Source organism: Pinus tabuliformis, chromosome X (genome assembly GCF_031772625.1).
Source record: "Pinus tabuliformis cultivar Carrire ecotype Pingquan chromosome X, CPIR1, whole genome shotgun sequence".
Lineage (NCBI taxonomy): Eukaryota > Viridiplantae > Streptophyta > Pinopsida > Pinales > Pinaceae > Pinus > Pinus tabuliformis.
This window is the reverse complement of record NC_142308.1, coordinates 912,819,955-912,964,133: the sequence shown is the minus strand read 5'-3', so window position 1 is coordinate 912,964,133 and position 144,179 is coordinate 912,819,955. Positions and strand designations below refer to the sequence as shown.

Here is a 144,179-nt window from a genome sequence, read left to right as displayed (position 1 = left end):
TCTTGTAACACCTCACCTGTCACATTTGCTTCATGATTGTTTTCTTGCTGTGCATCTCCTTCTTTTCCCTTCCGAGATCTACAGTCTTTCTTCAGGTGTCCTTTCTTTCCACATTTCCAGCACACTATCCCCGACCTGGACTTGGATCTGCCTTTCCTTGATTTACTGCGATATCCTGAGCTCTTTCCTCTTTCCATTTTTCTTCCTCTAGACTCTGCACTCAAAGCATTTCCCAATGTCTCACCGGAGCTTTTCTGTCGCATTTCCTCGCTAAGGATAGCACCGACAACATCATCAAACTTTAAAGTACTAGATCCAGAAACGGAGTTACTAATGGCCATTACCAAACCATTCCAACTTTCTGGTAATGAGCACAAGAATAACAGAGCTCTAACTTTATCATCAAAGTTTACCCCTACAGAACTTAACTGACTTGTAACTGTATTAAAATCATTTAAATGGTTTGCAACAAATCCACCTTCCGACATATTCATATTAAATAACCGTTTCATAAGAAATACCTTGTTTGAGGCCGAGGGTTTTTCATATAGTTTCGACAACGTCTGCATCAAACCCTCTGTCGTGGTTTCCTTCGAAATGTTGAAGGCGACTGACGCAGCAAGGCACAACCGTATTGTTCCGAGTGCCTTTCTATCGAGAAGGTTCCATTCTTCGTCTTTCATACCCGTCGGCATCTTTGTTTTTCCGCCCAATGGTAGGTATAGATCTTTCTGATACAGATAATCTTCCATCTGCATCTTCCACAGCGAGAAGTTTTGGCCGTTAAATTTCTCGACCCTAAACTTACCATCTTCCGCCATTGCTCCCACTCGAACCAGGAACCCTTCTTTCCTGCGAGTTTATCAGCCAAATAGACCTTCGACTCTGATACCAGTTGTTAGAAAATTATATATTACGGAGCAATGGAACACATAAAATATTGCAGAAATATAAACACAAAAAACGCACAAAACAAGAGAGACACAGATATACGTGGTTCACCCAGTTTGGGCTACGTCCACCCTGAACAGCCAGTCCTTCCTATCTATTATCCAGCAAAATGAAGAGACACAACCTACAGCAAATCCGCTGTAATATCCTCTGTTTTCTCTCACAGTCTCACCTCTCTGTTTCTCGCTCACGGAATACACATCTATTTCACAGCCTCAAATACAATACCCTCATACAAAGAGAGGGGTTGCCTTCTAGGGCAAAAAACCCTAAACTAAACATAAGTTCTACCGTCAGATCATCCGCCTAATGAACGGCCCAGATTGACTAGAAATTACTATACTTTTACAAGGCAATTTTACATTTGTTTTAGCTTCGGGGGCGCTGCCCCCAAGCCCCCGCCGGGGGACTGCTGGCCCCCGGACCCCCCAGCCAGGGGGGATCGGCCCCCCCGGACCCCCGCGGGGGGGACAAGTCCCCCCCGCGTGGAGGGGTGTACAAGACTTCCTGGGGTATACATCCGGCTGAAACAAAGACCTTTGAACAATCATGCTCCACAGACAACACAAATGACCCTCCATGCTCTTTAAATAGAGATCATGGACCAATCAGGTGTTAAGCCATGGATCAAGTGTCAGTAATATCGAGGAGAGAATGAACCGTCAGATCACTACATATCATGACCGTCAGATTGTAAGTTACAAAAATACATAGTAAAGAAACACACTTTACCTAACTCTACACTAGACCAAGCTATACTTAACTATTTCCTATGTGTCAGAATATCCTAACAAATGAATAAGGTGTTGTAATGAAATTTACATGCCATGATCTATTTCTCTGTGATCTTGTGCCCAAAATAAGATCACCAGACAACAAGAGAAAAAATGGCCAATATATAGACAGTCAAGCCCCAACCCAATGCTCAAACATGCAGCAAGAAAATAGTTCTAGATGTTATAAAGGAAAGAGTGTGCACTGGCCTCCTCACAAGTCGGTGAATGGTTTTTGAATTCGTAGCAAAATCCTTGCACTCCACTCAAGTGATCTACTTCATCTGTACTCGATCTTAACAACTACACATAGCCACAAACACTCAAGGACGACAATTGATCTTCCTCGGAAGATCATCAGCTCAAAACATCATAGAATCAATATATGTAACTTCTACAAACATGTAAATATAGGGAAGGAATGTGTATCTATTAATCCAAAATGAAAGTACAACAAATGTATACCTTCCAGCAAAGGAGATCCTCTCCTCAAGCTTGTAGTATGGTCTCCTCTCCCAATACAGCAGAGCTCTCATGCTATAGTTTGGATACTTGATCTAACCCCCTTTCCTCTTGGTTAGATTATATAGGCTCATTCTATCCTTTGGTAGAATGTATCTAGACACCTAGGGGCTTGAGAAGTTAGGAAACTTCTACAATAATTGACCCCTAGCCAAATCATACAAAAGTGGGTCAAGTTGATCTCCTTGGGAATGGAAAACTCTAGAAACCTTTTTCAAAATTATGAGCTTTTTCTCAAATTTCTCAATTATGAAATAATTATTATCTCATAATTATAATATTTTGGAAAATTAATTATGATAACTAACTCAATCGTGTAATTTCGCCCTTTTAACATGGGATAAATATCACGTACGTAAAACAAAAGGTCAAAGGGGATGAAATTTAGCTAAACAACTAAGGTAAGTTGATATTGGGTTTCTCTCACTATAATGGAGTGGAAAATAGTGTTATGACATATTTCCCCTAATGCATGAGGTAAGAAGAGAAACTGATGGCCGAAATGCATTATAATAATACTTAAAGCTCAAATTGGGAGGAAGGAGCGAAGACTATGAAGCTGGATCGAAGGAACTCAAGTGCTGAAGTCTCAACTCTGTTGATAAAATTCCCGAGGAAAGGCATATCCATGCTCGGTCATAAAGATATAATGAACATGGTCGCCAAACATACATTGCAAATCCATGAGATGAAATGCTAGGACATGGCCACGAACAATACATAGTGGATCCATGTGACTCAACAAAGAGAGCATAACTACCAGCAAATATAATGTGGATCTATGTCATAGTATACATCAATAGGACTATGTACACATGATAGACACAGAAGTGTCTCAGATAACCCTCAAAGTACATGGATAATACATAACTCCAACGCAGCCTGGGAAGGATGTCATATAAGAGTGAGATGTCCCTACTCAGGGTCTTTGACATAACCTTGATGGTACGAATCTACATCACGCGAATAAATGAGATGATGTCGAGCATGGTAGAAACTACCTAATTGCCAGCTAATGAGGTAAACCAATAATGGATGTGAGGAAATCCATCAATGAGGAAAATGGACCCCAAGGTACGTAGTACATCCCACTGAGTGTGAATAGATGAGTTGACTTCGAACACCAATGAACTCGACCAATCATAAGCCAATGATGTAAACCCACTTTTGATTACAAGGAATCCTACCACTAAGGTCTGCAAGGCTCCAAGGTACTACCAGTTCCTAGATCAAGCTCTTGGATAATGAGTTAAAGTTGATAGGAGAAGATTCGTCAAAGGAGGGCCTTGATGTATCTCACATCAATCAACATGGCATAGACCAGGATGATGTGATGTATGGATCAAGTCATGAAGTGATGAAGTACAATTGACACAACGATGGCCAAATTAAAAAGGTCAACATGCTACTGTAGATGGTCTACACTAGCTTTGACTTCCCTTGAACACATAGCGGCATGACACATGAGTGAATTGACAATGTGACCAATGAGCACCATGTAATATCATGAAACAATGTAGGAGACATCGAATAATTCTCCATATGACTGGAAGAGTAACCAGCCAGAGGAGTAAATAGACTCATATGGATCGTACGGCTCCTAGGAAAGCTAAAATCCAAATATGATACAATGAAACAGACAAGTGTCATGTTAAAGGGTAATGCAAAGGATGTTTTCGTTTGATGACTAATGGAAATAAATGTTCCCTCCCTTCTCTTTCTATAATTTCCTTTTTCGTAAAGTTGTCCCCCAAGCCTGAAAAAGAGATAAAAGTATACAAGGGAGAGCCTCCAAGATAGACTAGACTAGGATATTCCTTTTCCGTAACCAATCTATCCCAGTCCAGAAAAGGTTTAAACTTATGTTGGGTAGATGACCCTTCAAGTACTTTAACGAGCGTGAAGTAGACAATTTCGCTCCGCAATATTTTCTAAATTAAGGAGTCAAAAAAGAGATTAAAGAAAACGAGGAACGAGTGGTATAAGGGATATCAACTGGTTTTGGTGATGATGGAACTACTTATGACATAAAGAGAACAAGAGGCTGGCTAATAGGATCACTCATCGGAGCAGTTCATCCAAGAAAGGGAAAAACACCAAGTGAAAGTGAATGGTAGGTGAAGCAAATAATTACAATGGGATGAAGAAACCAAGGCTCGTCATGAAAAAATAGGTTGATAAAATGTTGCAATCACAAGGATAAATATAGTGGAATCCTCTTGGGGTATGGACAGAAATATGATGAAGAAGAGGACATGAGGCTCAAATTCTACGTCATGCCAGGTCAGAAGGAAGCATTCTGAAAAGGAGTAAAAATTACTGCATGGACACCAATATGGAAATAAGGTGCTAAAATAGGGCATCCATTTATAGGTAAGCTATACTGCCAAGCTATGGCGTGCATAGAGGAGAGTGTCTAAAGTCGCAACTTGACAGGGTCAAACCTAAGGCACAGTGATGGCATTGGAAGTCAAGAATGCATTAGTGATGATGATATATGACCTACCCCTCCATGCCAATAAGAGGAATCATACCTCGGGCCCATTGGATGTCACAGTAAAAAATTCCACCCTATCCTGTAAAAACCATCTAGAAAGGCTAGACCCATGGTTAAATCACATAATAAAGAAATAAACATGGATTCGGTAAAAATAAGACCATATTTTTTGATTTCTTGAATTTTATAATTTTTTTGGATTTTGGCATAAATAAGGCATGACAAATACTTGCATCACACATTAAACAAGAAAGAGATAAAACATCACACTCCTATGTAAAATATGTACAAGCGCAACACACTCTAGTAGGTCACGCTAAAGGGTGCCCACAGCTAGGCACAGACCAAGGGTTTCTATATGCGAAATCATGGAGAGTAAGGGACCATATGGCTCACCAGTGTGGGCCGGCCATGCCAAATGAAGTCAAATTTTCCTTTTCGGAAAGGTTAACCTGCCAGGGAAATTCTAACATAGTAATACTCTAAAAATTAACCTGAGGACATAAGGGAAGATCAAGATATAAAGGAGGTACAAGACGCTTGTCAATGGGTGGTAAGGAGTTGGACAATTCGTTGGCAAGTTTGGTAGTAGAAGCCCAAGACTTGACTCAATCCATGGGTGGCACTTCCAAGGAGGTCCAAGGAGATGCCCCCTGGGTCAATTCAATATTTATATTTCCAATCCCTACTTGTTCCACGTCGAAGAGACTAAAGGCGGGAAGAGGCATAATCTCCCTATGATTATCAATACATAGATCCATGACCTCCAAGTTGACTAGCCGGGGTGGTTTTTCATCAAGGGAGTCATGTGGAATAGGTTGAGGGGTAGCCCATGTGGGTAAGGAACTTGGTCATATACCACATTGGGATGGAGTTTCTAACTAGCGTCAGGAGGTACTGACGGGACTACCAAGGAGGAAATCTCTTCCACTAAAGGTGGTGGAGGATGCTCACTAGCTTAATCAACTTCCATAAGATCAGGTCACACCACCCAAGGAGCACGAGGTCTATGGGGTCCACAGGTGTTGGAAGAGATCATATTCATAGGATCTTTGGAAGAGGAAGAAGGAATGTCGCCTAGAGGTAATTAAGGAAAAACACCCATAAGGGATGAACTTTTGAATAGCCCTGCACCAATACTCTCATACTGACCAGGGTGATTTCCAACAAGTGGGACTGAGTTCCCCGTAGTGGAAAGTTGGATCTATGGCACGCAATATTCAAGCTTATCAATGGTAACAATCTTGCCTTCATGAGGAAAGAAAAGCACATGGAACACGAACAAGACACCTACGGTCATGCAATAAAACAAACTACAACCAAGGAGCAGGTTATAGTCCAAAGGGGCATTGATGATTTCAACATCGACATAAATAGTTTTTCCCCCTAACTCAATGGAAAACTTGGAAAGGACCCCCTTAGGCATAAAATTGTGTCCATCAAAGGCTTGAAGGGCAGTGTGGGATGTAGCGAGTGCTGGAGAGCCAAGAGGCTTACAACATTATTCTAACATGACACAAGTGGAAGAACCTTCATCCACCAAAGTGCAATGAATATTCTTATGGAAGACACGCATGATATTTTGAAAAGTGATCTAGTAGAAAATTCAAATAGAAGCCTTGTCATCATTAAACTCAATGAGGCTTGAGTCAGATAGATCTACTCCACCAATCGCAGAAAACAAGGCCTTGTAACAACTTTGCAAAACCTCCAGGGAAGTCATGGCACAAGGAGCTTGGGAAATATCTTCAACAATACTATAGTGCTAAGCAGCCCAAGAAAAAGGCTTGTATGATATCTTATGAATGACACCCTTAGGTGGGTGATAGACAAGGTCCACAATCTTATCCAATGTGAGAGGTCCAATGGAAGTAGGTGGAACGGGTGATTCGTTAGAAGAAGAACTCAACTTAGTAACATCATATGACTTAGCTCATGTGGTCTCATTAATGTCTTCTTTGCACATAAATATGGATGAACTATTGGTATGATTGAAAAAGGGCCCCTCATTTCCCCCTTGTGGAGGTGGAGGAGGCTAGGAAACCATTCGTTGTTGCAGTTGTGCAATAAATGGATGAGTTAAAATAGCAAGCTATTACGTAGATTTTGGTGGTGCAAGGAGCCTATGAACTTCATCCATTCGAGGGAATTCGTGAGTAAGACATTCACCTTGACAAATTTTACAAGGGAATTTAATCTTTCAACGATGCTCACTAGTTCCCCCTCCCTGATTCTGAGGGTTTGGTTGAGTTTCCTAAGAAGTTGATTTTTTCTGTTTATTCTTCTTTTTCTTTTTCCCACTAGTTTGTTGATTGCTCTTAGGTTGTGTGGACGTCACCGTAAGAAAATTGGTGGATTTCTCAAAAGAAGGTGATTTAGTAGAGCCAGACACACTTTTCAGGGCTTGCAATGTAACGATCAAGTGCCCAAGTTGAACAACAAGTTAGTTCACGAATCAGAAATGGACCCAATCACACCATAAATGTGTGGGCCGAGAGTAGGCTTTGGTGGCTCAATGGAAGGCATAGGGGCATTAGGAAGTACTCAATAAAGTGTGCCTAACTGTGAAAATCAAATTCAGTTTTCAAGCAGCTAAAATATCTTGTTCTTTAGTGACAACCCTAAACATGGACACATATTTGGAAATCTGAGGTCCTAAAGGTTGAATGAACCATTTGCATTAAATCTCATAGGAAATCTTGGTTCTCACCAACCTCTTGCAACGACGCCATTCGTGAATATGATCAAAAATAAATGTGGCATCATCTTATTTAAAGTTTGACAAGAGATCAAAATCGTTATTGTACAAATTGAACGTGTGTCAAAAAGGTTTGGGCTAATGATGAAAAGTCACTGTAGGATGTTGTGTCCAATTCGATGTACCATTTGGCAGCATCCTTAGTCAAAGTTCGTTGGAACAAGCAAAGTTTAACCGAATCATCCACTAAAGGGTTGGATGAAAACCATAGGTGATACGTGGTGATGTAAGTAGACAAATTCTCCTCATGATCCTTCAAATTTGGGTATGTCGGAAGGCAATTTTGCAGACATAGGTGGCCACCAGGGATCATTTCTAATGGGGTCATTGGTCAACTTAGCCAAATCTGGTAAATTAAGAGAATATAGAAATGGATTATGAAGTTGACTGAATGAGTCATAAGCAGGAGAACTACCTGACCAACCTTGAGGTCCCCCCATATAAGGGTTTTGATGTAGCGGTTGTTGACCTTGGTAAGGATTCATCCAAACATATAAATCATGTGGGCCAGCATAACTGCTAAAAGGAGTTTTCCCTCTAGGGAAAGTGACCCCAGAGAGCAATGGACCCCAGAGAGCATGGCTACTAACAGGGTTGTACCTAGGAGGATAAGATGAACTAGCCTATGCAGTAGCACCGACATAAGGAGAATAACTCATAGAGGTGACGGTATTAACACCAAGGTTGCCCCCTGGTAAACTAGCCACTCTAGGAAAAGTGTTGGAAGGTGGCGCCCCTCCAAATAATGAACTGTACCAATCTTGTGACATACTAGAAGTAGGGTTTCCCCCAGACTAACTAGGAATAAATTATGATCCTCCCTGCACATTTCCAGAAGTAACCACACATAACAAAGGAACAAGAATCATTGGTTGAGAAAAGCTAGGTGAAAAGGCTCCTGACCCTACTGTCTAACTAGGATGAATAACCATGGTTGGCATAGATGACGGAGTAGGCATGGAAACATTCAGGAAATTTATGGGAGATATAGATGAAACTTGTGGGATGCCCCAAGAAGATGTAAGAGGTGTAGACGAAGGAGTAGGTATGACCCCACTAAGAGGTGAAAATGATGACATGGCAATTAAGACTAACAATGGAGAACGTAAAAAGGTCTTAGACTCCTCCATAGGTTAGACAATGGAAAAGGGAATGTGAGTATAGGTAGGTGTAGAACTATCAAGGTTCAACAACAACAACTTAGGTCTTAGTGGATCGATCAAGGGTGGATGGGCAGGAGCAGCAAAATCGTCTGCCAAAGTTTCGATAGAAATCAGATCACTACCAAAAGGACTAGGTATAGATTCCAAAACTATGTGTTGGTTAGGGTCTTGAGCACCGACATGGACTATCCATGTAGGAGTGACAAGTCCACCTACTTCAGGAGGTAAATTGTGAAGACGACGTGACTGACGACGATTATATTCAACCAAGATGAAAAATTATAAATTAACACAATTAAGATAGTGCAAACACCCTAAGTCCAAGACTACTGACTCAGACCAAAAAACACACACTATAAACATACTAAAAGATAGTCAAATGCAAACCAAAATACAAATAAGTTGGCATTGGGACAATTATACTAGCACCTGCTTCCCCTCCCTTTTAGCTGCGAACTCGGTCCAAGTGCCCTTATTAGTCGTGCCGCACCCCACGATAGGACTGAGAGAGTATGACTAATATTCATCCCAAGTACAGAGAAGACGACCCTGACCCTTCACTTGTGTATGAAGCCTAAAATATAGGCCACTATGATTACCACCAACAATAACACCTCTTATGGGGATAGTCGCAGGCCAAATTCACATGCAAGGGCAGGATACTTAACCCAGAGATCTAAGACCGAAACCCCCTTGAGAGTTGCCTCCCAAATGGCCCCCAAGTGCTACAGAAAAATGCTAATAACATTGTTTGTTGCGCCAAGAGGTGCATTCTACAACCCAGTATGACCCCAATGTGTAAGTATGTCATGTGCTCAACAAATAATAAATGAACTTTTGGCTAATGTCAGCCAAAACATTAGCTTGAATCTTAAACTATATATAACTTTAATCTTTATATTATATATAGCTTTTTACTAAGATTAATTATTAAAATATAACTATGTATTGTTATATACAATTTTAATGGATAATAAATTATCTCATGCTTATCATATACGTGAATTTGAATGGATCATAAATTTTCCTTTAACAAAAAATGTTACTACATTAAAATTCCAAATTAGGTAAAATTTTAAACAATTTCACTCTTTACTAAAGCCAATACCAGTTCTTAAATCAAAAGAAAAAGTTAATTCAACACAAAGAATCAAAAATCTTGGTCCAAAATATTTTAATATTTTTTTTAATTAAATATTTGTAAAATAAATATTTAAAAGGAAAAAGCATATCCTATGGATATATTAAAATATTTAAAGACGAATATTTTCACATCAAAGTTGCAATATTTGAAAATATTAATTTGAAGTAGTTTTATTATAAATTTTGTTACCATTCCATGTAAAAAAACATTAAATCTAATATTAATATTAATATATTATAATATTATTAAATTTAATAAATTTCAATTAATACAATATTAAATTTAATGTAATATCCAATTTTTCATATTACAAGATATATTAATATATCATGATATATATTAACTTTAGATATATATGGAGGGAAGAACAAAAACATAGAGTGATAGAGGTGGAGAGAGAGGGAGTGACAAGGGAGAGATGGAGACAAAATGAAGGAGAGGAGGGAGGAGGATTGAAGAGAGAGAGAAAGAGAGTAGTGAGAGAGGGAGAGAATGTAAGTGAGAGAGAGAGGGATAAACAAATATGGAGGGGGGAGAGATGGGGATAGAGAGGAGGAGAGAGGCAGGGCGATAGTGACAAGGTTGGATGGTAGAGAGAGAGAGAGAGAGAGAGAGATGGGGGGAGAGAGGGAGGTATGAGAGAAAGGAAGAGAGGGGAAGGACCAGAGAGAGGACTTGAGACAGAGGAGAAGAGAAGGAGGGGCGAAGAGATGGAGTTTGAGGGGGAGATAGGGAGTGAAGAAGAAAGACATAGAGAGAGAGGGAGTGACAAACGAGAGATGGATAGAGTGTGTGTAAGTTTTGGGGTGAGATAGAGAGATAAATAAAGAGGGATGGAAGGAAGGGGGAGATAAGGAGAGAGGAGAGAAGGAGGGATATATTGACAGAGTTGGAGGGCGAAGAGAGAGGGGGGTGAGATAGAGGGAGGTGGGAAAGAAAGGGAGAGAGAAGGAAGAGAGAGAGGACGTGAGAGAGAGAAGGAGAGATGGAGGGAGATAGATATGGAGTTGGAGGGGTAGAGAGAGGGAGGTAAAATGAAAGACATAGAGAGAGAAAAGTGGAGAGAGAGAGAGAGGGAGTGATAAGGGAGATAGAGAGAGGGAGAGGGGAGGGTAGGAGGGAAGATAGATATAAGGGGGAGAAATGGAGAGAAGGAGAAGAGAGAGGGAGAGGGAGGGGGGGGAGGGAGAGATAGCTAGATATGGATAAAGAGTGTGTATGTTTTGGGGGTGATATAGAGAGACAAAGGAGAGGTAGAAGGAGATAAAGATATAGATGGGAGGTGGAGAGAGGGAAGAAGAGAGAGATAGAGAGAGGGAAGGAGGGAGGCAGAGATATATAGATATGGAAGAGAGAGAGAGAGTTTGGAGGGAGGAGATAGAGAGATAAAGAAGGAGAGATGGAGGGAGATAAAGATATAGATGGAGGGGGAGAGAGGGAATAAGATTTCTTGCACTAGATGCATTGATTTCAGTGTAGATAATGATTTCTATTCCTATTTTATTTTTTGCATTAGATGAATTGATTTCAGTGTATATGTTGATTTTTAATTATATTTGATTGCCTGCACTAGATGCATTGGTTTCAGTGTAGATGTTGATTTCTAATCCTATTTGATTACTTTATCTAGATGCATTGATTTCAGCGTAGATGTTGATTTCTAATCTTATTTGATTGCTTACACTAGATGCATTGATTTAAGTGTAGATGTTGATTTCTAATCTTATTTGATTGCTTGCATTAGATGCATTGATTTTGTGTAGATGTTGTTTTTTAATCCTATTTGATTGCTTGCATTAGATGGATTAGATATTATTAATCTTGAAGCTCTTTATATGGAGGGGGGGGAGAGGAAGAAGATTTCTTTCACTAGATGCATCGATTTCAGTGTAGATGATGATTTCTAATCCTATTTGATTGCTTGCACTAGATGCATTAATTTCAATGTAGATGTTGATTTCTAATTATATCTTACTGTTTGCACTAAATTCATTGATTTCAGTGTAGATGATGATTTATAATCCTATTTTATCGCTTGCACTAGATGCATTAATTTCAGTGTAGATGTTGATTTCTAATTATATCTTATTGTTTGCACTAAATGCATTGATTTCAATGTATATTTGGATTTCTAATCTTGTTTGATTGTTTTCACTATATGCATTAATTTCAGTGTAGATGTTGACTTCTAATTATATCTTATTGTTTGCACTAAATGCATTGATTTCAGTGTGGATGTAAATTCCTAATCCTATTTGATTTCTTACACTAGATGCATTGATTTCAGTGTAGATGTTGACCTCTAATCTCATTTGATTGCTTGCACTAGATGCATTGATTTCAGTGTATATGTTGTTTTCTAATCCTATTTGATTGCTTGCATTAGATGTTGTTAATCTTGAGGATGTAGATTATTAAAAAATAATTTTCAAGATATATTTAGTATTACTGAGAGGAACACTATTAAAAATTAATTAGTTGTCAAAATTTGTGACACCTAGACTTAAAATTAAATAGATATGCAAAATCAATCCTCCTACAAAGTGCAAATTAATCCTTCACAAGATCGTCTCCCTTCTTCATCACCAAATAATTACTAATAAACAAGTATATATATTCAAAACAAAACTACATATATTCAAAATTACTAATAGATAATTGCATATTACTGATGTATTCAAAAGTTTTATAAGAGGAAAAGATATATTTATAAACATTCAAAATAAATCAAAATATTATTGAAGGAGATAACAATGTAAACTTTGAAACGGGAACTGATACTGTTACCTGTTTCGTAGAGATAGCAAAAAAGTGACCCATATTTGAAAAGGGGTGATGCAGAACACATGTTTTTTTTAGAGCATAGTTTTGGCACTTTAATTTTCTTTATGTACATTGTGTTTTAGAATGGTAGTGATTTTCATGCTGATTTTAAAAAGTGGTAATTCTGCATCAGGCCTTTTTTTAAAAGACCATTTTTTTGACTTTAAATTTTCTAATGTATGAAATGTAAATAATTATTTTCTAAATTTAATAATTTTTGAAGTGGTATTCTTCTTCATATTTTCTTGTTTTTATTTTAATTTTTTTTTGTAGTGAGGATTTTAATTTAAAGAAGAAGGTCGATATTTTGAATTTTCGATATTCTACATATTTATACATCATTAATTAATTTTTAAATCCACATGAAATAATTGTCTCTAAAAAACAATAATTTTTAACAATTGACATAAAAATAATCATTTTTAACATAAATATAACTAAAAAACTACACGTTTTGATAATTTTTTGCTAGAAATGACATGTCAAAATCACAATTTTTTACAGGAAAAATTTAACTAAAAATGGTTAAATAATAGTTTTATATGAATTTCATGTAAAAAAAAATAATAATCACTGTTTTTTTCAAAAAATAATGATTAACATAAAAATTAATGTGAAAATCACATAATACAAATATTGAACGCATAACAACCTTAATTGAGTGCTTATTCTTCTCATAAAATGTCAAAGTCAAAACATTACAAGTATAACTAATTAATAGTTCAAAAAAATGAGCTTGATTTCCAAGCATAACTTAAATTTAATCAACAATCTCACGTAATCCAAACTCTTCGTCCTCTAAAGTTTTATCATTGTCTTCTTCCACAATATTTTTTGCTTCATTTTGCTCATTTTCCTCTTCTAATGGATCTTTGATGTCTACGAATCTCCCAATGTATGCCTTTCAAATCATTTCCTGTAATGGTGGTTAGGGTTCCTTTGCCTTTTTTGCCATATGTGATTCACTAAAGTCCCCTTTCTGCAACTCAATTTCTTGCATTACATTTGGAAGAAATTGAAGACCATTAATTCTTTGCTGAATAAAATTGCACTGTATTGGATCTTTTTCAATGGCAATGCAATTTTTTCCTTTTTGAAGACAACATGCTAGTGTTGTACCTAGTTATCAAGCACAAAAGAAATAATGAAGTAAATTAGTACAATGACATATAAATTAAGAAATAACATATTGAAATTCAATTCCATATAATAAAACTTACCTGAGGCAGAAAATAAATCCAAAACCCAATCTCCTTCATTTAAACATATGTCTATAAGATAGTTAATCAATAACTGTAGTTCTTGATAAATGTTAACTATCTCTCCTTTTGCTTATTTGTCTTCATATGTTAGTTTTTTCACAACAACATCATAAGTCAGTATTTGACTATGACTCTTTCCATCTACCCAATTAAAAACCATAGACATATAGCTATCATCTTTTGCCCAACTATTAATATGGATGAACTCACAATCATTTATAAATAGTTGATCTTCACGGTTAAGAAGATTTGACTTTTGCCTGTAACATGAAATAGTTAAAGTTCAATTAACTTGTACATAAATGAATTTTTTAACATTAATCAAATATACATTTTAAACGTCTTACCATGTAAGCTACATCCTTGAATTTGATTTCCCCTTGAAACTTGACAATAGCAATAACCTCGACCGCCCAACGGCCCATGGGGGTGGAATCGCCCTGCCACCCCCACAGGTCGTTGGGCCGCCGGGGTGGGGAGGAGGGTAGGGTGATTCCCGGAATCACCCCGCCACCTCCGCGGGCCATTGAGCCGTCGGGGTGGGGCGGAGGGCAAGGTGATTCCCAAAATCACCTCACCACCCCCACCAGCCATTGGGCCACCGAGGTGGGGCAGAGGGCGGGGTGATTCCCGCAATCACCCCACCACCCCTGTAAGCCATTGGGTCGCCGAGGTGGGGTAGAGGGCAGGGTGATTCCCAAAAATCACCCTGCCACCCCGGCAATTCGTTGGGTCGTCGGTATGGGGAAAAGGGCAGGGTGATTCCCGGAATCACCCCGCCATCCCCGTGGGCCATTGGGCCGTCGAGGTGGGGCAGATGGCAAGCTGATTCCTAAAATCAACCCGTCATCCCTGCGGGCCGTTGGGCTACTGGGGTGGGGCAAAGGACAAGGTGATTCCTGAAATCACCCTGCCACCCTCGCGAGCCGTTGGGCCGCCGGGGTGGGGCGAAGGGCGGGGTGATTCCCAGAATCACCCCGCCAACCCCGAGAGTTGTTGGACCATCGGGTTGGGGTGGAGGGTGGGGTGATTCCCAGAATCACCCGGCCACCCCCGCGATTTGTTGGGTCACCAGGGTGGGGCAGAGGGCAGGGTGATTCCCAGAATCACCCCGCTATCCCCGCGGGACATTGGGCCACCGAGGTGGGGCAGAGGTCGGGGTGATTTCGGCGGGTTGATTCCCAGAATCACCCCGCCACCCCCGCGAGCTATTGGGCCGCCGCGGTGGGGCAGAGGGCGAGGTGATTCCCGGAATCATTCTACCACGCCCGCGGGCCATTAGGCCGCCGGGGTGGGGCGGACAGCGGGGTGATTCTCAAAATCACCTCGCGACGCGCCACGGGCCGTTGGGCCGCCGAGGTGGGGCGGAGGGCAGGGTGATTCCTGGAATCACACCGCCACCCACACGGGCCATTGGGCCGATGAGGTGGGGCGGAGGGTGGGGTGATTCCCATAATGAACCCACCACCCCCACGCATCGTTAGGCCCCCAAGGTGGGGAAGAGGACAGGGTGATAGCCTTTAGTCTCTACTCCCTCTACATCTTCTTAGATGACATAGAAGATGGGGCTCATTGTTAGTCGCTCATGGCAATGAGTCCTTAAAACATGTTGAGCAGGTATGACAGATGGTGCAGGGATGGTTTGGCATCAGCATCATGACATGTTGCAGATAGGATGGATTTTCCATGGACCTAAGCATGGGAGAGATTCTTGGTGAGTCCAGGATGTGGCAGAGTCTGAGAAATATTGGTGTAGACATAAGGATGGACATTCTTATGATTTGAGTGTGGCAGTTGGATTGATCACCCGACTAGTTCAAGTCATGAGGGCTAGTAGTGTACCAGAGAGATGTTGGCATTATGTTGGAGTATCTAACAACAGTTCACAAGATGGGACGACACATGGTGGAAGCAGTTGTTTTACATATGTTGCAGAGATGTTTGCAGTGTATGGACTAGTTGATATCATGGACTGAGGATGAGATGATTATCTTGATGAGATGATGATCTTGGTGGCAGAGGGTTACCGGGATGGTATATTGTCGAGGACGACAATAACTTCAGGTGGAGGAGGATGTAAGGGCCTGCAGCCCGTGCGATGGGCAGGACGCACATCCCGTGCAAAGTTGGTGAGCTGTGGCTAAGGCAAACGAGCGTGTGGTGTGAAAATGCACGTGGGAGAAGTCTTGGTCGTGAGTTTATACGGTGGGGACGAGCTGGGTGAGTCACCCACGAGCCGACCGAATGTTGGTGAAGTGTTGGGGGAGATGAGGGGGTGGTCTTGTGTGATGGGCGGGCCAACCCACCTCATGGGCAAGCTAAACGCAAAGATGGAGGTCGGTTGCACGATGGAAGGAAGGTCGGTCGGTTAGCATGACCACGCCTCACAACTATATAACTAGGCAGATGAGAGGTGGACGAAAGGCATCGAACAATCGAACAAGTCATTCGATCAAGGGACGAGCTTGAGCATCTTTGGAGGGTGCAAGGTGCAGGTTATAGCGTGGAGGAGAAGGCGTAGAGGCACAGGTCAAATCGTAAGTTGATGCGCCCGCCTGCCGGGCAGACTCGCACGAGCTGCATGAGTTGTGGTAAACGGGTTTGGTAGGCAGGCCGCACAAAGGCGCACCCGCCGGGTGAACACGGTTGGTATCACGGGTGGAGGAGCACACGAAGGCGCGCCTGCCCGCGGTTGGTGATACGAGTGGAGGGTTGCACGAGGTGCTCGCCCGTCGGTTGAAGGCACGGGTAGAGGGTTGCACGAGGCGCCCGCTCGTCGATTGAATGTGTGGGTGGAGGGCTGCACGAAGGCGCCCGCCGTCGGTTGGTGAACTCGGGTGGAGGGTGCACGAAGGCGCCTGCCTGTCGATGAACTCGGGTGGAGGGTTGTATGAAGGCGCCTGCCCAACGATGAAACGAACTCGAGTGAGGGGTGAAACGAAGGCGCCCACTGGCGGTGAATGGTTTGTGTGAGGCTGCACAGAGGTGCTGCCCGACGGTTGAACAAGTGGAAATTTGGCTAAGTGTGGATTGTGAGAGTGACCACCGTGCAAGGCATGCACAAGGTGGGCAGCTCATGGGCAAGACACGAAGTCTGAAATTTTTCTCAGTATAAAACTTTGGTTTGCCAAGGTATACTTGTATTTTTATGAAAGATTGAAATATATATTGAAATTGGGCAGACTCTTACCCAGGGAGTTGCCCCTCCCTTTATACTGTTGAAATTGTGTTATTTATGTGTAATTGATGTGGATAATGAATGTGTATTAGTATAAAGGCTAATAATAATACTTGGTGAAGAAAAATAAACTAAGTATCGAATGTTAAGGCGTAGTCCATGAACATAAGTATTGGTGAAAAGAAAGTGTTCAGTGGTGCCGCACCTCGCTATAAGCGGTTGAAAGACTACCGCAGGTGTAGGGGCATGACAACTAAGGTGGGGCGGAGGTTGTCCGTAATCCTCCATCCCACGCCAGCAGCCCAACTGCCCGCGGGGGTGGCGGGGTGATTCCGAACAACCCTCCGCTCCACCCCGGTGGCCCAACGACCCGCGGGGGTGGCAAGGTGATTTCGGGGTAATAGAATTTTAATGTATTTTAGATCCCATTATTTTACTTTTATGGTCATTACTAAAATATGTTGAATTTATACTTAGGAAAGAAAAATGTTATTCTACCAAAAATATTAGTGTGATTTTTTCCTCATAAAAACAACTGTTTTTTTGCACATAAAAATTCGGTTTTACTAACATTTTTTTAAAATGTTGAAAATTGGCCCTAAAAAAAACCATCATTCCAGTATCAACACTTTTCGTTTTCAAGGTGTTTTTTGCACGAAAATTTCATTTTCATTTCCATTTTTAAAACATGTTCAAAATTGACCCTAAAAAAAATCATCATTCCAGTATACACACTTTTCGTTTTTAGCACTGTTTTTTATGTTTTTTCGGGGTTTTTTGGCCAGAGTTTCCGTTTTGAGTTTATGGTTCCTGTTTCAAATTTTACATTGTTAGATGTGATAATTGTTTGGAGAAACAAATAATGTAAATATTTTATAAATTTAACCACTCATTAAAAAAAATAAAAAAATACATTATATCTTGACTTTACAAAATATAACATAGACAAAAAACAAATCATCAAAATATTCTTGAAGAAAATAAATTATTTCAAACATTAGCAAAGAAACAAATTATTTCAAGAGAAACCTTGACGCGTTAAATTATTAAAACTACTCTTCAAGATATATTTAACAATACCTGGAGGGACACTATTAAGAATTAATTAGTTGTCAAAAGTTGTGATACCTAAAATTAAATGAAATAGATGTGCAATATCAATCCTCCTGCAAACTATTGAGAAGATTGTCTCCCTCCTTCATCACCAAATTACTAATAGATAATTACATACATATAAAAATATAACACAATTGTAACATTCACAAACATTACCATCCAAATCCAAACACATAAATACACAAACCACTCAAAGCATCCAAATGCATGCGTATAAACCATTCAAAGTAAGCAACACAGACTAAATTAATGAAGAGCATGATATGGTCATGCCAAGGAAAGAAAAAATAATGTGAATTTTGAAGTTTATCTCAAACATATACATAATAATGATATTTTAAAAATGTGTCATTGTTGCCCTCAACTAAACCCAACTTAGATCCATCTAACACAGGATCTATCATTCACTGAGAGGGATCAAATCCCTCGAGGTGCAAACATTGCCTCAAGTTATATATTCCAAAAAGAATGTTTGCATCTCGAGGGTTTTGATCCCTCTCAGTGCATGATAGATCCAGTGTTAGATGGATCTAAGCTGGTATGCATACAAATTCTTTAATATTGCGCCACCCGAAACTAAGCGAAATGGGTCATGTCACCTCGCCCAACCCAAGTGTGACATCATGTTTAACCCTGTTGTTATAAGGGCTTCCCATACCCACTACTATAAGTGGATTTGTCTCCCTGCTGCAAGCTGCTAAGTTTATTTTGTAGTCTTGGAGCAGTTGACTCACACATCTATCTAGAACTGTTTGTTTGTTGCATGTTTGAGCATTGGGTTGGGACTTGATTATCTATTTATTGGCCATTTTTTCTCTTGTTTTTTGGTGTTCTTATTCGGGCACAAGATCATGGAGCAATACAAAATGTAATGTTGATATATACAGATCGATGGCACGATGCCACTATATGCATACCATAGATTAACGACCATATTATTGTGTCATGCCATAGGGATTAATACGCCCAACCAAGCCATTGTAATTTGTATATACGATCCACTGTGATCCTTATAAACCTTGATGTGAAACCCTGTAGTGAGCCATTGAACCACATATCCAAGATTGTGAGTTTTTGAGATAGATTGTGAGCTTTCAAACCTTAGTACGGAGAGGCAAAATCAAGCAAGCCTTCACATAGGTTAAAGACAAGACATCGTACTATATAAGCTGAAGATCCAAACCATAAATCATACACATTGAGCCTGCAAGCTAAATTGTAGAGTGAGTCTCTATTGAACCATAGAGAGGTAAGTCTGAACCTCATGTCATCTGTAATTAAGTCACAGAAAAGTAGGATCTAAGTTTTGTATGAGCTAAAATTCATATAAAACATATTCATCGAGCTTCTGTTGACCAATGTGAGCTACAATGAATTATATTTTTTCATATGGAGCTTGAATTCTTCATAAACTAGAACGAACTTATCATAGAAATGCCAACAAAATGTGATCTCCAAACCTCCTTCTTCAAATTGCCTTAGATTTGATACCATGTAGGAAAATCGGGAGGCTTTACAATTAGATTAGATTTTCCTTTCTTTGATAACTGCATGTGAAATTTGTTAGTTTCTTATTTATTTAATTATGTTCTTCTTCATCAAGCAATTATCAAAACATAAAAATGAAGATCACAAGAAAATAGAGAACACAAGATATAGGCTCCAAGCCAGGGAAAAACCAATCCAAGGGGAAACCCATAAAATTATCTTCTTATATAAATAGACCAAATGAGATATCCAAGACCCATTACCAAAAAAAATTCACCTCTAGATGTCAAGTCAAGTCTTCCTTCTTTCCAACATATCCATCAACAAGAGATGTACCAAGGTGGAACTTCCACAAATTCTAGCTCAAGAAGAAATCTTCTCTTTCAAACTTTGGCTCTCCACTTCTTCTCTACCCTCTTTGCAATATTTTAGACCATAATCCATCAAGTGTGTGTATCCAAATGAGCTCCATCTTCCCTCTATTTACATTGTTCAAAGGGGTGCGAATAGACATGTCCATTGGGATAGGGCTGACTTGATAGGTAGGCTGACTTGGCACCTAGAATGGTTTGTGACCCAAAAATACATATTTAAAAATTCTTTTTTTTCTTTTTCTTTACAATAGGTCCAAATAGGAATTTGACTCTTTTGACTCAAAAAACTAGAATCATGAAGAACATGTTTATCTAGAAAAATAATAATAACAATGTTTCTTTTTCTTTTCTTTTTCTTTTTACATAAAATAAATAATAGTACAAATTATGAAGACCAAAACTAGTTACACTCTGCAACAAAAAACTTGAACTAAAATAAGATCAAGATCCTAATATCTTATAACAGAGGACAATATCTCCAAGGAGCTTTTTTATTTTGGTAAATAAGTTGGGATTAAGAGGGAGATGATAGTCCCTTACAATCCACAAAAAAATGGAGTTTATGAAAGAAAGAATAGAACCATTGAAGAATTTGTTAATGCAATGATGCATGATCAAGACCTGGTTATGTTTCTATGGAGAGAAGCATCCATGATAGTTGTCTACATTCAAAATAAAAGTCCTCATCTAATTTTGGAAGAGAAGACTCCTAAAGAAGTGTTCACCGGACAAAAACCCCAGTTTGTTCATTTGAAAATATTTTCTTATCGTATTTATATTCATGTACCTAACGATAAGGAAAAAAAGTTAGAGCCTTCAAGAAATAAAGGGATATTTGTTGGTTATAGTTAATCATCAAAGGAATATAGAATATGAGTTAGAAAGGATGTGACCTCTGATGAGAATGTGGCTTAATGGAAATCTAAGGAATTTTCCATGGATTTTGATGAGGAAAAAGAACATGAAGCTCCCAGGGAAGAAGGATATGGTCCATAAAATCCTTCAGAACATATTGTTGATCATCAAGAAGAGCCAAAAGGGTTGAGTGAATAAGTGGAACTAGTTGTTGTTCCTAAAATCAAGAAAAGGCCAACTTGTTTGAGATCCACTTTGCAAGAAGTCGAAGGACATGCAACACCACGAGAAACCTTCAAGGAAAGAAAGAGACAAAAAAGGTATTTTGGTTATTAAACATTAATGACTAATATTATTGATTCTAAAACTTACACTTGTGAAGAAGCAACTAGCTAGAAAGTTTGGAAGGATGCGATGGTGGAAGAATACCAATTGATTATGAAGAATGATCTATGGGAGATTATGCCAAGACTTGAAGGAAAGTAAATTATTTCCTCCAAATGGGTATACAATATCAAGAATGCAGTGGATGGAAATATTGACAAATACAATCCAAGATTTGTGGCTAGAGGATTCTCCTAGAAAGAGGGAGATGACTATGATGAGAATTTTTCCCTGGTAACCAGTTATACTACCATTAGATCTATCATTTCTATTGCATCTTATATGGGTTGGAATTTGCATCAAATGGATTTAAAGCCTGCTTTTCTTAATGGTGTAATTTAAAAACACGTGTACATAGAGCAACCTCAAGATTTTGAGGTCCATGGAAGAGAGTCTCACGTTGGCAGGTTGAAGATATCCTTGTATGGACTTAAGCAAGCAATGAGAGCCTGGAATACATGAATTGATAGTTATCTCACAAAAATTGGTTTCTCCAAGAGTGATGTTGATCCAAACTTGTACTTCAATGTTGAGAAAAATGAACTTGTGATTCTAGTATTATAATTAGATGACTTATTTCTTACAGTTGTGGAGCATATCATTATTCGAAGTAAGAGGTAGCTAGCTTTTGAATTTGATATGAAGGATCTTTTGTGATTCTTTTCAATTATGGAAGTTGTGTCCTCAAGGTAGTGATATCTTCCTTGAGATAATTCTCCTTTTCATCACAAATCTACAATTTCTTCTCGTGCTCCTTACATGCATCAGTGGGTCTGCCAATTTCACTAGAAATTTCTTGAACAACAACTAATGCAGATTCATATTAAACATACTAGCAATGGGGGAGAAAACATAGCATGTCGCAACAAAAGCTTGATTCGAGGCATCAGCAGGACACACTTGCGCTGCTGGGTGATGCGGGGCCAGAATTTGTGTAGGCAACCGATTTATCTATCCATCGTAGTGACATAATTTGCCGTAATTCACACTCAAGCTAGGTAGGCATGAGTAGACTGGTGTACCAGATGAGTTATGATAGGTGGGATGGCTTGATTCACTAGGTAGGTAAGAAAGTAAGCTAAGAAGTAGTAAGAGGGGTGGGAAGGAACTAGGCTATTCAAATAAAATCATCATTTTCTTCACTAACCAAATCTGAATCATCATCACCACTTCTATGAAAAAAAAATATAACTCATAAGTAAATCATTGTGTATTATACCTTTAGATTTGTTGTCCTCTTGCACAACTAGTTTAATTGTAGCTTCCTTCTTCACGAATCTCTTCTTATTCTTCTTCTTTTTACTACTCTTCTCAACCTATTCATCACTATTGTTGCAACTTTCTCCATATATCATATGCAATTTGTCCCAAACCTCCTTGGCATATTTTAAATCTCCAACTTTCTCTAGGTCTACATTATCAAGATTTTTTAGAATGATTCACCTTGCTTGAACATTTTGCTTCATTTCTTCAGATGAAGGAGAATCCTAATTATATACTTCACATATCAATCTCAAGAAGTTGTAACCACAAGAAAATAATTTATATTTCACACTTTCTTGCCATACCTTACAATTTGTAGCAATGAGAACAAGTATTCCTTGAGAAGTCATTCTGAATTTATTTTTTTCAAATTTTCGCCAACAAATCCCAAATCTACTCCCCAACGATAAAGTTGAAACTACGAGACTCACTATGATACCAGTTGTTGGAAACCTTGAGCACTACTAAGAGGGGGGGTGAATCAGCAGTGTGATCTATATACAATTTTTATCAATTTTAACTTCTCAACTGAATCACACATGTTATTGAAACACCTCACAATATGTTAGTCGTCAATGCATGTGAATAAACAATAAAAATATAACCATGTACGAATCTAAACCAAAAAATCAATGATACCAATAATGAACAACACATAAAATCATAAACACAACATCACACATGAGACACAAGATATCTGGTAGAAACCCTTCCGGGAGAAAAACCACCCTTATTGTTGATGCATTTCTCTAAATCTCTATTATGTCAAGCAATGGTATCTTACATATATTTTATGACTCCCATTAGCTAGGATACTCGCCCTCATATAAAATCAACTGACCCCCATCATCCAGGAGACTCAATTCTACTAATCAAATCGGAAGACTATGTTCTCAGATGGATGTATAGAAAACCATATGTTGAAAGACACCACAATCAACGATCCTCACCTAACTTCGGTTGGATAGAGAAATTGTTCCTTTCACCAATGCTACGGAATCATTGCTCCATTATGGTGAATTCACTGCTTCTGTACTCTATGTGGACCTTATTTCATATATTTTCACACTAGATCCAAGACGCTTTGCTCAACTATACTCAACTCTGCAATACAATCTCCAACAACAAGACACCATCAATAAAACAAACAAAATGTAGAAATTTTGAATAATTTAACACATATTCAATGGAGATTATCCTGATCATGTACTATTGTGGAATACATACACAATACATAATCTCCTCTACGTTGATCATCAATATAGCAGCATCAATAACAATAAAACATCAAGAGCATTCACACATTAACACAGTATGTAACCCGGGGAAAGCATCTCGCTAAAAACCCCACACTATCTTTATATTAATGATTGAGACCATGTAACATTACAAAGTACAATGCTTATCACAAGAAATCCAGTACCAGCTCCACCTGTTACACACAATACAGCTCAGATCTGATCTCCAAATCTATTCCACTGCTTGTTTGCCTCTCCAGCTCAATAACTGCTCAAAAATTGATGAGAATGGTTACCAAACTCGTATTTCACCTGCAAAGAATCACTCACACTGTGTTGGACGTGAGCACAGGCTACAATTCTTGATATTTGCCAATTCATTGGCATACTCAATCCCTCTGATTGTGCAAATCATCATGCACAACTATAGTCACAACTGATAGCAATCTGATCCTCTAACACCTGTCCCTGCTGAACTGAACATGCACTGACATGCAACTGAGTTAACTGATGTATTCTATAGTTGCATTATGAGTTAATAACTTGTGAATTAATTAATAACTAATTCACCCAACTCATCTCTAGTCTATTTGCCAGTTAGACTAAATACAACCAGTTTAACAAAGCTAAACTGAACACAACTCCATCAACTGCACCTCCAGTCCACTAAACTCAACTCACTTGAGTTCTAACTGAAGTCCTGCATGCAAATATTAGTCATCCCATAGGTAACCACGTATTTCCCTCTGGGATCTGCATGTACCACATCCGTAGCTCATCTTGAAGTGCTCCAAGAGAATAAGATCAAGTTTATAGTCCAAATATTATTATGAGACAATAATATTTGACTTTTCTATTTTTGACAGCCAGTCTAAAAATAGACTTTGATCACTCATACTGTGATCACTCACACTGTGGTCACCCACACTGTGATCACTCATGCTGTGGTCACCCACACTGTGATCATCTCTGCTGGGATCAAAAATAGAGCTTGCGCCATAATTTGCCTGCGGGCCCACTTAGTGAAGGCGACTCTTTTCACTAAGCTCCATCATCTTGTTGCAATCTCAACACTCCCTCTCGACAAGATATGGATTATCAGCAACCCCTATCCTGCCTCGGTGGTACTCGAATTTGCTCCTGGTGAGAGCCTTCGTCAGAATATCAGCATCCTGATCCTCCGTTGGAATGTATGAAAGCAACATGATCCTCCACTGCACACAATCTCTGATATGATGGTACCTGATGTCAATATGCTTAGATCTATCATGAAATACAGGATTAGTCGAGAGTTTAATACAACTCTGGTTATCACAGTAAATCACAGTAGGATCCAAATGAGAACCGAACAAACCAACCAGGATCTACCTCATCCATATAGCCTCGCATGCAGCCAAACTTGCTGCCATATACTCGGCCTCCACTGAACTGAGTGCCACGGATCTCTGCTGCCTGCTATACCAAGAAACTGTTGTCGATCCAATACTGAAGACCCCTCCTGATGTGCTCTTTCTGTCCGTTGGGCTCCCTGCCCAATCTGCATCCGTGAAGCCACATAGCTTCACCTCATCCTCCTGTCTGTACCATAAACCATATCCCGATGTGCCTCTCAAGTAGCACAATACATGCTTGCCCGCCTTCCAGAAGAGCTTGGTAGGCTTAACCATAGCTTGTGAAAGCTGGTTAACTGCATAGCATATATTAGGTTGTGTATTGACCAAATACATCAGCGACCCCACCAACTGTCGATAAACAGTGGCATCCACTTCTTCTCCCGAAGTGGCATCCTCCTTCCTCCAACCTCTAGGAAGAGGAGTATCAACAGGCTTGCAACCATGCATGTTGAACTTCTCCAGTATCTCCCGAGCATACTTGCCCCGAGAAACAAACAGTCCACCACTGCGCTGCCATATTTCCAATCCTAGGAAATAGTGAAGGAGGCCCAAATCCTTCATCTCAAACTCTGTAGCAAGATCCTTCTTGCATGACAGTATCAACAGCTCATCACCCGTTAGAATCAAATCATCAACATACAGTACAATGATAAGCAACTTACCCTCCACCACAATCTGGTATAGGTTAGGATCTGCCTCGCTCTTGGAGAATCCAAGTCCTGTGAAATAGCTGTCTATCCGTGTGTACCAAGCACGTGGTGCTTGCTTCAACCCATACAGCGCTCTCTTGAGCCTGCACACATGCAACTCGCTGCTGAAGACCTCAAAGCCTTCGGGTTGCTCAATGTACACCTCCTCCTCAATGACTCCGTTGAGGAACGCAGTCTTCACATCCATCTGATGAATGTGCCATCCCATTTGCGCTGAGAGAGCAAGAATCGTCCGTATGGAAGAATACTTGCGACAGGTGCAAAGGTCTCCTCATAATCAATCCCCTCTATCTGTGAAAAGCCTCGGGCAAAAAATCTTGCCTTGTACTTCTCCACACTCCCGTCAGCTGCCTTCTTAACTTTGTAGATCCATCTCGAACCCACCACTGATTTCCCTTCCGGTCTAGGAACAATCTCCCATGCACTGTTTCTGACAATAGAATCATACTCTTCCACCATGGCATCTACCCATGCGGGATCCTCCACAGCTTCCTCGAAAGAGGATGGCTCAGTCACAACACACTTGCTCATAAGAGCCATGTATCCAGTGTACCGATCAGGTGACTGTCTCTGCCTGCATTGGGCTGTAGGTGGTCCTACAACTTTCTTTGCATCTTGAGCCAGTCACTCAGCTTCTGTCAAGCGCTTTCGCCCTCTGATGGTTGGCACTGCATGAGTGGTCTCTTCCACTCCATGAACCTCGTCCTGTGGCTGATCCACGTCCTGAAGCTCATCCTTAGGAACTAATTGCTCCTCATCTACATGCAAGTGTAGCTCCCTCTCAAGCGAACACTTCATGGCTTTCTCCTCCTGAAATTTTATATCCTGTCGCACGACAGTTTTACCACTGTCTGGCAAATACACACGATAGTTGTGGGGTGTATCAGTGTACCCCACAAATATCCCAACCTCTGCAGTTGGCTCCAACTTCTTCCTGGCATCCTTTGTCACATGCATGTAAACGTTAGCACCAAAAATCCTCAAATGAGAAAGATCAGGCTTTTTACCAGAATAAGCCTCCTCGGGTGTACTCATGCCAAGTATCCTATGAGGACAACGGTTCTGCACATAAACTGTTGTATTGCATGCTTCCGCCCACAAGTGAAGGGGTAGGCCCTGATCATGCAACATTGCCCATGCAGCACCCACAATCATTCTATTCTTCCGCTCAGCTACCCCGTTCTGCTATGGGTTATGGGGAGCTATGAGCTCTCTTTGAATCCCTTCTGCCTTGTAGAAATCCTTGAACTCGTCCGAGATGTATTCACCACCATTATCGCTCCTAAGAGCCTTCACCTTCTTCCCCGACTCCTTCTCGACCAGTGCTTTGAATTCACAGAACTTTGAATATGTCTCGCTCTTCTTCTACATGAAGAAGATCCAGCACTTATGAGAGAAATCATCAACAAAAATCACATAATACCTGTGTCTTGTTGTCAAAGCAACTGAGAAAGGTCCACACACGTCTGTTTGAATTCTCTCAAGGATCGTCGTGGCGTGACTATCCTTCTCATGAAAGGTGGCTTTCACAAACTTCCCCAAAGTACACCCCTTGCACTGATCTGACTGCGCAAGTGTGCCTTTAGGAAGCCCTGTAGTGATCTGCTGCAATATCTTCAAGGCTCCATGGTGAAGGTGACCCAATCTCCTGTGCCACAACTCGCCATCATCCCAGCTCACCAATCCTTCTACCTTGCCCGCCATTGCTGTGCATCCATCTACATGCAACTGATAAAGGTTCCTCACTCGAACCCCTATCTTCCGGGTCTCACCAGTTGTCTTGCTACGCAGGAAAGCCTTTCCCTCGCTGAAAACAACATCATACCCCTTGTCTTCTAACATTGCCACTGAGATAAGATTCTTCTTCAATCCTGGAACATGCATGACTTCCTTCAATACGAAGGGTTTACCAGACTCCCTCTCAAAGGAAATGGTACCGATACCGGTTGCACTGTATCTACCGTCATCGCCCATCTCGATGTGCACTCCAAGATATTTGTCCTCCAGATCAGAGAACAAATCTCTATCTCCCGTCATGTGAAAAGACGCACCACTGTCCAAGAACCACACTGATCCCATCACACTTGAAACCAAGCATGCGATCAATGAAAAATCAAGCTCAAACTGTGAGGCTAGAGCCTGTCCTGCTGAAGATCCAGCAACCTGCTTGTTCTTCTTCTTCTGCGGACAATTAGTGGCATAGTGTCCGTGCTGGTGACAATGAAAACACTTCACCTTGGACATATCCTGCTTCTTGCCTTTCGCACCAGACTGAGAAGCTTTCTTGCTCTTCCCTTTCTTTGCTTTGGCAGCCAAAGCACAATTCTCTTCATCAGCTCCCTTTGACGAAGATCCGTCCCTGGTACTCCGCCTGATCTCCTCCTGCACAAGATCTGACCATAGTCTTTCCCATCCTGGCAATTTCTCCCGACCATTGACAGAGTCCTGATAGAAATGCCAACTCTTCGGAAGACCAAGGAGAGCCAAGCTCACCAAGTCCTCATCATCGACAGTAACCCCCACACTTCCCAACTCATCTCGACACTGAGTGAACTTCGTGAGATACTTGGGAATACTGTCACCCTTCTCACATTTGATGTTTCTGAGTTTATCTTTGAGCACCAGCTTCCTCTGATCGCTCTTGCTTTGGAATAATTCTGTTAATGATTTCCACATCAAATATGGAGTAGCCTTTCCATGGAGGCTAGACACAATGTGATCCTTCACGCCCTCCAACAGAATCCTTTGACATTTTGCAGTCTTCTTTTGCCAAACTTCCGCCTCAGCAGCATCAGTAGGCTTTGGGATATCCGTATCTATGAACTCCTTTAGCCCGTTATCATCCAATACTGCCTCCATCCTGTCCTTCCATGCAATATAGTTTGAGTTGCCCTCAAGAGCATACTCCAATCGCAATCCGTTGAAAGACATTGTTGCGTTGTCACCAAGAAAACACTGTTGCAAATTCGAATTCCACCAGCAACCAACTCAACCGCCTCGGATCTAAGATTCGTGAGAACACAATATTTCTCGTACAGAGATTGACTATATGGGCATTCACCGGATATCTCACCTTCCAAAGGAAGGATGAATCCAGAGGCTACCTGGCCCGATTACAGACTCTGCCTGAAGAAATAGAATGTAAACACTTCCTGAATAGTAGATCTGATGATCAACAGCTCCGATACCATGTAGAAATTTTGAATAATTTAACACATATTCAATGGAGATTATCCTGATCATGTACTATTGCGGAATACATACACAATACATAAGCTCCTTTACATTGATCATCAATATAGCAGCATCAATAACAATAAAACATCAAGAGCATTCACACATTAACACAGTATGTAACCCGGGGAAAGCATCTCGCTAAAAACCCCACACTATCTGTATATTAATGATTTAGACCATGTAACATTACAAAGTACAATTCGTATCACAAGCAATCCAGTACCAGCTCCACCTGTTACACACAATACAGCTCAAATCTGATCTCCAAATCTATTCCACTGCTTGCCTGCCGCTCCAGCGCAATACCTGCTCAAGAATTGATGAGAATGGTTTACCAAACTCGTATTTCACCTGCAAAGAATCACTCACACTGTGTTGGACGTGAGCACAGGCTACAATTCTTGATATTGGCCAATTCATTGGCATACCCAATCCCTCTGATTGTGCAAATCATCATGCACAACTATAGTCACAACTGATAGCAATCTGATCCTCTAACACCTGTCCCTGCTGAACTGAACATGCACTGACATGCAACTGAGTTAACTGATGTATTCTATAGTTGCATTATGAGTTAATAGCTTGTGAAATAATTAATAACTAATTCACCCAACTCATCTCTAGTCTATTTTCCAGTTAGACTAAATACAACCAGTTTAACAAAGCTAAACTGAACACAACTCCATCAACTGCACCTCCAGTCCACTAAACTCAACTCACTTGAGTTCTAACTGAAGTCCTGCATGCAAATATTAGTCATCCCATAGGTAACCACGTATTTCCCTCTGGGATCTGCATGTACCACATCCGTAGCTCATCCTGAAGTGCTCCAAGAGAATAAGATCAAGTTTATAGTCCAAATATTATTATGAGACAATAATATTTGACTTTTCTATTTTTGACAGCCAGTCTAAAAGTAGATTTTGATCACTCATACTGTGATCACTCACACTGTGGTCACCCACACTGTGATCACTCATACTGTGGTCACCCACACTGTGATCATCCCTGCTGGGATCAAAAATAGAACTTGCGCCATAATTTGCCTGCAGGCCCACTTAGTGAAGGCGACTCTTTTCACTAAGCTCCATCATCTTGTTGCAATCTCAACACAAAATACTACCACAAACATGCTCTCAACACTTGAAAGATAGTGGCTTACATCGAGGAATCAAAATTGTAATACTCTGGCCATCTAATAGCATAATATCTTCTCCAATCCTCCAAACAAAACTATGCTACAACATCCCCAAATCTGATCTAAACACTGATACACTGCTTAGCAATTTTCTCCACTCACTTCCACGTACACTCATACATTGTAGCAATCTTTCTCACAACTTGGTCTGAAGCATTCCTCCTCTATGCAGCTTTCTCTCACTCACACTTCACTCAAACAACCATCACTCAGCTCCAAAGTGGAGAATATAAACCATGCAAGGAGAATTGCACTTTTGGACTGGGATCAAGAGTGCACAAAGTTGAGAAAATCGAATTGTTATCACCACTACTTGTGCACTAAAAGTTTTCACACCCACTGGAGGAATTTCTCAACCAATTTTGACCTTATATAATTACTTTAGAAACTTTCTTGAACATACAAGTCAAAATACTTCAGAAGTGCGTGAGAAATGTGTTGTGGTTCCTAGAGACAACCCCTGGGTTGAGAAGAGGTCAATGCCTATGACATCTTAGTATGTTTTAGAGATAGGTCTATTCTTCTCAAGAATTATATGTAAATTAATTAACTCTCGTCCAAGTAACTTTCTCAGAGATAAATTCAATTTATTCATAAACAATATTTCATTCCAAAGAATTAATGCTCATATCTGGTGGCCTACACACACAAAGTGAAATTTCATTTATTATTGCAATATAGGTGAAAGAAGAAATACAGGGAAAGGAACTCAGGTAACCATGCCCTGGTTCTCTGATCAAAATTTGAATTGAATGCAACTACCAATAAATTGGCTAAATCATTCAAACACTCCTCATCGTTAGCCCTCACTACTTCTTTCTGTATCACTTTGGTAACCTCAATGATTTATCCTGTCCTATCTATGATATCCATGGTTCTCAGTTCATTGGTTGATTTCTCATTGAGATATCTGATAAACTTTTCTGCAATCCTGACATTTCTTGCATCTTCATTTTTTGGTGATAGGATGAATAATTTGGTATCCCTTACTACAACCTTTCATTCTACAACTAAGCTCATGTTTTCCCATATCTTCATCATTTCATAAATAATTTCATCTCAGATTAGTTGTCTAGATTCAGCAAGGGACATATTTCCTTTCAACCTATTCTTCATCCCTTTAACTTCATCTTGTGCCACTTGGTATTTATTGTTGATTTGTTCCACACATGTCTGAGTGGACTGGAGTTGTTTCTCTTTGTTTGCAAGCATGTACTTGGTGTTGTCCAAGTAGATATGTATCTTCTTAAGCTCGATCTCTAATAGCTGCAAATCAGTGAGAGCCTTAGCCAACTGCTTAGTAGGATTCTATGGATCGTTTGGCACAATCACAACACAAATATGGGAGTCAATTCTTTGTTGAAGCTTTGCAACCTACTGCTTGAGGGCCATCATCTCATTATTTCTTTCTATTATTTATTTGGCCAAAAAAAAAAAAGCTCCACCTACGCCAACTCCTTTGTTTGCACATGCTCTATAGCAGGCATCTTGAGCTTTTTCCTCGATGATTGGACTTTATATTGTGACCTATTTATAATAGCCTTCACTGCATCTTTATCATTTGGGTCTACCCCAAGTTTTATAATCATCTCCCTGTAGACCTCATTTTTCATATGGAGGGCTCTTGAATTGGCCTTCTCTTGTTTTATTTTGGTAGCAGTGTTCTCTAACAATTTTTCAACCTTGCTAATAGTCAAGGCTCCCTTTCTCAACTCACTGTAGATCATCTCTCCCGCCTGCATGTGCAAATTGATCTTGTCTTGCAAATGGAAACTAGCTAGGTATAAGGATAAATATATTGTCCTAATTTATGGTCTAGATGGAATGGACTGCACTGAAGGATGGTACAAGGAAAACTTCATTTGATTTCTCTCTAGGTCCATGGAAGACAAGAGCCTGGTCTGATATGGTACTGAATGGGAGGCCAACTGTGATAACATTTCATCTCTAAATTTCTTGTTCCTCTCGTCTATCAGTTTCCCTTCCTCCCACTTAGGTGCTTTTGCTGACATACTTCCCAAGGAGCCAAGGACTGCTACCTCAGTTGAACTAGAAGTGGCAGCCTACTGAGGATCTTCTAAGAGTACCTGGAATCCTGGATGGTCCAGATTTTCCTAGGTTAATTTGACCTCAATCTCTTCATCATTTTGCTCATGCATTTTGGCCCTTTTGTTTGATGGTGCATCCTCCATCACCATGTCTCCAGCTTCATCCACACTTATTTTCTGAGTTTTCTCCTTGGTGGTTGGTGTCTCAACCTCCATCTCTATATTGATAGGCCAAGAGTCCAAATTAGCTTTCCATTCCAACTCAAGCTTAGACTCATGTTCATAAGCATAGGCATTAATTTCTCTCCTCCTCCTAGATATGACACCATGAGGATCATAGTGTCAAACCTCTCCTAATTCAAAATTGAATTCTTTTAGCATATCTTCTACTTGTTGGAAGGCTTTCCTAGTATTCACAATGAAAGGGCCTACAGTTCTCCCCAGTTTAAACATATAACCTTTCTTGGCAGGAACAAAATGAATCTGGTTAGCATTTAAGCTTTTTCTAATGAATTCTAAGGTAAAGATCCTCATAGGCATGAACACAGGAAAATGGTATAGGGGCAGCTCAAACCCATATACTATGATTTATGTATAGTCTTCAAATAGGAACCAGTCGCCTACCCTGGTATCCTTGTTGAGTTGTAGGAGTTCTCTCTATTGTGGTAGGACTCTGGGGGGGAAACATTGTTAACAATCTTGTAGGCAGTAGACATGAAGGTGGAAATGAATTGTGAAAACCCTCATTGTTGGGTTTCTTCTTCAAGGAACTATCCTAGTCAAATACAAATTTTCTCTACTTGTTGGTGTCTATAATGCTCAGGCCTAAGTAGTTGAATTCCTCCACATGAGTATACAAGAAAAGGTAGACTAGTGTAGTATTTGAAGTAGGAGGTAAGGTAAAATTGGTTGCATTGGAACTTGATTTCCTCAGCCAAAAAAGAGGGAATGTTAAGGACAATATTTAGTTTCATCATTGTATGTAAGAAACCTAAGGTTTCTTTAGAGACATTTGTTGTATTTTCATTAACAAACAACAATAGAATAACATCCAAAATGGGTTGCACAACTTCTGAAAACAAGGAAATAGGAAACGTTTCTGAACTAGCAAGAAATTAGATGTTTGGAGCCAAAATTAGAGAAAGACCTACTTCTCTCCAGCTAAGATTCCATTGTAATTATAGAAGAGTGTTATCACCAAAAAAATGACCACCTAGCCATTTCTACTAGGTGGATCGAAATACACCATGTAGAATTAATTTTACCATAGTAAATTCACTTTCACCATAGAGGTGGATCGAAATACACCATGTAGGATTAATTTTACCATAATAAAATCACTTTCACCATAGGAAATGATTTAGTAAACCACTTTTATTAAAGTATTTCTGATTAAAAATAGAAAACCCCATGAGAATAATTAAATAATCATTATTTATTTAATTTTCTCTAGTAATAATTATTAAATCATTATTTGATAATTATTCCTTGTCACATTTGACTAAATCACCTTGGAATATTTAAATAAATCATTATTTATTTATTATTCCTTAATCTTATTTTTGGAATAATTGTTAAACCATTATTTAATAATTATTTCAATTTCACAATTTTCTTAATACTTGCAAAGTGATTAATAAATCATTTTATTTGTTAATTACTTCAACCATTTTCTAAATAAAGATATTTGACCATTTTGAATATTTTTCCCCTCTGCAAAAAATATAATAAAGTATTCCTAGCAGTTAGATCTTGATTTAGTCAATAATATTTTGTTATTTTCCAATTTCTAATCTAACCCAATATTTCGCTATAAATAAGATGGTTTTCCATTCATTCTTCACCATGATCACTATCATCGTCACCATTATCATCATGCCATTTGAGCTCCCACTTGAGTTCTATCTTTGTTTTGGGTTTTTTGCATATTGAGAGAGATGAATAGATCATTGAAGCACAAGGACATCAAAGGACCCATCCCACGAAGGAGGATTTACAGACCCATGTTGTAGATATTCTTCACCAAGTGTTATTAATAAAATTGTATTCATTAAAGTATTATTCTATTGGGTTATTTCATCAATTATTTCTTGATGTTCTATGTTTTAGGTTGCACATGATCTTTTTGTTATAGGGTTTTCTTCTTTTATCATTGCAGATTTGAAGCATAAACAACCACATCTTGTTGTTAGGGTCACCTGTCACTAGTGACTTAAGTGAAGTATTTGTGGTACACCTTTTTGAAATCTTTACACTAACAAAGAGGGTGATCTCTATAAATCTCTCCAAATTTGGGGATTTTGGGTAAACAAAGGCATTTTGTATCAATTATGGGGTAACTTCCAGAATTTTCTCCCCAGTGGATGAAATACAACAGTTCTTCTCCTTGACGTAGGTGGTCATAAGCCAAGACACGAACTCTAGGAAAGGGTACATAGTTAGGAAAATTAGGTAGTATAGTCCTAACTCAATGACTCAAAAGGGATCTTCTTTATTCAGATAGCTACAATAGAAGTCAAAACGGAGTAATGAAGGGTCAGAGGGAAAAAATGGTCATGAATTTCTGCCTCTATGTCCATGAAGAGTTTCATGTGACTAGAGGGTTTTGACTCTTGAGGTTTGGGGATTTTCAAGGAAGATTTCTTCATTTTAATCATTGTAACGACTTGACAGGGGGATAAGAGACCACGAATTACCTGGTAATGGAGATAATTAGATATTGTCGACATAAAGAAATCTTTGTGCTAGTCGTCGACTTGAGCGAACGACGTTGTGAATAGGTAGAGCAGTAGGAAATAGATCGATTTGAAATGGACCAATTTGAGTTGCAACATTCTATTTACGGAGGTATATGGGCAGGAAAAAATTGAGGTGACGTGGAGGAGACACATGGCAGAGTCAGATTGGGTGAAAAGAAAGGGGGAAGGGTGATGCATTGTACAGTTTCACACTCGCTTGACCACGGTCCCGACTGTTGATGTGGTCGCCACGTTGGCCTGATAGGTGGAAGGCCCATCTATCCTCCTCCGACAAGGTGCCTAGGTAAGTTTGGAGACAGGGATCGACCCCCCGAAATCCATCATAGTCGTCAATCTGCAATATTCGCTTTATTGACTTTGAATTTCCAAGGGGTAGGCACTGGCTTAACAGTCACGCTCATTAATCCCCTGAAGTCACCGGGATGAGGCTTCTCTAGGATGGATGGTGATCCACCTAATAAGTGACCAGTGTTTAACGATTAAATTTAAAATTTCAAGGGGAGGCCCATGTTCCATCATCTCTTCTCCTTTTTTCTTCTTTTTCTTTCTTTTCCATCTTTTATCTAGAGTTCCAAATATTCTTTGAGCTCATGAACTAAAATCCTCTGTGATACAAACAATTTAAGGAAAAACAGTGGGGGTACAACAAAATGTAGAGAAAATTTCGTTATAAGCTTCAACCACATCCACAGGACTAGCATTTTTCGGTTGTAGCCTCACTCACAAGCCTGTCAAATTTCGGTTAGAGCCTTCCAATTGCATGCATGAGCCTGTCTCCCAGCAGCTGGGGGAGAGCATAAGGAAAAATATAAATACCTTTGATTATAAACTTTTCCACTTGAATGGTCACCTTCTCTACCTCCTGCATATGCCTCCAAACCTTTGTTGAGCTAAGTAATACCTCTACAAGTGAATCAAACATGTCTCTCAAGTTCCACTGCCAAGTTGACCTAAAGGCCAGCAATAAAGGGTTGACATGATCGCCAACAAGTCCTCTACTCTCCTCTGGCGCCTACGCAAGATGTAACACATTTGTAACACGTTGAAGCACATCTCCATCATCATCAATCCATCACACTACTACAACAAGTCATCCTCTAATTCTTGCACTAGGTCATGAACAAGAACATAAACACCACTAGCACATGAGGAACCATCAACATGAAGCACATCTCCATCACCTGTAGCAACATCTCCAATGCCTCCAATCAATGCATAACAAGGCATCACAAAGTTGACATCAATGCACTATGAAGCTAACACAAGGTTGACATCAATGCCAACACAAGACAACTCCACCATGAACGCCATACTACAAACAAGCTACATCATCAAAAAGGTTGACATAAATGTCAACATAACCATCTGAATGTCAACACAACCAACTGCAACCATACTACAAGGATGGAATCAATACATCAACTAGACTACATAGGGTTGACATCAATGCCAACACAAGCTAGTTTCCATCATAAAACCACTTCTAACATAATCTAGCTAGAACCATCAACACCATAACCAACACTGCTAGGGGTGAGCTATGATCTTCCTGCATAATTTTATCCTTGAGTTATGATTTCGATACCAGATAAACCCGGCTCTTGTAGTAGATGATGTCATATATGACCTGGTCTCTATCATCCTAGATCAATCCCTCCAAAATCTCACAAGAAAACTTATTTTTGGAGTATTCCATGAGCAAGAGTGACTTCCAATCCTCTATAATCTTCATGAGTGAGAGAGTAGGAGATCCTATAAATGGCATCTGCTACCACATTATTTTTCCCTTGACACACTCAATTTCAAAATCATAGGCCTATAATTTAATATTCCATTCATGTTGTCTCTCACACAACTCCTTTCGTTCCATGAGGAATCTCAGGTTATTATGATCTATTTTCACCTTGAACTTCTTCCCCACTAAATATTTCCTAAACTTGGCTAATGCATGCATAATGGCCAATATTTCCTTGTCATAAATTGAATAATAATGCTCATATTCCCTGAGTTTGCAGCTCTAAAATGCTATGGGGTGGTGATTTTGCATCAAAACCTCTCCTATTCTCATCCCTAAAGTGTCACATTCTAGCATGAATGGTTGGGTGAAATCTGACAATGTTAGCACAGGACACAAACTCATCCCCTGCTTCATATTTTCAAAGGTTTCATGTGCTTCATAAGACCAACTGAAAGTCCCCTTTTGGTGCGGTCTGATAAAGGTATTGTTAACTACAAGAATCCTTTAACAAACTTCCTATAGTATGTGCAAAGATTGAGGAGGCTCTTCAACTCAGTTACATTTTTTAGAGTAGGCCACTCAACAATAGCCTTGATTTTCTCTTGGTGCACCTAAACCTCGATAACTTCAATCACATGCCCTAAGTAGAGCATCTTTGTAATCCCAAACTCACACTTGGATTATTTTTCATAGATCTTGTTCCTCCAAAGTCCCCAATACCTAGTCCAAGTGTGCAAGATGGTCTTCTGAAGTCTTGTTGTAGATAAGCATTAGCATCGAAGAATACCAATAAGTACTTCCGCAAATGTTTATTGAATACATGGTTCATACACGGATGAAAATTTTCAGGTGTGTTAGTTAGCCCAAATGGCATAACCGAAAACTCGTAGTGCCCACAATGTCACTTGAAGACAGTCTTCAAGATGTCCTACTCCCAAACCTGGATCTGGTGGTAGCCTGAATGAAGATATATCTTCGAAAAATATTTGGCTCCCCTCATCTCACCCATGAACTCATCTATTGTGGGGACAGGATATTGGTTTTTATTTGTCCTCTTATTAAGATCTTGGTATTCAATACACATCTACAAGGTACCATCTTCTTAGCCATCAACACAAAAAATAAAAAGGACTGGAACTGGGTCAAATATGACCCAACATCAACAACTCTTTAATGGCCTTCTCAATCTCATCTTTGTAAACCTTGGGATGTCGATAGGGGCTGGTAATGACTATCTGCACTCCTTCCTCCAACTCTATAACATGTCCAAATCCTTTATCTAGTGGTCTACCTAGAGGAATGTTAGAAAAAACTTTCTTGTGCTACAGAGAAATACCTAAATATTGTATGGATGTTGTTGAGGTTGTTCTGACTATCTGTTTTCTTTAATGAAGCACTCAACTTCCCATTCAATGCTTCCATGTTGTTAGATGACACTATCTTCAGTAGATACTATTGCATGAACCTCAGTACTACCTTCTTTCCATCCGCTGGGTCCATTAGGGGATTTTTGAGGTCTAAAATGGGCCTCCTAAGAAAAATGTACAACCAAAACAAACTTTATAAGAACCAATAGGATTCAATATAATGATGTCAACCATGGGGGATGATTCACCATTTTTGGAGTAAAAATGTAACAAATAAATAAATAAATAATAATAATAATAACAAAACTAATTTTCCAACTCGTCTTTTCAACTTATCTCCCTAAGGTTTTACTCAAGTTTCGAGCGAGATTACTCATTGGATGCAAAATTTAATTCCTTATCCAAAGAGTACCCATGTTGCATACTTTCGATGGACCCTGCTATACGAAAAATGAGAAATACATGAAAATAAGTGACTACAATCGTGTTTTTCACGTAATTCTCTTTTTTGTGTAGTAGGGTCCATCGAAAGTATGCAACATGGGTACGCCTTGGATTAGGAATCAAATTTTGCATCCAAGGAGTGTTTCTGCTCGAAAATTGAGTAAACCCATAGAGAGATAAGTTGAAAATACGAGTTGAAAAATAGTTTTTTCTTTTTTCCCTTTAAAATTTGATGATGTAATCTAATCTTATTTTATTATTTCCACTATTATTTTATAATTTCCTTAGGGGGCCATTTTAGACCTCAAAATTCCCCTAATGATTGAATTTTATCTCTATGTTCCTCTAGTGGGTAGTGTATGTCCCAATGTAATAGATCCATTGAACTCCTAGCACCACATTGGTGCCTGGTACATCCACCACGAAAAAATCATGTGTCACTATATAATTGCCCATGGTTATCTTTAGCTTGGGGACATATATGGTCCAGTCCATCTGATGGCCACATGGTATGGTTATTGTGAAGCCATCAAACTCCTCTATCGAAATCTCTCTCCAATCAACTAAGGTTGCATGTATGAAATTATGTGAAGCCCCACCATCAATTAATACCATCACCTTGTGCCCCGCCAGAACTCCTCTGACTCTGAAAGTATGATACCTAGGGTATCCTGACATGGATGTGATAACAGGGGATTTTTTGTGAAGACTTACCCCTAATTTTCTTTGTTCCTGTGTCTACTCTAGTACTAGATCCTCATCCTCATCATCATTCTCACTCTCTGAATACACCTCAATATAGTCAGTGTTTCCCACCTCATCCTTTCCCACACACATGTGCCCTAGTGCTCAAGGCTACTGAAAGATGAAATAGATCTTCTTCTTTCTCAACTCCTTATGGGTATCCTTGTTCAAATTTGGTTTCCTAGTCCCTTCCTTTTGAAAAGGTTTTATTTATTTGATCTTATGGGGAAAGGAATGCTTATGAGGGAATATGATCTTAAGAACAACATCCTACATGTCTCTGATTCTATTAACAACATGACAAAGAGTGGTGGGTTGATAACCATTAACGCAACCACTTAGAGGCCTAGAAAATCCCTCCACAAATAGAATCATCGGTCGAGCCTCATAAATGTATGTCATAATTTCTAATGTCTCAAACTCTAAGATGTAGGCCTCTGGATTGTCTTTTTTGTTTGAACTAAGCCAACTCCCTGAAGTTAAGTTTTGGATACTTTCTGTCAAAACGCTCTATGAGCCTTTGAGTAAACTTAGTGTATGAGGTGATGACCCATGGTCACTAACCCGTGATCCCACCATGTTGGTGATTTTGTTTTTGGTGAAAAACCCACAACCCTCGAATCCTTAAGATGGCTAGGCCAAGGATATGGGAACATTACCCAGTTTACAAGGCAATGCAATATGATACAACTTCGAAGTATCAAATGAAAAAATAAAAATAGAAAATAGAAAATATAAACTTAAGTCTAGAACTCCAAAAATCTAAACTTTACAATATGTTCAACAAGCATGTCATTAAAGAGAATAGTGATTGTTAATATGTATTTTAAGCTAGACTCACAAACAGATGATCAATATTAAACAAGTACAAAATCAAATCACTATTTATCATTAAGGTCACACCTCATAAGAAAAAGAACTGAATATATAGTATACATATTGTTATTATCAAGAGAAAGTAAAATATGAAAACAATGATTAAGACACAAGATGGTAAGAACAACAAATAATTTTTCATTGAAATCATAAAAATAATGTTTGGATAAGGTGTCCACAGAATAGGCATATTTAGATCTTCTCAAGGAAACTTCTTTGACAAATGACCTTGTTTACAAGGTCGTGTGGTCAAATGCTAACAGATAGAACAACTAAATAAAACAAATCTTGTTGTCTCAATCTCAAAGGGACATGTTCAGAGATTGGTATGTTACTTCACAAAAATTCAACATTAGAATTGACAAAAACGGTAAGCTTCAATATTCAATAAGTGAAATCAAATATACCTCTAACAATGAGAAGTATTATGAACCTATGTCAATGTTGCTACTTAAAAGAAGCCTTGTAAAACAATGTTCGTGAATAACAATCACTTAAATAAAGAAAATATTGAACCCAAATGAAGAACAATAACTAAATCATACCATTTGTGGCATAGCCAAAAAAGGAACCTTATCTCATTCATATGCCTGAGCTTATAGCCTTGAATTTCCAAGAAGGTACATAACTATTGTGTTAATTAAACTAACCAGGATTAATTAATTTGAAGGTGAGACTAACAAGTGGAATCCTAAAAAGTAGGGAATAACTTGGAGAGGGGTAGGACCCACATCCAGATGTGTATTAACCATAAAGTAATGCCTTAAATGCATAATCATCACCTTATATAGAATAAGTGTGCATCACATAAGTAAATTAGCTAATTAACCAAACTTCACACTCATAATAATACGAAATGGCTAATTAATAATATGTCCAAAATTGTGAAAATGTCCCTTCTTCCAGCCAACCAAATATCAAACAATAGCATCATAGATAATTAAAAAAGTAAACGACAATGTGCTTGTCAAAATGTTACAATTGTTCAAAATATTGCCAAACTTCATGAAATTCCCTGTCAACAACTTAACATTAGTATATATCAAAACCTATAACCAAAAGGAGAGCCATTGTTCTTATCTTATGATAAAAACTTCTCCATTAAAAAATTGAGTTTCTTTTCCTCATTTTGTGGTTTATCTTGGGCAACCTTTGGCATAGTGGTAATAAAATCAGGCCTGGAACCTACTATGGTATTATGTTTTGGATCTTCAGCAAAGGGAGAATCAACAGGGGATAAGATCAAAGAAGTTGAAGGAGTTGTAGAGTGTTGATGAGTTTGGTTAGCAAAATTAGGTGTAGAAGTAGCTTTTGAATGTGCATGAATAATTTTCTTTACAGATAGAGAGAGAGAGCATCACAAGTAGTGGAACAAGAACTAGAAATAGGATCAAGGGTCTTGGAAACATTTCCCCAGGCATCATGATCATGCTCAAGTGGATTTTGAATAGGGCCCAAAACTTCATTTCCATATACATTTGAATTAACATGTGCAAGTTTTGGAATATCTTAAATGTTAGAATAAGGATGGAGGGAGGGCGCTAAGTTATTCTAGTAAACTGGAGGAATACATGATACATTAGGAGACCACGTATTGAGGTGACCAATGGTGGAAAGTTGGTGACATTCATCAGAATCAACATTAAAATGGACAGAAAAAAAAACATATCTTTTTGTTTCTGCCAAAATCCCACCAGCCTGGTGCCTTGTTCCTCCTTCCTCTGCCTCTTCCTGAACGTTGTGAGCTCAAATTCATTCTGCAAACAACTAACTTAAAAATGAAACTATTAAAAAAGATACAAACAACATGTTTCCCTTTTTAATTATTATAGATTCAAAATGTTAAACTAAGGCTAGTTAGTCTTACATGCTTGCAAGACTGAGAACTGAGACAAGTTGAAAGGATGGACTATGGAGGGAGAATGGAACAACATTGACTCATAATGAATCACAAGGAGAATAAAATGTATATGCAAAGACTCGTAAGCATTATTCCAATAACAAATTTTTAATTTAAAATAACAAGTGAGGGTTTAGATTAGGGTTTAGCAACTGTGGAATGAAGTGATGGCAAGGAGGAGTGAGAGTCTCTTCAAAGTGAGAACTAGAAATTCAAAGTCATGTGAGATTCTCTTTATACCTTTTTTTGCAACTATAGAATGAATCTAACCCTTTTTCCTTTTTCCTTTTTTAAATTTTTGCAGTTTTGGGCGAATAGGAAGCTTCCTTCGAAGCTTCACTTGTAGCAGTGGGTAAAAGCCATGTATGCAATGATTGTTTTATGCAAGAAGAGTATTCCATTGAGATTCAAATACCTTGCATACAATTAATAATTTGTTCTAAGAGAACATAGCCATATTTAATATAAGACATGTAATGAATTAGGAAATGCATATGATAAGAATTCCTATGCAACTCAAAGGACAAACTTTGCAATTTTGTAGTGGCTTACAAGGCTTTGATGGGAAAGTGTATAGGCATTTCAATGATAATTGGTTGTAGGAACATGGGAATGTTATACAGAGGGTGGGTGAAACCCCTTTTTTTACATGCATTAGCTATCTTTATGAAAATATGCAATAGCGTCATGGTGATGCAAGGGTTGCATGCCCTTCATGAATATTTATTAAGAATTTACAAAAGAGGGTTTTGGCCCTTTCCGTTTCAAAATACAGTGTGGCTTAGAGAAATCATCGTATTGAAATAATATGGGAAAGGGGGTAATATACACTTTACTGCATACATTTGAAACGTAATCAATTGGGGAGTCAAATAATAGTTATGGTAATTAAGAGCTAGCGGAGGGGATTATACAAGCAGAGGCAATACAACCAACTGTCAAAAAACATAATGAACTGCACATTAACCATGTACTTACCTATGCAATGCAAAAATTTGACAACAATACCCTCCAAAACTTCATTTTGAGCTATTAGTCTAGCTCCTGTAGCTGAGATACTCCTAGTCTTAAAACGCTTATGTAAAAACCACTTTCCAGAATAACAAATAATGCTTCTAAGGTAGAACAATGTGTGGAATTCGTAGTGGGAAGGCATGGTAGGTCTTTTCATGGTGGGAATTAAAATCTTCAGACAATTTGTGTTCCCCGAAGTGTTGCATTAAAGACTGGATGCAAATTTCCCATATAACTTAAACGAATTCAAGTCCATTTCATCACAAATGTATTCCAATTGTCAAATGAATGAGCAACCCGATGAACAAATCACCCAAATGAAACACAACATAACAATAATCAGACTTAATGTAAAGGTCCCACATTGAAAACATTTCATATTAAAAATTGTTGTATAACCTTTAATCACCCGGACAACGATTACATACAAAGGTTGGAAATATAACAATGAGTCATATGTTATATATCACATAAACTTTACAGTGGTTGCAATGCATATAACATTGAATCTCTAAACATATATTAACCAAACTTTCAATATCCAAAAAAACTTTGAAGTTGACTTAGCATGAAGGCATATCATAAAAATGTATATATAAAACCATTGCATTTGCCATCCTTGGGTATTACGTAATGTAAAAATCCCAAATTTTTTGTCAACCAACACACCAACAATGTCTTCATTATCGACTTGTACCATATATGTGCCAACATATCCAAGTTGTGAGCATAATAATCTTTGGACATTTTTATAATGTGAGAAACATGTAGGACATAACATGTATGTGATGCATATAATCAAAATTGATGTCAAAATAATTTTGTGGTCCTCCCCATATGGTCATGATAGTGAAACATATCAGTAGAATGGGTCATTGGTGGTTAAAGAGAAGGATGACCAAGCAAGACAGAGGTAAGCAATATTTTGTGGCATATCACAAAATTAAAGGGTCAAAATTAGTATCAACATGTGGCGCCTCGACAGGGAAATATAGGTAGCTATACTGAATTCAACATCTATGGTTTCACATAGTAGAAAACAAACAGCGTCACCCAATTTCCCTCCCCTTCTCATGAAATTTTCAAAAGGAACACTTTACTAAGATTATTACTCCCATGACACATTCTTTAGGGAAACTTTTTCCTAGAGTAGAGGGAGTTAAATATGGATACTTTACCTTGTTGTAATAGGTGAGTTACCATATATTTACTCAACTTTAAAATCATGTAATGTTAAAGCTATGACACTAATACCTCTAAGTTTATTTGTCCTTTGAGCAGCTTGCAAAGAGTGAAAATTGTTGTTTTTATGTCAAGTTTCTCATAAAAATAAATATCTAACACTTTTATGTATAAACAAGGAACCAACATATAAAATGTTGAAAGATAAATAACATCATAATGTATCGAAGTGGAATCCCACAAAAGAACTTTTTAACCAGTTTTAAAGGCAGAATGCTTGGCCTTTTGTCATGGTATTTTTTAACAGTATTTTTTTTCCTTTTAGGATTTTATTAAAAGATTTGGTTCTTTTCTCAGCTAGGGATAGTAGTGCATGATATTAATTGATCATATCATATTCCTTGAATTCTTTAGATTGTAAATCAAGGCGAAGAGAAGCTAATTGTAATTCGACTAGCATAACAACTTCTTGTCCATAAACAAGTTGAAAGGGGGTGGCACCAATAGTCACTTTAGTGGTAGTGCGATTTTCCCATAGGGCTTTAAAAAGTAGGTGGTTCCAATGCCTAGGATTATCTGAGATGATTCTTTTGAGTATTCTAAGAACATTTTTATTTGTTGATTTAGCCAAACCATTTCCTTGGAGGTAGTAAGTGGATGAAAAGGTATGTTTGATAGAGTATACGCCACATAAAAGTGCAAACTTGGTGGATATGAAGGCAGGTCTATTATTAGACACTATATGGATGGGTGTGTCAAATCTAGGCATCAAAGTTTCTTCAAGAAACATAATGACTTGTTCACCAGTGGCCCTTTTTAAGGGGAATGCTTCAGACCATTTCATGAAATAATCTATTGCAGTTAGAATAAAAGTGTGGCTAGTTAAAGAAGGTGGATTGATTAGCCTTATAAAATCGAGGCCCCATTTAGTGAAGGGATAGATGGCAATGATAGTCTCTAAAGGCATAGATGAATACTGCAATTTTCTAGCTGCGCGTTGACATTCATCACAAGATCTGACACGTCTGAAAGTGTCTTTAAACATATGTGGCCAGTGATACCCAGTTCATATGATTTTATAGGCGGTGGATCTCGCTGCAAAATGACTACCAACATTATCTGAGTGTTCAGATGAACCATGTAGAGACTTCAAAGCATGATTTGTAGCTTCATCTTTTATACATCTGAGGAGCATTCTTTAGGGAGATTTTCGAAATAAGATATTGTGTACAAAGACATATTTTGATGCATCGAGCCTTAATTTTCTTTTTTGAAATTTGTTCAAATTTTCTAAGCATCTGTGATGAGTTAAAAAGAAAATGAAATTATGATATCGAGGATGTAAATGGGGCGCAGATTGGTTATCCTATATAAGAAACAAATCAGCAAAGTGTTGACTTTGAAATTCAAGATCATGAGCTTATTCTAAACCTTGTGCAAGATGAAGGGCTAAACCTTGACCTTTGATGGTTTTAGTAGTAACTATAGCAAGATTGTGTTCTTGGATTTTAGTCAGCCAATGAGTGATTTTTCCAAACATCACGTTTTGAGAGAGAAAAATTTTTACAACTGGAAAAGCAGTCATCACCTCAGTATGCTTTCCTAAGATCAAATGTCTAAGATTTTCAACAACCTTAACGAGAGAGTAAGCATGTTTCTCGATCAATGAGTATTTCATATCATCATCAAATAAGCTTTGGCTAGCGAATGTTATGGGTTGTTCTAATCCTTGATTTTTTTATGCATCAAGATTGCAGAGATTGCTTCCTTTGTAGCGTTAGTATATATGACGAAATCTTTAGACAAATCAGGAATAGCTGACGTTGGGGCTGTTGAAATAGCATCCTTGATATGTTGGAAGGATTGCTAAGTGGAGAAATTCCAATTAAAAGATTGGTTGTTCTTTAATAAACTCTGAATTGGCTTTACAAATTGGGAAAAAATTGGAATAAAGTGCCTTATGAAGTTTATCTTTCCCATAAGGGATTGTATATCCTTTTTAGATGTAGGAGGAGAAAGAGCCTAAATGGTAGATACTCGGTCAGGATCTATGCCTATTCCTTAATCAAAAACAATATGTCCAAGTAACTTACCCGATTTAACTCCGAAAATAGATTTTGCAGGATTTAATGGCATTCCATAATTTCTACAAGTGAAAACTCTTGCAAGGTGACCAAAATGGTCAATCCGCCCTTTAGAATAGATAGTCAAATCATCTAAATATACTTGAATAATTTTTCTAATTAAGTCATCGAAAGCAATGTTCATAGCCCTCTGAAATGTGGTTCTAGCATTAGTGAGACCAAAAGGTATGTGAGGAAAAGTGAAAGTCCCTCGCTTAGTAGTAAAATTTGTCTTGTATTTATCATTTTTCTTCACAAAGATTTGATTATAGCCAAAGAAGCCATCTAATAACGACATTATGGAGAAACCAACAACTTGTTGTAAAATTAGTTCCATATTCGGAAGGGGAAAGTTATCTTTCACACTGTTCTTATTTAATTATTGAAAATTGACACACAAGCGAATTTGTCCATTTTTCTTTTGAATGGGAACTAAGTTAGCTACCCATTCAGAATATTTGATAGGGTAAATGATATGGACAGCAAGCATTTTGTCTAGCTTAGTTTTGATAGTTGCTTCTAAGGTGGATTAATAGGTCTTTGCCTTTGTCTAACCGGTGAGCAATCAGCTTTGATAGGTATATCATGAGAAATGAGGATAGGATCAAAAGCTCTTAAGTAACTATACGACCATGTAAAAATATCAGAGAATTCCTTAAAAAGATTGACAAATTTATCAATTTCTTCATGGGTACAAGATTCAGAAACATGCAACATTTTAGGATTATCATCAATTCCAATATTCACATGTATGGTTTTATCAGTAGTCTTAAGAAGTGATTTATTGGATGAAGAAATTTTAATTACGTCACTAGGTGAAAAGACATCTTAAAAGGGGACTAAGCCTTTGGGATATTTGTTTTGATCAAGATTAATGATTTTGGACAATTCCTTGTTATTATTTGTAAGAAAGTTTGAAAGATCCTAGTCATCGTCAAAGACTTGTTAAGATTCTTCATTATCAGGGAGATGGGGCATGTACAATGTTACTACAATGCAATCAGGTTTGTTCATTGAATCAAAATATATAGGCCTTGTAGCATACATTGTCAGGTGGTCAACAATGGCATTCATGCTTCGATTTATGTGAGTAATATTAAAGCTATAAAGTTCCGAGATTGCATCCGAAGCAAGGGATGTATAATGTCTCATTAGCTTGTTTGAAGGAATATAGATTATTTTGATTAGATTGACAATCAATTCAAAATCTCCAAAAGCAGAAAGATTTTGAATTTTGAGAAAGGAGGCATTATTTAACCCAATTAATAGAGCTTCAAACTCTGGTACATTATGCGTACATGAAAAATTCAAACAATATGAATGAGAATATGATTTCCCAAAAGAAATTTGTAGAATAATACCAGTCCCATTGCCTCCTCGTGACGATGCCCCATCAAAAAACATGCCATATGAAATTTAATTCAGGAGTAACATTTGCAACAGTTTGGTGATTGGTTTCCTCTTCACTGAAAATTGAATAAATTCCAAGGTCCTCTTCGCTTAATTGATGGTTGGAGAATATTTTCAATGTAGGGAACTATTCTATCTTCCCTGTATACGATTATATTTTTGGGACCTCTAGGAATGATGAGATGAGAGCCATCCATAGAGTAATAACCACGAATCAAATATTGCCAGTGTCTACCAAGAACGATTGAATAATTACCAATTGGCATATCAATAACTTGAACATTACAAGTCCTCCCGATCGGGATGAAGAATAAGGTAGGTGAGGGTGGCAAGAGGGATCATTATAAGGGAAGGACGGTCGGACGTGACCACAGGAATGAGACCGCCCCTCTAGCCAAAACAATGAGCAATCGGCCAGCAGAAGTTTCAAGAAATCAGAGTGGGGAAGGTGGAAGGCAAATGATTTGCAATAGTGGCGGCGGTAATGGCAGAGCGAGAAGGGTGGTGAAGAGACAGTGTATGAAGGTAACAGAGGTAAAGGAAAGGGTATTCTAGGCGGGACGAAGGAGGAGCTGAACGCGGCGCAACCAGGAGGAGCCATCGAGGAGGTTTGCATTCTCGGGTATGTGCAACCTGCGAACTCTGTTTCCTTATTATCTATCACAGTACGTAGAATGGATATGTTTAATTATTGTGAAGTCCCTAATAAAGAAAAGGGCCTGAGTGAGCTCGGCCGCCCCTTGGCAATACATTGTGAGGGTCAACTGGGACCGTCTCGCGTGGGGAATCCTGATGAAAAGGGAAACTGGGACCGTCTCAGTGGGGAATCCTGATGAAAAGGGAAATTGTCGCCGGGAGCACAGTCTGGGGAATAATTTGGAAAACCATGACAAGAATTTCATTGTAAGAGCAGAGGGGAGGTCTGATAGTGGGGACTCGAAGATTATGCCCTTAGTCCACTATCTGATCCGCATGACAGAGGGCCTTATACATCTCTTGTACCCAGAGAATGGAGATCAGTGCCAGATTCAAAAAAACAAAGGTGATTGTAGTAGAAGCAGAGGCACAACCAACGGAAACTGGTAAGGGAAGACGATGATAAGAAACTCAAAAAAATGACACCTGTGATTGATGAATGTCTACAGGAGAGGGTAGGAAAAAGGATGGCGCGCCCAGGTCGTGGAAGAGGACGCGGAGATAGAGGCCGTCCAAGGCAAGGGAACCCAGGAGGTAGGCCAACAGAAGCCCCAGGTAATCAGCGCAGAGGAAGAAGGTCCACCCTGACAGCGGTTCAGGAAGCGGCAAGAGCTTACCAGGAAGGCACGGATGAGGACATCCGCCGTATCATCCAAAATATGGAATCCAGTGTGTTGGAGGAACAGTCAAAATCAGAGACAGAAGAATGGGCAGAAATGGTTAGAGATCCAGGAAATACGAGGGGAAGACTTACTCTGTACAGGCAGTCTCTGCATATTTACTGGGTACTAAAACGCCTCTTGGCAAAGGCACTGGAACAGGTAGCGAAGGAAATGGCAGAAATCGCCAACGGTATGCCAAATTTGCAGAAGGAAATGAAGAACTTCCAGGTCATCATGATCAGACAGAACAACAAACTGGAGGAGATGTCTCAGTTGTTGTCTCGGATGGTTGGCTCTCACCCTAGTCAGGAGGAACAAATGGATATCCCCATGGATATGGACCAAAATACAGGAACCAGAAAGGAATGATTTTCTTGAGGCTCTGATGTGGTTTTTGAACTTCTCCTTTTTTACAATTTTATGCAAATTAGTAGCTTAATAGGTAGTTTCAGTTGTATAGTGCATATAGCCAGTATGGAAAGACTTGTCAAATTTTGTTTTTGGAATGCTTATAGCAAACTAAGGTGGCCAACATACCTGAGTTCCCTTCGAGGCAGGTTGAGGCCACCAAAACATTGTATCTGGTCTCCTTGTTTATCATAAATAAAAAAGAATGGTACTACCTCCACTTACAAAAAAAAAAAAAAAAACTTAAACATTACAAGTATGGATCTCAAGGCAAGAACACAATACTAACATAAGATCCTTGATTTACCTAATCTTGGTTTGTTTTTGTTTGTTGAAGGCTAACATATTTATGGGAATTTCATTTGAACAAGAAAGACCAAGTTCTCCCATGATAGTTTTGTACATAACATTGGGACGAGAACCCCCATCTATAAGACAACAATGAGCTATCTTATCAAAGATTTTCATGGAAACATAAAAGGGTGAGTTCTTTGGTTGCCTAGAACTTGTCCCCAGTTCAACTTTTAGATCTTGGGAAAGGTCACTATCATCTTACAATTCAATAATGGATATTGATGGATGTTAATTTTAGATAACAATGGTATGTTCTACGCTTTAGCACAGTTTACTTTAATGTTCCTTTAGCAACCCAATGACAATTTCCAATTCTATCCAGTAGCAATCACATTAACTTAAACACATTGATAGTAAAAGTAGATAGAACATAAAAACATGTGCAGAAGACAAGTCAAGACGAGGACACAAGATATGGTAAATGCCAGGGACAAACCCCAATGTGAGGAAACCCCTTTGATCAAATCTTCTTATTATTATTCAATAGTTCAGCAGAGAGAGAGTACAAATATCAAATTAACTTGCCCAAAGCAATCCTGTCAAATCAACGGTCAACTGCAATCGTAACTAGAAAGTCAACAATGGTCAAAGCAGCTCCAAAACATCCTCCAAGCAGCTCGATCAACAGCAAATAAATTTGCCCTTCCAAGAGAGTCAAAGTCAACCCAAAACAAATCGGTCAAACCAATCAAAGGAGAAAGAAAACACCACTGTAAATTCTGCAATCAAATCTGAAGTCAACGCTAAAGTCAACTCCGTCACCCTATCCCAAACTCCTCAAAAATTGTGCCAATAAATATGGCCTTCAAAAATCAAATTTATGCCCACAAAAACGAAGTCAACACTGGTCAAAGGCACCAAAGTCAACATTGGTCAACGCAAATTCCGCTAGCAAAAAAACCCAAAAATTTGTCCTTTCACATGTGTGAAAAAGAGAAACCAGCTCCGAGTTGTACTAACCAATCAAGACATGAGAAAGAGAGATGAGTGACGTCCAAATGAAAAAGAGATCACTCTTATTTATACACCTCGTTGAGGGTGAAGAGACACATCTATTGGGTTTCGTGAATCGTGAGCCTACATTTCACTGAGGCCAACCTTGACAATTTGTGCATGAGAGAATAAATTCAAAATTCCATTTTTGCTTGTCATAATGAGATGATCTTTATATCAAAATTTGACCTCTCGAAAAGAGGAATCCAATGCAATAATCATCTCCATCATATGAGTTGTCCTAAGGTGGAATTTGGCCTTAGTTGCCAATTTTAACAATGGAACATGTGATTTTTGTTTTTTTCTTGAATATTTTTTTTTAGAATTGCAATTTGCTCAGGAGTTTGAGCTAAATCAAGAGGTGTCACATTAACTTCGATTTTAGACAAATCTAGGCAAATTGTTGTTTTGCTTAGCAAAATATCTTTGATGTTAGAAGCAAATTAATTTGAAGCAAAATTGTGATTAGAGGAATTGTTTTGGAATTTTTGTTATAATTTCGAGAATGAGTATTTACAATATTTACATCATCATCTATCCAATCCAGAGTATTTACAGTAGGATTTGGAGGTGATGGAGTTGATTTCATTCCAAAAAAAATTATTTGTTTGCTTTCATAATTTCACAAGTCAGATCATCATGATAGTCCTTGCAAAAATTGCACCAAGGACAATTTAATAGAAGAGTTCCTAGAGCAACAGAAATAAGAGAAAGAAAAGGGATGATGTAAGTGAATATTGAGAAGGTGTAGGTACATCTTTGAGCTCAAATGAAATCATGCAATTATTCATATCTTGCATTAATATAAAATTGCATTAATTTTAGGGCTCATGTTAGGTTTGTTCAAAGGAATACCAGTTCTTGAATTCTTATCCTCATATTCAAGACAAGTATGTAAGCCAATAGCCATATCATTAACATATTTTTCTTCAAGTCGATTCTTATAGAGAGGACGAATGATATTATAATAATGGATCATGGCATCCTTCTTGAGAAATCAAGGCATGTAGATATTAGGGCATTATTCATTTTTTTAATAATTACTTGTGATGTGTGTTTGCTTCTTTTACTTTTTTATTATGTTATCTTTCATCAGGCAATTACCAAATCAAAAGTGCGTGAAGATCACAAAAATAAAGAACACAAGATATAAGCACTCAACCATGGCAAAACCCCTATCAAAGGGAAAACTCAGTGAAATTCTTGCACTAGTAGATTCAAATGACACAATCCAAGACCCTTTTGACCTAAACAAATACTTCCTCCAATCACCAAGTGATGAACTTTACCAAAGTCTCCAAGTGTCAACTTCTCAAATGTAGCTTCAATCTAGAATTTCTTCCCTCCACCTACAAAATTTTGGCCCTGCGGCTATTTCAGAAATTTTGTCCCCTGCAACTTGCTCAAAAACCCCTAAAAAACTCGCATGAGAGAGAGAGAGAGATGCTTCAAACTTGGATTTTGCTTCATCCTTGAATTAGGTCTTCTTTCCTGCAGTTTGCTCTTCTTTTTAGTTATTTTTCTCTTGTAGATTGAACTTGTTGAGTGTGTACCAAATAAGTCGAATTCCTCTTCTATTTACACTGCTTGTGTTAGGTCAAGTAGCCCTAATCTAGGCCGACTTGGTGAGGAGGTGACAAATGACACTTTGACCCAAAAATAATTTTATTTACATGATATAAATACCCAACAAAGGTCTAATAAATTTGACAAAAACTCTTAAAGACTCCAGACAAAACCTAAAAGCCTTCAATGGAGGCTATGACCTAGAAAATAAATGAAAGAGCATGAAACCAATGCTTCAAAATAATTTCTCTTTTACAATAAAACTTGTATTTCTTTTGCATCATGACTCAAATACAATTATGAAGACCAACACTATTACATTCTTCAACACTCCCTCTTAACTAGGGAGGTATTCATAAATAGATATATACAAAGGTACATGGATGATCTCAAAATGATATGAAGAGTCACAACACATGCAGTTTACCAAGCTGTGTTCCAAGCTTTCACCACTATAGGTACCATCAGGCTTTAGCTCTAACACCAACCCAGGGATCTAGGTATCATATCTGCTATTACTCTGTCATTGTCTTGGCTATAGGATAAAATTACCAATGCAACTTTAACCCAGGCCTTAAGATTGGAAATTGGCCCTTCCAATCTACAGAGGGATCTCTCTTTGACTATGCAACACATGCAGTTGCCCTTCCAATCTACAGAGGGATCTCTCTTTGACTATGCTATTCAAGGTCACTATAGTAACAGGTCATTCATATGCTCAATCACTAGATCAAATGTAAATGGCAACAAATTTGGTTGAAGAATGGGAAAATGCACCATTGGGCATGGAGTCATAAGGTTGATCTCAATGAGGTTTCCAAGAGATGGTGGCAAGACACACAAGGATCATAGGCATAAAAACAATGTTCACTTAGACTGCAAATTATCCAGCTGGTAAGTAACAGGAGAAAACAATCCATTACATAAAGCATACAAGTGAATTTTGTTAAACTTTAGAGTGAAAAAGGTCGAATATTTGGAACTGAAAAGAGCAGAGCATCTGAGTGCAGATGAATTCTACTATTTTAGTAAACTCCGTTCAAACATGGAGAACCAACAACCATGAAATTCATAAAGGAAAAGGATAGCACCAAGAAACTGACTGGTAAACACTGAAAGAATCTCAGATATGCAAGTCTAGAAACTTCTGTCCTGGAAATTTCATTAATATCAAAATCAGATATACACAATAGTCACTTTTCTCTCAAGAACCAACCCTTGGTTCATCTTAATTAACAATTTTATAGAAAACTTTACAAAACTGGAACCATAACTTTAGAGAAGTCTTTAATTAAAAAATATCTGAAATAAAACATATATATAATAACTTTAACTAAGTCTATCAATATATTTACAAGATAACATTGGTGCGTTGTCCTTGTAACAAAAAGTGTGCTGTAGCTGCAAAATCTGCTGAAACTATGGGTAAATAGATCACTAATATTAGTGATCTATTTTTACCCATAGTTTCAGCAGATTTTCATTGGGTCTCCAACTTGATTTTATCAAAAATGATGTTCACTGTGCAAAAATAACCTTCGAGAGCTTTCTCCTAAAAGCTTGGAGGTTCAAAGTCTCACTTAGAACACACTTGTGCCCTTGCTGGTGTTTGTTGTACACCAGCACTTAGTGACAGCAGTTGGTCCAGGTGCAGGTGCAAGAACTGGGCAAATTTGGCAGAATAGATACCACCCAGTCACAGCAGCTTACCCAAAGACTTGTTTAGATAACAGTGTCTCACTGGGTTGGTAAAAGCTATTAAAGCCCCCACCAGGGTTCAAATCTCAACTAGGACACACTTGTGCCCTTGTTTGTGTTTTTGGTACACCAGTACTTGTGACAGTGATCCAGATGCAGATGAAGAACTGGACAAATTTGGCAGAATCGATACCACCCAGTAACAGCAGGTAGCCAACGACTTGTTTTCACAAATCTGTGTCTATGCTCACGTTGACTCCTATGCTCACGCTTACAGAAAGTATCCATCAAAATTATTATAGATTGATGGTTTCTGGAGAAAAATATACATTTTTCATATATTTTCCGATTGTTCCTTCAGGGAAAAAATATACAGTTTAAATATGTTCATATGTGTGTGTATTGACGGTTCTTTTGAAAATAAATATTTTGATGGATGCTTACAGTCAACACAAGCATAGGCACATGGATTTGTGAAAACATGAGTTTGGCTAAGCAGCTGTGACCAGGTGGTATCTATTCTGCCAAATTCACCCAGGTCTTGCATCTGCACCTGGCCTAACCACTGTCACAAGCACTGGTGTATTTGAACTGCAAAACCATCCCCACTTTCAATATATGATAGCAAACCTCGATGCAGTATAAATATATCTTTGTTTAGTATGAATCAAATGTCAAAATAAACCTAACACTCCTACATTAAAGATGATCAAACTACTAACTAAAACCAAGATATCCACAGCCCTTTATCAATCTTGACTTTTAATTTTTACAATACCCCATATAGTTGCATACAGTAATCCTACTTCTAACTGGTTCTTAATCACTCCATTTTAGATTGCTGACCACGCAGATGACAAGCCCTACTTTTGGATAAACTAGGGAGATTCTTCTCCAAATTGACATAAGCTCAACTCTTGGAACAGATCCCATTGTTCATGAAACTCTTTAAACATAACCCAACGAGTATTATGATGCTATTTACACATTTTCCTGCTACTTACCATCACAGAATGAAGAATCAAATTAATCTCATCCTTAAGTCCCAGCATGCAATTCAGCCTAGCCAAGATCACCCACCCTAACTCTTTGAACCGAGCCCAACAAGTATGCTGCATTTTCCTGCTGTTTAACATCACAGAGTTAAGAACCAAACTAACCTCCTTCTGAAGGCCCAACATACAATTCAGCCCTACTAGCCAAGAGCACCCATCCTAGCTACTCTTTGAACGGTGCCCAACAAGTATGATGCTATCTACACATTTTCCTGCTATTTACCATCACAGAATTAAGGACCAAATTAACCTCCATTTAAGGGTTCAACATACAATTCACCCTAGCAAAGACCAAGCCCTTCATACTCAACCCTGTAAATTGCATTACTCTCAAGCAGTCTACATCTCTTTTTACTTTCCGAGGAAAAACGGTATTCTCTTCCTCAATCCAATAAAGTCTAAACTCACTTATTCTCAATTGTACAATTATAATCTTATGAATCTTGACAGGTTCTTACATCTCTACCGAAGGAGAACTTAAAAAGCCATATGTCAACCTCTTATTCCGGTGCCTTTTCAGTAGAAGTACTATAAAATGAAAGCATTAACATCATGTGAAAACAGATTTCAAACTAATCATTTATTCTTATTCTCTCAGAATTGGCAAACCATTAGCGCATTTCAGTAAATGCCAAATCTAGTTGTGATTAATAAAAATATTTTCATTTCATTCTTTAGATGCAAGAACATGTCAAGAACTTCACCAGGACCATCAAGCAGCAAAGGGCAGTTGGCTCTATTGCACTTTACCCTTATTTCACATAATGATTATATCCTTTATGGCACACACTCTTGATCACAGATGATCAAAGCAGCAGTTTATCAGTATTATGGATGATCTACAGTGGATGTGTTTACCAATACAGAGACTCTGCCCAAGTTCTGCAGCAGAGTAACCTACAAGATCTGCTGGAAATCGGCGTCTTGCCTTGCCACCTACAAGATCTGCTGGAAATCGGCATCTTGCCTTGCCATCTCAAGTAACATAGGATCATCGAAAAATTTGTTGATACTCACATCCTCACTCATACCCTGGAGCAGACATACAAGGGGTAAGATTCTTGTTATAACAAATTAAAAATCATCTTCTGCAAAAAATTAAATATCCACACAAGTAAATTACTAATGAAAGACAATAGCATTACCTTTCTGCGCCTGGTTTTCACCATGAACTCACGTGCAAGATGCTGAACAGGTGCAGGCTCTAATGGTCGCAAAACAACAGACTTGTCCAGTGGATCTCCTGGCACTATAGACCAATGGTCAAATACAGATAGGCAAAATGCTTGCCCCTGTGTATGGTACCTAAGGTCTGTCTCAAAACCAAAGGATTCAATGACAGGTAAAAAAGCCTGCACATTAAGAGGTGAAGGAAAAACAGAATTAGTTGTTGCAAAATCAAAAACAAAATTATATTCTGGAATCACGGTTGACAACTAACCAAGGACTAGAAAAATGAAATGGAACAACAGTAACCGCATCAATCATATCATTACTAAATCTATCTTCACACAGTTCACAACCACCACACTGCTGACTATTCTTGATGGGTATCAAACACAAAGACAAACAATCATTCCAACACTGCTTGTCTAACCTTAACAATATAAGCTGGTGTCCCAGGCTTTGCTATATCAGCTGTGACATGACCTCTTCTACGAGACAGCACTGTATATATTGCAGAAATACAGTCAGCAGGAGTTTGGATCTGCAATCAATTACAGAACATAGGATCAAGTTAGAACCAAGAAACAAAACACTATTGACCAAGAGCAACATCTCTGTGTAGAATTTGTCTAATAAATACCTAGCTGCATCTTCATGCACTAAACTCACCTCTACATAATACACCGGCTCCATTAAATGTGGATTTGCCATTAGAAAAGCTGAATAAGCAACTCGTCTCGCAGTAGGTATTATCTGACCACCACCACGGTGCAAGGGCTCTGGTGCTATTGTTGCATCCAGAATTTTGAACTTCACATTGCGAATAGGTTCATCACAAAGAGGTCCCTCTCGAGCACCCCATTGAAATCTGCCATACATGAGATGATAATTAACACATTAGAGAAACAGGATTTACAAGTAGGCCACATCCCTATTGCTGAAAATGAAAGAGAATCCAGTGATAAAACGCAATATGCTTACCCTTGCACAATGGAATCCTTTACGGAATTCAGCAAGTTTTTGTCAACTTCACTAGGAAGCGTATCATCTAGAAGTATGTTTGGACCCTGCAAGCACACAATAATTGTTCAACTTAATGGATGACACAAGGACTAGAACATACTCATCAGTTTCTCCAAATACAGTGGCAGAGTGCAATTGCCAATTACCTGCTTATCTGGTCCAAATGCCCATATTGATCGAGCTGCAAGTAAATCCCAATCATATCTAGTCTGAAAAAAGTCACCCAACTTCTTACGTGGCCAATCTATGCTCACCACACCATTCTCTATATCCTCTGCCAAACCCTTCTCTAGTGGTTCTGCAAGCTATAACAAACATTTAACATGTTACATAGAGCTTTCTAGATTAAATCAGTAACAGAATTCCAATTTAACTTATTGGACCACTTACCATAGTAATCTTATTTTTCTTATTTGGAGTTTCAGCAAAACATTTCATCGAGGATGACTCCACTACTGTTTCACAAAAGGAAACTACTGGATCTGCCACCTGCAATGTGAACAACCACTCAAGTTCACTCATCTTCAACAGAAAGCTACATAAGCAGAGTAGGTTTTCAAAAGAGGCTGATAATTGTTTGCAATCTCAGTTTACCATTGGAATTAGCAGAAAAAAACAGACTTTGCAAGAACAAACTAATGATAGAAGGCCAAACCTTCACTTCTACTTCTGAATAGAGCTCTCTAAGGTCCTTCATAATAGAGTCCAAATAGATCTCCCCAGTCCCCAGAATGGTGTGTTCCCCCGACTCCTCAACCTTTGTAATGGCCAATGGATAACTCTTACTAATTTTACGAAGACCTTCCACCATCTTCGGCAATTCACTTGGGTTCAAAGGTTCAGTTGCTGTTTTGACAACTGATAATGTGTTAAAGCGTAAATGACGGAAAATAAATACATCTTCATCAAGATACTCCGGACACAGTGTTGCTGTCTTCATAATTGAAGCATCTACACCCTCTATTAGAACCCAAGATCCAGCAGGTGCTTTGCTTATAGGAATTCGATATCGAGCTTGGTAGACCCACAGTTTAGTTACTTCCTTGACTGCCATGTCCTCCTCATCATCAGGAGAATATCCTTCTCCAAGTACCCGAACAGTTTGGCCTGTTTGGATTGTGCCACTATAGACTCTACCAAATGAATCAAAAACACTGCAATCAGATTTTGGATATAATTTAGTTACATTCACCATAAGTGGGCCTTCAGGAGCACAATCTTTCATAGCTTGGACAAGCGGTGTGTCTTGGGGACCTGTGTATATATGCTCTATTTTCTTAGCTGCAGCATCCTTCGCAGAGGGAATATGTTGCACCAGCATGTCCGTGAAGCCAGTTGCAGACCCAAAGATAGAGCTGCAAGATAACCTCAGCAAGGACCTTACATTAAGTTTATATGCAGCATTGCTAAGTGTCACTCCTAACTCTGCTAGGGTAGTTTCGACACTCTTCCTGTGTTCACCAATGACTTGGCTGTAAATTTTATATAAAGGTTCAAGAACAAACTGCACAAATGACCTCTCACCTCCAGTTGGGGGAGGCCTCTTTTTAAAAGTCCTAGTATCTGGTTGAAAATACAGGTCCCCCCAAAGGCGGGATGCAAAACGAGCTGAATCAAATGGAATTCCATGGAGTTTCACATAAATCTTGGCAAATGATTGTAAAGTAAAAGACCACCCTGCAGACGCACTCGCAAAACAGACATTCCCAATTGCTGGATCAACCAACTGAGACCCCCCCGCTCCAGTTGAAAATGCAGTAATCAAGTTATTGACTTCTTCTATTGTATGCTTCAATTTGTGATAAGCATCTGTCGGTGGCAATTTTAGCTCTGTTATCAGCCTGTCCACCTGCAAAATGAACCAAAGTTTGAGTTGCAAGAACGTTTAAAATATGAAGAATTGTGTGGTAGTTAAATAGCAAACATATATACCTTGTTGATAACAACAACTATTGGAAGCCTTTCCTGGATAGCATGACGTATAGCCCTCTCTGTATTTACCTGAACCAGAATTACATAAGTACAGTCAGTCTGTTACCAAAATTCATATTCGAAATCAATTGGGGGCAATAGCTAAGAGCTGTCAGTCTGCAAACCATGCAATAAAGAATCTATACATTCCAAATTAGACAAATGCATTTAAAGGTCAAAAAACAGCAGAATAGAAAAAATCTGAGCACAAAAAGATAACAGCACCTCCAAAACTGCCTTGTAGGACAGCTTTTCTGAGTAGACAACACAACATAGTTTATTCTCTAGTCAACAATAGACTAAGTCTGTTATCTCACTATACATTTACACAAGACACACAAGTACTCAAGACTGGCACAGGAAATGGCCCAATCGTTGGATAGGTGCACAAGGCTACAAACATTTAGGCATGCCTTCAAAGCTCCTCTAAATAGATAACTACATGTTTTGAATGTGTGTTAATTGCAGTTTTTTTAAACTTGACAATAATCATGATTATTAACCAATGATTAATCAGTGTGAAGTTGTGATTGCGATCCATCATGGTAAATTCACCAATTTTTTCATCTATGTCCAGGACCATAATAGTGGTATGGGAGCTGGAAGTCCAATCTTTATAGCATTGTACCAACCAATGTCATTATTAATTATTAAGAGCCTCATCAATTCTGAATTTCATGAGGTGCAAATATAGGTGTAGGTATGGGTATGATAAGTATGAAAACATTTTAAACTATGGGTACAGGTGTACAACAATCCTGCCTTATAGAGGATATCATCAAGGTGCACGTTTGGCATGTATAAGTACAACTTGATGGATGGGAGGAAGGAAGGATAGAAATACCCTTGCAGATATGGTTGTGAACAAAGCCTTCTACTATGATGCCATTAATGAATGTGGGGAAGCATCTCTGGTTTCCCAAAGATGCTTTCCTTGGAAAGGATTTGTGTGTGTGAGTGCGAAGTTAATACATTCAAAAGAAAGGTAGATATCAAGTTAATAAAATTCATTCTCTTTGTTTTCTCTAGTGTCTAATAAGGGTTCACAGGAGAAAGAAAAGAAAAAATATTAAAATTAAAAAAGGAACGCCTCTTATATTTTTCTAAGTGAAGCAAATTACTTCTTGAAATTGTCCCAACCCAATCATCAAACGACTACAACACATGCATAACCTAAACCACAAATGCAAACAAAAGAACCCGAGCACATATTTGCACAGACCAGGTAGACCTACTTGCACAAAGCAAGTATACCCACATAAAGCATGTTGACCAACTAGACTCTTGCAACCAAAGAAACAACAAGGTCACATTTGTAGCATCCAATGGAAAGTTGAGTGCATTTATATTTTATGTTACAAGATCAGGAGCTTCTAATTGAGAAAGTAATTGTGCTCAGGTATGTCCATAACTATATCTGGTAATTATGTATGTACGTAAGTGAATTGAATATAGTGTGTCTGTGTATGCCTTTAGAATTCCACAATGGCTTGCTTGGGAGCAAGAGTGAAACAAAATGGATCCCTCCCTTACAACACTAGATAACACATAAAACTCAGTGATATAGCATATTTCAATTACCATGGTTCTTTTATTCTCTAACAAATCATGCCAATGTCCAAAGATGCTCTAAGCTTAACAATCTACTCAAGCAACTCTTGAATCTCTTGATTAAACTCCAATGACTATGAGCTTGCGCTCACCTAAAACAAAGTCATTGAATAATACATAAGTGACTTTTGTTTTTCATTAAACTTGATGCTTATTAAGATAGATGTCAAGGACGCATTGATTGATTAGTAAAGTGAGTATGCTTCATATCCCCACAACAGTTCAAATCGGTCAAAGATACATTTCACCCCTTGTGGCCCATCCTACTCATGCAAACTTTCATGTTGTTGGGACCAAGTGAAAATCCTAGGTGAATTTGGTGTAGATACCCCCCACCTATGGCTTCTCAACGGAAGAGATCCTTCTAAAGTGTCACAAGTCAACTACGATGGAAAAAGGCATATTCGTCATAAATTATGATAGGAAGCATCCTGTCCAAAAAAAAGATAGAGAATGGGAAATCATGATCAATTATCACATCAGTACAGCAAACTTTTGTCATAATCTACAAAATAAATGCAAAGCCAATCCCTAGATAGTCCATAAGGAAGCTATTGTCATACAAAAAATGATTGTCCAAGAGAAGAATGGGTTATAAAAGTTGAATTGTAAGGAAGTACAAAAAGGCAAATAATTCACACCAAAACATGAAGAGGTGTTCTTTTTTTCCGAGGAAAATCCGGGCAGATCCACCAAAAGGGATCAAAACCTGCTGGCCAAACTAATCAAAACCTAACCCTGAGGGCGTCGAGGAGAATTGACCCCGTGACCTTCCAAAGGCGAGGTGCTTTATCAACGGGACCTCGACCAATTAAGCTAACCCTCGCGGCTAACATAAAGAGGTGCTATGTTAGAAAGGTGAAATTAAAAGAGGAGAAAACAACAGTTGTAAAGGGAGAAAACATATAACATTGTAGTTTTTCCTTTTAATTGCTTGTTGGATATAGGATTGGTTTCCACTTAATAAACTTTGATTTAGAAATGCTTTGGATTATAAATAGACAAACCTAGTTGCAACCAGTGTTGCAAACATCAAGATAAAGTCGCAATTTTATCGCCCAATCGCGATTTTCTCAAGAGGACCATTTTATCGGCAGATAAAATCGTAAGATCACCGAAAAAATCGTGAGTCAATACGAAAAAATCAACAGGGCACGAAACGACAACTTTTGAAAAGTTTTTTGTGGTTTTTTCATTTCAGTTTGCAAACAGAGGGCAAGTGAGAGAGCTAAGGAGGAGAACGAATATACAAGTGTGAAAGAGGAGAATACTGAGGTTATTTAGGATCCCAAGAAAAAAAGTCGATTTTGGACTGAGTTTCTTTAGCGGTCCATGGATTTTCAGGTATGGGCATCAAATTTGGACCCCTTATTTTTTTTTGTTTTCTTCTTGCTTTTCCTTGGGTTTCAGACACCGGTATATTTTCCATGATTTTTGCTTGGGTTTGAGTGTGTTTTTTTCCATTATTGTTTCATTGAGTGGAGAGGGTTTTTTATTGTCAAATTTGAAAAATGTTGATTGTTAAGTTTATTTGTTAAATTCTTCTTGTGCCTTAGGTTTAATCTTCCATTAAGAGTTGAACAAAGATGCCAAGATATTTGGACCCTCTGTGGGAATATGGAGAACCCGATGGGGGATTCAATAGATCAAATTTGAGTTGCAAGTTGTGTGGGAAGCATATGACAGGGGGAGTATTCTGATTGAAATTCCACCTTGCACAAATTCCAAGACATGAAGTAGGACTTTGCCCAGGTGCAACTCCAAAAATCATCCGTAAAGCCCTCAAATCATTAGAAGATATGGAGTCAGCCAAACTGAACAAGGAATCTATGAAGACTCGAAGGGTTGGAGTGGTGGCAAGTGACCATGAGAGTGGTTCTTCTTAAGCATCAACTTCTACAGTCAACCCCTCTGCTGCCTCATCATTTTTGTTCCTAGAACCACACATGGTGCACAACCATCTATCAGGTCAACTCTTCAAAACAAGGAGAAGGAAGAAGTTGACAAGCTGGTGTGTAGGTGTTTTGTGTGGAGTGACATTCCCTTCAGTATTGCGAAGAACAATCCATTTTACCTACCCATGTTTGATGCTATTGTTATTGTTGGCCCGGGGTACAAAGCCCCTTCCTATGATGGCTTGAGAGGGCCTATTCTTCAAAATAAAAAGGTCGATTGCATAGCAAGATTGGAGTAATTCAGGGCATCATGGGCACACAAGCAAGATGCATTGTGATGTCAGATGGTTGGACTAATCAAAAGGGTAGAACCTGTTGTGCTATACAACAACCCCCCCATTTCAAATTTTTCTTAATTTTATTCTTAGATGCTAAATAGGAAATAGGGTCCCTTTAATTTATAAAAAGCAATAAAATCTTTACATACAAATCAATTTCTTTATTTCTCACTTTTTAAATAAAAGTGCTTCAAAAAAAAACCCTCTAAAAACAACACACATCTCATGCGCTTAAGGCCAAAAGCATTCAATCTAAATATTAGTGTAGTAATGCTAAGTTACCGCACAAACCTAAACGTTAGGCTCCTTCAAGCAATTCATCGATGAACATGCAATTGCGATAAAACTATCGCATATCGCCAATTCCAACAAACAAGCTGCAATGGGCCATTGAAACTTTGTGATGCTATAAGATTCTCGCATCTCGCATATCGCTAAAAACCGTATGAAGCCACACTTGAAAACTTGCGATGCGATATGTATTGATCGCATATTGCAATCCCAACAGAGATAGATAAGACTCACTTCGGGGGAATGTGATGCGATGTTAAATATAAATAAAGTGATAATAAAAAGAAAACATTATGTGGGCGGGTAAATAAGGATTTCCCCAACTCTTTGTGCCAAGTCATCATACATCGCAATCGCATAAATTCTAAAGGCTTTTAGAACATGGCACCTACACCTCCCGATTTGCGATATGCGATGGCTCTCAGAATATTAAAATAATATATATTGAAATCGCTCATCGCAAAATCAAAAGATTAATGGCACGTGTTCTAATTAGGCCTTGGGAAGACTACAATGCGATCTATTTATTGAAGCATTTAAGTTTGATGCCGTTCAATACGGTGAGGCATTAAGAACAATAATGACTTCGGTCCTTCAAATATTTCTTCTTGCGTGTTAATATCAATTCATAATACGAAATCTTTCACACCAAATGCTCCTGCCCTGACCTTCGACTGTACTATTATCACCACTATGTGTTCAAACATTAGCCGCTCTGAAGGTTTAAATTTATCACTCTTTGTTGTTTTATATAATTGCAATTTGAATCTGGGAGTATGCAGCCAACTAAAATGACAAAGAAAACCCGAAAGATGAAATCTTCCCCTGCAGTAGCCGAAGGAACGGAAAAGGTTGTGTTAATCTCAAATACAACATTCCAGGATTGTGGAAAGATTTCATGGGAAGGAATATATGATATGTTGGAAAAGGAAAACCCAAAGGTAACAGAAGGACAGGCAATGGCTGACGAACCTGCAGAGTCAGAGAATACACTTAGTGATTTAGCCGATTCTTTCCTTCATCGAATAGCGGCCCGCACAAAGATTTTGCCATACAATGACATGGTAAAATGGGTAGTTGAAGGTATCAACATAACAGATAGAACACTCTTCACATCTGATGGGAGAATATTTGGGTCCTTCAAGCCTAAGGATTTGAAGAAAATGTATCATCTGCCAGAGCCTCAAAAGTGCTACAACAAATCATTCCTTGAAGCTTTCGCAAAGGAAAATGAAGTAGAGTCCGACCCCATCAAACAATGGAGGCATTTCCCTAACAAACACAAGCACGAGTCATCCGGTATGTATTCTGTGGACTCTCTAGCGTCTCCATATTGTTATGTTGCCGCAATGATGTGTAGATTATTTGGAAGCCCCAATTCTATGAAGTTTTCCATTGAAATGGTTCCCTTAATAGAAGCGGCTCTAAATTCTTATGTGATGGATTGGGCAACCATTCTATCAGATAAAATGGTTGTCCAAAATTCCAAATACTTGATTATAGGAAGGACAGGTTTGTTACCACCCGAGTGGTTCCCCCATTTTATATGAGCGCTTATATAGTTGACACCATTTGTTTTAACTCTAATTTTCCTATCATGGGATGGAAATGGACTGTGCAAGACCCAACCCCTATCCATATTTACCATAAAGACCTGTGGCAAAAGCAATATAAGAAACATTTTTACAAAATTTTCCATGGCTTCATCCTACCCATTCATCAGGCCATCTTTAATAAAACAACCCCTCGGTTGTCTGAGGAAGCCAGCATCAATCTAACTTCAATTGGCAGTTGGTTTGGGGAAGAATTGTTTACATACGTTAGGGTTTATGGTAGCATCATTGATTTGCATGTCCTTCCTCTATATGTCCCGGATAAACTATTGGCTAGGGAAATAACTTGTCAGACAGTTGAAAAGGGCCTTACAAAAAATCTCAAAGACGCCAAGAAACAATTATGACATGCCTTTCCGATCCGATGCGGTATCTATTCATTGCATGACTACAAACATGCACAAGCTGAAGCTGAGAAAATAAGGGGTCTGAACCTAGCTGTTATTCCCAGAAGACAATATGACCCAAATAAAGTTGCTTATAATTTTACTACTCAGGTAAAGGTTAAGCAATTCACCCATGAAAAAGATAAATTCGATGACTTCTTTAGATCAGCAGAGACATTTGCACAAGTGAGCCATCTCGCAAAGATCAAACTGGGACCAGGGAAAATGGACCAATTCATTCAGTACAAGGTACAAAGGCTTCAGTCAATACCACTGGACTTATTGAACACTACACCGATCATCCATCAAATAAGGCAAATCACAAAGCAAGACATAGGAAAAACTTCTGGTGAAGCCGAGATAAGCGAGAAAGTCAGTGAACAGTTGGACACAAATGTTCACATTGATCCGGTGTTGATCAAAGAATGGGAACAGTTTGACCTTTAGATTAAGGGTCAAAGTGATACTCAAACTGTTATCACACCGCAATCTCCCTTAAGACAACAGCCCATAGTTCATGATCGGTTGAAAAGGCATCCAGCAAGGATTCAACTGTGAGGGAAGTCGAGATAATCCCTGAGAATCCTTCATCAGAGATTATATTGAGTATTGAGGAGATCCCACCGTTGGATGTGTTTTATAGCCCTAAACACAGGGCTGTAGTCAAAAGGCAGAGGAAGAAGAGGAAAATAGACCAAGTATTAGCAACCGTCTCTCAAGATGAATACATGAATGTCATTTGGAAAGATTCAGAAGCTGATCCCTCCGAAGACTTGACTAAATTATCTCAGTTTGCAAGTGCATATACAGCTACCACGATCGATAAAGCAACTGAAGTTAATCTATTGATCAAGGAAAAAGATCAAAATATTAAACAACTTGAAGATCAGCTAAAGGTCGAGAAACAGAGGATTAATCAACAGGCAATTGAAAGATAGCAACAGCTATCCCAAGAGTTTGAACAACTAAAACTGGCGCATCATGAAGAGATTAAAGCTAAGGATGAGCAAATAATGCAGCTACAACTCTCAATAGAGCAATTCAAAGAAAATCCTAAAGTTGAAGAGTTTATAAAGGAAGCCTTAGCAATAAATAATTTTTTATCTCAACAGCTAACCCAACTCTGCCAAAAGATATCCCTCATTCATCCATTTTGCATCAAAACCAACACACTAGTAGATCAAGCAGTCAATTCCAGATTGGAATTCGAGGAAGCAGATGACAAGATTACAGATTATATCTCTTGGCAAAACACAGAAAAGGGAAGGGCTACTAAATTACCAGTGATTGAAGAATCTCATAAAGAGATATTGTTCTCAGAATGGGAGACACAGCTGATCAAAGCAGAAAGAGCAACTTCAAGGGCCAGGGCAACAAGGAATAATGTCATTGAATTGATAAATGATAATTTACATAGCGCCAACTTAATTTTTGAGTGCACCCCTGAAAATCTTCCTAAGGTAAAAGCATTGGAAAAACAATGGAAGCAAGATTCGAACACCAGAGAAGAAAAACTCAAAAAATTAAAAGGCCTCAATTGGGATACGCATTGGATCTATTTGGTCAAACCGCATAGCCAACAAATGACAGTCAAATGTCTTGCGGATGCAGTCGATCACATGATACCTAAACTCTCGGATGCGGTGTACACAGGTCAATTGCATGCCAGGATGAGTCATCCACTGGAAGTCCAAACTATGCTTGAGATTTGTCAACTAAAGCCACAGGAGGAATGATAGATGCAATGCATCTTTTGAAGTTATTTGCAATTCTATTTTTGTCATGAAATCCCATATTTTTAGAGAGGTTGTTCCAACCACTCCAAGCATCTTTTACGAACAGTTTGTTTTTATTTTCACTATAAAGACCCTTTCATGTCATTTTAGAAAGGGTCCTGAATTTGTATAAAAATTGGATTGAAGAAGAGAGCACTTTTGCACTTCTTAATTTATTTTTGTAGAAAGCAAGGATCAAGGTTCAAACTCTTTTTTGTAAGCAGATTTCAAAAGGACTTGCATTTCTGTATCTTTTTGGAGTTTTCAGAAATAAAAAGGAACGAACCAAACTGTTACTTCAGTAGCACGTTCAAATACATATGGTACTTATATCTATGTCATTTTGTTTCATGTTAGGCAATTTAACAGTCTTTTGATTCAATATTGTTGTATATGTGACTATCCATTCAATTCTGCATTTATATCACTTCTAAGTAATTCTGGAATTGATATCTTGAACATGTATGCCGGCAATTAATGTTATTATGATATGTGATATGTTTTATATTACTTTGTTTGAAGTAATCATCGTTCATGCTTCACTTCTGTAATTGATTGATTAATCTTTATTAGTGATTGATTACCTGAAGTCATCATAAATCGCATAGATATTGAGTTACCCAGGTTAAATATATATATAGTTATATTAGTATATTTTCAAAAGTATTATCATTCAAACCATCTATCATCCTTTCACATATTTTAAACACCCACTCATCTTAAACACATCTTTATAGGAAAACTGGTCCTCCCATATTATCTAGTCGGAGCCACCATACCAAACGGAAAAAGAACTGTATTAAGGGCCAGACTAGGTGGTTATCCCCCAATGTTGTTGCAGCGATTTTAGAGGCATCAACAGAACCCTTATTAACTTCTTGGTTAATTTTCCCAAGGGGACAATCTTTATGAAATTTGTAGATGCACCTGCACATAACAAAGATGCAAGATTATTATGTGATTTGTTGGATGTGTTCATTCAGGAGGTAGGTCCACGACATGTTGTCCAAGTCATAACAGACAATGTTGCAAATTATGTTGTTGTTGGCAGGATGCTTATTGTTAAAATTGGCAACTAGGGCCAAATTCCACTTTGGGCAGTTCCTTTGAAGAAGATAATTGTGGCATTGAATTACTCTTTTCAAGAGGACCAAAATCGACCTAAAGATCACTAAATTTGGATAAGGTAAAATTATTTTTTGAAGTAAGCCCTCACATGGGTAATTTATCAAGGTCGGCTTGGGGTAAATTATCAAGTTGAACCCCTCTCCATTTTGTATAAATAGAGATGTTGTCCTCCCTCATTAGACACATCACATAGGCATAAAACTCAAAGAAACATCATCTGTGGCAACCGTAGCACAAGAAGGGCAAGGCCAAGATAGCGAAGGGATGTTTAAGGCCTGTTTATGGGTTTTGGTTGGTCTGATGTTCAGCAAAGGCAAGCCAAGGCATATCTGGTCAGATTGGAGGATTATTTGAGTGGTATTCTCCCTATTTTGATAGGCCACAAGGCTTGAGAAAATTGCAAGTGCACCGCATGCCTATTCTAGGTTAGTTTGAAGGGTCGTTATACCTAACTCCCATAGCAACATCAAGCTACACGCAGTGAGGGCTGGAAACATGAAGAAGGAGGCTAGCCGCAGTGATTGGAAGTATTGTTAAAGGAAATTGAATGGGGAGATGTGGGCTATAATCAAGCCCTACCCAGGTTCCAGATCTGCTATTATCACATCATCACATTGACCAGGTTTGACTACCCAATATAGAATTGTTTTGGGCCGCACTAACTGGACTAGGATTGAGCTCCTTTTGAAGACATTTGTGTAGCTGCTTTGTCTTTTGTTGATCACTAGTTAGGGCAACGGAAGATTTGCCTGGGCTGCTTCTTGGTCATTAATTGTATTTTCTCTCTCTCGCTCTCTGTTGAACATTTCATACTAATAATAAGAAGATCTAATCAAGGGTTTCCCCATCTTGGGGTTTTTCCCTGGCTTGAGCCAATTTCGGTGTTCTCTTGTCTTGGCTTGTCTTCGCCATATGTTATTTATGTTCTTTCTTCAATTACTATCAATGAGATAATAATGTATGTGATTGCTAATGAAAGAAATGGAATTAAACTTGAGCTCATATGGACTATTGAAGTAATTGACCTAAGCAAATAACATGTTAACTAAAATTAACACTTATGGAGAGACATCCTAACTTATTTTGGACACCATGTGTTGCACACTATATTGACTTCATGTTGGAGGATATAGAGAAAATTCCTTTAGTCGAGGATATTGTTGAATCATCAAAAAGCATCACAAAATTTATATATAATCATGCATTTGTGCTTCACTTGATGAAAAAATTCACCAATAACAAGGAGTTGGCGCGCCCTGCTATTACACGATTTGCCACTAGCTTCATATCTCTTCAATCTCTCTTGAATTTTATGTGGGATGTGAAGAGAATGTTTCTTTTAGAGGAGTGGTGCGCTTTAGAATTTAACTGCAAACCAGAGGGAGAGGCCATATGCAAATTAGTTTCATATCAAGAAAGCTTTTGGATAGGAGCGCAAGAAATGCGTACCATTACTGAACCTTTCGTAAAGGTTATTCGATTAGTTAAAGGAGACAAGCCTACAATGGGTTACTTGTATGAGACCATGGATATGGCTAAAGAATCCATTCGCAACTATTATGATGATAAGGGGGGTGAGGGGATTGAGAAACAACAACTGATATGGAAAGTGATTGATGAGCGATGGAACAATACACTCCATGAGTCCCATTCATGTTGTGGGGATCTACATGAACCCCACATTTTCTTACTCCTCTGGTTTCATATTTGAGGCTGAGATTATGGATGGATTCTTTACTTGTGTTCAGAAGATGGTGTCATCTCCAGCAGAACGTGTAGAAATTTCTAAAGAAATGGAGATGTACAAGATGGCAGGTAGCACATTTAGCTTTGACATGGCTATCTAGGATAGGTCAACCAAAATGCAAGGTAGGCTTTAGTTTGTTTCAAATTTCATTGTCTCTTCATACTTTGCTTCAACTTTCAATTTTTTTCTTATGTTTCTCTTATTTGTTGTAGATGCATGGTGGAGAAGCTATGGTGGCAAAGTACCCAATCTCCAAAAGCTTGTCATTTGAGTGCTCAGCCAAAAATGTAGCTCCTCTAGATGCGAACGCAACTAGAGTGTATTTGAAAAAATACACACCTAGAAGCGCAACAAGTTAAAAAATTTCAAATTAGTTTTTTGAATTCATCAAATAATAAAAATTATAATTTATTATTTTTATAATTATTAATTTATAAGTTATGATCCTCATACAGGTTGGAGTCTCGACACCTTAATGACATGGTCTACGTCTACTAAAATCTTCGATTGTGGGTGAGGCAACTTCAAAAGACACCTGACGTGGAGGCCACAGAGGATTGAGGCCGAGAGGCCTATCATGGAATCAGCCGCCGATTGGTTAGAGGAGGTAGCAGTTGCAAGGGAGGAGGAGGTTGTTAGAAAATGTAATTAGGTTCAGTCTTCATAATGATCCTTGTACTTATATCATTGTATATTTTATGTAAAAGAAAAAGAAGAAAAAGATTTTTTATTTATTATTATTTATTAGTTAAGCGTGCATTTCATGCTTCTAGGGTTTTTCAAGTCAAAAGAAAAATTATTTTGAGTCAAAGTCACATTTGGACTCTTTGGAAAGAAAAAGAAATATTTTATTTTTTAAATGTAAAGAGACAAATATGTGCCCACAAGACCAAGTTGGCCCTCCATATGATCAAAGTTGGCCTGCCCAAAGGACATGATTTTTCAGACACACGAACTACTATATATTGGCCAACGTGCTCCTCCATTTTGGATGAGGCTTTTTCTGCAGTTCTATGTCAAGATAAGCGAGGTTACTGAGGCTAGATATGAGTTTCTCCTATGGTATGATGCGAACTTCTTGTGGAAATGGATATGACTTTCCCTAGGCTATTTGAAGAGGAGAAGAGGCTGTATGAAGACAAGATTTCCAAGTTTCTGAAGATTTTTTGATGAACAGAATTATGACATCTCGTGGATAGAATGGAGGGTTGACCTGGTGTTTTTGGGACATTAGGTTTTGGTCTTGGGTCTTGGATATCTCACTTTGATCTAATTCTATAAGCAGAGAATTTTTCTGGGTTTTCCCTTGGGAAGGGGTTTTGCCCTGGCTTGGAGCCTATATCATGTGTCTCTTATCTTTTGTGATCTTCATGTTATATGATTTTGATGAAGAAACATTACAAAGGGTTTAAAATGGATAAGCACATTCACAAGCAATTATCATGAATAAAAGAAACACCCTAATGCTAAGCCTCCAAATTTCCCAACATGGTATCAGAGCATTGGTTTGAAAAAGGAGGCCTGAATATCACTATGTTAGCTTTTGATCAAAGGCTGAAGCATTAGAGGATCTCCTGCAGCTGTATCTTTGAAGGTTGAACAAGATTCTAGGCATAGCAAATAAATATTGAACAGCTCACATCACTATTACAGTAAAGAATGACTCCATGGATTACCCTCTGAAGTGACTAATATTTTAGTGGCTCGCTTGTCTTTCCCTGTGATGAACAGTGACTATGGCAACTCGCACTATATCTCTGTAATAAACAATCACTGTGGCAACTAGCTGTACATAACCTTGATACTTATAAACCATAATCTTGAAAGTAAGGCTCAAACTATGTATATCATGGCTCACAAGCTTTCGTAGACAATGTGACATGATGGGATCCACTTAGTGGCATTTCAACAGTAAATATCACTGTGTTTCATGACATCTCCACAATGGCAGTGCCATTGCTCTAAGGTGGCTCAGATATTCATATGCCATGATCCATGCCACGTACTATCAAACAATGGCTCACATATAATAAGGGACTCGTTCTACAGCAAGGTCTCATATTGAGATCTTTGTGACAAATGGATGGTTTCGCATTGTTTCTGTGGCTTACTGTGATGATCACACATCTTTGATAGTGGCTCGCTACAAATCACATTTCCAAGGCTCCTATATACATATCATTGTGGCTATGGTGTATGATGGCACAACTCTGGTTCTCGCTATATGGCTGTGATATCTCTCTAAGACACCATTGCTCTGTTGCTTGACTCTCTCACACTGTTACTATAATTATGCATATGGTCTCACACTTGTAATATGGCTCTCGCACTTGAAATATGGCTTCAGCACCTATAGCATGACTCTTGTCCTGGATTGCACATTATATACCTGGTGGATGATCTCGTTGGTCTCGATCTGGTAAATGATCTTGCTGTAGAAGGTTTCGCTCTGGTTTGCATTCTATACACAGTAGCATTTTGGCATAGTCCCGCTCTACCTCAGGATAGCCTCGCTCTACGTATTATGGCCTGCTCTCCCTGTGGATAGTCTCGCTCTAACTTCGACATGATCTCTCTCTACTCAGTATGACTGCGATCTGGAGTGGATGGTCTCACACTTCAGTAGATGGTCACACAGATGATCTCTTACAGTGGATGATATCCTTCAGTGGTGGACGGTCTCACTCTTCAATGGTAATGGTCTAAGGCATCGTTATATGGCATCACTCTATGCTTTCAGGCATCTATGATTCTTGACAGTAACGATAACACTGAACAATGATCTCTAAAGTGATGTACTCTTGATAACCGTAACTTCCTGACATATATGATCAGTATGACAGTAACGATAACAGTGAACAACAATCTCTAAAGTGATGTACTCTTGATATATGGACTGTAACTTCCTGACATATATGATCAGTATGGTACTTGAATACACCAAAGTAAATCCTATCCATGACAGCAATCTAGTCACATAACAGTGACTTGAATATGTAGCAGTAATCATTGTTCAAAGGAACCATGACAGTGGAAGTTGCAAATATAACACCATACGTAACTGTTAATTTTAGATAACAATGGTATGTTCTATGCTTAAGAGCAATTTATTTCATTTTTTCTTATTAGCCCAATATCAATTTCCAATTTAGCAATCACATTAACATCAATAGTAAATGCAGATAGAACATAAACAATAACCAGAAGACAAGCCAAGACAAGAGAACACAATATTTGGTGGATGCCAGGGAAAAACCCCAATGTGGGGAAAACCCTTTGACCAAATCTTGATCAAAACACAGTGAAATCTGTCCAGTCAAACTGCAGACAACAGGATGCCCTAACCAGAAAGTCAATGTTGGTCAAATCAGCAGAATTACTCCTCCAAATCAGCTCGGTCAAACCCAGTCAATTTGGCTTCCAAGGACAGTCCAAATCAGCCCAAAACAGTGCTGAAGAAATCAGTCAAGCTTTGTCAACGCACTGTCAAACCTACGGTCAACGCTGGTTAACCTGCCCAGAAATCCTCGAAATCTGTGCCAAAGAACACAGCCTGCCCAACCAGAAATTCTCCCAAGAAAAACGCAGTCAAACAAGATCAAATGATGCCTGATCGACACTGGTCAAACTTGCTGCAAAGCAGGAAAACAGAAAACGCAGTCAACCCTTCACACGTGTGGAGGAGAAGAAGGCTGCCCTGAAATTCATACAACCCAATCAGATGAGGAGAGAGAAAGATATGTGTGAGATGATGAATGTCCAAATGAGGTAGATGCCCCTTCTATTTATATGAAACATTGAGGGTGAAGATCAATCCTACGCCTTTCGAAAAGAGGAATCCAACAAAAATATCATCTCCATCATATGAGTTGTCCAAGGTGGAGTTTGGCCCTAGTTGCCAAATTTAACAATAACAGTGATTTCTCGTAACAAAAATTTGTACAGTGGCTCTTTGAACTTGCATTAACAGTGGCATATACAGTGACTATATATGGAAGTGACAAATAAGACTTTGTGAAGCATATCCTTGGAAAGCAGTCTTCTTCAAATGAAGATAGTACATGACAACTGGAGACCATATCTTTGCAAGAAGGAACAAGGTAAAATCGCAGATGTATGTACAATTTTTATGAGTAGCGATGGTCATTCGAAAGGGTATGCATATAAGGGTTTCTAGGGTTTTGCAGTGGTTCCCTTGCATGTCTTTGAAAATTTTGAGAATCTAGGGTTTGTAGGTCTTGCAGACTTGAGAAGTCTTGAAAACTCTTAGTATTTAGGGTTTCTGAACCCTAGATTGAATTAACCCTAGGAGAAAAACCCATAACCTTAACTATATGTTCCCAAACCCTAGCTCTTAGGAATTGGTATTTAGGGTCTGTAGGGCTAAATGATCTTTAAACCCTAGTTTTGTAAGGATAATCTAGGGTATGTGTTAAAACTTAAAACCTTGACAAGGGTTGAATTGTATAAAACCTAGGGCTTGAAAGTCAAAATCCTAGGGATGGATGTTTCCGCTGAAAGTAAAAACCCTAGTATCTAGGGTTAGGTCAAGCAATATCTAGGGTGTGCAACCAAAACCATATAAGTACACTTTTGAGTAAACATGGAAACCCAAGATTGACAGTATAGACATCATGCTCTTGTCTTTGTATATTTTGCTTGGTTGTACATGTTGATGAGAATTGCAAGCACATAATGAAGGATGGAAAAACAAAGCAAAGCAAAAATCGTGATGGCTCTTTGATAATGATGAGCATGATGGAAGGAGGGACTTGTAAGGACACTATTGAACATGATATTGAAACTTCCAGATGATGAGTTCATTCCAAACACACGTTGATGATTGAAAGTTGAAGCAGAACCATGTTACAATATGAAGATAGAACATGCAAAGAAATGATGGCTTAAGAGGGAGCAAGTAGCAAGATTTGACGTGACACTCTAAACAAAGGATATTATAATATGGCAACTCTGATATTGATGATCTAGACGGGATATGACTTGGCTCCTTGGTTGGACATACTGCAAAAGCATGTGAAGAGGCTAGAAGGAGATCTTGCATTGTACCGACAGTTGCCTAATTCGATTTGAAAGCACGTGGATTGAGTGAGCAACACTCTTGATGACTTGGAAAAGCTTGAAAGCATAATTGGCATCTAGAAAGTTGATGTATTGATGAATATGAAGCAGAACTCTCTTATGTAAGGAAGTTGGCATGTGCTTGCAGCTGTGAGAAAGTTTTGGCTCCTTGAAAATGATAGATGAATCAATTAATGACAATGTTGCATAAAGATTGTCAAGATCCAACAAGCTCGAAGTTTGATATAACATGATGTTGTTAGGAGCCAATAAAACCCTGTCAAGGAATGTAAAAGAATGTTTGACATCCAGGAAGGTCGAAGGTCAGATATTATATGATGATGCAAAGGAAAGGAGGATCCATACAGCTATTATTGAAGATCTCCACGAAAGAAGTAGTCGATGTATCAATGAAGTATGAGACAAGTTGAGGCTTGTGGCTGTGTCTCCCTAGTTCAAAGGGAGCAAGAATCTATTCCATGATCTAGAGGGAATGAGGATTATCTCCCTAGTTGAAAGGGAGTAAAGATCTCCTTCCTTGAGAAGGAGTGATGATGGATTCTGTATTCTCTTCTCCATGTGTCATGCACTAGGCCAAGACTAACAGTCGTACATCTAGTGAAGGCCATGGACGGAGAATGGAGAATTTGTTAAGCATCTCAGACCAATACTTCTTGAGGATTGGGAATCCAAGATAGACGTAGTCTCGTGGACCGACACTGTTCAAGGATTGGATAGGGTATCCAAGACAACAGTGGTTGAAGACGACCGATATTCTTTAAGGATTAGGAATCCAAGATAAGAATAGTCCTAAAAGGACATACCTAGTGAACATCTGGATGGGGTATGTGCCTTGAGAGGTAGTGTGGTGTATCACATAAAGCCTCCCAGCATTGTGCTCTAATCTTGTGGAGAGTTAGAGCTTGTTAGTCAAGACCTTGCTATCTTGACAATGTTGGTTATGATGTTGATGCTTAAAGATGGCTTATCAATCCAAGTTTCCAACTCTTCTTATGAGAATATTTCAATTTGAGAAGTATCCCTGTATCGGTTATGGAATTATGAATAACTCCCTAGTTAAGAGGAAGTGTTAGAAAATGTAACTAGGTTCGGTCTTCATAATGGTCCTTGTACTTACGAATAAGAAGAATTGATCAAAGGGTTTACCCCACATTGGGGCATTTCCCTAGCATCCACCAAATCTGGTGTCCTCTATTCTTGGCTTGTCTTCTGTATTTTGCTAGTGAACATCCAAATGGGGTATGTGCCTTCAGAGGTAGTGTGGTGTATCACGTAAAGCCTCCCAGCACTGCGCTCTAATCTTGTGGAGAGTTAGAGCTTGTTAGTCAAGACCTTACTATCTTGACAATGTTGGTTATGATGTTGATGCTTAAAGATGGCTTATCAATCCAACTCTTCTTATGAGAATATTTCATTTGAGAAGTATCCCTGTATCAGTAATGGAATTATGAATAACTCCCTAGTTAAGAGGAAGTGTTAGAAAAGGTAACTAGGTTCGGTCTTCATAATGGTCTTTGTACTTATATCATTGTATATTTTATGTAAAAGAAAAAGAATGTTTATTTATTATTATTTATTAGTCAAGCATGCATTTCATGCTTCTAGGGTTTGTTAATTTAAAAAAAAAAATATATTTTCAGTCAAAGTCACATTTGGCCTCTTTGAAAAGAAAAAGAAATATTTTATTTTTTAAATGGAAAGAGTCAAATATGTGCCCACAAGACTAGGTCAGCCCTCCAGATGATCAAGTCAATTTGCCTAAAGGACGAGACTTTTCGGACACACAAACTAATAAATAGTTGCTAGCATGCTCCATTTTGGACAAGATTTTTTATGCGGTTCTATGTCAAGATAAGCGAGTTTACTGAGGCTAGATGCGAGTTTCTCCTGTGGTATGATGCGAACTTCTTGTGGAAATGGATGTGAATTTCCCTACGCTATTTCAAGAGGAGAAGAGGTTGTATGAAGACAAGATTTCTAAGTTTCTAAAGATTCTTTGATGAACAGAATTATGACATCTAGTGGACAAAATGGAGGGTTGACCTTGTGCTTGTGGGACATTGATTTTTGGTCCTAGGTCTTGGATATCTCACTTTGATCTGATTCTATAAGAGAATTTTTCTGGGTTTTCCCCTTGGGAAGGGGTTTTTCCCTAGGCTTGGAGCCTATATCTTGTGTCTCTTACCTTCTATGATCTTCATGTTGTATGATTTTGATAATTGTTTGATGAATAAACATAACAAACAGTAATAAAATAGATAAACACATTCACAAGCACTTATCAGGAATAAAAGAAATCACCCTAATGCTAAGAAACTAGATTTCTCAACAGAGGTGACACCACCTACCATAGTCACCAGTAGAGGAACTCGTCTACCTCCTCCGACTCCTAGTTCTTTAGCTTCTAGAGGACATCAAAGTCCAATGCCAACCCCGGGGGGCCTTCTTCATCTAAAGGAAAAGATATTACATTTTCTTGCAAGAGGGGCAAAGGAAATCATTAGTTACTTAGTGGTTCATTTCATTGTATATGACTCATGATATGAGATACATTATTATATTTTTTTTTAAATTTTGAGGTTGAGTAAGGACTAAGGATTCAGGACATGATTCAATGTTATGTGTGATGTAGCACTAGACATATTACACATCTTATATATTAGTTCTCTTTTCATATTTATGTGTCAATGCAATTTATTTTATGTTGTGCATGCTTTAGATCCAAAAAAAATGGAAAAAAAAATGAAAATTTTCGTATTTTTTAATGTTGTCGATGTTTCGCTGATTTTTACCAATTTTTCCCTAATTTTAAAGATTTTTTCTTCTTGTAGACCCTCCTCAGTTTTTTCCCAATCGCAATGTTTGCAACATTGGTTGCACCAAAAGACTCTTGTGACTAGCATCGCTTCCATCTAAAGTAATAGCTAACCTTGACGAGAAAAATGAAGGGTGTTATCTCAAATACAACAAATAAAACAGAGAAGGTAGCAGTGATGTAGGGAGAACAAACATAAAGGTGTCCCTATAATTGCTAGATAGATATAGGTTTAGTTTCACCAAAGTGAAGTTTGCTTTGGCAATGCTTTAGATTATAAAGAGAAGGACATAGCTTCAACAAATGCCTCTTATGACTAGCATCACATTTGTGCTAACCTAGACTATAAGGCACCCAATCCCTTCAAGGCCTTTTAGGGGAATGGGATGGCCATACCCAACCTCCAAGGTTACTTTGTTGAGACAATGCTATGGTCAAACCTGGTCAAGCAACCCTCTTGTCAAGTCAAACTTTTGCCCTTCAAATTTGGCCCTCTCTGATTTTCGTAGACCGAATTTCAACCTCCCATAATATTCCCATAAACTTAGCCCTGTTGCCCAAAAATTCGACACACTGCCTAGAAACTACCCAGAGATTCACATGTGCGAAGTCAAGAGAGAGATAAATGTTAGAGATGAACTCGTCCTTCTTTGCCCTACTTCATCCTTCTTCTTCCTCATTGAGATGCCCAAAATATTACTTGTCTTGCGTGAGGTTAAATGGTGCCTTGTGGAGGAAGTTGAATGTTCTATATATAGTATTCTACCTATCTGAATGGGTGTGTCTCTTCACTGGGGCCGACTTGACTGAGGGAGGGCCAACTTGACAAGTTTGGAGCCAAATTTTCAAAATTCAAATTTCAAAATTTTCTCTTTTAAATCCAACATGAAGAACATGTCTTATAATAATTATTTCAATGGCTAAACAAAGAAAATGACATGAATAACATGTGTTAATTTTAGATAACAATGGCATGTTCTATGCTTAGCACAATTTACTTCAATGTTCCTTAGTAGCCCAATAACAATTTCCAAATTCCAATAGCAATCACAATAATCACATTAACAGTAAAATCAAATAGAACATGAAGCAAAATACAGAAGACAAGCTAAGAATAGAGAACACCAAATTTGGTGGATGCCAGGGAAAAGCCCCAATGTGGGGTAAACCCTTTGATCAATTCTTCTTGTTATTAAATCAAAAGTTCAGCACAGAGAGCGAGAGTACAAAGGTCAAATTGAATTGCCTAACACAAATTCAAAAAAACCCTGTAAATTTTTCTAGTCAACTGAATCAAACTTCAGCCCTAACCAAAAAGTCAACACTGGTCAAAACAACAACAATTCTTCCTTGAAGCAGCTAGGTCTTCCTTGGTCAAACTCCACCTGATCAAGAGGTTAATTTCAGCACAAAACATCTTGGTCAGAGAGAGAAAATTGCTATAATTTTTTTGCAATCAATGTAGTTCAACCAACCCAGAAATTCTCGATTTTTGTGCCCAACAATGCGGTCTGAGAAAATCAAACTTTTGACCCAAAAACCTAAGTCAAACTCAGTCAAAAACACCTCAATCAATGCTAGTCAAACCTGTCCTTGAAGCCTAAAATTCAGCCTACAATTTCTGCTCAGAAAATTCGTACTCCTTGCCACTCCGTGATCTTCTGCGACAACTAGAATGGGATTCGCCTTTCATCCCACTCTACTCATCCCACTATAATCAAACGGATCCCACTATAATCGAACGGAAGTGGGATCTATAGTGGTATCTAAGAATCTCTTGATACGGGATCCATGCAGCATCTGTATATCATTGCAACCTCAAATTCCTGGCAGTGTATCTCAGTCCATAATAGATTATGCCTCAGAGATATCTCAAGAGATTCTTAGATACCACTATAGATACCACTCCCGTAGGATCCATTCGATTATAGTGGGATGAAAAGGCGAGTCGGATTCACCTTTGTCGGAGTGGGACCCGTTCGATTATAGCTCTTGCTGCCTGTCAAGGATTCTCTGAAAGGCGAATCCCACTCTAGTTGTCGCAGAAGATCACAAGGTGGCAAGGAGTACGAATTTTCTGAGCAGAAATTGTAGGCCGAATTTTAGGCTTCAAGGACAGGTTTGACTAGCACTGATCGAGGTGTTTTTGACTGAGTTTGACTTCGGTTTTTGGGTCAAAAGTTTGATTTTCTCAGGCCGCATTGTTGGGCACAAGAATCGAGAATTTTTGTGTTGGTTGCACTGCGTTGACTGCAAAAAAAATTATATCAATTTTCTCTCTCCTTTGACCGAGATGTTTTGGGCTGAAATTGACCTCCTGATCAGGTTTAGTTTGACCAAGGATTAATTGTTGTTGTTTTGACCTGCGTTGACTTTTTGGTTAGGGTTGAAGTTTGATTCAATTGACTGCAAAAATTTACAAGGTTATTTTGACTTTGTTTACAGGGTATGTGCCTTGAGAGGTAGTGTGGTGTATCACGTAAAGCCTCCAAGCACTCTACTCTAATCTTGTGGAGAGTTAGAGCTTGTTAGTCAAGACCTTACTATCTTGACAATGTCGGTTATGATGTTGATGCTTAAAGATGGCTTATCAATCCAACTCTTCTTATGAGAATATTTCAATTTGAGAAGTATCCCTGTATCGGTTATGGAATTATGAATAACTCCCTAGTTAAGAGGAAGTGTTAGAAAATGTAACTAGGTTCAGTCTTCATAATGGTCCTTGTACTTATATCATTGTATATTTTATGTAAAGGAAAAAGAATGTTTATTTATTATTATTTATTAGTCAAGCATGCATTTCATGCTTCTAGGGTTTGTTAATTTAAAAGAAATTTTATTTTGAGTCAAAGTCACATTTGGCCTATTTGAAAAGAAAAAGAAATATTTTATTTTTTAAATGGAAAGAGTCAAATATGTACCCACAAGACTAGGTCGGCCTATGATCAAGTCAATTTGCGTAAAGGACGAGACATTTCGGACACACAAACTAATATATAGTGGCTACCATGCTCCTCCATTTTGGACAAGATTTTTTATGCGGTTCTATGTCAAGATAAGCGAGTTCACTGAGGCTAGATGCGAGTTTCTCCTGTGGTATGATGCGAACTTCTTGTGGAAATGGTTGTGAATTTCCCTAGGCTATTTCAAGAGGAGAAGAGGTTGTATGAAGACAAGATTTCTAAGTTTCTAAAGATTCTTTGATGAACAGAATTATGACATCTAGTGGACAGACCGGAGGGTTGACCTTATGCTTGTGGACATTGGTTTTTGGTCCTGGGTCTTGGATATCTCACTTTGATCTGATTCTATAAGAAAAGAATTTTTCTGGGTTTTACCCTTGGGAAGGGGTTTTGCCCTAGGCTTGGAGCCCATATCTTGTGTCTCTTACCTTCTATGATCTTCGTGTTGTATGATTTTGATAATTGTTTGATGAATAAACATAACAAACAGTGATAAAATGGATAAACACATTCACAAGCACTTATCACGAATAAGAGAAATCACCCTAATGCTAAGCCTCTAGATTTCTCAACAAAGGTGACACCACCTACCATAGTCACCAATAGAGGAAGTGGTCTACCTCCTCCGACTCCTAGTTCTTTAGCTTCTAGAGGACATCAAAGTCCAATGCCAACCCAGGGGCCTTCTTCATCTAAAGGAAAAGATTTTACATTTTCTTGCAAGAGGGGCAAAGGAAATCATTAGTTACTTAGTGGTTCATTTCATTGTATATGACTCATGATAAGATACATTATTATATTTTTTTTTATATTTTGAGGTTGAGTAAGGACTCAGGATTCAGGGCATGATTCAATGTTATGTGTGATGTAGCACTAGACATATTACACATCTTATATATTAGTTCTCTTTTCATATTTATGTGTCAATGCAATTTATTTTATGTTGTGCATGCTTTAGATACAAAAAAATTGAAAAAAATGAATATTTTTGTATTTTTTAATGTTGTCGATGTTTCGCTGATTTTTACCAATTTTTCCCCGATTTTTAAGATTTTTTCTTCTTCCAGACCCTCCTCAGTTTTTTCCCAATCGCAATGTTTGCAACATTGGTTGCACCAAAAGACTCTTGTGACTAGCATCGCTTCCATCTAAAGTAATAGCTAACCTTGACGAGAAAAATGACGGGTGTTATCTCAAATACAACAAATAAAACAGAGAAGGTAGCAGTGATGTAGGGAGAACAAACATAAAGGTGTCCCTATAATTGCTAGATAGATATAGGTTTAGTTTCACCAAAGTGAAGTTTGCTTTGGCAATGCTTTAGATTATAAAGAGAAGGACATAGCTTCAACAAATGCCTCTTATGACTAGCATCACATTTGTGCTAACCTAGAATATAAGGCACCCAATCCCTTCAAGGCCTTTTAGGGGAATGGGATGTCCATACCCAACCTCCAAGGTTACTTTGTCAAGACAATGCTATGGTCAAACCTGGTCAAGCAACCCTCTTGTCAAGTCAAACTTTTGCCCTTCAAATTTGGCCCTCTCTGATTTTCCTAGACCGAATTTCAAACTCCCAGAATATTCCAAGAAACTTAGCCCTGTTGCCCAAAAATTCGACACGCTACCTAGAAACTACCCAGAAATTCACACGTGCGAAGTCAAGAGAGAGAGATAAATGTTAGAGATGAACTCGTCCTTCTTCGCCCTACTTCATCCTTCTTCTTCCTTGTTGACATGCCCAAAATATTACTTGTCTTGCGCGAGCTTGAATGGTACCTTGTGGAGGAAGTTGAATGCTCTATATATAGTATTCTACCTATCAGAATGAGTGTGTCTCTTCACTAGGACAGACTTGACTGAGGGAGGGCCAACTTGACAAGTTTGGAGCCAAATTTTCAATATTCAAATTTCAAAATTTTCTCTTTTAAATCCAACATGAAGAACATGTCTTATAATGATTCTTTCAAGGGCTAAACAATGAAAATGACATGAATAACATGCGCTAATTTTAGATAACAATGGTATGTTCTATGCTTAGCACAATTTACTTCAATGTTCCTTAGTAGCCCAATAACAATTTCCAAATTCCAATAGCAATCACAATAATCACATTGACAGTAAAAGCAAATAGAACATGAAGCAAAATACAGAAGACAAGCCAAGAATAGAGGACACCAGATTTGGTGGATGCCAGGGAAAAGCCCCAATGTGGGGTAAACCCTTTGATCAATTCTTCTTATTATTAAATCAAAAGTTCAGCGGAGAGAGAGAGTACAAAAGTCAAATTGAATTGCCCAACACAAAGTCAAAACAACCCTGTAAATTTTTGCAGTCAACTGAATCAAGCTTCAGCCCTAACCAAAAAGTCAACACTGGTCAAAACAACAGCAATTCTTCCTTGAAGCAGCTCGATCTTCCTTGGTCAAACTCCACCTCATCAGGAGGTCAATTTCAGCCCAAAATATCTCAGTCAAAGGAGAGAGAAAATTGCTATAATTCTTTTGCAATCAACGCAGTTCAACCAGCCCAGAAATTCTCGTTTTTTGTGCCCAACAATGCGGTCTGAGAAAATCAAACTTTTGACCCAAAATCTGAAGTCAAACTCAGTCAAAAACACCTCGATCAATACTAGCCAAACCTGTGCTTGAAGCCTAAAATTCGGCCTACAATTTCTGCGCAAAAAATTCGTACTCCTTGCCACTCCATGATCTTCTGCGACAACTAGAGTGGGATTCGCCTTTCATCCCACTCTACCCATCCCACTATAATCGAACAGGAGTGGGATCTATAGTGGTATCTAAGAATCTCTTAATACTGGATCCATGCAGCATCTGTATATCCATGCAGCCTCAAATTCCTGGTAGTGTATCTCATTCTATAACAGATTGTGCCTCGGAGATATCTCAAGAGATTCTTAGATACCACTATAGATACCACTCTCATAGGATCCATTCGATTATAGTGGAATGAAAAGGCGAGTGGGATTCGCCTTTGTCGGAGTGGGGTCTATTCGATTATAGCTCTTGCTGCTTGTCAAGGATTCTCTGAAAGGCGAATCCCACTCTAGTTGTCACAGAAGATCACGGATTGGCAAGGAGTACGAATTTTCTGAGCAGATATTGCAGGCCAAATTTTAGGCTTCAAGGACAAGTTTGACTAGCATTGATCAAGGTGATTTTAACTAAGTTTGACTTCGGTTTTTGGGTCAAAAGTTTGATTTTCTCAGACCACATTGTTGGGCACAAAAATCGAGAATTTCTGGGCTGGTTGAACTGCATTGACTGCAAAAAAATTATAGCAATTTTCTCTCTCCTTTGACCAAGATGTTTTGGGCTGAAATTGACCTCATGATCAGGTGGAGTTGGACCAAGGAAGATTGAGCTGCTTCAAGGAAGAATTGTTGTTGTTTTGACCAGCGTTGACTTTTTTCTTAGCGCTGAAGTTTAATTCAGTTGACTGCAAAAATTTACAGGGTTGTTTTGACTTTGTGTTGGGCAATTCAATTTGACTTTTGTACTCACTCTCTCTCTGCAGAACTTTTGACGTAATAATAAGAAGAATTGATCAAAGGGTTTACCCACATTGGGGCATTTCCCTGGCATCCACCAAATCTGGGGTCCTCTATTCTTGGCTTGTCACCTGTATTTTGCTAGTGAACATCCGAATAGGGTATGTGCCTTGAGAGGTAGTGTGGTGTATCACGTAAAGCCTCCCAGCACTCTGCTCTAATCTTGTGGAGAGTTAGAGCTTGTTAGTCAAGACCTTGCTATCTTGACAATGTTGGTTATGATGTTGATGCTTAAAGATGGCTTATCAATCCAACTCTTCTTATGAGAATATTTCAATTTGAGAAGTATCCCTATATCGATTATGGAATTATGAATAACTCCCTAGTTAAGAAGAAGTGTTAGAAAATGTAACTAGGTTCGGTCTTCATAATGGTCCTTGTACTTATATCATTGTATATTTTATGTAAAAGAAAAAGAATGTTTATTTATTATTATTTATTAGTCAAGCATGCATTTCATGCTTCTATGGTTTGTTAATTTAAAAGAAATTTTATTTTGAGTCAAAGTCACATTTGGCCTCTTTGAAAAGAAAAAGAAATATTTTATTTTTTAAATGGAAAGAGTCAAATATGTGCCCACAAGACTAGGTCAGCCCTCCAGGTGATCAAGTCAATTTGCCTAAAGGACGAGACATTTCGGACACACAAACTAATATATAGTGGCTAGCATGCTCCTCCATTTTGGACAAGATTTTTTATGCGGTTCTATGTCAAGATAAGTGAGTTTACTAAGGCTAGATGCGAGTTTCTCCTGTGGTATGATGCGAACTTCTTTTGGAAATGGATGTGAATTTCCTTGGGCTATTTGAAGAGGAGAAGAGGTTGTATGAAGACAAGATTTCTAAGTTTTTGAAGATTCTTTGATGAACAGAGTTATGACATCTAGTGGACAGAATGTAGGGTTGACCTTGTGATTGTGGGACATTGGTTTTTGGTCCTGGGTCTTGGATATCTCACTTTGATCTGATTCTATAAGAAGAGAATTTTTCTAGGTTTCCCCCTTGGGAAGGGGCTTTGCCTTGGGCTTGGAGCCTATATCTTGTGTCTCTTACCTTTTATGATCTTCATGTTGTATGATTTTGATAATTGTTTGATGAATAAACATAACAAACAGTAATAAAATGGATAAACACATTCACAAGCACTTATCACGAATAAGAGAAATCACCCTAATGCTAAGCCTCTAGATTTCTCAACAGAGGTGACACCACCTACCATAGTCACCAATAGAGGAAGTCGTCTACCTCCTCCGACTCCTAGTTCTTCAGCTTCTAGAGGACATCAAAGTCCAATGCCAACCCCAGGGCCTTCTTCATCTAGAGGGAAAGCTATTACATTTTCTCGCAAGAGGGGCAAAGGAAATCATTAGTTACTTAGTGGTTCATTTCATTGTATATGACTCATGATATGAGATACATTATTATATTTTTTGTTGATATTTTGAGGTTGAGTCAGGACTCAGGATTCAGGACATGATTCACTGTTATGTGTGATGTAGCACTAGACATATTACACATCTTATATATTAGTTCTCTTTTCATATTTATGTGTCAATGCATTTATTTTATGTTGTGGATGCTTTAGATACAAAAAAATTGAAAAAAATGAATATTTTTGTATTTTTTAATTTTGTCGATGTTTTGCTGATTTTTACCAATTTTTCCCCGATTTTTAAGATTTTTTCTTCTTCCAGACCCTCCTCAGTTTTTTCCCAATCGCAATGTTTGCAACATTTGTTGCACCAAAAGACTCTTGTGACTAGCATCGCTTCCATCTAAAGTAATAGCTAACCTTGACGAGAAAAATGACGGGTGTTATCTCAAATACAACAAATAAAACAGAGAAGGTAGCAGTGATGTAGGGAGAACAAACATAAAGGTGTCCCTGTAATTGCTAGATAGATATAGGTTTACTTTCACCAAAGTGAAGTTTTCTTTGGCAATGCTTTAGATTATAAATAGAAGGACATAGCTTCAACAAATGCCTCTTACGACTAGCATCACATTTGTGCTAACCTAGACTATAAGGCACCCAATCCCTTTAGGGCCTTTTAGGGGAATGGAATGTCCATACCCAACCTCCAAGGTTACTTTGTCGAGACAATGCTATGGTCAAACCTAGTCAAGCAACCCTCTTGTCAAGTCAAACTTAGCCCTGTTGCCCAAAAATTCGACACGCTGCCTAGAAACTACCCAGAAATTCACACGTGCGAAGTCAAGAGAGAGAGATAAATGTTAGAGATGAACTCGTCCTTCTTCACCCTACTTCATCCTTCTTCTTCCTCGTTGAGATGCCCAAAATATTACTTGTCTTGCGTGAGGTTGAATGGTGCCTTGTGGAGGAAGTTGAATGCTCTATATATAGTATTCTACCTATCTGAATGGGTGTGTCTCTTCATTGGGGTCGACTTGACTGAGGGAGGGCCAACTTGACAAGTTTGGAGCCAAATTTTCAAAATTCAAATTTCAAAATTTTCTCTTTTAAATCCAACATGAAGAACATGTCTTATAATAATTCTTTCAAGGGCTAAACAATTAAAATGACATGAATAACATGTGTTGATTTTAGATAACAATGGTATGTTCTATGTTTAGCACAATTTACTTCAATGTTCCTTAGTAGCCCAATAACACTTTCCAAATTCCTATAGCAATCACAATAATCACATTGACAGTAAAAGCAAATAGAACATGAAGCAAAATACAGAAGACAAGCCAAGAATAGAGGACACCAGATTTGGTGGATGCCATGGAAAAGCCCCAATGTGGGTAAACCCTTTGATCAATTCTTCTTATTATTACATCAAAAGTTCAGCAGAGAGAGAGTACAAAAGTCAATTTGAATTGCCCAAAACAAAGTCAAAACAACCCTGTCAATTATTGCAGTCAACTAAATCAAACTTCAACCCTAATCAAAAAGTCAACGCTAGTCAAAACAACAGTAATTCTTCCTTGAAGCAGCTCGATCTTCCTTAGTCAAACTCCACTTGTTCAGGAGGTCAATTTCAGCCCAAAACATCTCGGTCAACGGAGAGAGAAAATTGCTATAATTTTTTTGTAGTCAACACAGTTCAACCAGTGCAGAAATTCTTGATTTTGGTGCCCAACAAGGCGGTTTTAGAAAATCAAACTTTTGACCAAAAACTGAAGTCAAACTCGGTCAAAAACACCTCGATCAATGCTAGTCAAAGCTGTCCTTGAAGCCTAAAATTCGACCTACAATTTTTGCTCAAAAAATCCGTACTCCTTGCCACTCCGTGATCTTCTACGACAACTAGAGTGGGATTCGCCTTTCAGAGAATCCTTGACAGGCAGCAAGAGCTATAATCGAACAGATCCCACTCCAACTAAGGCGAATCTCACTTGCCTTTTCATCCCACTATAATCGAACGGATCCTATAGGAGTGGTATCTAAGAATCTCTTGAGATATCTCCGAGGCACAATCTGTTATGGACTGAGATACACTGCCAGGAATTTGAGGCTGCATGGATATACAAATGCTGACTGAGCTAGTAGTGTGGTGGATCGTAAGAGCACGAATGGGTGTTGCTTCTCATTGGGATCTAGTTCAAATTCTTGGATGAGCCAGAAGCAGAAATCGGTTGCACTAACACCATCGAAGCTAATGCATTGCAGCTAGTATGGCCTGTGTGAAGTTGTTTGGTTGAGGAAGCTCTTCAATGAGCTATTTGAGCACGTGCAAGGAGTACGAATCCCACTCTAGTTGTCGCAGAAGATGATTCGCCTTTTCATCCCACTATAATCGAATGGATCCCACTCGTACTCCTTGCCACTCTGTGATCTTCTACAACAACTAGAGTGGGATTCGCCTTTCATGCCATCCTTGATAGGCAGCAAGAGCTATAATCGAACAGATAGTGGTATATCAGGCAACTAGTGCAAATATCTCATCATAGTCCGCCCCTTCCTATTGAGAGAAGCCTCGAGCAACGAACCTGGCCTTGTATTTTTCAACACTCCCATTAGCTCCATGTTTGATTTTGTAAAGCCATTTAGACGTGACCACAGACTTGTCCTTGGGTCTAGGAACCACATCCCAGACATCATTCTTCATGATGGATTCGTACTCCTCATTCATCACATCCTTCCATACTTGGTGTTTCACGGCTTCTTCGAACGTACAAGGCTCAGATTGAACAATGGTACTCATAGCAACAAGGTACCCTTGATACCTAGTGGGCTTCTTACTTTCACGAAATGTCCCTCTTGGAGCAATATGCTTTTCAGCATCTTTGAGAGTGTCTTTTAGACACAATGGTATTTTCTTTAAGGTAGAGGGATCACTAGGAGGTGGATCAATGGGATCCATCGAACCTTCAACATCGGGCATAGGCTCATCGAACGAAGGTTCTTCCTGCTTTCCTGTAGCATCATCATTTTCTTTTCCTGGAATGGGGAGATCTCTAGCTTTCCCAAGAGCAGTGTCTTCATCGAATGTGACATCATGGCTTACTTCCACATCTTGTTGACCAAGCACATAGATTCTATATGCCTTTGAGTTTTCACTGTAGCTCACAAAAGTTCCTTTCTTCCTGCATGCTCCCAACTTGTTTCTCTTCTCTTTAGGCACATGAAAATATACGGGACAACCAAATATTCTAAAATGAGAAACATCAGGTTTCTTACCAGTGAAAACTTCTTTGGGTGTCTTGAAATTCAATGCTTGATGTGGACACCTGTTTTGAACATATACAACAGTATTTGCAGCTTCTCCCCATAAGAATTTCGATAGACCTAGATCATGAAGCATGGCATGGGTGGCTTCCATGATCATTCAATTCTTTCTTTCAGCAACTCCATTTTGCTCAAAAGTGTATGCAACCGTTGTCTCCCTCTTAATGCCAGCTTCTCTACAATAGTCATTTAATTCATTTGATTCATATTCGGTCCCCATTATTGGTCCTTAATATTTTAATCTTCTTCCCTGTTTGATTCTCCACCGAGGCTTTGAAAGAATGGAACCATTTGAACACTTCATCCTTCTTCTTCAAGAAATAGATCCATGTTTTGCAAAGAGAAGTCATCCACAAAGATAGCATAATATAAGTATCCTCCCAATGATGTTACCGGCAACATACAAATAGGTCAGAATGGACCAATTGAAGAATATCAGAAGTTTGACTTTCGCTTGAGGGGAATGGTCCCCTTGTAAGTTTCCCAACTGCACAACCCTGACAAACACCTTCATGATTCATGTTGAAATCGGGCATACCTGTGACCACCCCAGGTAAGGCTTTGTAATGAAGGTGGGCAAATCTTCAGTGCCACAATTCAGATTGAAGAGAAGTGTCGCAAGACATGGCTCCCAGAGGACTTCCTCGAACTTGATAAAGACCATCAACCCTAAATCCAAGTGTAAATGCATCTTTAGGGTTTCTTTGCCAAAAACGTACCTTTCCATCAACGAATGCTACCTTGAAGCCTTTATCTTTCTTTGCAGAAATAGATACCAGGTTCTTCTTCAAATCGGGCACATACAATACTTCTTGTAGATGAATGGTTTGACCTTGATTCAAATTAAAAGTGATGACACATATTCCTTTCATAGGGTAGGTGGCATTATCTCCAAGTATGATTTGCAAGTTAGCCTTCTTTTCAACCAAATTCGAGAGGGCCTCTTTGTACCCAATGAAATGCCTTGAGGCTCCACTCTCAATCAGCCAATGATCCAATGTATCTGGAGGAGAGGCAATAGATAAAGCAGAAATAAGTTAAAATTCATTTTGTTTTCTACAACATTACTTTCCTCATACTTGGAATTTCTTGATCTTCTTTTGGGAGGATGCCCATTTTCATATCGGGCAGCAAGAGCATTCCTCATTCCTTTATTGTTAAACTTGTTGTTCCTTTGATTGCCATTGCCTTTGTAGTTGTTGTGATTGTTGTCGTCATCATCCCTTGGAGTATCCTTCTTGTGAGGACACTCTCTAGCATAGTGGCCAAACTTGTTGCAATTGTAACATCTTCATTTTCTTCCTTCTTTGAATCTCAGCTTAAATCCTTGACCTTGTTTCCTTGGACCAACATTGTTCTTCCTTTTAGCATGAGCAGAGAAAGCAATAGGATCATTTCCATTTGAGGGCTTATCCCTCTCCATCATCCTTATTTCTTCTTGAGTACATCTAGACAATAATTCATCAAAACCCAGAATTTTGTCATTGTTGAGGATAGTGGTGTTAAACACATCCCATGCTCTTGTAAGACCTCTAAGGTGCAATAAGAGTGAGCTCCCTGCCACCAACAACTTCTCTAATAGATAGAAGATCATTCTTGATTTCGGTAATCCTCGTGAAGTAGGATTGAATGGACTCTCCTCTATCCATCTTGATGTCTTTCAACTTGTTCTTGAGAAAGCGGACTTGATTTGCATTGTTTACTTTGAACATCACAACCAGCTTATCATACATCTCCTTAAATGTTTCCAAATCATAAATATATGCAAAGGCTTATGAATGGAATCTACAATAATTTCTTAGCTTTGACCTCACCTTTCTTGTACTTTGTCTTTGCAGTAGCGGGTGCATTTGAAGGAGGCTCCACCACTCTTCCCTTTACATAGTCCATAGCATCATTCTCTTCCAAAGTCAAATCCAAAGTCATCTTCCATGCATGATAGTCGGATTTGTCCTTGAGCTTGTCCTCAGATTTGAAGAATGATGTAGTCGTCATTGAAGCTAGACCAATATTCTTGTCCAACAGCTTTCCTTAGTGATTGTTTTTCTCACTCTTGCTTGGGCTTTGTCTTCACCTGGGCTCTAATACCATGTTAATTTTAGATAACAATGGTATGTTCTATGTTTAGCACAATTTACTTCAATGTTCCTTAGTAGCCCAATAGCAATTTCCAATTTCCAATAGCAATCACAATAATCACATTGACAATAAAAGCAGATAGAACATGAAACAAAATGCAGAAGACAAGCCAAGACAACAGGCCACTAGATTTAGCAAATGCCGGGGAAAAACCCCAATGTGGGGAAAACCCTTTGATCGACTCTTTTTATTATTAAATCAAAAGTTTGGCAGAGAGAGATAGTACAAAAGTCAAATTGACTTGCCCAATACAAAGTCAAAACAGCCCTGTAAATTTCTGCAGTCAAGTTAAGTTATGGTATGTTCTATGCTTATAACAGTTTACTTCTTTTTCTTATTATATTCCACAGAGGTAATAAAGTAAAGTGCAGATAGAACATTAAACGATCAACAAAAAACAAGCCAAGATAAGAGACACAAGATGTGGCGGCTAGCCAGGGACAAACCCCACAATGTGTGGGGAAACCCTTTGATCAAATCTTCTTTTAACTTCAATAATTCAGCAGAGAGAAATAGTACAATAAATCTGATTTATATCAGCAGTAGCAAACCCTAGATCAACAGCATCAGCATTAGCGGCTTCATCATCAAACTAGGGCACACGATATCTCACAAACCAACCGTCAGATCGGCTTGATTCCACCACCAAAAGTTACGACTTTCCGAAGAGATTCTAATGAACCTACAGCGCAGTTCAGATGAGGAGATCTTCTGGTCCACGCAGGACAAACTTTACTTCTGCAGTTGCAGCTTCAGTTTCAGCAGCTTCCTTCAAACTAGGGCAGTCGATATCTTGCAAACCGTCCGTCGGATTAACTTGATTCCACCACCAAAAGTTGCAGCTTTCAGAGGAGGTTCAGATGAACCTACAGCGCAGTTCAGATGAGGAGATCTTCTGGTCCACGCAAGTCAAACTTTACTTCTGCAGTTGCAGCTTCAGTTTCAACAGCTTCCTTCAAACTAGGGCAGTCGATATCTTGCAAACCGTCCGTCAGATTGACTTGATTCCACCACCAAAAGTTGCGACTTTCAGAGGAGGTTCAAAGGAACCTGCAGCGCAGTTCAGATGAGGAGATCTTCTGGTCCAAGCAGGTCAAACTTTACTTCTGCAGTTGCAGCTTCAATTTCAGCAGCTTCCTTCAAACTAGGGCAGTCGATATCTTGCAAACCGTTCGTCGGATTAACTTGATTCCACCACCAAAAATTGCAGCTTTTAGAGGAGGTTCAGATGAACCTACAGCACAGTTTAGATGAGGAGATCTTCTGGTCCACGTAGGTCAAACTTTACTTCTGCAGTTGCAGTTTCAGTTTCAGTAGCTTTCGCCTTCACATGTGTGACGGAGAGACCCTTTTCTGCGCAGTAGAGAAGAGACTCTTTTCTGTGCAGTAGAGAGAGAGAGAGAGATGTGATGAGATGAGTGAGTGCAAATGAGGAAAAGTCCTCTTGTATTTATACACAACTGATGATGTTTGAATAGATGCGACTGTTGGGCTTCTGAGCTTACATGAGTTGTAGGTCGGCTTGATAATAATTCCATAATCAAAATAAATTCATATCTCCATAAATACTTATCGGAATCGGATGATCTTTAGATCAATCCTACACCTCTCGACGAGAGGAATCTAATAAAAATATTATTAGCCATGAATAAGATGATCCACATGAATTTTGGCCCTAGTTGCCAATTTAACACTCCCTCTCAACTAGGGAGAACTTCATCTGCAATCTGTCTGTCAGTCGTTACTATTCATCCATCAAATGCACTGCCCTGTATAACTTGACCCTTTCCCTGCTCTACTCTATTCTGCCTGTTCTACTTTATCTTGTTCTGCCCTGTACTGATCTGTATTGTTATGCTCTGTTCTGCTTTGTTCTGTTCTGCTCTACTTTTGTCCGAATTATGAAAAAGAAGAAATGATCGAGGAAGTATCACATTGACTCAAAATCAGTCTCAAAAGTATGTACCACTGGTCCCAAACCAATCTCAACCAACCCGAAGTCAGCGTCATAGTGAGTACAACTCCTACCACTGGTCCCAGACCAATAACATCCTCAGTTGACTCAAAGTCAGTCTCAGAGTGCGTACCACTGGTCCTAGACCAATAACAACCGACCCGAAGTCAGTATCATAGAATGTACCACTCCTACCACTGATCCCAGACCAGTATCATTGATCCCAAATCAATGGAGATCATCCTAGCATAGGGAGTACGGTAGATACAGCGATGCGTCCATCGGTACTACTATGGTCCCTAACTTCATTTCCCTGCTCATTGATCAGATGAGAGGTACTTCCCATGAGTCCCAGACGCGTGCGTAGGATGCCTCGACAGGAGAACTAATCAATCCTGTCCTCACAGGAGAACACATCAATCCTACTACAATCGCCATGGAGAACACATCAATCCAGGCCGCCATGGAGAACACATCAATCCAGGCCTCACAAGAGAACACATCAATCCTGCTACAATCAACATGGAGAACACATCAATCCAAGCCTCACAGGAGAACTAATCATCTTGTTACACAGGAGAGCATGGAGAACACATCAATCCAGGCCGCCATGGAGAACACATCAATCCAGGCCGCCATGGAGAACATATCAATCCAGGCCTCACAAGAGAACACATCAATCCTGCTACAATCAACATGGAGAACACATCAATCCAAGCCTCACAGGAGAACTAATCATCTTGTTACACAGGAGAGCGAATCATCCTATTCCACAAGAGAGCGAATCATCTTGTCCCACAAGAGAGCGAACCATCTTGTTCCAGTGCACACCACCAAGGGAGGGTGAGTCACCATGTGGTCATATGTTGCTCCAGTAAGAACTGCAAGCCCTCATAGCTCCTAGAGCTTAATGTATGCAACACGTAGGACCCTTGTACAAGGGTTTCTTGACGACTCCAAGTCATTTGGGAAAATCACAAATTAGATCTTTCCTCGAGGCTTTGACAAGGTGTATCGACCTGTACATCATCTTAATGCGATGTGAGCCTCCTTACTCATCGACTTACCATATCCCAGATGATGTCTATCTGTTGGAGCAATCGACGAATACAGGATTCCTCAATAATCGAATCCCACCTCTGGTTGTTACAGAGAATCACAGTGGTATCCAATGTAAATCCAAACAGCTCACTGAAGAGCTTTCACAACCAGACTGCCTCACAGGAGGCCATGCTAGCAGCAATATATTCTGCTTCGGCAGTGCTCAAAGCCACCGACTTCTGCTTCCTGCTCATCCAGGATATCAAAGCAGATCCCAAGGTGAAATAGCACCAGGAAGTGCTCTTACGGTCCACCACACTGCCTACCCAATCAGCATTAGTATATCCAAGTAGTCTCACATCTCCTGCAGTGTATTTTAACCCATTAGTAATTGTGCCACGAAGACATCTCAGAAGATTCTTGGCATCAATCCAGTGAGGCTCAACCAAATATGAACTCACAATGCTAACTGCAAAACACATGTTCGGACGGAGGTTCACCAAGAATATCAATGCGAATGAGTTTATGAAACTCAAAGGCATTTCCCAAATCTGGTCCGACATCACTACCATATAACTTCTAAAAGTTAAGATCCTCGAGGTAGTCATAGACTTGCAGTCCATCATACCGAATCTTTCCAATATCTTTACCACATATTTTCCTTGAGATAGGAAAATTTCCCCTGGCTTCTGCCACACTTCAAGTCCTTGGTCCTTCATTTTAAATTTAGAAGCCAACTCCCTCCTACATTTGTGAATGAGAGGGTCTGCACCTATTAGAAAGAGGTCATCCACATACAACACCAGTATGAGAGGCTTGTCATCTTCAACCTTAAAGTAAAGGTTAGGATCGGCTTCACTCCTAGTGAATCCCAACTTCATCAAGTAGCTATCGATCCTCTCATACCATGCTCGGGGTGCTTGCTTCAACCCATAGAGAGCCTTCTTCAACCTGCATACATGAGATTTTCAATCATAAATCTCAAATCCTTCAGGTTGCTCCACATAGACCTCTTCTTTGATTGAACCGTGCAAGAACGCGGTCTTGACATCCATCTGATGTAGGTTCCATCCTCGTGAAGCCACAAAGGCTATGATCAAGCGGATGGTCGTATATCTGGCAACAGGGGCAAATATCACATCATAGTCTATACCTTCCTTCTGGGAGAAACCACAAGCAACAAAACGAGCCTTATACTTTTCCGTACTTCCATCTGCTGCATGCTTTATCTTGTAAAGCCATTTAGAAGTGACAATTGTCTTGTCCTGGGGTCTGGGAACTACTTCCCAGACATCATTCTTCATAATAGACTCATATTCTTTGCTCACAGCATCCTTCCATACTTGATGCTTCAAGGCATCTGAGAATGATGAAGGCTCATTTTGTATGATTGTGCTCATGATGGTCAGGTATCCCTGATACTTGTTAGGTTTCTCACTTTCACGGAAGGTTCATCGAGGTGCAGCATGTCCTTCAGCATCATCAAGTATCCCCCTAAGCCATGAAGGCCTCTTCCTGGAAGGGGAAGGCTCAGGTGGATAAATAGGATCCATCGGTTCTTCCACATCAGGCATTGTTACATCATCAACCCATAGAGACAGCTTCCACAATCGTACGGTGCCACACTATTATGCTCTGGAGTATGTGGTGTAGCAGTCTCCCTCTTAATGCCAGCCTCAGATATGCCTAAGTGAACCAACTGTAATATATCCGAGGTCTTGCTTAGGCTTGAGGGGAATGGTCCCCTTTTGAGCTTTCCTTCAGCACATCCCGAACATACACCTTTTTTTTTTTACTCAGAATTCGGGCATCCCTGTTACCATATGTCTTACATCGGGTAGATCTTTGTAATGAAGGTGGGCAAACCTCCAATGCCGAAATTCGGACTGAAGAGATGTGTCATAAGACATAACACCTACCTGACTTTCATCGACCTGATATAATGAATCAACACAAAACCCAAGAGTAAAAGAATCTTTAACATTATTTTTCCATATACGTACCTTGCCATCGCTGAAGGCTACCTTGTAGCCTTTGTCTTCCATTGCCGAGGTGGATACCAGGTTCTTTTTGAGATCAGGTACATATAATACATCCTGAAATTTCTAGCCTTCTTGAATGGTTGTCCTCTTCCTTGATTTCCAGCATTCCTTTTACCTTTGCTATTGAATTTTCCACCCCTTCGATTACCATGAGAGGGATTTTGATCATCGTCACGGTGAGAGTCCTTTCTGTCAAGGCATTCCCTTGCATAGTGACCTACTTTATTGCAAATGTAACATCGTCCTTTTCTTCCACCCTTAGGTCCAGCCTTTCTTTTCGATTTAAACTCGGAATTATTTCTTTTCTTAACATGAGAAGAAAAGGCAGCAGGAGGACCTTTAGGCAAGGGCATTTCTTGCTCTTCTACCCTTGTTTCTTCTAGAATGCATCTAGCCATTAATTCCTCGAAACCAGGAATTACATTATTGTTCAGAAGGGTAGTCCTGAACACATACCATTCAAATGGTAATCTTCTAAGAGTCGTGAGTGCCATTACCTTGTCAGTAGTAGCCTCCCCAATAGATAGGAGATCGTTCCTGATTTCGATGATCCTTAAGAAGTATGCTTGCATACTCTCATCTTTACCCTTAATTTCCTTCAACTTATTTATAAGAAACAAAACTTGATTTGCATCATTTACTTTAAATAAACTCACCAGTCTATCGTAGATTTCCTTGGAGGTATCCAGTTCAGAGATGTAGGCCACCAAGTGCTTGTCGATAGAGTCCCGGATGATCTTCTTTGTTTTGACTTCTCCAGTTTTCCATTTGCACCTGGCAGCAACGTATGCATTTGATGGAGGCTCAAAAATATTGCCTCTCACATGGTCCAAAACTCCTTGTTCTTCTAGGATAGCCTTGCCTATCTTCTCTTCGGTGATTGCTCTTGCTCTTGCTCTTGCTCGGGCTTTGTCTTCACCTTAGCTCTGATACCATGTTAAGTTACGATATGTTCTATGCTTATAACAGTTTACTTCTTTTTCTTATTATATTCCACAGATGTACATAAAGTAAAGTGCAAATAGAACATTAAATGATCAACAGAAAACAAGCCAAGACAAGAGACACACGATGTGGTGGCTAGCCAAGGACAAACCCCACAATGTGTGGGGAAACCCTTTGATCAAATCTTCTTTTATCTTTGTTGAAATTTGGTACCGGAGGACAGGTGGTTCCCTTAGGCTTTGATCTTTGGCCTAGGGAAAAGTGTCCAAAAAAATTTAATTTTTCTCCTAAAGTGACTTTATAATTTTATAAAGTTAAATCTAATTTAAAAGTGACTTTAAGTGATAAAGTTACTAAGTCTAATTTTAAAGTGATTTTTATAAAGTCAATGAAAAATTAGAAAGGAAAAGCGACTTTGGAAATAAATGACTAAGTGGGTCCTTATTAAAGTGGGGTGAATTAAAAAATAAAAAGTGAGATTTAAATGAGCATTTAATCTCAGCCATTGATCTAAATCTATTTCAGCCATTGGATTTAGAGATCACCCAAAAGTCACTTGGAGTTATATTAAGGGAGGAAAATGAGGAAAAGATCACATTCGATTCAATTCTTTCATGAGCAGATTGGGAAAAGGAGAGCAAGAGAGCAAGAGAGATTTCTGAGCAGGGAGGAGAAGGAGACAGCAGCTTGGCACACATTCCAAGGCAGCAGTTGAGCAGATTTGTACAGCTAATTCAGCACACAGTGAAAGGCAGATTTTGGCACGATTTTCGAGGAGAGGTTTGCACAAAAATCGAGGAGCAGTTTGCTGGTTTTTCTGCACGCAAAACGAGGGCCATACAGCAGCATTTAATGCTGAAAGTGGGCACGAAAATCGAGGAGACCGTACAGCATTTATTGCTGTCCTGTTTGCTGTAATTTCCAGTTTGCTGTGAAGCATGGGAAAAGAGATAAGTTGTAAATTTGCTTGCTGATTTTTTTGCTGAAAATTTCTCACTGTAAAAGGCAATTTTCAGAAATAAAGAAGAGCTCTCAAACTGGTTTTCCCCAAGAGTTGTAGGGGGTTTTTCCAGGGTCACATTGACCAAAAATCTCAGTGTTTAAATGTGTTTTAATAGCTGTTTATTACTGCTGATTTTTATTTCTGCAATTTCCAGCATTCTGTAAAATTTCCAGAATTTGTGTTTTCAGCAAATTTATTTTTTTCAGCTTGTTAAATGTATGGTTATGGGAAAGGGCATTTAACTATATGGGAGAAATAAGGAGAAACTGAAAACCGGGGTGGGAAAACAGAAATTTCTACATGGTATCAGAGCTTGAGTGCTGAAGGGCAGTTTGGGACAGCAAAAGGAAAAATTACAGTTGCTGATTTTTCACTCAGAAAATTCCAGCAAGCTGATTTTTTCATAAACAGCAGTTTTATCTTTACTACAGCAGTGCTATTTTTCAGTTTTAGGACAGCAGGATGTCATTGGGATTGAGGGTGGAGGATAGGCTGGATGGGCATATAAATTACAGCGTTTGGAAGGAGAGAATGCAGAGTATCTTTGAGGAGGCAGAAGTCTGAGATATCATGGTGCATACCACACAGAACCCTGTTGTTGTGCCTACTGATGCTACTCAGTTGACAGCTTATAATAAAAATAACAACAAAGGTAAGAGGCTGATTCTAGACGGAATCAAAGACCATTGCATTCCTCATGTGAGAGGAAAGAGCAATGCCCATGAGATGTGGACAGCATTGTCCAATCTCTACCAGAGTACTAATGAAAACCGAAAGATGGTCCTGAAGGAGAAGCTGAAGAACATTAAGATGGGTAATGATAGTGCAGCTGGATATCTCACAAAGATTACTAATGTGAGAGATGAGTTGGCAACGATTGGAGAGGCCATTCCACCCACTGAGTTGGTGCGGATTGCAATGAATGGCCTCCCCCGTTCATGGTTGAACTTTGCTGATGGGGTTTGTGCACGTGAGACCCTTCCCACATGGGAGAGGTTTTGGGATGATTGCATTCAGACAGAGATCAGGAAAGGTCAGCTTGGGCCAGCCAAGCCAGTTGAGCAGGATGAGGATGTAGCACTGGTGGCAGGAGGCAAGAAAGGCAAAGGGAAGAAGCAAGGTTCCACAAGCAGTGGTGGGGGCAAAGGCAAAGGTAAAGGTAAACAGGGGAACACACAGAAGGACTATTCCAAGGTGAAGTGTTAGAATTGTCAAAATATGGGACACTATGCAGTTGTGTGTCCGGAGAAGAAGAAGAAGAAGGGGAAGAACCAGGACGTGGCAGCTTCAGCAGAGATTGAGGACTTTGCTGGTCGTTTTGACCGAGAGTTTGCGTTCACTACGTGTGAGTCCTCTAGTGCAGGATCACCTGCCACACAGGTTCAGAGGGAGCATGCTTTTCCCTCGATTAGCGGAGCATCTTCAGGTATCTGGTATGTGGACAGTGGGGCTTCACGTCATATGACAGGAGTCCGTGAGTACTTCTCAGAGCTTTCAGAGAGTGGCACTGATATTGAGGTAGTACTCGGTGATGACAGAGTTGTTAGAGCAGTCGGGGTGGGGACAGTGACATTTCAGAGGGAGTCCAAACCTCCCTTGAAGGTGTCAGAGGTTCTTTATGTGCCAGGGATGAGGAAGAACCTCATATCCGTCTCAGCTTTGGAGGACAGAGGATATGAGGTACTGTTCAGGGGAGGACAGGTGTTGATGTATCCCAGGGGCACTCCAGCTGATTCAGCTAGAGTGATAGGTGTACGCCATGCAAAGGTGTACAAGTTTGCATTCCAGCCCCTTTTGGCATTGAGCAGTAGTACCGACAGCAGAGCTAGCAGTTCTGAGCTGTGTGAGATTTGGCACCGCAGGATGGGACATATGTATCATGGAGCCTTGAGGACATTGCGGGAGATCACTACAGGTGTGCCAGATTTCAGTACTGATCACTTTGATACTTGCAGAGGTTGTGCGATGGGCAAATTTGCCAAATCCCCTTTTCCCAGCAGTGACAGCAGAGCGACGGGGATACTTGATTTGATTCATTCCGATGTGAGCGGTCGGATGTCTCATGTTTCCTTGAGTGGATATGAGTACTATGTTTTATTCATTGATGATCACTCCAGGAGGACCTGGATTTATTTTTTGAAGACCAAGAGTGAGGTCTTCAAGCGGTTTCAGGAGTTCAGAGCTCTTGTGGAGACTCAGACAGGTCGAAAGATCAAGTCCTTGAGGTCGGACAATGGAGGAGAGTACACCCTTGGAGAGTTTGTTGACTATTGTGCGGAGGCAGGCATTAGGAGGGAGTTCACTGTTCCTTACAACCCCCAGCAGAACGGGGTTGCAGAGAGGAAGAACAAATCCATCATAGGGGCTGCCAAAGCCATGTTACATGATCAGGGGTTGCCATTGTTCTTGTGGGCAGAGGCCTGCAACACAGCTGTTTACTTGCAGAACAGGAGTCCGCATCGTGCCTTGGGGCACATGACTCCGGAGGAGGCTTTCTCTGGGAAGAAGCCTGATATTGGTCATCTTCATATCTTTGGATGCATTACATACTCCTATATACCCAAGGAAAAGAGGACCAAACTAGAGCCCACCGCAGAGAAGGGTATCTTTGTGGGCTACAGTGAGACCTCAAAGGCCTTTCGGATTTACATTCCTGCACAGAGGAGAGTTGTTGTCAGACAGGATGTGAAGTTCGAGGAGGACAGGGACTTTAGGAGGTCACGAGAGTTAGAGTATCTGGATCAGCCAGACCCTCAGCAGCAGTTGAGTCAGTCGCAGGGATCCAGTGGACAGGGATCAGGAGGATCCGGAGGTACATCTATGAGGATGTCAAGTCCGTCAGTGAGCAGTGGCTCGCCGAGCCAGAGGGGTGGTGCTCCGGGCAGCATGCAAAGAATTTCACAGGGCAGTTCACTAGGGAGTCCATTGATGGACAGTTCACTCGGTGCCTCAGCTTCTACAGGTTCAGGTGCAGGCAGGAGGACAACAGACAGACAGTCAGGAGTTCAGGCTACTGATGGTGATGAGGAGGAGTTTCATTCTCCTATGGGAGAAGCATGCTCAGGGAAGAGAAAGCCCAAGTGGCTTCAGGACACCTTGAGAGATGCCACATCTGTTGCTGAGCCGAAGAGGCCGGTCAGAGAGAGTAGACCACCTGAGAGGTTTTGTAGCTATATGGCGATGGTTACCAGCATCCTTGACTCTGAGCCTTCTAGCTATGAGGAGGCAGCTAGCCAGCAGGTCTGGAGAGAGGCCATGCAGGAGGAGTATTCTTCTATCATGAAGAATGATGTTTGGGAGGTGGTGCCGAGGCCTGAGGGCAAATCCGTGGTTACTTCCAGATGGCTTTACAAGGTAAAGCATGCTGCAGATGGCAGCATTGAGAAATTCAAAGCGAGGTTTGAGGCTAGAGGGTTCTCCCAGGTAGAGGGAGTTGATTATGAGGAGACCTTCGCTCCCGTGGCTCGATATACTTCAATCCGCTCCATTATATCGATAGCAGCAGAGATGGGTTGGAAGATCCACCAGATGGATGTGAAGACCGCATTTCTCAATGGCTTCATACAGGAGGAGGTGTACATTGAGCAGCCACAGGGCTTTGAGGTGCATGGGAAGGAGTCCCATGTGTGCAGACTGAAGAAGGCCCTTTATGGCCTAAAGCAAGCTCCCAGAGCTTGGTACTCCAGGATAGATACATATTTGCAAGGGATGGGTTTCACAAAGAGTGAGGCAGATCCGAACCTTTACTTTATTGTGATTGGTGAGGAGCCTCTCATTCTGGTGCTGTATGTGGATGACTTGATCATTACAGGTGTAGAGAGACTCATAGAGCACTGCAAGAGAGATCTTGCGACGGAGTTTGAGATGAAGGACATCGGCTTGATGCATTACTTTTTGGGTTTGGAGGTGTGGCAGGAGGAGGGGCATTTCTTCCTGGGGCAGGGAAAGTATATTGTGGACATCCTTAGCAGATTCCACATGGAGGATTGTAGACCCATGTCGACACCAATGATCACCAACTGGAAGAAGCTTCATGCTTCGGATTCCGAGTTGGTGGATCCCACATTGTACAGGCAGCTGATTGGTTCCTTGATGTATTTGGTCAACACTAGACCAGATATTTGTTTTGCAGTCAACACGATGAGTCAGTTTATGTGTGAGCCTAAGAAGGTTCACTGGGTGGCTGCAAAACACATTTTGCGATACTTGCAGGGGACAGTGGATTATGGTCTGGACTACAGGCAGGGAGATGGAGTGAGATTGGCAGGATACACTGATTCTGATTGGGCAGGTTGTGCTTCTGATAAGAAGAGCACTTCAGGGTGCTGTTTTGGGTTGGGTTCAGCAGTAGTGTCATGGTTCAGCCGGAAGCAGCAGTCAGTAGCACTGAGTTCAGCGGAAGCAGAGTATATGGCAGCCAGTCTAGCTAGTTGTGAGGCTATCTGGCTTCGCAAGATGTTGTTTGGCTTATTTGGTCAGCCGTTGAGACCTTCAGTGATTTACTGTGATAATCAGAGTTGCATTAAACTCACGGAGAATCCAGTATTTCATGACAGGTCAAAGCATATCGGGATCAGATATCATTTCATCAGAGACTATGTTCAGAAGGGAGTTGTGAAGCTTGAGTATATTTCCACTGATGAGCAGGTTGCAGATATCCTTACCAAAGCCTTACCACGGGGCAAGCATGTCTACTTCAGAGACAAGATGGGTGTGGTGAGGAACACCTTCCTCGGTAAGAGGGAGTGTTGAAATTTGGTACCGGAGGACAGGTGGTTCCCTTAGGCTTTGATCTTTGGCCTAGGGAAAAGTGTCCAAAAGAATTTAATTTTTCTCCTAAAGTGATTTTATAATTTTATAAAGTTAAATCTAATTTAAAAGTGACTTTAAATGATAAAGTTACTAAGTCTAATTTTAAAGTGACTTTTATAAAGTCAATGAAAAATTAGAAAGGAAAAGTGACTTTGGAAATAAATGACTAAGTGGGTCCTTATTAAAGTGGGGTGAATTAAAAAATAAAAAGTGAGATTTAAATGAGCATTTAATCTCAGCCATTGATCTTAAATCTATTTCAGCCATTGGATTTAGAAATCACCCAAAAGTCACTTGGAGTTATATTAAGGGAGGAAAAGATCACATTCGATTCAATTCTTTCATGAGCAGATTGGGAGAAGGAGCGCAAGAGAGCAAGAGATATTTCTGAGCAGGGAGGAGAAGGAGACAGCAGCTTGGCACACATTCCAAGGCAGCGGTTGAGCAGATTTGTTCAGTTGATTCAGCACACAGTGAAAGGCAGATTTTGGCATGATTTTCGAGGAGAGGTTTGCACAAAAATCGAGGAGCAGTTTGCTGGTTTTTCTGCACGCAAAACGAGGGCCATACAGCAGCATTTAATGCTGAAAGTGGGCACGAAAATCGAGACCGTACAGCATTTATTTCTGTCCTGTTTGCTGTAATTTCCAGTTTGTTGTGAAGCATGGGAAAAGAGATAAGTTGTAAATTCGCTTGCTGATTTTTTTGCTGAAAATTTCTCACTGTAAAAGGCAATTTTCAGAAATAAAGAAGAGCTCTCAAACTAGTTTTCCCCAAGAGTTGTAGGGGGTTTTTCCAGGGTCACATTGACCAAAAATCTTAGTGTTTAAATGTGTTTTAATGGTTGTTTATTACTGCTGATTTTTATTTCTGCAATTTCCAGCATTCTGTAAAATTTCCAGAATTTGTGTTTTCAGCAAATTTATTTTTTTCAGCTTGTTAAATGTATGGTTATGGGAAAGGGCATTTAACTATATGGGAGAAATAAGGAGAAACTGAAAACCGGGGTGGGAAAACAGAAATTTCTACAATCTTCAATAATTCAGTAGAGAGAAATAGTACAATAAATCTTATTTATATCAGCAGTAGCAAACCCTAGATCAGCAACATCAGCATTAGCGGCTTCATCATCAAACAATAATTCAGCAGAGAGAAATAGTACAATAAATCTTATTTATATCAGCAGTAGCAAACCCTAGATCAGAAGCATCAGCATTAGCGGCTTCATCATCAAACTAGGGCAGACAATATCTCACAAACCGATCGTCGAATCGGCTTGATCCCACCACCAAAAATCGCGGCTTTCAAAAGAGGTTCAGATGAACCTACAGCGCAGTTCAAATGAGGAGATCTTCTGGTCCATGCAGGTCAAACTTTACTTCTGCAGTTGCAGCTTCAGTTTCAGCAGCTTCCTTCAAACTAGGGCAGTCGATATCTTGCAAACCGTCCGTCGAATTGACTTGATTCCACCACCAAAAGTTGCGGCTTTCAGAGGAGGTTCAGATGAACCTACAGCGCAGTTCAGATGAGGAGATCTTCTAGTCCACGCAAGTCAAACTTTACTTCTGCAGTTGCAGCTTCAGTTTCAGCAGCTTCCTTCAAACTAGGGCAGTCGATATCTTGCAAACCATCTATCGGATTGACTTGATTCCACCACCAAAAGCTGTGGCTTTTAGAGGAGGTTCAGATGAACCTACAGCGCAGTTCAGATGAGGAGATCTTCTAGTCCACGCAGGTCAAACTTTACTTCTGCAGTTGTAGCTTCAGTGTCAGCAGCTTCCTTCAAACTTGGGCAGTCGATATCTTGCAAACCGTTCGTCAGATTGACTTGATTCCACCATCAAAAGTTGCAGCTTTCAGAGGAGGTGCAGATGAACCTACAATGCAGTTTAGATGAGGAGATCTTCTGGTCCACACAGGTCAAACTTTACTTCTGCAGTTGCAGCTTCAGTTTCAGCAGCTTCCGGCTTCACATGTGTGAGGGAGAGACCCTTTTCTGCGCAATAGAGAAGAGACTCTTTTCTGCGCAGTAGAGAGAGAGAGATGTGATGAGATGAGTGAGTGCAAATGAGGAAAAGTCCTCTTGTATTTATACACAACTGATGATGTTTGAATAGATGCCACTGTTGGGCTTCTGAGCTTACATGAGTTGTAGGTCGGCTTGATAATAATCCCATAATAAAAATAAATTCATATCTCCATAAATACTTATTGGAATCGGATGATCTTTAGATCAATCCGACACCTCTCGACGAGAGGAATCTAATAAAAATATTATTAGCCATGAATAAGATGACCCACATGAATTTTGGCCCTAGTTGTCAATTTAACAAGTCTACTGCAGTCAAACTTCAACCCCAACCAAAAAGTCAACATTGGTCAAAACAGCAACAATTCCTCCTTGAAGGAGCTCAATCTTCCTTGGTCAAACTCCGCCTGATCAGGAGGTCAATTTTAGCCCAAAATAGCTCGGTCAAAGGAAAAAGAAAGTTGTCGTAATTTTTCTGCAATCAAACAACAATCAACCCTGAAGTCAACGCAAGTCAACAAGCCCAAAAATTCTCAATTTTTGTGCCCAACAATGCGACGTGAGAAAATCAAACTTTGACCCAAAAACCAAAGTCAAACTCAGTCGAAAACACCTCGATCAATGCTAGTCAAACCTGTCCCTAAAGTATGAGATTCGGCCTGCACTTTTTGCTCAAAAAATCCATCTCCCTTGCCACACATTTGAGAGAGAGAGGCTGCCCAATAGTTGTACGAACCAATTTGATGAAGAGAGGGAGAAGAATGTCTGAGCGATGAAATGTCCAAATGAGGTGTGAGGTCTCTTGTATTTATACAATTCGTTGTGGGTGAAGAGACATGTCCATTGGGCTTCTTGAGCCTACATAATGATGAAGCCGACCTGAACAATTTGCACATGTGAGGGCATAAATTCAAAATCACACTCTACTTGTCCAAATGAGATGATCTTTATATCAATCTCGGACCTCTCGAAAAGAGGAATCCAATGCAATCATCATCTCCATCAAATGTGTTGTCCCAAGGTGGAACTTGGCCCTAGTTACCAATTTTAACAACATGTCTTACAACTATATATTTGAAGGGCTAAAATATAAATTATGAAGACCGAACATAGCTACAAAATTCAACGCTCCCTCTTAGCTAGGGAGGTATTCATAATGACTAGACAAATGTTCTTTTGTTAACGAATTTCTTTAAGAAAAGGTTATAGCAAATCATCATTACCATAATCGGGTCAACAAATGTGACATGTGGTAAATTAATAGCATCAACCAATTACCATAACTTGGTCAAACAACTTTGACAAATGGTAAACCAACAGCGTCAACAAGTTAACATAATTCAGGTAAGTACCTCAAACCTATGGCATATCCTCACCATAATCCTGGTCTATACTTCAGACACATGGTACATCATTTAGCATCAACTAGTCACCATAATTCAGGTCAGTATCTGACACACGGTATCCAAACTAGTCTTGGTTCACCATCATTCGGGTCAATATCTTTAACACATGGTGAATCTCCAAAGGCCACACTCTAACTAAGTAATTCAGGGCCTAATGCTAAACAAACCTGATGCTCCAAAACCATTCTTCCTCATTCTAGTCAACTTACTAGACACAGGAAGAATGACCGTCCTCTGTCAAACCATTCTCCCTAATTCAGGTCCATATACTTGACACTAGGAGAATGTCATTCCATGAAGCTAACTCATCAGCACTCCCTCTCACTAAGAGAGGCATTCTCAACAAGTCCAAGCTTGTCCCTGAAGTATACAAACTTCGCTCTAGACAGAAGCTTTGTAAGAATATCAACTATCTGCTCATTAGTAGAAACATACTGGAGTTTCACTGCTCCCTTCTGCACCATGTCACAGATGAAGTGGTACTTGATCTCGATGTGCTTTGACCTATCCTAGAAAACTGAATTCTTTGTCAGCTTCACACAACTATGATTATCGCAATATATCACGATCGGTTCTAGCCCCTGATCAAATAGTGTTGTGAGTAACTTCTGAAGCCATATTGCTTCTCAACTCACTAAACTAGTTGTAATATACTCTGCCTCCGTAGTGTTGAGTGTGACAGATGTTTGCTTCCTGCTCATCCACGAAATCAAACTGAAGCAACCTCCGGATGTACTCTTTTTGTCTTCAACACTCCCTGCCCAATCTGCATTTGTATAACCTTGCAGTTGTATATCACTGTTTGAGACATATCTCAAACCATAATCAATTGTACCATGCAAATATCTCAATACATGCTTTGCTGCAATCCAATGATCGTGTCTCAATTCCACCTGGAACTAGCTTCGAGTATTTACTACAAAGCATTTGTTGCAATCCAAAGATCATGTCTTGTTTCCACCTGGAACTAGCTTGGAGTATTTACTACAAAGCAAATGTTTGGCCTAGTATTAACCAAATACATCAATGAACCAATCAACTTTCGATACATGGATGGATCTACCAAATCTCACTCGGAGTCTCAATTTTCTCATATTTGTCACCATGGGAGTTGCCATCGATTTATAGTCCATCATCCCAAACTTTTGCAGAATCTTGATAATATATTTTCCCTGTCCAAGGAAGATTTTGCAAAGCTTCAATGATACTTCTAACCCCAAATAGTAATGAATCAAACCAAGATCCTTCATATCGAATTCAAAGGCCAACTCCCTCTTACACCAAATAATGAGATGCTCCACACATATCAAAAATAAGTCATCAACATACAATAGAATCACACGTTCCTTCTTCTCAATCTCGGTATATAGGTTTGGATCAGCATCACTTTTGGAGAAACCAAGTCTTCTCAGGTAGTTGTCAATTCAAGAGTACCAAGCTCTAGGTGCTAGCTTAAGTCTATACAAGGCTTTCTTCAATACACAAATATGAGATTCTCTTCCATGGACCTCAAAACCTTGAGGTTGTTCTATGTACACTTCTTCCTCAATCACACCATTGAGGAAAGTAGTCTTTACATCCATCTGATGTAAATTCCAACCCATAGAAGAAGCAATAGAAATAATGGATCTAATGGTAGTGTACCTGGCAACTGGAGCAAAGGTCTCATTGTAGTCCTCTCCCTCTTTCTGGGAGAACCCTCTAGCCACAAATCTTGCCTTGTATTTGTCAATACTTCCATCCACTGCATGCTTGATCTTGTATACCCATTTGGAGGTTACCACTGACTTCCCTTCAAGTCTCGGCACAATTTCCCATACATCATTCTTCATAATCGATTGGTATTCTTCCAACATCGCATCCTTCCAAACTTGTTGGCTAAGCTACTTCTTCAAAAGTGGAAGGTTCAGAATCAATGATATTAGTCATCAATGTTGCATATCCAAAATACCTCTTTGGTCTCTTGCTTTCCCTGAAGGTGCCATGTGGTGTTGCATGTCCTTCTGCTTCCTGCAAGTGGATCTAAGCCAAGCTAGCCTTTTCCTGATTTCAGGAACAACAACTGGGTCCACTGGATCGCTAGGACATTTTGGCTCTTCTTGATGATCTACAAGATGTTCTGAAGAATTGGATGGACCAAAACCTTCTTCCTTAGGGGCTTCATGTTCTTCGTCCTCATCAGAATCCATGGGAACTTCTTTAGATTTCCAATAGGCAACATTCTCATCAAAGGTCACGTCCCTACTAACTTCAACCTGTCGTTGTCTTGTAACATAGATTCTATAGGTCTTTGATGACTCACTATATATAAAGAATATTGTTTTCTTTCCTGAAGGCTCTAGCTTCTTTCTCTTATCTTTGGGTACATGGATATAGACTAGACAACCAAATATTCTCAAATGTCCAACCTGTGGTTTATGTCCGATGAATGCTTCTTCAAGAGTCTTGTCTTCCAAAATTCGATGAGGACTTCTATTTTGAATATAGATAGTTGCCATAGATGCTTCACTCCATAGAAACATAGGCAAGTCTTGATCATGCATCATTGCCTTAACAGATTCTTCAATGGTTCTGTTCTTTCTTTCAGCAACTCCATTTTGTTGTGGATTGTAAGGGACTATCAACTCCCTCTTAATCCCAACTTCTTTACAAAAGGCAATGAGCTCCTTGGAAGTATATTCTCCTCCATTATCTGATCTCAAAATCTTGATTTTCTTTCCCTTCAAGTTTTCTACTTCAGCCTTAAATTCCTGGAACTTGTTAAAGATTGTCCTTTGTTTTCATGAAGTAGATCCATGTCTTGCAAGAGAAGTCATCAATAAAGGTTACATAGTACAAAGAGCCTCCAAGAGATTTCGTTGGTGTTGGACCACATACATCAAAATGAACTAGACCCAAAATTTCTTTGGACCTACTTTCGTTGCTTGGAAAGGGCTTCTTGACATTCTTCCAAAGCACACATCCTTTATAAACTTCTTCATGTTCTACCTACAAATTTGGAACACTTGAAACCATTAATTCTAATGTTCACGTGGATTGATGTCATTATGTACTAATGCTTGAGCAGGTTGTTTCAAGAGTCTATACAACCTTCCTTCATAGACTCCAATTACTCTAGAATAATCTATACTTGAGCCATTGGACCATACAAGAACTTTTCCATCAACCAATGCTACTCCCTCTCCCTTATCTTCAAAGCATGAAATGGAAATTTGTAGCTCCTTCCAATTTGTTCTCAGACTTCATAGAGGAACCCATAGTCATAAGATAAACAATTAGATTGTAAATATAGGTTTTTCTTCAAAGCTCTTCCCTTTCCCAAAGTTCTTCAAGAGTGATCTCAATGTTTTATCGTTCTTTTATCGTTCACCAAAACTCTGATACTATGTTGATTTTTCAAGTGCAATGGATACAAGCACAAATCTCCAAAATACCGATAATTACTTCTAATGATGTATATGTTCTTTTAACAATTCCAGTTTATCATTAAGCAATTACACTTCAAAAATTCAACCATAAAAGCACAAGGACAATAGAGATCACAATACACAGAGAACACAAGATTTACCCTGGGAAAACCCACTTGGGGAAAAACCCAACCACCTTTTCCTTAGAGAAATTCTTCAATTCAACAAGAGATACATCTAATGCAGCTAGTCAACTATGAGGTCAAACTGACCAACAATGTTATGGTCAAACCTAGTCAAGCAGCCCTCTTGTCAAGTCAAACTTCTGCCCTTCAACTTCAACCCTCTCTGATCTACCTAGGCCAAATTTCGACCTCCTAGTATATGCCCAGAAACATGACCCTGCTTCCAAAAAATTCGACTACTGCCCAAAAATTGCCCAGAAATTCACACATGCAAAGTCAAGAGAGAGAGAGAGAAATGCTAAAGATGAACTCGTCCTTCTTTTTCTTCAGTGAGGTGCCCAGAGTATTACTTGTCTTGTGTGAGGTCGAATGGTGCCTTGTGTAGGAGGTTGAACGCTCTATATATAGTGTTTTGCATGTATGAATGGGTGTGTCTCTATACTAGAGCTTACTTGACTTGAGGGAGGGTCGACTTGACAAGTTTGGAGCCAAACATTCAAAATTAAAATTTCGAAATTTTCTCTTTTAAATTTGACATGAAGAACATGTCTTATAATAATACTTTCAAGGGCTAAACAACCAAAATGGCATGAAGAACATGTCTTACAATTATATATTTCAGGGGATAAAATATAAATTATGAAAACTGACCATAGCTACAAAATTCAACACTAGGGAGAACAAACATAAAGTTGTCCCTACAATTGCTAGATGGATATAGAGTTAGTTTCACGAAAGTGAAGTTTGCTTTGGCAACACTTTGGATTATAAAGAGATCGACATAGCTTCAACAAATGCCTCTTACGACTAGCCCCATATTTTTGTTAACCTAGACTATAAGGCACCCAATCCCTTGAAGGCCTTTTAGGGAAATGGGATGTTCATACCCAACCTCCAAGGTTACTTTGTGGAGATGGGGTTATCAAAATTCATCTTCCTCCAACCACCTTAGAGCTCTTTTCTAAAATCACCATCGTCTTTAGCTCATCAAAAGATTTGCAAAAATTTAAATTTCATCCAAATTTAAGCCCTATGCACCAAGTTATGACCTTAAAAAGATTTACTCCTCTTAGCGCCAAGCCAACATCCGTACCACTGACAAGTGGCAGATATGTAGCAATCAACTGTCCCCAGCATACAAAGCACGTCAATAACATGTGGTTGACATGTGATATTCCCTACCCACGTGTCACCACCTTACAGAACTACAACCCCAGCAAGACATGCCAACCTATCATTCACATCCGAATTGGGATCTCCCATAAATCTGTTTGTAAAAATTTCTGAATTTTTGAATTCTCCACCTTTCCAAATACACTCAAATCCAAGAACTTAAGGTTCCCAATGTCCATGGAGTCAAATATCCAAATTCCTGAATCATAAGTTATCCGAAAGATTCCACATAAGGTGCCCCCTGCACTCCACAGCACTACTATGCTCTACCAACCCCATCAAAACTCCATAGTCATCCCCTTGTCAATGTTATCAACCTTCACCCACCTAGATATTCAAGCTTCCACATATTTGAAACATTTGATATCCAAAAGAACTCAACAACAACAAATATTCCAAAGTTCTAGATTCTTGACTCTAATATCCACGTCACCCCCACCATGCAAGCACCACCTAAAATTCCATGTTTGCTTCTACACACCATGTTAGTATGCCACATCATTATGTTATATCCAATGTTCCACCGAGTTTCCGGGACGGGGAAACGCGGGAGTGGGGATACACACAAGGGGGTGTATATAAGCAACCCCAAAATTTAGGGAATTTTCAGGGAAACAAGGGGACATCATAGTCGTAAAAATTATAAAATTATAAATTTTTTAAAATTTAATATATAAAAATAAAATCCCAAAAATATGTCAATAACTAAATAGAAATCTTAATAATTATGAAATGTACATCTAAAGACTAAATATGATCATCATTACTTATTAGACTATTATCATTTGACATTATGCAATGTTCCTTCTAAATTCATCATTTGGCATGATGCAAGGTACATCTAAATTAAATTAATAAATTCATCATTTGACAATTGAAATTATGCAATGCACATCAAATTTTCAAAAACGATAAAAAGTAAATTCATCATATGACAATGACATTGACATTATGTTGAAGTCTAAAATAGCCATAGAATACTAAACTAAAAGTAAACATAGAAAGCACTGAGCAGTGAAATACTAGTAAATTTCTCAAAAAGTACTAAATAATATTAATAAATACTAAGTCTTAAGTTTTAATATACTTTAAGTTTTTTAATTTTGTTATTGTTTTTTTTTATTTTTTAAGTTTTAAATTTTAATATAATTTTATTTATTTATTTATTTACTTACTTTAAAAAAATAAGTTTTAATATAGTTTCATTTTCAAATTTTTTGTTTTTTCTTAATATTTCCATACATTTAAATCTGTATTTTTTTTTAATTTTTAATGTTTTACAAAAATTATTAGACAAAAAAAATGGGACGCATATGCATCCCCCTTGCGTCTCCCCAACGCCCCCTCGCCCCCCCTGCAAAGGAGTCACATCTCGTCACCAAAAAAACGCCCCCCGAAGTTTCCCCGAGTTTCCCCAAAAAGGGGACGTGGGGGTAACATTTCCCTAGGAGTTTCCCCGTCCCCAGAGCGTCGGGGTGCGTCCCCGTGAAACACTAGTTATATCAACACTCGTCTACCTGTAGAGTTTGGGAGAGCTCCCTTATGAGCTCCACATAACCACCACGTGGTTTGCTTCACAAGAATCTGAATCTCGAATTTTTCAAAAAGAGCAACATTGAAGTTTTTTTCAATTTCCAAATTTGTTGACCTATAGCAACCGTGACATCAAGGTTCTACTTGCCCAAGGTTTCATCATGCGCAAGTTCTGACATCTAACATCTAATCTTTTGGTGAAGGTGCATTGATAAAGTTTTTTGGATGCCCAGATATCTAAATCTCCAAAACATCCTCACTTCCTACTAATGCAACAATCGACGATCCATGTGTTTGGTTATCCAAAACATCTTCAACTCACCGCTAGAGCCTAATCTTGACTTTCAAGTTTCTGCTAGCCCACAACCTTAGTTGTACCAGACCATATGACCAAGGGGTTGAGGCTAAGCACTTCAATCCCCAAATTTCCATTCTAATAAAGTTTCTCAGCATGCTCCGAGGATTGATTTCTAATCTTGACAGGGCCAAAGCATGCCTTCAAGACTTTTGAAGGTCCAAAGATCTTCAACAACCTATACAAGCATCCAAAACAACTACCTTGTCAGGTATCTTCCAAAAAGAGGACAACAAGATGGCCAATGGTCAAGTCCACAACTTTACCCACCTAAGTGAAATTCTTCTCAATCCTGTGGCACTTTAAATTTCACCCTTCATACTCCAACTCTCATAAAAAAGAGGCCAACTCGTTTGCTTATGTATTTGAACAATAACGCCATTTCATTAAAAGAGAAATAATTGCACTTATCTGTGTCACTTAAGCCCTGTTGGAAATTGAAGAAGAGAGAGTCACTCTCCACACAACCATAGAGCTCAACTACATTCTAGGTTTTTTGCAATTGGCCACCCCCAAGCTAGATCTGATACTTTAATAAGACAACTCACACAAAGGAAACTGAAGAAGAGAGAGTCACTCTCGGCCCAACCATAGGCTTAGCCTCTGTTATAAAAAACGGCCGAGTCGGTTCCGAATCGGCCGAGCCGACTGAGCCAGACCCTTGATCAGTCCGGCTCGGTAAAAAAATGGCCCAGTGGGTGATTTGTTACCGAACCGGCCAAGTCGATCGAGCCGAGCCGACAGAGCCAGACCCCTAGTCAATTTGTTAAGGTGTTTTGGTTGGTGGATGGGGAAAGATTGGCAATGGACTTCATTTATGAGGCTATGGATCAAGCAAAGGAGCAAATAAAGGCAACATACAAGGATAGAGTGGCTAAGTATGGGCCCATTTGGGAAATCATTGATCAAAGATGGAAAAATCAACTCCATCACCCTATATATGGCACATGCAGCTGGGTTTTTTCTAAACCTAAGGTATCATTATAAAGCTCTAGAGGCAGAAGCTTCACTGGGGAGGTTAGAAGTAGCCAATAGTACTGGTGCCTAGTGATGTTTTACAGTTTACTTTTGTTGTAGAGGCCATTTAGACTCTAGAGCCTCTTTAATTATGTGTTTTTGTTTTGATCTATATATCATGTATGCATTGGACAGTGCACTGGGTGCCATTTTGATATAATGGATATATTCATGAGCCTACTTTGATCATATGTTGTCTTCTCCCTATATTCTAATGCATTGTGTTTGGAAACATGAATGAAAATCTTTAAAATTATGGCTTTTCATAAATAAAAAATATTTAATGTATTTCTTACAACGACCGCGTCATTGAAATCAAACCGGCCGAGTCGATACTGAGTCTGAGTCGGAGTCGTAGTCAACCCTCGGTCGGTTCCGAACCCGAGTCGGAGTTTTAAAACATTGGGCTTAGCTACACTATAGTTTTGTTACAACTAGCCATCCAGAGATAAATCCAAAGCCTTAATAAGAAGACGCACTCAAGGATTAACAAGGTTCAAAACATGGTAGAAAACATGAAGACAACTCTTCTTCTATTCACACATAAAAGCCAGTATTGTTAAATTTAGGTATGTTCTATGCTTAGAGCAATTTACTTCAATTTTTCATATTAGCCCAATGACAATATTCAGATTAGCAATTACATCAGCATGATAGTAAAGTGTGGATCGAACATAAACATAAACAGCAAAAGACAAGCCAAGACCAGAGGACACAAGATGTGGCACCAACCAAGGACAAACCCCAATGTGGGGAAACCCTTGAACAATTCTTCCTATATTCTTCAATAGTTCAACAGAGAGAGAGATAGTACTAATACATAAATATGATATTTATGACAGTAGTAGAAAACCCTTGACCAAAGAAGTCAATGCTGGTCAAACTAGACAGGATCTTCCATCCAAGTGGCATCAATAGGAAGCTCATCACACTGAGTCGAACATAGTCAAACGTTGACTCAATATAATTTCCAGAACAATGTGTTCTTCTTGCTACACTAATTGACACTGCTTCAGCAGTTATCCTTCTCATCAATAATGAAGGCCTTCAAGTCTGCAGTATGCCACGCAGTCCAAGACTAATAGAACAGCTTATGTTGTTGGCTATGGCCTGCGGCCTAGCCCAACAACAAGATAGGCCTATGATCCTCAAACAGTCAGCAACTAATAACATATGCTCATCTGATGACAATGACTTATCAACCTTGAAACAGTCCTAAGGAACAACCCTTATCAATGTGTTGTCACCATGCTTCTTTTATCTATAGCAATCGAAACGTTGTCCTTCCAGACCTCCTTATACTATGAATAAGATCCTTCTTTTGCTGCGGATTATGAGTCTCTTTCTTGCTGTGTATAGGGTCCATAGACTGTGGATTCAAGCCTTCTATAGCTACGGATTATGACCTTCATTTAGGGCCTATATTAGCCCTCCTCTCAGTTGCGGATTGAGCCTCTTGTGATTGCGTATAGAAGACTTCCTTTATGCTGCCTAAACTCTTCTCAATACAGTGGTTAGGGTCCCCATTCAATTGCGTCTAAGGCACACCAAAACAGCAGCTAGGACAGCAGATAAGACTGTGAATTAAGGTCTCTTCTAGACCTGCGTTTGAGGTTCTCTTTTGACAGTGGATAAGGCCCTTTAAGGATTGCGGATTAGGGCACCTTCAAGAGTGTGATTAGGGCCTCTTCCTTGCTGTTAGATAGGCCTCCTTAAACTACAACTAGGACTCGTTTTAGGACAGCGTATAGGTGTCTACAACTAGGGCTCTTTCCTTCACTGCGTCTAGGGCTAGAGTTCCCCTCTAGGACTAAAGCCAAATCCTCTCCCTTACCTGCGGCTAAGACTCTTCCTTACTGTGGCTAGGGTAAGGCAAGATCCCTCCCTTTAGCACTGCGGCTCGCTGTGAATAGAACCCTTCCTCTTGTCTGCGACTACGGCTCTTTTAGAGCTTCCTTTGACAGCGAATAGAAGCTCCCTTGGACAGCGCATTGAAGCCTCTCCTTGCTGCATAGAAGAGCCTCCTTTCTCTATGTCTAGATGTCTCCTCCTAGGACTGTGATTTGATCTCTTTAGGGCAGCGTATAAGATTCCTCCATTATTGTGATTAAGGCACTCCCTCTAGATCTCTCTTTCACCAAAACCCAAACAAATGAAGAGAGAGATCACAAGAGATGAGTGTGTACAAAATGACTTGAAGACTTCTTCTATTTATAATAAAACATTGAGGATAGGTTGGGGCAATTTGGTTGCTGGCCAACCTTGACAAATTGTCACATAACACAAATAAATTCATATCTCCATGAATACATGTCAGAATCGGATTATCTTTAGATCAATCCTACACCTCTCGACGAGAGAAATCTAAGAAAAATATCAGTTGCCATAAATAAGAAGACCCACATGGAGTTTGGCCCTAGTTTTCAATTTTAACACTCCCTCTCAACTAGGGAACGCATTGCCCTGCTTTGCTCTATTGAACTATGAAGAAGAAGAACTGATCGAGAATGTATCATACCATTCTCTATTGACCCGAAGTCAGTCCCATATAAAGCGAGTGTATCATACCACTCTTACTGATCCGAAATCAATTCCAAATAAAGAGAGTGTCTCATACCACTCTTACTAACCCGAAGTCAGTTCCAATTGATCCCAGATCAATATCATCCTAGCATAGGGAGTACGGTAATACACGATGCATCCATCAGTAGTAATATTGTCCCTATCCTCATTTCCCTGCTCATTGGCTAGATGAGAGGTACTTCCCATGAGTCCCAGACTGCATGGGTAGGATGTCTCAGCAGGAGAAGGATGAACCACTCATCCTGCCTACATGTCGCCATGGGGTATCCTAGGGGAAGGTTGAACCACTCACCCTGTATAGCGCATAGAAGCTCCCTTGGACAGTGCATTGAAGCCTCTCCTTGCTACGTAGAAGAGCCTCCTCTCTCTGTGTCTCGATGTCTCCCCCTAGGACTGTGATTTGATCTCTTTAGGGCAGCGTATAAGACTCCTCCATGACTATGATTAGGGCACTACCTCTAGATCTCTCTTTCACCAAAACCCAAACAAATGAAGAGAGAGATCACAAGAGATGAGTGTGTACAAAATGACTTGAAGACCTCTTCTATTTATAATAAAATGTTGAGGCTAGGTTGGGGTAATTTGGTTGCTGGCCGACCTTGACGAATTGTCACATAACACAAATAAATTCATATCTCCATGAATACATGTTGGAATTAGATCATCTTTAGATCAATCCTACACCTCTCGACGAGAGGAATCCAAGAAACATATCAGCTGCCATAAATAAGAAGACCCACATGAAGTTTGGCCCTAGTTGCCAATTTTAACAAGTATGCTACCTTTCAACCACTAAGCCAAGCCCTATTACCATTCACAATGTTGCTATAATGGGCCTACACATCACAAAGGGAGTCCTCTAATCCAATAGTTCATAAGTACTTCCCCTTTCTTAGTGCCTTTTGTGCTTAGTTTAGACCAATTACTCAAAATGTATCTTGGCCCTCTAGCTCAAGCTGAAGGATTCCACACTGACTTCCTTACTCATTCAAGTTATTTCACAACTCCACACAAATTCATGTGACTCGAAAAGTTTCTTATTACCCTCTATTCAAAGTCACACTCTCAACACCCATGTGTGCCTTGATTTCTCTTTCACTGGTTATGCCTCTTTGTTCACGACCACATAGAAATCTACAACAACAAAAATTTTCGCTCTCTCATCTACAACAACACACCACGCCTTGTTCATTTGCTAACGGCCCAACCATTACAAGTCTTAATTACAATTTCAAAATCTCCAGCATTACAAGTCCTAATAACAATTACAAAATCTGAGGGTTAAAGAGTGGTGTTACATAGGCATATCCAATGCATTTGCCAAGATCAACTCATAGTTGTTAATCACATTGGAGATTGGGACTAGAGATTTAGCTCAATGTAAAGCTATAAAAGCAATGCTAGGGAGAAGGAGAAGATGCACCATACAGTAGCACAAGATTGAGAGAGGCTTCTCAGTGAGTCTGTTGGGTCCAAAGAAGGGGCAGCAAGGAGATCCAAATCAGCCAAGGAGGGTTGATCAACTGGATCACATCTAGTGTTGTATATCATTCCTCAGTTGGGCCATTTTGCCAACAAGGGGGTCCAAATAAGTTCGAGACTTAATTAAGAATTGTATTGGGCAGAATCTGTGTGTCATTTTCGTGATTGAGATTGGTATTGTTTGCCTTTTGCTAAAATTATTTGGTTAATACCCTAGCTGGTGCTTTTATTCAATAGAAATAAATCTACTCAGAACTACTTGTTGGTTTGCTATGGGTAAGAAAATTAAAAATAGTTGGCAGTAAAAGAAGATATCATAATGATTGAAGGAAAAAAAATTCCCTAATACTGTTAATCTACTTATGAAAAATTCAAAACCCTAAACCCAGGGTCTTAAACTCCAAAATCCTAAGCCCCGAATCGTAGCAGTGATATAGGAAGAGCAGACATAAAGTTGTCCCTACAATTGCTAGATGGATATAGGGTTAGTTACACCAAAGTGAAGTTTGCATTGTCAACGCTTTTGATTGCAAAGAGACGTACATAGCTTCAACAAATGAGGCGTGTGACTAGCATCACATCCATGCTGACCTAGACATATCCAACGCATTTGCCAAGAACAACCAACTGCTGGCAGTAAAAGAAGATATCATAATGATGACAAAGAAAAAAAATTGCCCTAATACTCGTAATGTACTTGAAAAATTCAAAACCCTAAATGCTAAGTTTTAAACTCCAAAAGCCTATATCATGAGCCATAAATCGCAAAACCCCAAATCCTAAAGTCTCCACCCTAATTTTTAGAGCCCAGCAATATGCCCACATGAAAAATGCAGAGTAACACATCACTATGCAATTGCTGAACAATAAGATGAATGACTGAGAAATGCTTACCATCACGCCGTCGGCAGCGTCAACGACCAAGACGGCCCCGTCTGCAAGTCTGAGAGCTGCAGTCATCTCGTCGGAAAAGTTCACATGGCCTGGGGTATCCATAATATTACAGAGATAAGACTTGGCATTGCCGTCCTCCAATACGAGAGACATGGGCACTGCCTTGATGGAAATCTGCCTCTCCTGCTCATCAACCCTGGTGTCGGTATACCGCATGTGCTTCTCGCTGTTAACATCAAATGTCGCGATATGATGGGTTTGCTCAATCAGCATGTCCATAAACAGGGTTTTTCCGTGCTGAAGGTGCCCGACAAGTGCCACATTTCTGACTAGCGTAGGGTTTGACATCAAGCCCAGCAAGAAATCAGTGGAAACATATGTGGTGGAGTCCTTGACACCCACCTCGAATTTAATGTTTCTGACGGGCTTGACGATGGGTTGCTCCAAAGGCTGGGCGTCCTCCTCCATGACCAGAGTTTCGACGCCCTCGCCATAGACTTCCTCTGCAGTCGGATAGTATTTCTTGTCCTCTGCAAGAACCACTTGGCCTTCCATGTCCACGTCGTCATCGTCGTCGGGGCCTTGTTGATTGTGGTGGTCGAGGGGGCCGTGGGTTCGAGCGAGCCATGCGGCGTCTCCATCCTCATTTGCATCTTCTTCGTCGCGGTCGTGCATGCGAACATCGTCCTGTTCTTCATCCTGCTCCGACTCCTCGTCGGAATCGATCTCTGGACCGATATAGTTCCCGAATTCGTCATACAGACTATCGTCCATCTTCGGCAACACAACAGCGGACGCTCGGGGAAGTCGGTACCGCTGTTTCAAAGGATCCCCGGTACCCCTGTATTGTATTCCACTGACAGTTGGACCGGTATAGAATTACCGTGCCTAGGACCTGGGAGATCAAATTTCAAAACGTCCGGACCTCTCTGGGCCTTTCGAAAGGGTTTTTTGCTGGTGTTAATTAAAATTTTCCCTTTAAAAACCATTCATCTTAATTTTATACGTGAAGATTAACGAAGGTTTGGGTTTTTTAATAACTAATGATGAGTATTAATTTTATAAAACTAATTTAATAATTATCTCATACTAATTTAATTTGGAATTCTTTCTCTTCTCATTACAGGTTTAATTTATTATTATTTCTTAATTTATTATTTATCTCTACTCACAAAAGTCTTTAATTTATTTTAATTTTATATTTATTAAATATTAAGAAGATATATTTTTTAAAATGTTTTTACTATGTAAAATATTTTTAAAAAAATTACATATTTTTTTAATGTAATTTTTTTTAGGGCAAGGAGGGATGAAGTTTTGAAAATCCTCGTTGTGGTGAAGGTTTTGCTTTAGCTAATTATTTTATGCTTAGTTTGCATGAATATTTTGTAAATCTCTTATGTAATGGCGAACTCTAGTGATTTGGCGAAAAAGAGTTTCTTTTGCAGGTATAGTTGTCGATCTAGCAAGTTCTTCTTTGGTTTCTTATAGTTCAACGTTGAAATTTAGTTATGGTTTTTCGATCGTTCAAGAAATTCCTTCCCTCAATGTTCTTGTAGATGGGGGAGTTATCACTTGTGAAAAAAAAAAAAAAAAATCAGAGCAAAGTTTGGTTTGCATGTTCAATGGGTTGTGGGCATGGCCTGTTGATCTGCATAAATGGATCTTCGAGGTATGGAAGCCCCTTTTGATAGATGAATTAAATATTTACCCTTTGGCTCGGGGTTTTTTCGTTGTGCTTTTTGATAATATAGAGGACAAGAAGGTCATTTGCAAAGTTGTTATGTGGTTTTGGGTAGTGTCGATCTCTTCATGTAGCCCTGGACTCCCACTTTTGATCTGATAATAGCATCAATCTCTATTGCATCATTTTGGGTAAGTCTTCCAAACCTTCCCTTGCAATTTTGGGATCTTCCATCACTTTCCTCTATTGGGAATGTGTTGGGAAAGTTTTATCGTCGTTGTCCTGAAACTGCAAATTTTTTCAAGACTACTTATGCTCGAATATGTGTGGAGATGGACTTCAACAAAGGTTTTCCGACATAAATTAATCTGACGACTCCAAACTATGTTTGGGTCCAAAAGCTTGACTATGAGAACATAACTTTCCTATATAGAGCATGTTATGAAACGAGGCACATAATTAACAATTGCCCTAAGCATTTACATAACAACAAAGACCAGGAAAAAATAATAATAATATAATAAAAAACCTGAATGCCCAAATGGTGGGAAGGAGCTCAAGGTATTCACTATAGGATATTTAAAGAGGATGTGCTTTATGATAAGAAAGACAAGAAGAAAGCAGATACAATCAAAGAAATTGCATCAACAGGAAATAATGAATGCCAATGAGGATGCCCGGACTTAGCAAAAGTAGAAAAGTAGCAAACCCTCATGGAAAATGGACCCACTCTTAAATCCACAAGGATTCTTGCTCAAAAAGCATCTTCTTGGGCAGATCAAGCAGATGAGAAAGAATCATGTTATGAAACGAGACACATAATTAATAATTGCCCTAAGCATTTACATAACAACAAAGAATAGGAAAAACAATAATAATAATATAATAAAAAACGTGAAGGCCCAAATGGTGGGAAGGAGCTCAGGGTATTCACTATACGATATTTAAAGAGGATGTGCTTTAGGATAAGAAAGACAAGAAGAAAGTAGATACAATCAAAGAAATTGCATCAACAAGAAATAATGAATGCCAATGAGGATCCCCAAACTTAGCAAAAGTAGAAAAGCAGCAAACCCTCACGGAAAACAGACCCCCTCCTAAATCCACAAGGATTCTTGCTTAAAAAGCATCTTCTTGGGCAGATCAAGCAGATGAGAAAGAATTTAAATTTCACTTTCCAAATAATGATACACCAAAAATAGAAGAAAACACATGCTAGATTCAAGTTGGAAAGAAAGGAAAAGGCATTTCACTAAGAAAAACAAGAAGTCACACTAAGTCAAAACAAAAGTAGTGAATAATGGAATGTAAATGTATCTGGGTATTAAGATTTTTTTGGAGAACTTTTAGTTGGAAAGGCTTTGAAATTTTTGTGTCATGCGGAACTCATTTGAGGGTTTGGATGAGCCCCGTGCTCAATTTCAAACCTCCAAAGAAGATTGGAATATATAAAAGTTCTGGCCTAGTAACTAGACTTTTTTAATAATACAAATTCCTACCTGTTTCTTAGAAAGAAAAAAAAAATGTAATTCTTTTATCCCAAGGGACAGCTCAATTGGTGATCAAAGTGATATGAAATCATGAAAACCAATAGATTTAAGGTTCAATCCCCGAGTTGTGACCACTTGTGACAAGTCATAAACCCTAGAGCTATAGTGATAGCCGTCAGAATCAACTTTGTGTCAAGTACAAGACTGTTATTATATTTTTTAAATATATTATATCTCTAAAAATAAAAATTAAAATATATATATATATATTATAATATTTTATATAATTTGTTGACATATTTATTATATTGAAATCGCCCTATTATATTTTTAATTTATATATATATATAGATGAATAATCAAGATTTCAATTTGAATATTGTTCATCGTTGTATAAATAAAGAATTAAAATTTATCAAATCTTAATTTTTTATTTTTTTTATTTCTCCTCTTTATTGTCAATTTCATAAATTAAGAGTTCTCCCTTTCCCATAAATGGTACATTTCCTTCACCAACTATCACTCATCTCTCTATTGTTCTTGCTCCATTGTCTTTTTTTTCTTTTTAATTTAGTAATTTGTAATATCATGTATACTTACAGTTTCCCATTCAGTTATGATTTCACGTACTCTTCTTCATGGGGTGTGGCCTGTTTGATTTCATGTCATCTCGGGTGTGGCCTGTTTGATTTCATGTCATCCTCCTCACCAGGTGTCGCGTCAGTTAGCTTTCAATTTCATTTCGTTTTTAACAACTCATTTGAATGTTTAAAAAAAATATGTTGTAAAGATATACTCTTAGATAAACTCAACAAATATATTATAGTAGGATATATGTATTAGTATTGAATGACGAAATAAGTTTGTTGCAGTGATTAAGTGGTGTAAAAAAGAGTGGCCGAGTAAATTTTGTGAAATGATAGGTTGTGTTTTTAGATGTAAATGTCAGATGTTGACTAATTTATGTGGATATCAACTTTACATATATATTTATATATAGAAAAAATTATGTTAAAAGAAAATATGTTAATGTTGTATATAATAAAATATCCAATGTTCGTTATCATTAGAATATTTTAATACCAGCGTAAATCCATTTTAAGTATGGATTTAACATGAGCTGAGAGGGATCAAATTTCTTCATCTACAAAGTTTTTTAGAGTGCAATACAGTGTGTTATTTTTCATTGTTTAAATTGTATTTTTTAATGCTAAATAGAGTATATATAAGACCAAATAAAAAATTTAACCATAAAATTATTTTTTTTATATATATAGACATATATGAAGTTGATATCCACATAAATTAGTTAACATAAATCTTCAAATAGTTTATTTAAATCTTTTGTTGAAATATTTTTGAAAAATATAAGATTTATACATCTGATTTTCACATTTTTTTTACTTCTAATTACTTTACAACATATTCATTTTTTTTTAATTATAGCCGACATTATTTTTCTATTTAGAACATAATTTTTATTTTTTATTTTGATTTTAAAGGGCACAGACGGACAGACAAACTTACACATCCCCTCATATTAGGTTATAGAACCAGCATAGATCCATCTTAAATATAGATCTAACATGAGCCGAGAGACATCCAATTTCTTCAAGTGCAAATTTTTTTATGAGCCAACATTATTTAAATGTTTTGTATAGTTATTTAATTATTTTAATTTTTAGATTTTTTTAAATTTTAATTTTGATGACGGATGGACACCCTTACACATCATACTGGGTTGTTGTAGAATGAGCCTCTCGGCTCAATAAAATAAAAATTAAATTAAATTAAAAGATTAATTAAACTTTTTTTTGTTAAGCTTAGTAGATCCTTATTTTTCATTATAATATATGCAAGCAGGTTACAACCACTTAGCTTCGTTAGGAGGTCTCAACCTGCCCGTTGGGAAACCAGGTTTGTTGACCACCTAACCGCATTATATGCCATCTAGTAGTAAAAAATAGTTAGTTTATCTATCCAAGCTATATATACTTGATTATCATGTCCACAACCATGAGTTGTCTTTCTATATATATAAACTACTGCAAACTGGAAAGTAAATGCTATCTGCATATAAACTTAAGCAAAAAGAATATGAATTCATCCTTCTAGTTCTCCTAATCGGTCGAGGCCGAGGTACCTGGGGCCTGGTCTTTTGCACAAGATCCGGGCAGTTCAGTCGACAAGAACATGCATGAGAAATTTTTCTCAATTCGGCCTAGACGGCCATCCTATTTCTACAGTTGGGCTTGGATCTTTTGAAAGTCCTGCTTGTAGTCTGGAAAGTCCTTAATGACGGTCATCCATATTTGTTCCATCGCCTTCCCTAGGAGGCATTTCAGCAGCCAGTACAGGTGTAGAGTCTGTTTATATTGTGTTTCTCTATCGTGAGTGTGTCTCGGATCAGGAACCAGGACCTTCCACTCTTCCACATCCACTGCCCCCACGTTCACATATCTATTGATGTCCTCCTCCCACTCGGTGATGAGCCGTTGAATCTCCTCTCTAGTGCCACCCACATATGCAGCCACCGCTTCTTGGATCAGTCTGTCCACTGGTTTCCTCCCACAGCGTTTTCCAGCATTGCTCGGCTCAGCCTCAGCCTCGCTCTCCCACGGTCTCTTGCCTCTGCCCTTACCTTTCACTGTATAAGCCATTGTTGTATTGTCCCATGGCCTTCTAGCCTGTTGCTGACAGTGGCCCGGAACTAGCTTCAGCGCTTTCTTCCTCCAAGGGGAGTTACCTGCTTCGGGAACAAGCAACCAAGAATTCCAAACCATTATTTTCATAATTTTCAATAGCCACTGGTTTTGTTCATCCAACATTTCTTCCCCCCATGCAGCTTGTTCAAAGCCCCCAAGCGCGAAAGACCCCCACCTAAGATGCCCCGGACACCCCTGCATGCCCCCTTCCCTATGCCAATAATGGCCACGATTTCGGCCACAAATTGCATGGCTGCCCACAGGCCCAAAGGCTCAGAAGCCAAGTCGAAAGGAGCCCCACTCCTTCTCCCCAGTGCCCCTTGTTGGCTGACCTCATCCCCTGTCCCCCTGACTGCATCTCTGCCATTCTTTCCTCTACTCACCCTGGCCTCTCATCTTCTGAGCCCCTTCCTCGACCAAGTATCCCTTCCCTATTTTACGAACCATCCCCCACTCTCGCCGCCAACCGAAGCTAGCTTGGCCGACTTTCCCAGCATACCAATTCCCCAGTTCCAGAGGACTCCTGTCCCAGACACCCTCCCCCCTACTCACTCCCCTTGGGGCCTTGGTGTCCACCCTCATGGCCCCCGACCTCCATAGAGCCCTAGCCTTCACGCCTCATTCTAGGACACAGACTGGAATTACCTCTACAACAATTGCCGCTACCTTACCCTTTCCCCTTAAGTTTTCCAAGAAGACGAGCAAACAAGGTTCATTCAGCCAACAACCTTCCCTCCCCATCCCTATGATCCCCATGCGCGAGAGGAGAATGCCAAAGCGAAGCGAAACCCCAACAAACCCCATGCACGAGAATGCATTGCCTAAGCATAGTAATATCCCTGCATAGCTTCTGCAGCTGCGATGAATCCCGCCACCCTTCACCTCCCAGTTATTCCCACCACCCCAATTTCTCTCTCTCCCCAACCCCTTGCCCCCATGCAATCCCAATTCAACAAACTAGACGTTAGGGAGCATAATGAAGTGCAGACATAGAACATACCTGTTAACCTACACTTGGGATCGTTGTGTCTCTTTGCCTTTTGGAAAATGTCGTGCCACCTTCACTGTAGTCTCCTCTTCGTTATCTCCCTCCTCCCTGCTAACCCTCTTTGTTGTCAATCACCTCTCATGCATGTGCATGCCACCTTCCTTCTTTAGTCTTATTGTAATCATGTTGACCGCCAGTGTGCCCTGTGCTTCGAGCGTGTGGGATGCAGTGGCATTGCCTTTGTATGTGCTTGTCATGATGACCCCCTTAATGGGTCTGCCATCCAACTCTCACCCCAATTGGGGGATTAATTAAACATTTTAACTGGCTAAAACATAAAAATAAAAATAAAAATGGCCCATGGTATTGACCTTGAGAACCCATGGTATTCATGTGGAATATAGTCTATTTGAAGGGGGAAATTAAACTAGCCTCATCCATCTTAACTCTGGATCTACCAAGGGCTGAGAGGGATAAAATCTCTTTTCACTCTAAAATAGGTTTGCATATCAAGAGATTTGATCCCTCTAAGCGCTTGGTAGATCCGGAGTTAAGATGGTGTAAAATATTTTAATGTCAACTATGTATATATTATATATTGTTTTATAAAAAATATGTATATATCATGCAAAAAAAAAATTATGTGGTTAAAACGTTAGAAGTGGTCTCAATATTTTACAGTTTGGTCCTCTATATAGTCTATATATCACTCAAAAATACAATTTAAACAATGAAAAAAATACACATTTTATTTTGCACTCTAAAGAATGTTGCAAGTGAAGAAATTTGATCCCTCACCACTCATGTTAGATATGTGTTTAAGATGGATCTATACTCGTTCATATACATTGACCAGTTATTCAATTCTGTAATGACCATCGATTTTGTGTTGATCAATTATTATTCTTAGAATTGATTTCAAACTTCTTTTCCTTCAAATTTGTTTAATGAGGCTATCTACGATCATAAAGATCTACAAAGATATTTGTAATGCAATTTAAATTATATACAATAATAAATATTTGTAAAATGCATTTTTATAAAACTATATCTTTTATATAACTTTTAGCTATTAATAATGGAGAGGACTAGGATTGGGGCTTTTGAATAAGCAAATCATTTCCAATTCTTTATGAGTAAGTGTTACAACATTGTGTTTAGTTGTTTCTTATTATACTATGATGGAAAATAACAAATAATAAATAAGAATGATCTAATTTAGTAAATGCTATGTAACATTGTGTTTAGTGGTTTCTTATTACACTAGTTTAGATCCATCTTAACTCGAGATCTACCAAGCGTCGAGAGGGATTAAATGTCTTTTCATTTTAAAAGAAGTTTGCACCTCAAGAGATTTGATCCCTCTCGACACTTGGTAAATCCAGAGTTAAGATGGATCTAAGTTGGTTTAATTATTAATTATAATTATTTTATTGTATTTTTATGTAATTTGACAAAGTCAAAATGTTTTAAATAATAGTTATAATTTTTATTTTATTTTTCTTTAATTTTAATTTTATTTATTTTTATTTTTCTTTAATTTGACTAAGTCAAAATGTTTACATAACAGGACAGGACTTGGCGGGGGGGTTTGGTTGCCATTTGGGACCCGACGGTGGCTCGTTTCACTCCTTATCAGTCTGATGCAGGGATATTATTGGTTGTTTACTTCAAAGGCCACTTGTAGAAGTTCCATATCATTAATTGTTATGCACCCTACTCAGAAAGGCTTGCTTTTTGGGATACTTTGGTGGAGAGAGGTCTCTTTAACTTCGATAATATGATATTTTTTGGAGATTTAAATCTTAATATCTCTGCACAAGAGATTTGGGGGGGGCAGATGCAAGTTAAATTTTGAGTTTGACTTATTGAGACAACTCTTTACATATTACAATTTGGTGGATGTTCTTCTGCAACCCATTATGTCGATTTGGAATAATGGTAGATCGGGCCTGACTGGTTTAGCAAAAAGATTAGATCAATATTTGATGAAGGAGCAACTTAGACATGAGATTGGCATTGTAGATCTTGGGTGACTCCATCAGAGTTGTCTGATCATTCTCCTATTTTTTTAGAGTGGAAAGATGATAAGGGACAGGTAAGAATCCCCTTCAAATTCAACCACAATTGGCTTCTTGAGAAGGATTTTCAGGAGTTCTTAAATTTGTGTTGGGCTTAGAATTTGGAAAGGAAATATAGAGGACATATGGATTTGATTTGAAAAAAACTTAAGTTGTTAAAAGGTGAGGTTAAGAACTGGGAACACACAAAAAAGAAGGAACTTTCACATGAATTAGAGTCTATTGATAATAGACTAGAACTATTATCTAACCATGTTAAGGTAAACATCTTCTCATATGATATTAAGGAGCATGTCTTGGTTCTGGAGCAAAGGAAGATACGTATTCTTAAATTACATGAGGAGGCATGGAGACTCGAGAGCAAGGCAATTTGGATAGCCTCAGGAAACAAGAATACAAAATTCTTTCATAGATTTGCTTCGCAGAGGCATAGGGATAATTCCATTTGGGAGTTGAGGAGGGGGGGTTGATATATACACAAAAGGATCCACTCTTGGAAGCCATTCAACATTTTGGGAAACAATACACTACTTGGAAACATCACAGTTCATTCCTAAAATATGTGGAACATATTGGTAAGCTTGTTACATTGGTGGAGGTTGAAAGTGTGCTTAAGACTTTTGCCAGGGACAAAAGTCCAGGCCTCGATGGATGGACTGTTGAACTATTCCTCTACTTATTTGAGTTGATGGGGAGGGATCTTGTATAAATGGTGGAGGAATCAAGGATTACACTGAATGTGATCTGAGCCCTGAATTCTAGATTTGTGGCTTTGATCCCCAAAATCTAATCCAAAAATCTTTAATGACTTCATGCCTATTTCACTTTTTAATATTTTATACAAATTGATTTCTAAAATTATTGCTTCCAAATTGAGAGATGGTTTGTCCAAGTATATTTCCAACTAACAATTTGGGTTCTTAAAATAGAGATAAATTCATGGTGTTGTGGCTATTACTCATGAATGTTTACATTCGATTAAGAAGAGGAAATCCAAGGCATAAATCTTAAAACTAGATCTTATCAAAGCTTATGATTGTGTGGGCTAGTCCTTTTTGAAATTAACCCTCTATCGATTGGGTCTCACTTTTGATATAGTGGAATGGATCATGGCCTGTATATCATCAGTACAATTTGCCATTATTATTAATGATATTCCTTCTAAATTCTTCAGTGCTACTCGTGGGCTTCGAAAAGGTTGCTCCCTTTCACCTATGTTGTTTATTATTGTTATTGAAGGTTTTAGCAAGATGATTATGATGGAAAATCAATTAAACGAAATATTTGGTATCAAAGTATTTAGGCATGTATTTGTTACCCATCTATTAATCGTCGATGATGATTTGTTACTTGGAAAGGGTGAGATGTAGGAATAGCTTCAATGCTTGCAAGTGATTGATAACTTTAGTAAGGCCTCTGGTTTAGTGCGTAACAAAGAAAAATCACTTTTATTGAGCTTGGTCTTGATGAGGAGACATCTCAGGAGTTTACATAACTTTTCTCTATCAATTGTCATCCACTGGAAAGAGGTTTTTGTTATCTATGATTTTTTGTTAAAGCTTCCAAGTACTTGGCAGAGGTACTAGTCTTGGTTGATAAAAAAAATGAATATAAGTTGGGAAATTGGACATTAAGATGGATTTATTTTGGAGATAAGTTGGTCTCGGCTAGAGCAGCACTACAAAATCTATATGTTTATTGGATGTTGATTGCTAAAGTCCCAAAGGGGATCATAATAAAATTGGAGTCTATCATGGCTATTTTCCTTTAGTCTAGGACCAAAAAAGAACAAGATCTTGTTGGTTAAGATCAAAGATATTACCAAGCCTTAGTTGAAGGTGGATGGGGGTTGAAGAACATTGAATGTTTTGGGTGGCGTTACAGGTCAAACCATTGTGGAGAGTACTTTTTTAGGAAGGGATGCAGCATGATATTATATTGGACAAATATTTCATGGAGATTGGCGTATTTTAGTGGATTAGAACCCATGTACATCCTAGGAAAAATGTTTCATTTATATGGCACAGTTTGACCTCAGTAAAGCATTGGATCACTGAAAATATCCAATGGAGGATTGGTTTAGGACGACTTTTCAGAGTGGGTGATGAAACTTTTGTGGGATCCTTGGGTAGGTGTAGATTATCCACGCCTCTAGTTAGAAGCTTGAGGGATAGAGGTATCATGTACATTTATTAAATTGCATAAGGTATTGATGGAATGAACCATTTACCGAGATGGCCATCAACTAGGGAAATAGGTTTACTAGGAGACTTGCCTATTGAGTGGAGTGAATATATCGTGGACCTCTTACATGTTGGAATTTTGTTGACACAACAAGCAGACCAACTAGTATGGAAAGGCATTAATGCAGATGCGAATGTTACGACGTTTTTGGCTTATCTCTATATTACAAATGGATTTTTCTCACATGATAGAGATTGGTGGTTTCAAAGGTTATGGAAGTGGAAGACAACTTTAAAAAATAGAATATTTTGCTGGTTTCTCTTAAAGAATCGTGTCCTCATATGGGGTAACTTGAAAAGGAGAGGTTCTAGTGGACTTGGATTATGTTCTTTATGTAGGGATGAATATGAATCAGTAACACATCTTTTTTTGCAGTGTTCTTTTGCCAAAGGTATTTGGGAAGGAATTTTAAGATGTGCGATAATACATTCTATCTAGTCAATGGTATCTTTTTCGAAATGCTTACATGATTGGAACCAAAGGAATAACATACATAGTGCATTACCAGTATTCATATTCTAGTGCATTTGGAAAAAAAGGAATTTGTTTATCTTTGAAGGTAAGGAACCTTCCATTAGGAGATGCATTCCACAAATAGTTGCTTTCTATCTAGAATCGAGGCACAAGGAGAATATCTACACACATAGAGTTATCCAACAACATGAATCACTAGGTCATTTACCTAAAGCATATTTTGAAGGGTTAATGTTAACCTGAGATGTGGTAGTGGTGTTATCATATATATGACATAATCACATTTTATTAAGTTGTGCATGAATAATGGACATGGGACTAATCAGAGAGCATAATTGATTGCACGTCTTCAACAAGTGAATACTTTGACAGTTTTTTAGGACTCCCAAGTCACCATTGACTGGGATATGAATAAGGCTAGACTTAAAGCCACATCCTTGTACTTTTGGAAACAAAGAATTAGATTGATAGAGAAGTCCTTCAACGAGATTTCATATCATCACAACTGTAGATATTCTCTCAAAGGATGGTATTGGTAAGGTGGAGTGTTTTTTATATTTGCTCACATAGAAGGAGGGCAGACCATATTTACTCTACAAGAGCAATATTAGTTTTCAGTGTTTTGGGCTTGTAAGAATCTGTAGATATGTCCATTTTGGTGCTAGTTAGAGGATATAAATATATGGGTTAGGAACTTAGGGTAAAAAAACATAGATTATATTTTGAGGATATATATATATATATATGTAGAGGTGATATTTGAAAATGATATGTATTATTTGTATATGATGTAAACATTAAATTCATACATAATGTAAAATGTTCATTTTTTCTTCTTTGAAAAAAAATGACAGGACAACATCTCTCCTATACTAGGATGGAGAGTACCTCCCAACGCAATTACGATGAAAATGAAATAAACAATAAAATAGGATGATTTAATTACAACATTTATTAATAAATCCATATATAATATTTATTAATATTAATATATTAATATTGTCAAGGATTTAATTAAATTCTTAATTATTTTATTATTATTTATGAAGGTTAGTTTTTTACCTCTTTTTTTCAGTGATACTATATGAAATGTTTTCTTCTAATTGATAATTAATGAATTGGAATAAAATTATTATCTTGATTAAAAAATGAATGAATTTTACTCACACCCCAATTAATCAAGCATATATACATTACATTTGTAATCTTCTACATTTTCACCTCATTTTTTGAGATAAAACAACAAATTTTTATTTTTATTTTATTTTATTTTATTTTTCCATTCCAAATGTGAGATAAAATGTGATCTTTTCAATTTCTCTGTAATTTAATATGACGGGCCAAGTTGTTTCAAAGAGTTGTTATACTGCACAAATTTTTTTATGTTGCTTCAAAAATATGTTAATTAGCGAAATCAATAAAGCAAAACATTCTTAAAGTTTCTATTAACAATGTTCAGTTGACTTGCAAACTAGTTTTTTTTTGTACATTTCTTTGTGTACTTTTCCTGGATTTCATCTCTATATGTAAATAGTTTTGATAAGATGTGATCATTGGGTACATTTGTTTTGGGTTTCATTGGCCATGCATTCATCTCTAACTACTCATAGTTTTGACTAGATTTCATGATTCCATAGATTTGTTTCAAATTTCATTGACCATGAAGATAAGTTATTGAGGGTTTTGACCAATCAATTGTTTAGGTTAATAGAAAGTTTGGTGGACTATTGAAGGACTGTTATCTTAATATTTTGGATTTGATCGGTAAATGGTTTTCATTAATTAAAGGTTTGGTGGATTGAAGGATCACTACTTTTAATAAATTATAGTTACAAAATTTAAGGTTTATTGGGGTGGCAAGATTGTTGTGGGTGGGGGGGGGGGGGGGGGAGGGTTGTGATGCGGCGAGGTGAGGGTAACTTTCACCTTGAGAATCAAGAAGAACTGATGTATGCTTTGGGTTTAGGACTCACTTCTAACAATGTGGCAGAAGCATATGCCCTCTTTCAAAGGTTAAATCAATTTGTAGGCCTTGGAGCCCAAGAAGTGTGTAACAACCCTCATGAAAAGTTAATAAAGGCAAAATAGGACCATGGTTAAGGGACACTTATTCCAAGCCTAATGTTAGGTAAAGATATCCTAGTGGGCATCAGTAGATGTGTGTTTTGGCTAAGGAAAATTGGCAAAGGCTAAGGCAAAGGCATTAAAAGGCAAAAGGCATTTTTGGCACATTTATTTATGAAAATAAAGGAAATTAGGAGAAAAGTAAGGTGAAAGGTCACAGGTTGCATGTGAGGAGGAAACTGAAGGAAAATAATGGAAAATGAAGAAATTAGAGGCCTCATTCATAAAAAGGCTTCTAAGGATCAGTGGGCAAGATTTTGCGAACCTTTTTTCAGTGCAAGTTTGGAGCTCTCTCATTATTCACTCTCTCTCTCTCACTCTTGGTCACTTGGACTTTTCTTGGAGCACTTTAGTTTGGATCAAGGAACGAAAAGCAAGCAAAGGGAAAGGAAGGAAAACAAGGATCAAGGAAAGGAAAGCAGGATTCAAGAAGCTTCAACAGGAATACTTACAGGTAACCTTTTGCATGTGTGATTTCCTAGCTGGTTTGGACATGCATGGCTTTGCATGTTGGTATATGGTTCTCTTGTTGTCAGTGGCATGGTTTTGTCGGGTTATGACAGTGGTTTTCAGCCTAGCCTTGCCTTTTTCCGGATGCCATGGTGTTGGGATGTTTATCTCGGTTTTGAGCTTTGTTTGCTGGATGGATTTCGGAATCCGGGGCAAAGGTGGTCTCAAGGTTCATTCCCAAAGGCCTAGGAATCCCTTGACCGTTTTTGGCAGGATACCTGGTAAAGCCAGAGGGGGAAGTCTCAGTTTAGGGTCTAGTGATCATGATTTGGATTGCGGTAAAGCCTGAGAGATTGGTCTCAGTTTAGGGCCTAGTGATCCGAGATTAGATTGCGGTAAAGCCTGAGAGACAAGGAGACGGGAAATTCCTCAAGGATAGTGATGGATTCTGGATGGCATTCCAAGTTCAGTTCGGTTATGATTGGAGCATCGGTTTTGGCGTGATCACTGTTTGGTGATGGTGGAGGTGGTTTAACCTCTGGATTCCCTTAGTTGTTCTTGGATTGGTTATTTTATGAGATCCCACATTCATGCTTGGAATATGGCACGAGGGTGACTGGCTGAAAGAGAGATTTGGTTCAGCCATGTCTATGGTTGGGTGGTACGTGGAAGTCTCGAACCTGGTCAGATTTGCCTATGATTAATAAAAGCTAAGTTCTCTTACTTTTTCACTAATTTATATGTGGATTTAATGGTTGTCATATCTCTGATATTTATATGGTTTTATGTTGGTTATAAGCATGGTTATATGATTAGTTCATGTCATGGTTATTTCATGTATTTACTTTTAATTGTTAAATGGATGGATGCAAGACCTAATTGATGATATAACAGTTCAATGGAGAAGGAGGTGATCCTTCTGGTTATGTTTCATAAGTTCTTTCAGTCATTTATGCTTTGTCTTGTATCCTAGACCTGTAGGTTGCATTGATGCCAAGTGTTTGACAAAATGTCAGTCCTGGTTGGGAATGCTCAAGCCTAGTCCTGAGGTTGATTTTGATTTATCAGCATTGTTATCATGTCTTTGATGGATTTTGAAGGTTGTAGCAAGTTTTGCGCAAAGGTCGAGATTATGGGCTAGAAAAGTGGCTCAAATCTCGGGGTCGCTGGCACAGGTATGTTGAGAAAATTCCATAGTCATTGGCACATAGGCATATGAGAGCGAATTTGGGTTACTGGCCGCTGTCTTGCCCATAGCATGCGAGCGAATTTGTGTTAAAAGGCTTAAAACATCAACGGGACCCAGGGGTAGGATGCCTGAGTGGCTAACATGTCTCCTAAGGGTGTTGTTGCTAGTGTGGATGGGTTTCTTTGATATGTTCCATTGGTTCCATTTCCTTAATCTCACCAAGGAAGTTGAATCCCCTATAGTAGCCTCTCTCGTCGCATGTTTAACCCAACTGGTTGGTTGCTTGGGTGGACCTAGGAGGAGGGGGTGTTACAGATTGGTATCAGAGTGTGGTTGCACTCTCCTTGGGTGAAAGTGTTGGTCATGCATGCATGTCAGTTGCATGTGTGTCCCTTACACTTGCATTCCATGTGCTTGTTGCATTGCATCATGTTGATCATGATTGTAGTAAGGTTGTCATGAGGAACTTGATGTGATTTTGTGGGATGCATCGTCAGAAGTATATGATTGGTTGCATATGGTTATATGTCGCTTACATGTTGATTATATGTCACTTGAATACATCCTTGTATGTCAGGTGCATTCTCGAATGTTTTGATTACATGTATCAGTCTTGTAGGTTGGTTACAAGAATTGATCACTTATGCTTGACTACATGCATTCATACATATGTATAGTTGATTAAGCATTTCTTATGCATGTTGATAGTTGCATGTGGCAATGTGTGCAATGGAGTAATGGTTGTTGTCATGCATGAGATCATAACATGCATTGTTGATATGGCCTTGCATTGATGGCTGGACCCTAGCTAGAATGATGTTTATGTGTTGATACACTTATTGATATATGTCTATATGTTGTTGCGATTATGTTATACATGTATCACATTGATTTGATTATCTTCCAGACAATGTATCCTCCCCAAATTATGTTGAGGTACGTTGGTTTATTGTGATTTGGTTTAGCTGACATAGTATGCCTTGCATGAAAGAGATCAAATGGCTAGCAAGATGGTAGACTACATTGAATCTCCCTATGCATCAGATGGGTAGCGTGGTGTGGGCCACTCTTCTGATTTGGCAGACACATTGAGAAGGTTGAACGAAGAAATAAAGAATTTCAAAGCATACAATGACAAAGTCATGCATGCACAAGAGAAACAAGCAGAGGTGAATGCGATACTACTTCGAAGTTGGTCAGATTTGCAGCGATAGGGACCACTTCAGATCAACCATGGGCATGAGGACATAACTAATGGGGAATATGGTAGTAGGTCTCCTAGTAGACATAGGTTAGATAGATCTGACACTATCAGAGATGGCAGGTTGTTGGACACTCCAGATCAGAGAGGTGATCGACACAGGTACTATTCTAGTTATGGTTCTGATGGGCATCATGATCGTCATCATTATCATCCTTACAGGAGGAGTGATAAGGGATACTTGTCGGATGAGTTTAGGAAGGTAAATCCACCTAAATTTGACGGAGAGATGAAGAAATCATAGGATGCAGAGGCATGGTTGCTTAGTATGAAGAAATTCTTCTGATTGCATTATTATTCAGAAACATGAAAGCAAAGATAACCACTTTCAGACTCAAAGGTAAAGCAGATATTTGGTGGGAAGATGTGAAGAATGTCTAGGGTATACATGAGGAGGATTTGACTTGGCATGCATTTGAAAGTCTCTTCAAGAAGTACTTGTCTGAGAGGTACTATGATGACAAAGATAAGGAGTTTTATGAATTGTGGATGGGTTCTATGACATATGATGAGTATACTAGAAGATTTTGGAGTTGTTTAGATATGTGCCTTACCTCAAGGAGGAGAAGGCCAAGGTTCAGAGATTCATCAGTGGATTGCCAGTTGCATACAGAGACCAGATTGAGTTCGATGAGCCTAGATCGTTGGAGGAGGCCATCCGAAAGTTGAAGCATTGTTATGAGTAATAGAAGTGCAAAATTAAGCCTAAGCATGACTTGAAAAGAAATGAGAAATCTAAAGGAAAATGACCACCAAAGAGAGGAAGACCTCAAGATTCAAGTGAGAAGGAAAATGCAGTTCCTTATAAGAGATTCAATATAACTGAGAAGGGACGTGGAGAGAAGCAAGCTAGAGGCGGTGGTAGGGAACCATTGCAGTGTTGGATATGTGGTAAGGACCATCGTAAGAGGGATTGTCCGCAGTATCAGAGTGGTGGTAGACCCCAAATCTACAATGATCAGGAGGCGCATACAGTTGGTGATGTTGGTCATATCATTCCTCAGATCTATGCAGTTGTGGACAACAGGAAGGTGGATCATCAGGCATCGATCATTGAGATGGATGGTAAGCTTTGTGATCAAGTTGTTTCTATTTTTATTTATCCTAGATCTAACTATAGTTATATTAATCTTGACCTAGTGGATAAGTGTGGTTTGAGAAAAGAAGTGCATGCAAAATCTTGGTTGGTACAGTTGGCTATAGGTACGAAGAAGAGAGTTCACCATTGGGTGAGAGCTTGTGCATTTGAGTTAAATGGTATGCCTACAACAACACATTTGAATGTATTTCCATTGGGATCGTATAGTATGCTTTTGGGTATGGATTGGCTATACCTTCATAGAACTAAAGTGGATTGCTTCGACAAGGCCATTGAGTGTGTGGATGATAGTGGGGAAAAGAGGACTTTGCACGGGAATAAGAAGCCTACATCAGTTAGTATGGTGACAACTATGCAAGCAAAGCGTAGCCGCAGGAAAGGGTGTGTATTAATTGTAGTACACATTTCTAGTGATAAGTGTAAGGAGGTTGAGGATGCAGATGTGTTGAGCAGGTACCCAGTTTTGCAGCAGTTTCAAGATGTATTTCCTGAGGAAATTATAGAGTTGCAACCTCACAAGGAGGTAGACTTTTCTATTGAGTAAGTCCCAGGCAGCTCCAACATCAAAAGCACCTTACAGGATGAGCACACCTGAGTTGGTTGAGTTAAAGTTGTAGCTGAAGGAAATGTTGGACAAGGGGTACATTAGGCCAAGTGTATCACCTTGGGGTGCACCAGTGTTGTTCGTAAAGAAGAAAGATGGTACTCTTAGATTGTGCATTGACTACAGGTAACTGAACAAAGTAACAATCAAGAACATGTACCCATTGCCGAGGATTGATGATTTGTTTGATCAGTTGAAGGGAGCAACAATGTTCTCTAAGATCGACTTGAGATCGAGATACCATCAGGTACGCATCAAGGAAGAGGATATCTTCAAGACTGTGTTTAGGACCAGGTATGGGCATTATGAGTTTGTTGTTGTTCCATTCAGTTTGACTAATGCTCCAGCTACATTTATGTGTTTGATGAATAATGTATTGTGTCCTTATCATATGTGCTTACATGAATTTTTAGTACCTAGAATGAAAAAATATTGTCTCCAATGGCTCTAGAATAGTAAAAACTCCTAGTTGGGCTCTTGTTGCACTCAAAAAGGTCAAAAAATGGCTAAGTTATGCTCTAGAAATTTTTTCTTGCTAACTGTGCTACAGTTCGCACCCACCTGCAAAGTATCCTACAATTTCTACCTTTTTCAGCCATGTGGGGTGGCAAATTTGCCTCGCGCCAATGAGATTCGCCCCTGTCCGAGTGTAAATTGTCGCTAGATTTAATTTCCCAATGACCCCTAGTTTCGAAAACCGTAGTCACATGGGGGCCACGTGCCCAAGGGTTGGGGTTAACCACCTGCCCCCGTCGGTCAGGCCCCCAACATCTGGCATCGTGTTCTCATGCGCGCATATAGCCTGAGGTTTGGTGCCATAATTCCGCGCCCTTTCCAACTGTTGGCGTGTGGGCATATCACCGCCCATAAAACCAGGCCTAGTGCCAATTTTTCCACGCTAAGAGCTTTAAATTCGACGCTCCAACTGTCACTGGCGGTGAGGTCCTATGTTGGTCATATGGCCTGGGGCTTGTCCCCTCTGCTCCTCCGCGCACCTGGTCACGTACAGGGTCATGTGACCCCGGGGCTAGGGCCATGCCTTGGCACCCTTTTGTTACTGTTAGCGGCTTCGCATTGTGGTCACCTGCGGGTTCCCAAGACCATGGGTTCGACCCTTCCAACTTTGCCTCCAATAAGGTTATATGGGGGTCTTGTGACCCGGGTTTGGCCCCCCATTTCTTCGCCTCTAGTCATTTGAAAGGGCTTCGATTGTGGTTATGTGGTGTCGAGACTGGTGTGGGTTGTGACCATAGGGTTGGGGCTAATCCCTGGCCCTTGGTCCTGCCCCTTGGTTCTGAGGGCATGGGGACCAAGGTTGGGGCTTAGCCCCGGCCCCAACCACCAATATGCAATGCACCAAACATTAAATCAAAGTCGAAATATTATATAGTTAAGAAACATGATGTAGCGCAGTGGTAAAGGCCTTGTGTTGCTTGGTAGAGGTCTCGAGTTCGACTCCTATGGGGTACTTCAGCCCTCAACAAAATTTTAGACTAACCTTTGAAGGCCATGTGGTAGCCCCAATTGGCCCACACGGTTCTCCCACATTGGTCATTCAAATACACAGTCAACCCAATATTAATAAAAAAACAATTTCTAAGCCAATCACAAAAGGACACATGTCAACCAACCATTGGCCTAAATTGTGCATAGTCAACTGCCCAGTCACCTGCCTAGTTAGTGTATGAACTACTGATTGGGTGTACCAGCAACCCAACTTTTAAAATTTTAGTTGTTTGGCAATTCGATCAGAACACGATATCGATAACATACGATATCAGTTTTGAGTGAAATGAGTTGCGTTGGATTTAGATTGCCAAGATCTATGCAATCGTGCAGGTTTCAAGATCTTTTGAACACTTTGAATTTTGAGCACTAAATTGATCCCATGGATCAGTGGGTGGTTTTAGTTGGGGATGGGGTGGAGGATAGGGGGAACAAGTAGGAAATGGGCATGTGGGAGGGGGAACAGCTAGTTTGGGGTGAGGGGAAATTTTGGGAATCAAACCCCCTCTAAAAAGGGTTATCTCTTCTTTTTTAATGTGTTTTTCTTTATTTTTCCTTTGAAGAAAAATAAGTTTTTGTATTTTAATTTTATTTCCTAAAATACGTGTTTGTTTTTTTATTTTGTTTTAAAACTATGTTGATTAGTATTTTTAATTTTTTTATTATTATTTATGTGGTGTTGGAGGTAGTGATGAAGGTGCATAGATGATAGCTTTTATACAGGAGTAACTAGGATTGACATAAGGTGAATCTATCACCAAAGATGTCAAACTTTGGTTACATGGAAGGAAGAATGGTGTGTGAGGAGGATGTTATCAACTTCATAGATGATCCATTAGAGCACTAAGAAATTTGGTGAGGCCCTATTTTATGCCATTTGGATGTTTTGCAAGAGTCCAACAAGCTAAAACATCTGGGGTCTAGACCGCTAGAGGAGGCCACCATCGTGATATTATGAGAGTTGGTGCAAGAGTTGGACATGGAAGGTGCCAGGACCTCGAGATAGAAGAAAGAAATTGGTGACAAGGAATTTTAGTAATCAATCCAAGGATCATAATTGTAGAAGCATTGCATCCCATAAAGGGACTTGCAAACCTAATCCCACAGAGCTATCAACTTTGAATGCTTAGTTAGAGAAGGATAATGGTTTATCAAATTTAGGTGTAAATGCATTGAATGATGAATGTAAAGAAGTTCATTTTCTTTGAAAATATGTTATTAGTCAGCATGATTGTTTTTCCAATTCTAGTTTTGTTGGCACTATGTTGTATTTGAAACTATTGTGTAGTGCCCCATCCTTAGATTCATAGGTGGTAGGGGTTCAATATCAAGAGGACTCAATAAACATAAAGAGGTGTAAATTTATCAAAAAGATGCATTAATGCTTTACTTTAGGTGTTTTGTGAATACCAAATTACCTTAGTCAACTTTATAAAATCAAGGATCTTTCTTTAGCTATCTTACTCTCATAAAAATATATTTAAGACTACATTTGCATGTGTACAATTCTATAAGGAGCACCAAACATTCCATCATTCCACCTAATCATAGTTGTTCATTAGATAGTCCTAAAAAAACCATCATTTCCATTACTTAGTGATCCTTCTACAAGACATCATAGTATCTAAATATTTCATACTTCTTACAAGTAAAGTCTAAGAAAGATAAATGGTTCTTCCACACAACAAATCAAGTAATTCATGGGTTTCGCCCATAAGATTATGGACATGAGTAGAAGCAACCCATAAGCTCATTAGGTTGTATACTAAAATATTCAAATAAAACCATGCATGTTGGCCATTATAGCTGAGATCATTACTCCTATTGAGTATCTCAACACAACTAACACAACATCCCAGTCATTCTACTAATCATGTCAAATGTAAACTATGTTAATGCAAAAGTCGTCACACAAACTTTCCTAAGATTCATCAAACCATACAATAAACCTACAAGCTTCTCAAATCAACATTCCAATTATCCACACTTGCAATAGAAGTCACTCATGCAACCTATACAAATAGGATTACCTATCCATGGGTTACATCTCAACATGTCAGAACATGCAATTGTAATCAGAGGTTACACATCCATGATATTTATCATAACATGGATATGACATGAAAATCTAACCATAGAATAGTAACAACATTTGCATACATTATTACATGCATATAAATATGCCATGAAATAGAAGAGACACTTCTCTGAATCTTGAGCTACCAAACTATGGAGGCTTAAGTTAGTACATGCACCAAATTGGAGGAGGCATAAATCCTCAAATAAACTACAATGGAGGTGCACTTTGGAGTTTTGGAAATTTCTTAGAAATTATATAACAACATTGAAGGGTTGTGAATTATGTTCACCAATTTTTTTATCCCAAAAAAACTATTTATTGTAGAAATACAATCTTGAAGTTTCATTATTGAAATTAACAAATCATGATCAACCCATAAAATGGCATGGACAAGCCCTTAGATCTATTTTCCACACCAAAAGGTACCCATAATGATTAAAATGTATATAATGATCTGTTTAGGGAGAATTTTGGTCCTATAAATTTTTTACTTCCAAAGGAGATGAGGACAAATTTATTCAACCTTTTCTTTGGAGTACCACTTTGATTTGCCTAGCTTGTTGAATACTTATAATTGATCTAGTTTTCTTTTACAAAACCATATTTTTTATAACACTTTTTGTGCATTTTATACTAAGTCATCCATGGAAAGAAAGATGTGTCCCATATTTTCCTTATCGAACATGGATGTATCGAAGAATTTTAGTTATCCATGTTGATAAGAGAGTATATGTTTGTGTGCGGAGCTACAAACATTAAGAATCATTTACTACCTTTTCCAACACTTCAAAAATCCCACATTGTGGAGACTTGATTTTATTACAAGCTCCTTGCAACCTCTTATTGTTCATGCAAATAGTCATGGTCTCCTACCTTGAACCCCTTCTCAATAATATGTTAATTATGTCTAGCCTTGTACTTTTCACATGATTTATTTAGTGTCTCTTTCAAATGGATTTGTTGGATCTTTTATCTATGAACCTTTCAATATTTAGTTCCTCACTTGTAGCATCTTATTTCTCTATTCATTGCTACCCATACACAACATCTAGAGGTGTTCAAAGTGGAAAATATCCAAAACAAGTTTCAAAATGAGTTTCACTAGTGGAAGTATGGAATAGGTCCTATTATAAGAGTGTTGTATGTAGTTGAAATTCTTATCCTATATCCTTGGGTGCTTATAATTATAACCCCTCAAAATATAAACAAGTACCATGTTCACCACTTCTATCTACACATTTGTTTATCGATGGAAAGCAATACATCTCTTCAATAATGTGTCTATGTGTCTATATGTTCCCAAAGTGTAATCCAAAAAGTATGAAAAAATATTATATCTTTGTAAAAAATGTTGCTCCTTTTTATCCCAAAGTGCGCCCAAACATTCTAAAAAATATATATTTTACAAGGCATCAAGATGAAAATTGTACTAAATATTTCCATTAACACAAAGAGTTAATCATGTCCCCACTTGTTTCTCAAAAAACATTGCACAAAGTCTATGGAAAAACACTCTCATGGCCTAGTAGGTACATGTAAGGGGTTGTATAAACCTCATTTATGCTACTGTGCTAGTAGTACAATAGAGCATGCATTCCCTAATCAACCATGCTACATCTTCTTGCATTCTATGCTAACACATATACCTTTTCAATATGCATGCATTTTTCCAACACCAACATGACCTATGAATTTTTTGGTATGAGCCTCTCTTATTTGTAGGGTTTTATCACCTTGAGGTACACAAAGTTTATCCTTTTGTAGTAACCCATCTTGATGACAATAGTCAACTTTGTTTTTTCTTCTTCATGATGTTGGCCTTGTGCAACTGATGAATTATGTACTCAAAGTATTCATTTTATTTATTCCTCTTTGGATATATCATGGGTGAAAGGTTCCATGTGCATAACATAACACAAAGCTATAATCTTAATTGATGGTGGTTATCATATCATGGTTGTCAGTTATTAGTATATCCCTTAAATTTGATAATTAGATGGAATTTCTATAAATCCAACATGAATGTAGTGTCTTTCTCATTAAAACTTACTTTAGCACTACAAGGACCTTTAAGTCTAAAGTTGGAGTTGTTGGACATTGGATAAACCAACGCTCTCCGTGTGTTTCGCAACATGTGCTTAACCACCTGTCGTGGATCTGTTAACTTTGGCAATGCGTCCATTTACCAACACCTACGAGTTTTGGTGTAACGACAATCGCGATTCCAACAAGTGGTATCAAAGCCAAAGGTCTTTAGTTTGAATCACACTTGGCTCGCATTAGGGGGAGATTATTGGACATTGGATAACCAATGCTCCCCGTGTGTTTCGTGACATGTGCTTAACCGCCTCCCATGGATCTGTTAAATCTGGTGATGCGTCCATCTACTAACACCTATGGGTTTTGGTGTAACGAAAATCGTGATTTAAACAGGATTGGCTATTAAATCTAGTGTATTTCCCAACAAAAGATAATGGCATGGATGACCACTCAACGTCTTTGGTTTAAGGACTTCCATGCAAAAAATTGGAATTGAAACCATAATAACATATGTAGTCCTTATACGAATATGTATTGATGACCCATACTTGTTAGCTAATGCCAAAAAAGTAGGATGTATGTATTGAAATTCCATTTATAATAGAGAGCTCATGTAGGGTCATTGATTGGTCGTGGAGGCAAATGCCATGGTCATCTCCAAGTGAAAGTGATAACATACATCATTATTTCTTTCAATATGAATATT

At 38.8% G+C, this 144,179-nt stretch overlaps 1 protein-coding gene across 1 annotated transcript; it reads right to left on the bottom strand.

Annotated features, from left to right (window-relative positions):
- Positions 1–55,984: 55,984 nt before the first annotated feature.
- On the bottom strand, positions 55,985–120,419 carry LOC149142658 (110 kDa U5 small nuclear ribonucleoprotein component CLO-like). Its single transcript, XM_089450025.1, has 10 exons — positions 119,455–120,419; positions 59,488–59,556; positions 58,211–59,404; positions 57,946–58,044; positions 57,702–57,860; positions 57,514–57,599; positions 57,202–57,400; positions 56,963–57,073; positions 56,511–56,717; positions 55,985–56,397 (listed from the first exon to the last, which is right to left on the bottom strand). The coding sequence occupies exons 1-10, from the start codon at positions 120,226–120,228 to the stop codon at positions 56,302–56,304; spliced, it is 2,994 nt and encodes a 997-aa protein (XP_089306151.1). The 5' UTR covers positions 120,229–120,419; the 3' UTR covers positions 55,985–56,301.
- Positions 120,420–144,179: the final 23,760 nt, after the last annotated feature.

Coding starts and splice junctions, on each gene's coding strand:
- LOC149142658 (XM_089450025.1), bottom strand. CDS start 120,228: ATGGACGATAGTCTGTATGACGAATTCGGGAACTATATCGGTCCAGAG. Junction 57,074..57,201: donor AGCCGGTGTATTATGTAGAG/GTGAGTTTAGTG, acceptor AATTGATTGCAG/ATCCAAACTCCTGCTGACTG. Junction 56,718..56,962: donor CACCAGCTTATATTGTTAAG/GTTAGACAAGCA, acceptor CTTAATGTGCAG/GCTTTTTTACCTGTCATTGA.